Source organism: Myotis nattereri (genome assembly GCF_964212035.1).
Source record: "Myotis nattereri genome assembly, chromosome: 19".
Lineage (NCBI taxonomy): Eukaryota > Metazoa > Chordata > Mammalia > Chiroptera > Vespertilionidae > Myotis > Myotis nattereri.
In genome coordinates, this window is record NC_138095.1 from 17,120,888 (window position 1) to 17,265,066 (window position 144,179).

The 144,179-nt window shown below is 47.9% G+C and overlaps 1 protein-coding gene across 3 annotated transcripts; it reads right to left on the reverse strand.

Annotated features, from left to right (window-relative positions):
- Window positions 1–29,034: 29,034 nt before the first annotated feature.
- Window positions 29,035–97,430, reverse strand: ETS1 (ETS proto-oncogene 1, transcription factor; the record flags this gene model as incomplete). Of its 3 annotated transcripts, XM_081114140.1 has the most annotated exons (9): window positions 29,035–34,985; window positions 36,109–36,227; window positions 53,396–53,656; window positions 57,917–58,165; window positions 59,135–59,212; window positions 62,561–62,761; window positions 64,519–64,638; window positions 72,948–73,049; window positions 96,965–97,046. In XM_081114140.1, the coding sequence occupies 9 exons, from the start codon at window positions 97,044–97,046 to the stop codon at window positions 34,770–34,772; spliced, it is 1,428 nt and encodes a 475-aa protein (XP_080970266.1). In that variant the 3' UTR covers window positions 29,035–34,769. The 3 variants fall into 3 exon arrangements, with proteins under 3 accessions (XP_080970266.1, XP_080970264.1, XP_080970265.1); XM_081114138.1 differs by lacking the exon at window positions 72,948–73,049 and having other exon boundaries at window positions 96,965–97,430; XM_081114139.1 differs by lacking the exons at window positions 53,396–53,656; window positions 72,948–73,049 and having other exon boundaries at window positions 96,965–97,430.
- Window positions 97,431–144,179: the final 46,749 nt, after the last annotated feature.

Sequence of the window (144,179 nt, forward strand, 5' to 3'; positions counted from 1 at the left end):
TACAGACATATGTAAAGAGGTACAGATACAGACGCTTCGATATAGACATAGACATGGAAATAGATATTGATATCTTGCACGCCTAGACCACATCTCACTTAAATTAGTATCTCTGAGACTAGGCACCTGTCATAGTGAAATTTTCCCAGGTGAGAGTAACATGCAGCGAAGGTTGAAACTCTGTATTAGAGACAGACAAGTCTTAGGAAGTTACTACCCCCTGTTGTCCAGGTGACAGATTATGTAGCTCGAATTAGTGTGCATGCTTAGCGAATGAATGAATGCGTGAGTAAAGGAGTGAATGAATGAAATGAAACCTCAAGTGAGAGGTTTAGGGTGGACAGTCAAACTGCATGGTTTCAAATTACCCCGTACCACATACTAGCTGGGTGACCTTGGGCACCTCCCCTGTCCCCATAGAGCCTCAGTATCCTCATTTCCTTGCTGATAGAAATAGTTCCCCCCCTTGCCGTGTGTTCTGAGAGCTGATGAGGTCATCCTCCGAGAGCCTTGAGCACCTCGCCAGGCAAGTGATAGGCACTCAATGAAAGTTAGCTACTGTTCCTGCTAAAAGGCTGCTGTCCGCAACAGTACGTCTGCTCATGCGGTAACAGCTGATCCCCATTTGTCTCCCAAAGGCAACTCTGTTCTAATCACAACTATAGCCTTGACTTTGCTCATGTGGTTGCGATTAAGCCCGGGCCCGAGCTGGGACCAGATAGTGCTCGTTTCTGCTTGGCGTGCTGCGGCTCCCCGGGCTGCTCCTCCTCAGGTCTGTCTAATGCTCTGTCATCTGGCCTTGACTCATCTGGGGGAGGATGGGAGAAGCCAGACAGCCGTGAATCTTGCTGTCTGCTCGCAAGTGTTCGCTGTCTAGGGAGGACGAGGGGAGCTCCTGTCAGGGGAAACATATAGCTCAGTAGCAGAGGCGGCCACCCTCTGGCCATGCCGGAGCCCAGGGTCAGCTAAAGTCCTTCCGGAGACACGGGGCCCAGGCGGGGCCTGGCTGCACACACTCCTGTGCAGCTCCACGGAGGTGAGCAAAGAAAACAGTGGGCACTGGAGCCTGAGCCAGAGCTGTTTCTGTGTGTGTGGAGCTGGGGACTGGGGTCGAGCTCAAACCACAAGATAGAGGTGACCTCGCATCATTCTATGTGAAAGACCGTTGTGACTAAATGACATGTTAGGGAGGCCCAGGGAGAGTGAGAACACTACGGTATCAGAAAGGTAATGGTGACCGCTCTGAGTGATAGGATTAGGGATGCTTTCTTTTCCCTCACCCTTTACTGCATGTTCTCATTTTTCTGCCAATAGCCTATCTATAATAATTAAAGGGTAATATGCTAATTAGACTGGACATCCTTCCTGATGAAGCCAGGGCCAAAGGGAAGCCAGCCTGGGTCCCGGGTGCCAGAGGGAAGCCGGTGCCAGCAGCAGAGGGAAGGAAGGCCTACTCTTGAATCTTCATGCATCGGGCCACTAGTATTTTAATAATCAGAAAAAAAAAGGAGAAATTTAAAAATCAAATAGTTCATCACCACTTATCACCACTATGCCCTCCTCCACCTACTTTCCGCTCATCCCCAACCCCCCACCCAGGCAATCACCACACTGTTGTCCATACCCGTGAGATTTTTCTCTTTTTTCTTTTTTTGTTCAATCCCTCCACTGAGGTGATGAACAGAGACTTGACTGGGTAGTGAATACACAAGTAATTAAGTAACTAATTAATTAATTAAGTTAATTAAAAGCTCATGGGAGGTTGGGAGTTTCTCCCCTGTTCCTAGTGAACTAAATGGGTTGTTTGTCATAATTCTATAGAGCAGTTCTGGAGAAGAAGGGGTTCACTTAGAAGCAGCCCCAATGCACCCCACTTAAGTGTATCACGGAAATCCATGAAGCTAAAAGAGCAGACCCACAGTCTCCCCACCTTTCACCTGTCCCCCTCTCCACCAGATGTTGCCACTGGAAAGTTCCCTTGCCGATCCCTCAGGCCCCAGGAGCTGGTGATGGTGTAAGAGGTGAGCTGAATTGAAGGCAGGCACTTCTTACTACTGTAACTTCCCCAGGTTCCTCTATGCAAGCCCAGCATCTGTGAAATGGAGATAAAAGTCGTACCTGTGGCAGATAGGATTTTGTGAAAATTGATGAGTTACTACATGTATTAACATATCAAACCTACTGCCTGGCATGTGGCAACATGTAAAGAAACATTACTATCATCAGTCCAGTCTCTGGGGTTGCAACACCCTTGATGTTGACCGTCACCTCTGGGCTCTGGTCCTGTGCCTGATATGAACTATAAACAGGAAATCAAAAGGAAGTCAAATCACAAAAACAGCCCACTCTCTCTGTTATGTCAGGGTGTGCCTGGTTGACCTCGCCTCGGTGGTATTGGCCAACGCTGAATGTTTTTGAGGAATATGAGCAGAGAGGACCCTGCCCAAACCCCTCCCCACCTGATGAGATGCCTCTGCCCAAACTGGCGCTGGTCAAGAACATAGCTTTGAAGACAGACCTTGGGTGGCACCCTCTTTCTCTGCTTGTAGGCCTTGGGCTAGCTGCTCTCTGAGGGTGCTTCCTCTGTCAGTGGGGTAACAACACCTACCCTAGAGAGCTGGGGGCAGGCCCTAATCCATGATGTCGTCCAGCACATGTCCAAGAGCCATCATGCACTAGGACTCACTCCCTCACTCCTGCCAGGTTCAGATTAAACATCAACGTGTTAGAAGGCTCTCCTCAGCCTCCCCACACACCCACAGACTGGCTCCCCCTAACCTCCCACTCTACCCAACCTTTCCCCAGTGTTTTATCTCCACCTGAAATGCCATGCATATCTGTGTCTCCTGTCAAAGTTTCAGGGGGTTGGATGTTTTATTCATTGCTTTACTCATAACAGCACATAGTAGGTACTCCATAGCTACTTATTAAATGAATAAGTAAGGGAATGACTGGATTAATTAACTAATATTTCAAGGAAGAGCAGAGTCCTCGGGAAGAAAGTTGCCCTAGCTGGTTTGGCTCAGTGGATAGAGCCACAGCCCACAGACTGAAAAGTCCTAGGTTCAATTTAAGTCAAGGGCATGTACCCTGCTTGCAGGCTTGATCCTTGGCCCTGGCCAGGGCATGTGCAGGAGGCAACCAATCGATTCGATGTGTCTCTCTCACATCGATGTTTCTCTCTGTCTCCCGCTCCCTTCCACTCTCTCTAAAAATCAATGGAAAAATATTCTCGGTGAGGACTAACAACAAAAAGACAGTTAAGTGAAGCCACAGCTTGATGTGGGTTGAGGTCCTAAGGCTCATCTTAGTGAACCAAATGCTCACTGACATGGCTAATAAGTTCTCTCTGAGCCTCAGTTCCCCGTCTCTAAAATAGAGATAATGCCATACTTAACCTCAACCAGCTAGTTGGAGAACACATCTTCATCGTGGAAATGGGTCTGCTTTGAACACTGGAAGTCATCATATAACAGTGAGATGTTAGCATAATTTTTTAAAGTTGCATAGCAGTTTATTTCCTGAGTGACACCCTAAAATGAAAATGCTGCAGTGGTCATGGGACAAGGGAGACTGCTTTACCTGGAATCACTGTCTGCTTTGGGCCTTGGCTGTCACTACCTGACTCACGGACCCAATCTCACTACCTTTGCCCCACCTCCAGCTGCACAGCACTGCTGAGAACTGGGCCCTGGACCCTCTGGTCCACCCTGGCAAGCAGCATGCCCCGGCACACCCAGCTCTGGAGCCAGCCCAGGCTTAGTAATGGGATCCTGAGCTAGTGCTGGGCGAGGGAGCATTTGCGTCAGGAGTTGTCGCTTTCTGGTGGTTGCCTGGTGACTCTAATGGAAAATGAGCTGTGGGGACCGCACCACAGAAACCACTCCCTCAGCTGGCAGGCTCATCGGAAAGCCCAGGTGCCATGGGAGGGGGAGAGCGCTGCCCCCACAAGGGCTGTCACTGAGGCACCCGTGTAGGTGGTGGCAGAGATAGGCAGCAAAGTACAGAGCTGGGAGGGTTGGGGCCATGGCCTGTCTCCTCTCAGCATGAGTCCTCGCTCATAAAGGAAGGGCGGGCCCAGCGCAGTCATGAATGCTGGTCCCCAGCCCGGTTTTAGGTAAAAGCATAAAATCTCATCAGTGGTTGACACCCCACAGCTCCAAAAACACATGAGGGTGCGTTCTGGAGCTTTTATGAGTGCTCATTCAGTCACAGTGCATTGACAATTACAGTGACCACGGAGGGAAGGCTGGGAACACTGGGACCAAGTGACCTGCCCAAGAGAAACAGCAGCCGGGACAGGGGGAGGCTTTCCGCTGGGTGGCCCAAAGGAAAGAACTCTCAGAGGCGTGTGGACACTGGTTGACTGTGAAAATGAATAGGGAACTCCATCAATGGGAAAATAAATGACACTGTCCACTTAGAAGAGATAGAATCACAGATCCAAGGCTGCTGAAATGCCAACTTATCAAGTGTGCAGGGGCCCTACTGTGTGCTAGGAACTCTATTAAGCTCTCTCCCATCCTTGTCTCATTTAATCCCAAGGCAATTATGATCATAATAGAGGCCCAGTGCATGAAATTCATGCACTGGTAGGGTCCCTAGCGGCTGCTGGCTGCCGGCTGCCAGTCGGGGCCTCCCTCCCTTCCCCTGGCCGGCTCTGCCCCCTGGTTGAACTCCTGGATGAACTCCCTGTGGAGGGGACAATTCGCATACTACGCTTTTATTATCTAGGATTGGTAGGTATTAAAAGTCTTGTTTTAGAGATGAGGAAATTGAGGCTCATAAACATTGAACAATTGTTCTGAGGTCACTTAGCTACCCGGTTACGGAGTCAGGCTTTAATACTTGCTTTTCTGACTTTCAGTCTAAGGCTCCTTTCCCTAACCTCCCACCACCACCCCCAGGAGAAAGTTCTTCTTTGCCACCACACCAACGCTTGCCCTTTCCTACTGTCCTTCACCCGCCCCTGACTAGTAATACTCCCCAGTCCAAAGCTGACTTATTATGACCTCGATGAATCAAGAGCTAATTGCACTGATTTGCTCATTCGCATATTCACTCATCTACCTAATAACTATTTATTGAGTAGCTGCTGCATTTCAAGCATCAAGTCAGGGGCTGGGGATGCCACAGCAAAGTTACAGCTATGCTCCCAGTCTGCAAGGAGCACAGGGATATTAATTTATCTCTTGAAAAGAAAGACTTGCAGGACACAGGATGTATGAACCTTTGCACAGTGCCCCTATTACTACTTCTATTCTTAGAAAGAAACACAATGTTTCTTTTGTTCCATTTTCCTCTTCCAATAACAGCCTAGGAAGTTTGTCAGTAATCGGTCCAACCGTGCTAGTGTCTGTTCAATGAATAAGTTCCGAGGTTATGAAAAATAGCAAACAAATAATCTTGTCTTGATTCATATGTGTGTATATATGTTAGGGCGGGAAAAGACTTGGCTGAAAGCGTTTCAGTGAATTTGTTACTAGCATTTACATGGCCTGAGTGCAATAAGAAATGGCTGCGGCCACAGCTGAGCTCCATCCAGTTCATGAGCCAGTGTGTTGGGGAGACCCTGCCAGGAGCTCAGCCCTCTCTGTCTGAGAGTTTGGAGCGGTCCTCGGGTTTCTGGGTCTTCATTTACACTTGGCTGAAGACAATTTCCTGTTTCTAAGAAAAGACTGCTGGTCTGTCTTAGGAGATCTTTGCACAGCAAGCCCTGCTGACCTAGGCTTGGCCTGGCTCGGGGTAGCCCCAAGGGGAAGGAGGGAAGCTACCAGGGGAGGGTTGGTTCTCATTAACCCCTCCAGCCCGAAGGTGTCCTGGGACTCACAGAATGAGCTTATTGCAAACATTTGCCAGGTTGGCTGGAAAATGAAGAGACATGTATGACGGGGCCAATATGCCTGAACCTATCCGAAGAACATCTGGATTCTCTGAGGCTAGAACAAGATATGACATGACAAGGGCCACAGAAAGGGACCTGTGTGTCTAGCCCCTTCAGGCACCGGCATGGCCCGGCCCTGTCCGTCTCCAGCCCCACCCTCCTGTTTCCCTCCTTCCAGCTCGGGAGTCCTGCAAATCACTTTTCCAGTGATATCACATGCTGTTACCACGGAGACAGCTGTTATGGCAAAACAGAGCTGTCAGATGTTCACCCCACGGCTCCCGACCTGCGGCAGAACGTGGAGGGCAGCCATCCTGTGACCACAGGCCTCAGTGGAGCGCTCCGGGCACCGGCACAAACAGAGCTGCTGGGACACAATGTGGTGGGAATGGAGACCCTGGGACTGAGCCGGGAAAACCCATGGGAGGGTGGGGCAGAGGCCAAGCGGTCCAGAGTGTGATGCAAATAACAGCTGCCTGGCCTCTCCCACCGCCAACCCAACCCCGCCCAGACTGGACTCTTTTCCTCACCTCATCCGGCTCCCTCCAGCCATTGGTTAGCCACAGCGAATAGCGTCACTTGCAGCAGCTTACAAAGGCTTCTGAGGGGAGAAATGATATTCTGAAGGTTTATGGACATAAGCTCTGGAAGCAGAGCCGCCTCCTTCAGATGCCGGCTCCACCACTGGCTAGCAATGTAGCCTCGCAAAGTCTACCCAGGCTCCTGCAGGCCTGTTTCCTAGTTAAGATAATCACCTATCATCACCCCTCATCGGGTTGTTATATTGGGTTGATAATCAGTGTGATGATGTAGGTAGTGCTCTCTTAAAGTCCCCCCCCTGATTTTCATTGTCTCGTTCTAATTCTTATCCACCAACACGCAGAGCTCTTGCTAAAATATGAATCAGATCACGTTGCTTCCCTTTGGAAACCTTCCAATCGCTTCCCCTATGAATGACATTCTTACCATGGACCCAAGGCCACACCCGCTGGCAGCCCCATAAAGCTCATCTCGTGCCCCAGTCCCACTCCTGGATCTGCTCCAGCCACCCCAGCCTCCTTCTGGTCCTCAAGTTCGCTGCTGCATCGGGACCTTCTCCCACCCAGAGCATCACCTCCCCTCACACTGGTGGCTTCGGACGCCTCCCAGCCTCAGCTCAGAAAGCAGCTCTTCAGACCGAAGTCATCTGCCCCAAACTGCCGGCTCCCACCCCCAGAGACTCTCTACCTCATTTTCTGAATTATTTACTTCCTTTCTCCATCAATGACAGAGGTTATCTTTGTTACTTTCATGCAGTTGTTCATGAGCTGTCTCCCCCAGGACAGAGTGAGCCCCGGAAGGGGAGCAAGGATCTTGTTCTCAACTGTATTGCCAGTTCCTAGAACCGTGCCTGGCGCACAATAGTCACTAAGTAAATATTTGTTTTATTAAATGAAAGAAAAATAGTTAATGCAGTATCTGTTAAAAATGTTAACTGCTGCCCTGGCTCAGTTGGTTGAGTGTCATTCCATGCACCAAAAGGTCATAGGTTCAATTCCCAGTCAGGGCACCTGCCCCGGTTTTGGGCTCAATCCCCAAGAGGGTGTGCAGGAGGCAACTGATCAATTATTCTCTCCCTCTTCCTTCCTCTTCCTCTCTCTTGAAAAAAAAAATTAAAACAATATATATTAATTGTGTATGTTATTAGCTGATAACATAATGAACATACATCACTAACTAATAGCATGCTACCTTGTTTGGGTAGAAATAATGGTCACCTTTCACATGGGAATAATCCATTATAGATTTACAGGAGGTTTTGACATTCAAAACTCACTTGAGTCTTGCAGCTAACCTACAAGATGGCCAGCACTACTCTTTTTTTTTCTTTATTGATTAAGGTCTTACATATGTGTCCTTATCGCCCCATTATCCTCCCCCCACCCACCCAATCATGCCCTCACCCCCTGTTGTGTGCGTCCATTGGTTAAGCTTATATGCATGCATACAAGTCCTTTGGTTTGTCTCTTCCCTTTCCCCCCACCCTCCCCTACTTTCCCTCTGAGGTTTGAGCATCTATCTGATCAATGCTTCTCTGGATCTGTTTGTTTGTAGATGGGCTTGAGGAGACTTGGAAACTTGCTAGAGCCAGGGGTGGGCAAACTTTTTGACTCCAGGGCCACAATGGGTTCTTAAATTGGACCGGAGGGCCGGAACAAAAGCATGGATGGAGTGTTTGTGTGAACTAATATAAATTCAAAGTAAACATCATTACGTAAAAGGGTACGGTCTTTTTTTTTTTTTTTTTTTTTTTTAGTTTTATTCATTTCAAACTGGCCGCGAGCCGTAGTTTGCCCACGGCTGTGCTAGACTCAAAACCAGGCCTTCCCACTCCAAGATAGAAGCTTTCTCAATCACCCGTATGAGCAGACTCCTGATAACATCACATCTCAGACAGGAGAAAATGATACCCAGCCTGTTCCTGAGGCCTGAGATGAGTGAGGTGAGCTCAGGCTTCCAGGCCCCAGGGCAGGCAGTGGGAGAGGACCCTCTGGCCAACTTCAAAGCCCAGCTGTCCTCACCTCTGAGAAGGGCCCTCTCTGACCGGTGTCACTTTGGTTGACACACCTTCCAGAACTCATTGCCAGAGGCAGGTTCCTTCCACCTCGGCAGCTTCCTCCCAACCACAGAGCCTTCCTTCCCTGGCTCTTGTCCGTCTAAGGCAATTCAACGACATGCAGGTCACATGCCTGAGAGAGCCTCCAACTGGCTCTGAGCCCTGAGGATGCAGAGATTGCCTAAAGGCCACCCACTCTTTCTTCTTTTCCCTCTAAAATGTCAACAGGGCTTTCCCCACCCAAGTGTGGAGCATTGGGGCCAAAGGAAGAGGGGAAGCCCTGGGGCTACACCCTTGGTGAAGACTGAAGAAAGGGGGCATTCCCTTCTCCAAAGCATGGAACTTGTTCAGAAGGACAGTAAAAATAGGCCCTGGCCGGGGAGCTTAGATGGTTACAGTGTCGTCCCGATTAGCCAAGGTTGTGGGTTCTATCCCTGGTCAGGGCACCAACCAATGAATGCCTAAATAAGTAGAACAACAAAAATCTCTCTCTCTCTCTCTCTCTCTCTCTCTCTCTCTCTCTCTCTCTCTCTCTCTCTCCTTTCCTTCCTCTCATCAATAAATAAAACATTTTTTAAACAGTAGTCAAAATAATCAACACAAAAGCAGGTCCTTGCACAAGGGTGGCCAACGATGAGGTGCCCCACTGGGCCTTAGGGTATTATGGAACGACCCAGTTCCCTCTGGCTGAGCTGGTTGATCCTAGGACATTCTCCCTGAAGAGAGGTTGGCCCAGACATGGGGCCATTTATCACCGTTTTCTGCCATGCGCAGCCTTATCATTCTTTCCATCACATCAAAATGGGCGGGGAACGTTCGAGGGATGGAATCACCTGCCCTCCCCACTTTTCCTTTGCATTTGCACAAAGGAAGTTGTATCCTGACATTTTCAGTAATAGCAATACTCCTTTATCCATTTTCAGTAGGTAACAATAACCAAGTTCATCCTTTCCCATTGCTACCCACATCCAGCCCCTGAAAGGGGTTAACAGGTCCCAGAACCACAGATAGTGTCCGTAACTGTTACCAGGAAAATGGGAGAAGAAAGACACTAAGCACCCAACTCCTAGAGACCTGTACTCTCTACTCCAAATACCAGTTGTGTTAACTCAACTGGTTAACAGGGTAGCAGTTAGGGTAGCAGGGGCCTGTGAAGTGGCACTCCCAGGAGGTCCTGAACTAAATGCTGACCTACATCTCAGAGCTCTCGGTGTCCACAGAAGCAGCAAACCCAGCTGGGGTGAGTATAGACTCTGCAGCCAATCATCCTACATACAAATAAGCTCAACCATGTACTGTGTTTGGGCGTGGTGCTTCACCTCTCTCCACAGGCCACCGTTTTCTCATTTGCAAAATGAGGTGAGTGACAAGCGCACTTTGCTCTAGGTTGAGACACCTTCCAGCACTGATTGCCTGAAGCGGGGTCATTTGTTGTGGCGATTGAATAACATAATTGATGCAGAATAATTGGCGCAATGCCTGACGCATCGCAAGGACTCAACAAATATCAGATGTCCTGGTTGTTGTGGTTACTATGACTATTCAGTCTAGAATGTGTACACTGCTGGACTCAAACATGTCTGTGCAGTTCTGTCAAGCTCGGAGTTGAGCCTACCCAACATGTTTACTGGATTAGCCCTGCGGGGTTTCTGGGAGAGGATTCACTCTAAGAAAAGTTGGAACTAGGAACAGGTAAGGTGAACTGTCCCAGCAGCAGTGCTTTAGCCAAACAAAGCTGTGAGGAGAGCCCCAGGTGCTCCTAGAAATAGAATCAACTCCCCTCTGCTGGTGCTCTGCATGTTTGTTACAGGGCGGGTATGCGATTACTGGTTCAGTTCAGTTCTGTAGAGACTCAAAAACTCTCTTCCCATTGCCCTCAGGCTCTGATAGTAGTCATTTACCTCATAGTATGAATTCCACCAACTATTAGCTCTCCCTCAATGGAAGCACAGGAACATTTCTCCTCAGGGCACAGTGAGAGTCTATGGCAAAGGTTGTGGAAAGCAGGAGGTTATTCCTTGGAACCCTAAAATATAAATTGGAAAGGCCCATTGGAATGGGAACCCTTAGTCCTAGATTGTCAGAAATGGCCTCAATTTCAAATAATCTCATCTGCTGTTCTCATAAACCATCAACATTTTCTGGAAACGACATTTCCCAGGCTTTTCTTCACACTTGGATGTGGTACAGAAATCTTTTTTTTTTTTTTAGACCATGTGAGTCTCAAATTCTGTCAGTTATAGTCAGTTACAAGTCATTCATGGAAAGAACCCTAGACTGAGAATAGACCTTTGATGGGCTGAGAAGTGGGGGACACCACACATAATGCCGCCATCCAAGTCCTGGACCACGAAGGCCCATTCTAGATCATTTCAAGTCCTTCAGAAAGAACTGCCAATGCTTCAAGTTTCAGTAAAAACCTTCCCCCAAAAAAATGGTGGCGTTCATAATAGAGAATTATTATTAACACCACCCCTTGAGAACCTCAAAGAAAAATCTAATTATCCCTAATACAACTTCACTTGATTTTTAAAAATATATATATATATATTTTATTGATTTCAGAGAGGAAGGGAAAGGTAGAGAGAGATAGAAACATCAATGATGAGAGATCATTGCCTACTGCATGTCCCCTACTGGGGCTCAAGCCCACAACCCTGGCATGTGCCCTGACCGGGAATCGAACCATGACCTCTGGGTTCATAGGTCGAGTCTCAATCTCCGAGCCACACTGGCCAGGCAGCTTCGCTTGAATTTTAATGGCTGATGAAACAAACACCGGGTGGCTGAATGGTCTCTACAAAGTTCCCATGTCTAGTAGAGAGCTCAAACTGGAATCTGATGGTTCTACAGGTTCCTCTATGATTTTCTCAGGCTGTGGCGTCATCTACGCTAACCTGGCTCTCACCAAATGTCAATGCAATAGAGCCAAATTAAGTAGAGAGCAGCTTAAAGGCAACACTAGTGCTTAGTACTAACTTTAGTACCAAGTTTTACCACCAGCCTTACAGAGATTCCAGATGATGGCATTCCCTGTCCCTTCGCTGTTGTGGTCTCAACTGTCTCCTTTGCCTTGCTCTGCTCCAATCTGGCTGCTACCCACAAGTCTTTGGGATGTGCCCTCCCTGCCCCTGGTCATGTCCCTGTGAAGTCTGTGGGCAGAAAGTGCGGAGCAGGAGCCTTGGCACAGACCTGGAGGGACACCCTTTTTTTGCTGGGATGGGCAGCGAGGGCAGGCAGGCCTGTCCAGGCTCAGCCATGGAGAGGACTTGACTCTCTGACTCTGCCTAAGGAGAGCGGCCTGGAAGGGTCTGACTACCCCCTGGGCTCACACACAGACACACCCACCCCTCACCCTTCTCTCCTGATTGTACAGATTAGAAACATGGCCGACAGGTATCCTCAGCCAGGCTCTCTTTACCGGCCTTCACCAGCCTCTGCTGGATTTGGCTCTTTCCAATGAAAAATGAGCCCACAGCCCTCGAGCCTCCTCGGTGATTTCCCGGGAACTCTACTTCCACATGGCTTCCCAGCTGCAGCCAACCCCAAGAGTCAGGGGGAGGGAGAGGGAGCATCGTAAATGGACAGGAAGATGAGAAACAGATGTTTGGAGCCTTCAATGGCAGGGAATTCTCCGACTCGACCCCCTTCTTCATGAGATTAGAAGGGCTTAGTCCCTGAGATAAGACCCTTGCTCTACCTGCCTTTTGGCTCCCACTCCACTCCTGCTGCACCCTCGGGCCCCACCGACTCCTACTCCATCTCTCAAAGGTGCATCTGGGCACCTTACCGCATGGATGTCTATCTTGTTGGGTCATTTTTTTTATTATTTTAGCCCAAATCAATAAAAGCTAGGTGCTCTGACCACAGATATGCATTAGATATAGCCCTTGGCCATTGAGGAGCTCACAGGTTAGTGAGGGAGACAGAGAAATAAATAGGCTTTTTCAGGAAGGTGGGGTCTGGCTTAGGACAGAGGTCAGCACTGGACACTGAAAGCACAGGAGGGGTTCTGAACCCTCCCTTCGGGCTCAGGAGAATGCTGGAATGTTGGGGGATACTTGAACGAAGTCTGAAAGATGTTATTCAATTGAAGGTGGATAGAAGTCACTTTGGAGGCATTAACCTAGCAGGCTTCAGGCTTTATTCAGTATAACACTGGTTAAGAGCAACATCTCGGAAGCTAGACTGTCTGAGCTTAAACCCCACCTTCGCAACTTATTATCACATTAGACAAGTCAATGAATCTCTCTGTGCCTCAGTTTCCTAATTTAAAGTGAGGATAATAATACTTATTCTGTAGGTATATGAAATAGTATTTATAAAGCATTTAGAGTAGTACCTGGCACATCGTAAGCACTAAATGTTTTTTAGTGAAAAATTGAAAAGTATTTGCATCTACTATATATCAAGCAATGTACAAGACCCCTGGACACTGAAATGAAATGAAAGTCACAGGCCCTCTTTCTGAGGAGGTCACAAACAGGGAAGGTTGAACTATCAGCAAATTAGGATGCGATGTGTTGGCTGGTAAGATAGAGGCACTGGTCACAGGCATCTCATCTTTTCCATCCTTTCAGGTGATCAAACCTGAAATCTAGGAGCCAGCATAGACCCGTCCTTATCTCTAACACTGAATCTCCATATCCTACAGAGTGCACTCTGCTATTATCTACTGAACTCCACTTCGCTCCTTTCCTGTTGCCATTGTTTCCTCTGGTGCCTAATCACTTGTCACATGGACTAGTGCAAAAACCAGTCTTTGTACCTCCAAACATCTCCTCACCTCCACCAGGTAAGTCCTTCTTTCTTTCTTTTTAGTTTTATTGAGTTATGATTGATACACTCACAAAAAAACCCACACATTCAATGTACACAATTTAATGAGTTTGGACATATGCATATACCCGTGACACCATTGCTATAATCAAGGTAATAAACATATCCATCATCTTCCAAAGTTTCTTTGTGTCTCTTGTCTTTCTTCCTTTAAAAAAAAAATAAGAACAATTAACAGAATATCTTCCCTCCTAGCAAATTTTTGAGTGTATAACACCGTATTATTTACTATAGGCATCAAGTTGTACAGCAAGTCTAGAATTTATTCATGTTGTATAACCTTATACTCACTCAATAATAACTTTCACCTCTCCCTCCCTCATCCCTGAGAAACCATCATTCTATTGTTGGCTTCTTTAAGTTTGACTATTGGAGATGCCTCATATAAGTAGAATCATGTAGTACGTGTCCTCCTGTGGCTTATTTATTTCACTCAGTGTGTCTTCCAGATCCAACCGTGTTGTCACAAATGGTATGATTTTCTTCCTTTTGGAGTAATATTCCATTGTGTATATATACACAATTTTTTCTGTAGCTATTTGTCTGTCAATGGAATTTGGATTGTTTCCATATATTGGCTATTGTGAATAATGCCATAATGAACATGGGAGTGCAGATATCTTTTTGAGATCCTGATTTTAATTCTTTTGAATTACACCAGAAAGGTAAATTGCTGGATCATATTGTAGTTCTACTTTTAAGTTCCTGAGGAAACTCCATACTGTTTTCCATAGTAGCACCATTATACATTCCCACTAACAGTATACAAGGGTTCCAATTTCCCCACATCCTTACCAATACTTGTTATCTTCTTTTATTTATAATAGCCATCCTAACAGATGTGAGGTGGTTTTTTGTTGTTATTAAGCTTCACCCTAGCCTAGGATATTTGTTTAATTGATTTTTAGAGAGAGTGGAAGGGAGGAGGAGGGGGAAGAGACAGAAACATTGATGTGAGAGAGATACATACAGATTGGTTGCCTCCCACACATACCCTGACCGGGACAGGATTTAAACTGCAACCCAGGTACATGCCCTTGACTGGAAATCAAACCTGTGACCCTTCAGTGCACAGACCAATGCTCTAACCACTGAGGAACCCAGGCTAGGGCTTAAAATGATAAAATGATATCTTATTGTGGTTTTGGTTTCTATTTGCCTAATGATTAGTAATATTGCACAACATTTCACATACCTGTTTGATAATTTGTATGCCTTCCTTGGAGAAATGTCTATTCAAGTTCCTTGTCTGTTTTTCAATTGTGTTACACGTATTTGTGTTTTTGCTATGGAGTTGTAAGAGTCCCTTACATATTTTGCAAATTAGCTCCTTGTAAAATATTGGGTTTGCAAATATTTTCTCTCATTATGTGGGCTGCCTTTTCATTCTGTTGACTGTTTCCTTCGCAAGGCCAAAGCTTTGTGGTTTAATGCAGTCCTGCTGTCTACTTTTACTTTTGTTTCCTGTGCTTTGGTGTCCATGAAATAATTGTTAAGATCAATGTCACGACACTTTCTCCTAGGTGTTACCGTTTCAGGTCTTACTTTTAAATGTTTAATCCATTTTGAGTTGATTCTTGTGCATGGAGTGAGATACGGTACAATTTCACTCTTTGCATGTGGATATGTCATTTACCCAGCACCATTTGTAAAAGAGAGTATCCTTTTTCTATAGCATAGTCTTGGTACCCTAATCAAAGATTGCTTGATTCTATACGCATGGCTTTATTTCTGGGCTCCCTGTTTTGTTCCATTGGTCTACATTGCCTGTTTTAATGCCAATGCCATATGGTCTTAATTACCGTGTCTATTTCTTACTGCTGCTAGAATCCTATTTTTGGCACCCAAATTCCTCATAGCATCCCTCAATCCAAATTTCTTAACCAATTCCCCCTTTGGCTATAGAAAAACAACTAAATTCCTAAACATGACAGAGCCCTTTGTGACCTAATTCTTAACCTCTCCAGTCACATCTCTGGACACCCTCAGGCCTTTCACCCAGGTGACACAATCTTCCATAAAATCACTGTGTTCTTTCTGTGGACATGGTGCCCTTTGTGTTAGAAACAATTTGTCTGCCCTGACCACCTAGCACACTCCTACTAATGTACTGAAGAGTTGAGGCATCACCTCCTCTTTATAAACTTCTATAATTCCCACTCTGGATCCCATTTACCAAAGTCCTTTGCAGCCTGCACCTGTCTACGTGATTATTGGGAGGGTTCGAGGGATAAGAACATAATACTTGAGTTCTGAAAGAAATGGGGAAGGGGAGACCAGAAAAACACACACACATGGAACAGGATGCCAAACTATTAGCCTTATTACTGATAAAGCTGACATAAAGCTGTGAGAAACTTACATCTTTGGACAACTAAACAAGGGAGCTTCCTAATAATGATCCCCAGAATGTGTCTAGCATATTGACCAAGACACAGGCTCAGATGGACCATGTCAGACTCCCCTACTAGAGGGCCTACAAGTATAAGATTTACAGCATACTCTAACAGAAAATTGTATGAATCCCTTATAAGCAGGACTAATTTCATCTTTCAACACTCATCAATCAAATATATCACTCCTTGGAGGGGAGCAAGTAAGGAGCATAGAGAGACTAGGAGTGTTACATTAATGGAGCTCCTTCCACATTAAAGGAAACACCAGGAGTAGAGAAGAAAATTGCCCATCTCTTCCCCTACACACACATGTACAACCCTTAAACCTGTTGTATGATATTTTCCTTTCATGCCTCTCCATGAGATTAAAAGATATTCGTAGGCAAGAAGCAGCGCCTTTTCATCCTATACTTTCATCCTATGTAAGTACAAGTTAAATACTTATACTTGGCACAAAGTAGATGTTCAACCTGTTTGTTAAAAGTTGTTGAAGAGTCAAGAGCCAACGTGTGGCGGGTTCACTTAAGAAGGACCAGCCTTATCAGCAGAAGCGGAAGAGGATTAAAAATGGGGGCGAAGACTTCATGGGAGAGGAACTATTTGAGCTGGACTTTGGCAAATGAGCAGACTCTTACTACACCGAAAAGCCAAAGGCAACAGCAATTGCATAATCCCAGAGGCAGGAGATGGTATAGCAAGTCCTGGATGGAAAAATCCCCTGTGAAAGCGCTGTCCAAGTGGGCCATGTGGCAGGAAGGACTTAATGTACTTCCCCAGCCTGAAAAACTTCACAGAAACACCTAAAATCTAGCAGCCAAAGAGCGACTCACTCCTTGAGTTTAACTTTTGTCTTTGAGTTGAATTTTGACCACTAGAGCAGTAGGAACAATGTATTAAGCAACTGGGAAGCCTCATCTAGATCTGTCTGCTTATTCTTCCAAATCCAAAAACAACTTGTACTAAGAGTACTGAGAGCCTCCGGGCTCACATCTGGGAAAGCCCAGAGCGCTGATGTCACTCCAGCAGCGGGAAGCAACAGGGAGCTGGAGGCCACAGGCCTTGGCAGCAGGGCGATCACACACTGCACGTCTGGATGATAGAGCTCGAGTGTCTGGAAAGGCAGCCGGTGGCAGGTGGCGTGATGTTTTCTTTTCCAATGAAAGCCAGGAACATGGGATGATGTTTCCTTTATTTGAATGTTCAGATTTTTTTTTTTAATGAAATCATTATATGAAAAATTCCAGCATAAAATCAAGCTTTATATACTCGGGAAGTCTACATTTGAACCTAACATTCATCAGCAATGTGTAGAATGTGTCCCACATTCTGACTTCAGGTAACACGTGACCCTCTCCCTATGATATTCCCGTGACTCATGTAATGGCCACCGACAGAATTGTCCTTCTAGTCCCTGTTTTCTGGGAACGACACACCCCAACCAGAAAGGCTGATAACCATTCATATTTCTGCTGTGTGACTCTGACCCCTAGCTACACTGAACTGGTCTAGAAATAGGAGCTTGACCCTTGCAGAGCATTTGGGATTGGGGCTGAAAGAGTTAGCCCATTCTTGTTTGTGACCTAAATTGTAAAAATCTAAACTTGGGAGCTGAAGGTCTGCCATTCTATGCTTTCATGTGAATAACAGAGACTGATGGTAAGCAGATAGAAATGAAGGATGACTATGTCCATAACCAACAAACTTGGCAAGACAGTGACTAAAGCAAAGGAGGGGAAAATAGTAGACCACATTGATATCTCGATTTCTGGCCATAAATACAAGAATTATGGTACTAATAACAGAATAGAAGAGCAGATAGGAAAGAGATGTAGATTTTGGATACAGACATTACAAAGTGCTGAGTGAAATTATGAGAGTTGGTAAGCTCTCTTAAAAGGTGCAACTCCTGAGTGCTAAGCCTAGATCCTCGAAGGACACTCCAAATTAGGGGCACCCCCAAAAAGGAGGCTCACGTAAAGGAAGATGGAAATGACTTATAGATACAGGGGAGATGTTCCGCGTTAGGAAAAAGACATAACATTAGATTCTCCCTTACCGATATTATATGAATTGAATATTACATTTGAAAGACTCGGATATAATGGACTAGACAAGAAAGTTGCTATTTTGATTTAGAAACAGTTGCTCATACACACCAGTAGTGGGAATGTAGACCAGTTTGGAAGAAAACCTGGTAATACACATTAAAATTGCTACATGCATAAACGTTGACCCAGTAGAATGGAACCGAGAGTTGCCTGAACACTGCCGGCCCTACAGACAAGAGAAGTTCCAGGCAGTAAGGTGTCTTTCCCATTGCTGCATGGTCAGGGAAAAGCACTTGACCTGTGCTGGACTAATCAGAGTCTTTTCCTTGGGTTTTTTCAATTGTGAAATAGAAGGCAAAGATTTAGTTTCTTGCTATGTGGCTGGACCCAGGCCACCTAAGTTCTGGGACTTTCACAAGACTTGTTTCCTATCATATGGAACAAGACAAACAGTGGAAGCTTGCCGGCGGACAGGAGGATAGCAAGGAGAAACAAGAGATGGAGAGGAAGTCCTGGTGATTTTTCAGCCCCTGGCCTGCAACCTTCACAGTTCCAGCTGCCTTCCTGGCAGTCACAGAGGCCCATCACTCATCCCAAAATCCATAAAATAGATATTTTTCCCTGGGAGAGCTCAAGATGTCTCCTATTACTTGCAACTAAATGAGTCTCAACAGTAATTCCATTGTATGGTGATGGATGTTAACCAGACATGTTGTGGTGATTATTTCACAACATATACAAATACAGAATCAGCATGTTGTACACCTGAAACTCATATAATTTTGTATGTCAATTTTATCTAAATAAAATAAAACAGTAATCTCACTTCTGAGAGACTGGCCTTAGGAAATAGTTGCCAGACATATATAAAAGTAAATATCACAGCATTGCATGTAATTGCCATACAATGGTCAACAATTCCAACAACTATCAATGTCACTTTGGAAAAACAGTAATAGTAGTAGTAGTAGATTAATATTATTAATGAATAGTTAAATACTTAGCTAATGCTCTTATTTGTACCAGGAGTTGGATTTTGTGCTTTATATGTAACATCTATTTTAATCTTTATAGCTACTTTAGAGCTATATGGGTACTGTCATTTTCAGATAAGCATGTAAAGTATTTAGCACATTGCTTTGCATACAGCAAGAGTTCTCAAAAGAAAAAAAATACCAACTGCTATTATTCTGATTTTTACAGATGAGGAAATAAGAGCTAAGTTTTACGGCTAAAAATTCCAAAGATGTTATTCAAATTAACGTCATGTAAGAAAAATGGAATAATGGATGGAAAAAGTGAGATGGGTAGGGCACTTAGCAGGTACCCCTTCCTAACTATTGATCTTGACAGCAAGCATCAGATAGGAAAACCTATATCAAGTGTTAGGAGCTAGTGCTTTGGTTCATGACATGTGAAAGTTAACAAAAAATAAAGTTACCAGAAAGTTACACTCAAATTACGGAGTTAACTGTGTGTGCATGGTCAATAGACCTACAGGCAAACATACACTAACAGCAAACAATGGGGGAAAAAATGTTAAGTGCCATTTATAGTGTTGCCACAAAATATAAGATACTTAACAATAAATCTAGTAAAAGAATCTCAGGAACTCTACACTGAAAAAAAAATATTCCTGAGAGAAATTAAAGAAGACCAAAATACAAAGGTAAGGTATGCCATGCACATGAGTAGGAAGGCTAAATATTGTAAAGATGGCAAAGTGAACATAACACTAAGTCAAGTTAACATACATGAACATGCATACTTATTTTTTTTATAAAACTTTTAAGACTTTATGGTTTCTTATAGTGCAGTTCTGCTGATGATAAACTCAATATTTTATATCTTTAAAAGTCTTTGTTTTGCCTTTGCTTTTGTATTCTCACTAAGTATAGAATTCTAGGTTGACTGATTTTTTTTTCTTTCTGTACTGTAAAGCTGGCGTATACTGTCTTCTTGCTTGAATTGTTTCTGATGAGAAATCTGCTGTTGTTCTTACTTTTTGTCCTCTGTATGAAATGTGTCTTTTTTTTCTAGTTTTAAGATTTCTTCTTTATCACTGGTTTTAAACAATTTGGTTATAATGTGCTTTTCAAATTGTGTGTGTTGGGCTTCTATATCTTGGATCTGTCAGTCTATAGTTTTAATCAAATTTAAGACAATTTCAGCCATTAATAATTCTTCAAAAAAAGGTTAGATCACACTTCCTACCCCTTCAGGGCCTCCAGATATGTGTTTATTCAGGCACTTAAAATTGTCCCATAACTTACTGACACTCTGCTTATCTTATTTTCCATCTTTCTTTTCTATATGCTTGCTATGTTGTCAAGTTTACTAATTTTTTTTCTTCTGCAGTGCTAATCTGCCATCAACCTCACCCAGTGTACTTCTCATGTCATACATTATAGTTTTTATCTCTAGAAGTTTGACTTGGATCATTTTTTATATGTTTTTTATCTCTACTTAGCATGTTCAGTTTTCCCTATAGCTAATTGAACATGTGAAATTGTTACTCTCTTTTAATATCCTCATATACTAATTCCATTATTTGTACAATTTCTGGGAAAGTTCCAACTAACTGATTTTTCCTTATTATGGGTCATATTTTCCTGCTTCTTTGCATGCCTGATCATTTTTATTGGATACCAGACACTGTGGATTTGTTGGGTATTTTTGTATTCCTAAAAATATTCGTGAGCTAAGTTACTTGGAAATAGTTTGGCCCTTGTGAGTCTTGCTTTTAATCTTTATTAGGCAGGCGTAGAACAGCATTCAGTCTAGGGCTAATTTTGTTCCCTGACTGAGGCAAAGCTTTTTTTCCCAATACCCCATGAATTATGAAGTACAAGAACTGGCAAAAATAACTTATTGGAACAAGAATCAGAATAGTGATTGATTGTAAGGGGTGGATATTGGAACTTTCTGGAGCATTGCTTACACAGATTTATCAAATTGAACAATTAAGACTTGTGAATATCACTGTTGTTTTACCTCAATAAAAATGCATGCATAGTATCATATATATATGTGTATATATATATATATTTGTACTACATATAAATATGTATATATAGTACTACATATATAAATATGTATTTAAATTCTGAATGAATTTATGCCAACATTTTAATAGTGAAAAATATAAGGTGATCTTAAAAATTATCTCTATTTTTCAGTGTTAGCTAAAATTTTAATAAACATACAACCTATTTGTAAAATACATAAAATTAGTATTAAAAGAATGAAAGTATTTTGGAGAGATTCTGTCTTGTAGAACAGATGAAGGAAAGAAAACTAATGTTTATTGGACATTTGCTGTATCTCAGGTATTTTAAAAGATACTTTATAACATTATTCCATTTGTTCAACATTTGCAAAAAAAAAAAAAAAGGAAATGATAGTTCAGACAGATCATTATGTGTCCAAGGTCTTTCAACTTGAGCTTAGGTCAAGTTCATGTTTTGATTCTAAAAAGAAAATTAAGGCCCAGAGATAGACTTTTTAAATTCAGAGAGTGAAGGATGCTTGGCAGGATGGAAAAGTCCCAGAAATATATCACTGTTTACAGGCTTGGGAATTGCCACAGTGGACTCTGGGAATTCACCCTTAAACAGGCCAAGTGAATTATTCGTGAAGGCAGAGTCAGGGATCAAATGCAGTTCATCTAAACTCAAGGAAGTCTGACCTGAGACGAGAAGACAAGCGGGTGGCTCAGAGAATATCGGGGAGATCCAGGACCCTGCATGGTGGGGGGTGGGGGGAGAGGGAAGGAATGTGTTCCCTCCTTCCCACCTGTGGGCAGCCTGTGAGGACAAAGGCTGCTTTGTCCCCGGATGGACTAATCCGCCAGAGGCCAGCGGTCAAGGCTGCCAGGTTACAGGAATGGGTGTATTCTCTGTATCAGCTGCCTCCTGCCCAGGCAAGCCTGACTCACTGCTCGGTCACCTGTCTGGAATGGACCCCGGGACGGCACCCCAGTGAGGTCATCCAGAGAGCAGTGGGCCAGAGCAGTTTCGCTGTCAACCGTGTTCAGGTCACACCAACTCACTCCGCCTTTCGTAGGAGGCTGTTTGCTTGTGAAGTGAATCTCTTTTAAGACCTAACAACGTGCGTTGAACGCTGGGCTTTAAAACCTCCCTTGTTTTCCCTTGCATCTCCCAGCTTAGAACTGTGACGGGAACACTCATGAATCACTTTCTCAAAGCTTGAAATGGTCAGAGACTCCCCCAAAATTCCCCCAGGTTCATTTGCAAGGGGTGGGGAGTCTGGCATTGACTTGTGCCTGAAGCTCTCTCTTTTGGAATGGGGGCTCTGATGAATAAAGAGCTCCCATACGTGCTGATTGATGTTCTCTCATAGTCGGCGTGTAATTCCTAGGCGATAATTTAAATCCTAGTTCAAGCGACAGATATGGGTACAAGTGGGTAGAGAGGAAGGGTATGGCTCTCACACTTGGATGGCTTCACCATCCTTCATCCTATAGCCCTGTATGCAAACCAAAAGAACTGAGCCTCAGCCCTAACCGGTTTGGCTCAGTGGATAGAGCGTCATCCTGCGGACTGAAAGGTCCCGGGTTCTATTCCAGTCAAGGGCATGTAACTTGGTTGCAAGCACATCCCCAGTGGGAGGTGTGCAGGAGGCAGCTGATCAATGTTTCTCTCCCATCAATGTTTCTAACTCTCTATCCCTCTCCCTTCCTCTCTGGAAAAAAATCAATAAAATATATATTTTAAAAAAAATAGAATGGAGCCTCACTCCCCCTCCCCAAACACACACACACACACACACACACACACACACACACACACACACACACAGCCTCTTTTATAGCACAGCGGGGCGGTGCCAAAGCCCAGGCCCCAGGCTCAGGGCTTGCTTCCTAGTTTCCATGCCTCCCTCACTCCTGAGACCTTCGGCTGAGTTGCATTATGGGAGGCTAATTACTGCCCATTGAGGCACTACTGTCTCAGACCTTCTGATATAAAAATATGGCCCCTGCTAACTGGACTAACACCAACATACAACCATTTGCTGCAGACTTGTTAAGGAGCCACCAGGAAGGCCTACCCAGAGCAGTTCTTAAACACATACACTCTCACATCTTCTGTCCTCTTAGCGCCAAGAACAGCCAATCAGTGATGTGTTAAAAAAACACAGGCTCCCCTTCTCAGCCAAAGGGAATGCTCTCTGAGGGTCATGAGTAGGAGTTCATAGGGACTAGGCTTCATCTTAAACCCTCTCCTCCTCCCTAGTTCCATAGCAGAAGCAAGGTGAGAATGTGAACGGCAAAACATGCCTTGAGCAATTACTCTATGATAAGACCGGTTCTATGCACTTAACATGAATTATTCCATTGATCTTCGAAATAGAACCTGTCAACATTGTGATTTAGTGGAAACTAAAGCTCGGAGAAATTACATGTATCGCCAAAGCCACTTAGTTTGTTAAGTGGAATAATCAAAGTTTAAACTCTGATTTTAACTGATTTCAAATGTTGAGCTTTCTTCACCCAAAGCAGAAATCTTGCTGGCTGATAGAAAATATGCCTTTAGGCCAGTCATCTCAATTTTTTTTTCTGATTCTACACATATATCAGTAAATTTATTTAAGCACCATCTCCAATATATGCATACTCATTTGTAAACTAGATGCATAATATACTAATAGGTCTTAATATTGATTGGTAATATAAAACCCAGGGCACTAGTTGTCATTAATGACAAATGTTGTAAATTTATACTTAATAAGCTGTTAATAACATGGAAAATTATTTGGCCAAATCTAATTAAGTCATTGTTGGTTTAACCTCACTATATACGTGGGTGACAAATAATTTGTTCCAGGAGTAGGAGTAATCTGGTTTTGCTGTCTTCGATCCAGTTGCATTGCGGAAAACATTCTAAGCCACTTGTCCATTTTGTGAGGGTTATTTGGTTAAAATTAGATAATCTGGTTTGTAAGTCTACTCATGGCGTATGTGTAAGCCTTAAAACACCATAATAGCCCTGGCTGGTACTCAGTGGTTAGAACCCGCCAATCAAAGAGTCACAGGTTCCATTCCTGGTCAAGGGCATGTACCTCAGTTGGGTTGCAGGTTCGATCCTCAGCCCTGATTGGGATGTGTACAGTGGGCAACCAATCAACGTGTCTCTCTCACATTGAAGTTTCTCTCTTTTCCCCTCCTCCCTCTCTTCCACTCTCTCCAAAAATCAGTGGAAAAAATATCCTCAGGTGAGGATTAAAAACAAAAACAAAAAACCACCATAATATGCCAACAGTGAAAAGAGAAATGAGAGCACCAGTGAAGACACCCCTACGACATTGCATAATTCCAACTGTCCCCTACAGTGCTTTGAATTCATGCAAATGACCCAAGGAAGCCTGACGGAAGGCAGCAGGGTCAATATGCCGACTCATTGTCAGTAAATGAAAATTTCTCTCCTATGTGTAGACAGAAAATAAATAGGAATAGAAGTTCTAATGGTTTCCTCCCATATCCCATATCTTATTTTGTGTAGTCCCTGGAGTGTGCCCTTTCCCCCAGGAGACCCCTGCCCCCTAGTCCTGGTTTGGACTCTCTCCAGTACAGGGTACCGGAGGCCCAGGGTTTGGGTGAGAAAAGGAGCCAGCGAAGAACGGTGGGGTCAGCGGGTGGGGCGGGAACAAGAGGTGCGGAGTCTGGAAGACCGAAGCGGGTGCTCAGAGGACTTGAAGGGCCACATGGCAATAGTCTGGTCTCCCCAGAGCCCCACCCTGGCGGGCACAGGGGCTGCAACAGCCTGGCTTTCTGGTTCCTTCTTCTCTGAGTCCAGGTCTCTCAGAGCCTCCCTCCTCCAGCCTGAAAGCCAGAGAAAATTAAACCCTCTCTGCAGCACAAGCATCCCTCAAGGTTTGTTTCCAAGCTGGAAAAGCAAGGCATGTCAGCCCTTCCCCGGGTAAAAATAACTCGCCATTGATTTTGAAACCCCTTGCATTTGTCTCCCAGAGACGGGCCGTACAATGGCACTTTGTGTGGGCGCCTCTGCCTGCGAGGGGAGGAGGCCAGAGGAGGGCCGAGCTCGGCAGTGGGCGAGGGCGCTGGGCAGCCCGAGGTTGCTGTTGGACCTCAGCCCGAGGAGGAAAACAAACAGCAAGGATCGTGGAAAATGCTGAGTCCTCCAGCTGGCGGAACAGCACCGCCTGGCAGCGCTCGGAGCCAGGCTCTGCCCGCCAGCAGCTGCCACAGCGAGCCTGGAGGCCTTGGCACCCGGAGCCTGTCCCAGGGCCTGGAGGGCGGGACACAGACACTCCTGTCTCTGCAGACAAGGCCTCCAGAGTCCTTACCCTGATTGCTGAGTCTTTTCCTTGTCCCAGGGATTGGTGGGGAAGGTGGGAAAGGGGTGGGCGGGGGGTGGGGGGGATGTTTCACAAGGAAGGAGAAAAATACTCTCTTAAGCTGTCCTTTCAGATTTGCTAAAAGTTCCCACTCACATAACACTGCGTCAAGCACCATCTCCATCCTGTGAGGTTAGTACTATTATCCCTATTTCATGGACTAAGAAGAGGAGGCTCAGAGAGGGTAAATAACTTGTCCAAGATCACACAGCTCGAAAGTGACAGAGCTGGGATTTAAAACCATGCCGTTTAATGTCAGAGTTCATACCTTATGTTTTTATTCCTCTCTAGGAATATAAAATATGAGAGACACAGGAAAATCAGAGGGAGAATAAAGGGAATGGGAGAGAGAGAGAGAGAGAGAGAGAGAGAGAGAGAGAGAGAGAGAGAGAGAAGAGTGACTAAGGATTGAAATAATAGAAAGAATAAAACATAAAAAAGCAGGAGCTGTCAGTCTAGAAGGAATGTGAGACCAAGGCACAGAGATGGCACGAAATGCTGAGCTGGGAATGGAAGCTGGAACAGCACTGCTCTGTCACCTACTGTTTTCTGGCCCCCGAACAGGATTCTGGGAATAATCCTCAGAGATCACTCAGCATCTGGGGCTCAGGCAGCTCCCAGGGAAGCCGAGGAGCAGGCAGCTGGAGCAGAGAAAGGAGCACCTCTTTCTCTTGCAGTTGTGGCCTGGGTGGGGCAGGTGCCTAGGCTCCAAGGACAGAGCGGCACCCTAATGAGAAGAGACAGCCTGCTTCAGTCCTGCAGGGAGGCCTGTCACATCCATTTGTGAGCCAAATCGCCCTTGTCCCCAGAGGAAGGAAGGGTTGGAAGAAAAGAAAGGAGGGAATGAGGGAGAAAGGAAAGGAGGGAGGGGAGGAGGGAAGAAATGGACTCTTTCTTGCCTGTGTTTGGAGGGACTGGCCCTGAACCCTCATCATACACATAGGACTGCCTTGGCATTAGTAGGCGTAAGACCTCATTGTGCCTGTCACCAGTTTCCAATGTGACCTCAGACCAATCACCTAAACTCTCTTACCATAAACCCTTTATCTCTACAATGAGGGGGTGGACATGAGGTTTTTCCAGATCCATACTCTGGTGATGTCGTGTCCGCATGGTCATCTTTGCATACCTCCAACGTCCTGGTCCTAACACAGAGCCCACCACCCACCCACACTAACCATTCACCCCATCCTGTGGTTCCACCCACTGCTGATCTACTCACTGCTGATTCTCTCAGAGGCGTCTCTTCTGAGCAAATGAAATCATTTTCGAATGGGGCCTCCTGGTGCTATCCTGTCCCTCTGATCTGTTCTGTTCTACAGACAGGATTACATCAGGACACGTGGGAAGCGCCTCGGGGCTCCACCTTACTCTTCACAGGGCCTTGTCTCGGCCCACAAGGCCCTGAATCATCGCCTCTCTATCTTCCCCTCCTCACCTCTCTTCACTCCTCCACTGTACCCTGTGCTCTGCTTCCACAAAACTACTGCCTGTTTCTCTATCAGCCCATTAACTTTCTCATCTGTAGGCCTTGACCTCTACCACTTTCCCTTTCCACCTAGTTAAGTTACTCACCTTTAGGATATAAATTTTTTCATGTTAGGTGTTCCTCCTAGGTGTCAAATCATACTGTTATTACACTAGATAGCAATTATTCCTTTACATGTCTATAACCCTTAATTTGCTATGAGCAGAGGCTTTGTACATGGGTGACCAGAGCAGCTTGCATGCCTCACAATCACATCAGTTACCCACCTACACCCCTACCCACTCCTAACAAGAAACCTGAGCTCAGAGAAGCCTTCCAGCCACACCCTAATGACTGTACTCCTCACTCCCGTGGTCTAAGGCCAGTCAAAGGCAAGGCGTGCACACTCTGTGATATCACCTGGAAGACTTGACCATAGAGAAAACAGACACCTGAACAAAATAGCCATTGTCCTCCAAACGCTCGTCATTGTCTCTCCCCCATCCCTCTTACCCTTCTTCGAATCCGTATAAATACCCCAGACTAAAGGTACATTGGCTGCAATAGTAAACATTCCTACTCTCATGGAAACCAGAACATATGGGAAACTATTGGTATACCTGAGAAATAGATTAGCAGAGAGAACACGTCCGGTTTTGAACTTGTCTTCCCTGGAGATCTGTAAGAGCAACGACAGGTTTGCATGGACACTTCAAAATCCCCAAAGCCTTTTTGAGGTTCTCCATCCCATCTCTCCTAACCTTTGGGATATTCTTGACTCAAAAAAGCAATGCAAGCGAATAGAGATCACCCATTTCCAGGCCTTCTAAAGACTGTTGCCACCTCTTCAAGTCATGTACTGTTTACAGGCACATCTGGGGGACAGTTCTTGAAGAAGTATAAGAAGAGTCACAGCTGAAATTTCAGGTTTTGCCTGTAGAAAAGTTAAAAATAGCCTGCTACTGTCCAGGACCCAGCAGCTCAGACTGACAGTGTAGGATGGGCAGTGGCTATCTCTTGACCTTCAGGAATTCCCACAAGTGGCTGCTGAAAACCTCCTTGCTCCTCCGTGGGGTATCACATGGAGTCCCAGAGCTGACCTGACAACAGAGCCTTGTAAAAATTCTGTGCCTGAGAGAGCTAGGGCCTGAGTGGCAGGAATGAGAGATTACAGACAAGAAGACAAACTCAAAGGTCTCTGGAGATCACATAGCAGGTCCTGAGACCTGGTCGTTGTTGATTCAAGTGTTGCTAGGGGAAGAGGACCACCACCATCATCACTTTAGGCGTCAGCACACTGAGATATGCCAGGCAATCAAATGAAGCTGGTTTTCCCAGGATAGAAATATTTTCCAGGAAAATGGAAAAAGGGGAAAGGGCCTGGGACATGGAGTAAAACAGGAAGTGACACTGGCCCAGGGACAGGGAGGCCAGAGCCACCTTACCTCCCTAATTTGGGTATGTTTGCTTCCTCAGCTTTAGGCCTTTTACATTTCTCACTAGTTGATCAACACCTGCTTTTATCAGACTCCTTACATCTCTGCCTCATTGCAAGAGGTGCCAGGAACCTGTTTTCCTGCTATTTATTGTTCTTAGTGGAGGATTCTTATAGCAGGAAGAGATCCCAGAGGACAGTGAACGGCCAATGGCATGTGAACAACTGACAGACCCATAAAATGGCCTACCCAGGTTGCTGGACCAGCTAGCTACCCAGAGGGTCACGTATCCCTGCATCTGAGCTAGAGGAAGGCATCTGTACAGCTGTGCTACGAACTACCTTCCAGGACAGCCAGTGGGGGAAAGCAGAGGTCGGAAAAGCTTCCTACGGAAAGAAGACTGGCGTTGTCCTCTATTTGGTATGTGAAGTGCACCTCTTATGAGCCAGGGCTGCGGCTCCCAGGGGTGGTGAGCCGTTGGCCAGCATCACCAAAGGAACCCTTTTAGAGTGCTTGGGTGGCAGCGTGCATGGTATAATGGAAAGAGCAGCGCTCAAAGGTCACAGGGTTCTGAGGAACCAGATGACCTCCTGTTCTCTTCCACTGAAGGTTCTAGAATAAGATGAACCTCCTGCTGAGTAAACCTGGAATGTGGAGAGATCTCTTCACAGGGGTGACAAACTCAAAGTCCCAGGCAGGAGTGGGAATGTGTGGTGCTGACCTACTAGAGACAAATGAGGGGATTGTCTCTACTCAGTGTCCGTGCCAGAATCAAAGGCCACCCAGCCAGGACCCTGTGCTGCCCTACACTGTTCCCTTGAGCTGCATAGCTGAGTCCCCGCTCTGGAAGGCCACACCAAGCACCTCCATGGCCTGGGATCAGCCCACTCTGTGTAAGCCAGTGTGTAACCTCCGATCTCCACTGCCTCCCTCATTTCATCCAAAGCACGAATCACAGTCCTCCACTTTTTTTTTTTCTTTTTTCGTTAAAATAGTTACACTTCATTATACAGGAAGGCCCTGGTGTTGCTCAATTGTGTGTGTGTGTGTATGTGTGTGTGAGACTATGTGTGAGTGTGTGTGTGTGACTGTATGTATGTGACTGTGTGTGTGTGTGTGTGTGTGTGTGTGTGTGTGTGTGTGGCAGTGCTACAACTTGCTCCAAAGCCATGGCAAGGACAAGCCAGAATAGCCTGGGCAATTGCCTTATCCCCCAACCTCCTGAAGGCATGTTAAGTTTATAGATTTTTTACCTCCAGCTTCTTTTGAATGACTCCTCTTTTCCCTGTGTCTCCTTCTATCCAAACCTCGGCCTGCTCTCTCAAAACCCTGCGGTTGATTTAGGGTTGATATTGTCTCTCCTCAATGCTTACCACCACTTCAATATGGCGCTCTCAGCAGCGTCACTAAGAGAGCTCCCCAGCCCTGGCAAGGTTGCTCAATTGGTTGAAGTATTGTCCTGTATACCAAGAAGTTGTGGGTTTGATTCCCGATCAGGACACATACCTAGGTTGCGAGTTAGATGCCCAGGATCCCAGGTTGAGGCACATATGGAAGGCAACCGATCAGTGTTTCTCTCTCTCTCTCTCCCTTCCTCTCTCTAAAAATCAATAAATATATCCTTGGGTGATCATTTAAAAAAAAGAAAGATCACCAAAGCCCACTTGTCTAAGCATTCCCCAGTTGAACTCTTAGTTTGAGAAACATGAGGACTGAGCTGATTTCATTCAAGCATGCCTGATGTCTTTTAACCTGCTCAGCATTAAATCAGATACTTGGGGTATAAAAGCCACTTGGCATCAAAGGAAAGCTCTCTGTCCAAATCCTTGACTAAGGCAGAAACCTATTCTCCGTGTTCTGTTTATGTAGGGGGAGAAGAGCTCAGATGTGGCCTCAGGTTGGCTCAGGAGTTGTGACTTTGCCCAGGTTTGCAGCTGAAGACTAAAACACAGAAGTACCTCAGGCCATCTCCCCCCGAGTCTCTGAGGGAGTGGTGGTGGCTTGACCGGGATGTCAGAGCCCTCCTCGTGGCCAATGGGGCTCCCCGACCACCAGACCACACAGTTGGTGCTTAACGGGCACTCAGCAAACCTCAAGCTCCAGGCCCGAAGAAGCAGAGTTTCCAAAAACAGAGCCCTCTTTGTGAACAATTCAGCAAAAATTCTCTCTCCAGCTGTGAGCTGGGATTCATGTTGCAAATGTTGGTGTTAATTAAAAACATCCACCTTCTCAGTTTCAACAGTAAGAGAAAAGCGCCATGCAGATGGGGTTTCAGCATTCCTCCCCGAAGCACTTACAGATACGACTGTATTTATGACAGGGTGCTGGGGGCTCATTCTTAATTTTCAGTCCCCAAAAAAGAACGGGGGTCAAGGAGATGGATGTGATGGGTCCAAATTGGCACAGAGAAAATTGGTAACAGAATAAACAAGAGCCCAGTCAGTGTAGCTCAGTGGCTGAGCATCAACCTATGAACCAGGAGGTCACAGTTCGATTCCAGTTCAGGGCACATGCCCAGGTTGCGGGCTCCATCTTGAGTAGGGGCGTGCAGGAGGCAGCCGATCAATGATTCCCTCTCATCGTTGATGTTTCTATCCCCCTCTCCCTCCCTCTCTAAAATCAATACAAATATATTTTTAAAAAAAGAAGAAGAAACAAGAAAACTGCTCCTGTCCAGAGCATCAGGAAAGAGGTTCAACTTCCTGTGTTAGTATCAGGAACTTGACCTAGTTGAAATCAGATGTTTATCTGCTGAGTCATTAAAAATTGTCTTCACGCTGCCCTAAATCCTTCAGACATGAAGAAAACGAGCTGTGATAAGGCCAGGAACATTTCATGAAGGGTAACACCGTGTATTCAAGAACTGGAATGGGAGATCGATCATACTTCCCTATATTCTTATTGCAGTTCTCATTTTATTTGAACATTTTTATCTAGAAGGATCCCGAGCTAACAAGATCAGCAAGACCTAGTCGCATCCCTTCCTGAGCTTCTGTGCTTGGTTCATTTGTCCCGCTTCACACAGGCACTGGACAGGGAAAGAATCAAGCCACACCCACATCGTTATAAAGGAATTTCTTTGTCTTTAATCTCACACAGTTTAAAATACAATATGAAATCAGGCTACAGGATATAAAAAACTCTTCAGGAAAATGATGTGCCAGCATCAGCTACTAAAATACAGACAAAAACTCCCCCATAAGAAATTTTTTGCATTTAAAAAACAAAAACAAAAAAACAAAACAGACACTTAAATGGCTACATCTCTAAGCTACCTCAGTTCTGAGTTTTAAAAAGCACCTGCTTTTCCTTTTTTTTTTTTTCATCTTGCTTTTAAATGTTCAGCTTTTTAAAAAATATAAATTATATGAAAATACAAGTTGGAAAATAGTCAAACACAATATAACATCTTTTTACCCCTATATTTCTCAGCTTAAAAAAAAAGTATTCTTTAAAAAAAGTTCAATAACTGAGGCAGTATTCCTGATAGAGATAGTTTCATTTTCATATATATCTTTCATATATGTATCTGGATACATATACTTATGGTTCCTTGAAACTTCTTTGGAATGTAGGTAAGAGCTAACACATTTATATAGACCCCAACGGAGAAAGCAGCATGCACAGCATGGCTAGAAGAGAGGGGGTGTCATTTCCACCATGAAGACAGGCAGGTTAATGCTCTAAAATCCGGAGAGCTCACTTCCAAAGTGAGGAACAGCACATCTGATCTTGGAATGCTACCTCCAATCCCCATCGCCACCCAACCAGGGCTCCGTGCACCAAAGTCCCCAGCGGCCTCTGCATGGAGAAGGGAACCAAAGGGACTCTGAACCCGACAGCCAGCACTGACGTGGGTGAAGGCATCTCCAAGAAAACAAGGGTTTCCCCCGGCTACACCAGATTTGCCCATCCTTCCTCTGAAGCTAATGTGTGTGTGTGTTTTTTTTAAAAAAAAAAAGCATAAATGCAACAATTCTGCTGCATTTCCAGTGTATAAACCACCCACCACTCTTCCTGGGATGGTCTCTGGCCTTTGGACAGAAGAGAAGAAGGCATCTGGCCAGATCAACAAAGCGGTCTTAACTAACAAACTATCTATAAATACTGAAAACGGTGGACCTGCAGAGAAAGGCGGTGCAGCGAGCAAGCGGGCTGGGGAGCACAGGAGGCACTTTCTTACATCGGAGCTGCTGTGGGGTGGCTGCCGGGGTTAGACACTCACACGAGGGGAGTTCTGGGCATCAATGGAACAGGAAAGGTTGATGAGCTGGGCAGGTGATTGTATGCCTGGTTGCAAACAGCAAGCCATGACTGATGCCCAGCCTTTGGTTCTACCTGCGCCTGTGACTGACATGTGGAGAGGTGTCCCTAGAAAACCCAGGTATTATCTCAGCTGCAGTTCTGCATGTCTGCAAACACACACACACACACATGCACTCACGCACACATGCATTCACGCACGCACACACGCACATACACATGCACGCACACAGGCACTTACACATGCACGCACACCTTTGCCGGTGCCCAACAAAGATCCAATAACCTAAGAGAAAACCATGTAGTCCAACAGTTCTGCCGACCCTCCCTGAGCAGCTCCTAAAACATCTGGAGAGCTTCATTAAGGCACCTGCAATTGGAAGAAGATCAAAATACACAGCTGGGCGGATTCTGCCTTGGCCTTCCAAGTAGACACTCTGCTTGATCAGTGAGAGTCACAGAGCTAAGTTCCTGACAGTCAGGGCCTGCGAGAGGACCTGGAGTGAACAATCCACGTTCCTGAAGATGCGCTGGAAGTGGTGAGCACTTCCGGTGACTCAGCTAGAGCCTGGGGAAGCCAGCCCTGAGAAGCCCACCTTAACCGCCTCTTCCTCTCTCGCTGCAGTCTGCAAAGCCGTCCCACGGCCCGCACCCTTTTAAATCAGGCATCTCGGCCATGGTGGGGATTCTGATTGAATTAGGAACTTGTCTTCATTACTTAGATGTTGGGCCTCCCCCAAACCCCGACCCAAAACCCCATTTTCAGATTACCCTTCACAACTGCCTCCATTGTTTAAATTATGGGGGAACGAAAAATATATTCACATCTCACGGACCACCTCATTGTCTTTATTCAAGCTCCTGTGCTTATGTTTCCTTTGCCTTCTAGTCATTCCTCTCTTCTGCCATTATGAGCCTTCACTTACCCTGTGCCACGACAGCGGTCCAAGTGCAAGACCCGAACAGCAGCTGCACTGTTCGCTCTGCATGCACGGTCTTGCTGGATGGACATCCCACTCAACTAGCCTAAGTCCTTCAGAGGAAAGCCTTGCGCTTCTCCTCCGGAAGACAGCCAAGCCACCTTTTGCTTCTAGGCACCCACAATTTCCATTGCGCCAAACACCCAATGAATCTAAATGGCTTTATCATATGCTCTTCAACTCATGTCGGCTGTCACTCGTTCACTCCCCAATCAGAAAGCTTTACATTTCTCTGCCCTGAATAAGAGTGTGTGTGTGTATGGACAGGGGGGGACGGACAAGAAGTATGGGAGGCTGAGAGGATGAGACATAAAAGATAAAGTGTTAGTTGGGAATAACATGCATTCGGGACTTACTTCCTAAGACCCGAGGGGTAATGCCCAGGCACACAGCTTTGATTCCTAATCATAGGAAAAGAACCAAGTCAACCTTCCTCCTCGATGTCCTTCCCAGCTCCTGATTCACTGTGCTCCCCAGCCAGGGCTGCCAAATACATTCAAGTTGAAGACTTGATGCTTCTTAGCTCAGTATTAAGTCTAAACCCCGAGAATCCACTAACGACAAATACGTAGAGGGGCGTGATGATCATTTTTTTTTTTAAATTACAGATGACATTCACATGCACAGGTCCCTTGTCCCCAAATCAGCATCATTTGTTCCTTCATCTATAAAGCCACCTGGATCTGGGGTCCGATCTCAGTGACAGCACTTTGCCTTTCCAGTGGGGTCTATATAAACAGTTTCCTTTCGCTGTGACAGAATCCTCAGCTGGCAAATAAAAACAACCTTGCATGATACTGCAATACTGAGGCCACCTTAGAGCTTAAGACGATTTTTAAGAAGAAAAAAAATACTGGCACAAAATTTAATAAAATAAATTCCAACACAAAAACAGTTTTGGTCCCTCCCCCACGGAAGTCCACCTTTGTTTTAAAAGTAGAGTAAAAGGTAAATAGTCCTTGGTTTTTGGGCACTCCCTCCCCAAACAAATTGTCCTACCCCACCTCCCTCTTTTTGGCCCCGCCCAGACCTAAAAACAGAAGCAAAGGAATTGCCCTTCATCCATCTCAGGACCCCTGATGCCTCAATTGCTTATGCTAATAAGTTCATCCCTTGAGGCACTTTTTTTTTTTCCTCCCATGGATGATTTTTAAAAAATTATCAGACATACGCGTCTAGTCCTCCCTCAAGCCAGATTCTTCAAGCTTCTAAGGAGACCTTTCTCTCTCTCTCTCTCCTGCAAATTTGCTCAAGAATTTCTTGTCCCACCCACCCCACCAGTCCTGGCTCTCCTTTGCCAACCACACATACTTGATTATAGCTGCAGTTCACTTAGCTCCCACCCCTGAATGTAAAAAAAAAAAAAAAAAAAAAATGAGTCTGGAAAATTAAAAATAGAATAACCATTAAAAAGTAAGAGTCCAACCGACGTGGGTCTTTGAAATGTCTCAGCAGAGTTTCCCTGGCCCCCCCAGGTGCCCGTCACTCATCGGCGTCTGGCTTGACATCCAGCATGGCGTGGAGCTCCTCAGGCGTGTACCCCAGGAGGCTCTGCAGGTCACACACAAAGCGGTACACGTAGCGCTTGCCCGCTGTCTTGTGGATGATGTTTTTGTCATAATAGTAGCGGAGGCCACGGCTCAGTTTCTCATAATTCATCTTGGGCTTGTTTTTCCTTTTCCCCCATCTCCTGGCCACCTGAAATTAAAAATGGGGGAGGGGGGGTTAAAAATCTATAAAAATAATCCAATATGCATGTTTATATGCCTATAGCCATTCGTGATGACCCATGATGTTCAAGTCAGTCCGGGAAGAGGTTCATGTACATGGAGGATAGTCTCCTGACTGATCTGTCCTGACCTCCAATGTTGAAGGGTCAGGCTAGGATGGCTGGACCGCTGGTTCTAGGTTGATGAAAAATAGTCACCCTGGACTTCTACATAATGAAGTTTACAAAAAGAAAAAGGAATGCAACACTGCAGACTCTATTCCATCCCTGTATAATTTAGAGAATGTCCCTGGCCCGGCCAGGGGTGCTCAGTGGTTGAGCATTGACCTATGAACCAGGAAGTCACAGTTGGATTCCTGGTTAGGGCATATGCCCCGGAGTTGTGGGCTTGATCCCCAGTGTGGGTGTGCAGGAGGCAGCCCAGCAATGATTCTCTCTCATCATTGATGTTTCTATCTTTCTCTCCCTCTCCCTTTCCTTCTAAAATCAATAAAAATATCTTTTTTAAAGAGAGAGAATGTCCTTGCTTTGGAATGTGAGGGGCTGGAGGAGCCCTGAGCTGCAGCCACACCTGCCCTTCATCAACAGGATGCAGGTTTCTGTTCTGGGGCACAATTCTTCTCAGGTGCGCCACACTGAATGGTTGGCTCTCCATGTTTATCCTCAGCATTGGGCATGGCAGAGAGCAACCACTCACTAAGCATTTGCTGGATCAAAGAATGGCTTCATGAACAAGTTGCACCCATTTTCCCAAAGCCTCTTGAGTTGTCTGAGCCCTTTCAGATTCACAGAGCCGTGAGGCCAGGAGAAGGACTAAGTAATAGAAGGCAACTCATATTTACGAAGGATGACTATGCGCCTGAGAACCAGGTGCATCCTATTAGGCAATCCAAGAACAATGGGCAATGTAGAGATTTTCTCTATTTTCCAAGTAAAGAGACTAAGGCTCAGATGGGCTATGCAACTTGCAGGAGGTCGCACAGCTAGCAAGTGGCAGAGCTGGGATCAGAATCCCAGAAAATGTCCTCGGCATCACACAACCTCTTCCAGGGTTCTCTCTTCCACAGCACTCCGGGCTCGCTCCCTTCTTACCTCATCTGGGTCAGAGAGCTTGAATTCCCAGCCATCTCCTGTCCAGCTGATAAAAGACTGGCAGGACTTATCAGTGAGTAATTCCAGAAGAAACTGCCACAGCTGGATCGGTCCACTGCCTGGAAGCACAAGGCATTGACTCATTACTCCAGAGGCCCAGCCCTCTCAGCCCCGGATCCCAGGACCCAGCTCTCCCGCTCCCCTGTCCATCCAGCCAGGAGAAAAGGCAGGCAACACACAGGACACAGGGAGGAGGCGCTATAGCTCACACAGACCGAGAAGGGGAAGACACTCCCACCCAAAGGAGAAGAAAAACACAAGACAATAGAGCAACTGCCTTCTGTTGAATGGCTGAAGGGTCAGGCCACATTTCTTGCTAAGCAGACTCCAGAAAGAAAACACTGACTCTATCCTCTGAGGCAGCATGGTCCTTTGTGCCTTTACAATTAAGTCATTTTGCCTCAAGAAGTAAAAAAAAAAAAAAAGGTATTAACCAAGGAATGCCAGTTGGGAGTCCCAATCGGAAGTCAAACCTCATTAGCACTCCTCTCTAGAAGGAGCCTTTGGCCCCTGATTTGCAAAAGGGAAGATCTTAGGCTTATGTAACAAGGACTTAGTTGGGTCATCATATTCCTCTCTAGCACCATCCTGTCCTCCCAGGTCACACATAGGCAAGCATCCAAACAGAGAGAGGAAAGAATCAAGTCATCAACTTGCCACCCAGAAATCCTCGAAGGTCAGCTGACGACTATTAAATTCTTCCTGGGTCCAGTATATTCTAATTTACACACACACACACACACACACACACACACACAGGCACACACACGTTGTCCTGTCTTAGCCAACAACACTGCCACTATTGTAGTTCTGGAAGGCCTGGCATACTCTGAATGTCAATTTATCTATGCTACAAGATTCCTGCTACATAGATTTCCTTTTAGGATAACTTTTTATTCAGAAATGACCATGCTGCCCTGGGCATTGTGGCCCAGTTAATTGGGTGTCATCCCATGCACTTGGGAACATGCCTGGATTTCAGGCTCAATCCTCAGTTGGGGGCCTGGAGGGGGGGGGGGGGGCATGCTGGACCCATCAGATGGATGTTATGTTTCGCTCTCACATTCTCTCTCTTTCCCTCTCCCTTCCTCTCTCTCTCTCAAAACCAATTTTGAAAATCTTAAAAAGAAAGGACAATGTTGACTGATTCCTATTCCCCATGAGTGCACCAGAGAGAGAAATACTGGTTCAACAGGCCGTGCTGCTTGTGCCCTGCACACCATCTCAGAAGCCAGGGCAGGACTGAGAGCAACCCGCCCATGCAGATGAAGGAGGCCGGGGACGCTCCCACTCACATGGAAAAACCTGACTTTTTAAACTTCAACACTTAACCTGAGTTTCAAATGTTTCTGATCCAAAGTAAACTGAGACCCAATAAAACACCAGCTTCAGGTTGGTTCCCTCTCAATCTAAAAGGGAAATGTCCTCTAGGATCGATCAGGGTAACCTCTTCTTCTACCTTTCATGTCTGTAAGGCCTGTGCGTATGCAACACATCACTCGCTCCTCAAGTCCACTGCCCACTCCTCTGTACATGACGCACAGCGGCCTTGCTGTTCCCATTCTATGTGTGAAAAAGGAGCTCAGAAAAGCCACGTGACTTGGCTCGGAGCACAGTTAGAAAACGGTGCTTCTGGGTCCAGTGTCCAGGCCGTCAGGCTCCAGGCACAGGGCCACCTGGACAAACACCTGTGAGGAAGCAGCGACGGCTCTGCGCTGTGATCTGCCATCTGGGAAGCGCTCCTTCAGTAACTGCTTCCTCGTGGTGGGCCCAGCGCTCCTCCCCCGCACACCCCACGCGAAACAGGGCACGTGAAATATCACTGCGTCCTCCTTCAAAAATGCACCTTGAGCTCTTTGAAACCTTCACGCAAGAAATACCCTACACGTACCCCTGAATGAAACGATTCCGCAAATGCCTACAAAACAAATGAACTTTAGAAAACACAGCCCTGAGTGCTGGACGACTTAAGCCTTATCCTCCTCCGTCTCCACCCCTCCTTGAAAAACCACTGGCTGGGCCACTCACACACATTTGCATATTTCTTATAAGTTGAGTTAAAGTCACCAGCGACTACTCCCTACCTGGGATCATGGGACTAAAGGCAACATTATGTGAGGAACCCACTGAAAAGCCACTCTGGCGGGCAGAAGGTGTAAGAAAACAAATCTCTATTGAGAGATGCTACGGGATTTCTGATAGAAAAAAAAAAAAGCAGCCGCAAAACCCCTTGTGATATAATAGGCTTCCTGATGAAGTGCAAAATGACTATACACCCACCAGGATCCCGGAGCAGAGACAGAGAGGGAAAAATCAACTGCCCCAAATTTATGTAAATGAGCCCTGGCGTCTGCTGTCCTCATCTGAGTCAGGTCCCCAGACCACAGACATAGGACAGAGGGAGGAGCTGCTTCAAGAACCTGGCAGAGTGCAATGCTCTCAAGCGCTATGATTTCGTGCACACCTACTATGCACCGGACACGGTGTTGATGCTTATACCCTTCTCACGTACTCCTCACAGTAACTCCATGGGTAGCTGCGACTGTGAACGTATTTGTTCTTCCCACGTCACAGCCCAGAAAACCGTGCAGCGTGCCCACTGGCATTGGCCAACGCCACTCACAACAGAAGTGGAGTGGCCGTGATGGAACCCACGCAGTCTGACCCCCACATTCATAGCTCAATACCACGTCCACCCCAGGGAAGACCACCTGGAGGCTGACGTCGAATCAGCCTGCCTGGTCACACGAATCCAAGGGATAAAAGGACCCACTTTTAAAAAAAAAAACCTTCTCTTCCTCACCTCCCCCAGCAGCCACAGGACGAAGGACAGCCAGGGACCTTGGCGTCCACCTCCACGGGTGACGCTTCCCGTCCAGTTGGTTAGGTCCCCTGTGCTAGTAGCTGTTCATGTCATTCCTTCTCCCTCCCACCATTTACCTTAAAAGCTCCCTCCCTCTGGGGAGGAGAAGGCTAGTGATACCAAGCGGAGGAAAGGGGAGGAAATTCCTGCTTCTACCCCGGCAAGTCCAAGTCCGGGAGAGGAGGGCCCAGGAGCCCGCAGGCCACCTCTGGGCTGGGCAGCCTTAATGTAGAGAGGGGACTAGTTCCCGTCTGGGAGCCAGCTCCTAGAGGCAGGGTGGCAGACAGAGGAGGGCCTGTGGCTGGTCTTCCTGCCTGTGCCATTCCCTGGACTGAGGTGTCCGCCTGGGCAGCATCTACCCGGCCCCAGCCCGGCTCTGCAGAGCTGAGCCCTGGTGTCTGCACACAGGGTCGGGGCCAGGGTGAGGCCCTGTCTGCAGGGGGTTTTCCTTACTGTGAGTTCACACCTTTGTTCATAAAGGACATCACACTGTGACATCCGGGAGCTCTAGTCTTTCCTTCTATTGACACCAAAGGAAGAAGGATTAGAGGCAGGAGAGGAGATGCCTGAAGCAAGCCTAGGACCTGGAGGGGATGGTCGGCTGCTCAGCTTCGCAGTAACCAAGTCAGCACAGGGGTGGTCGGCTGCCTCCTCCCCCCAGGGCCTTGAGGAAAACCCCTGTGAGCCACCTGGAGTGGAGGGGCACCCAGGGCTCTCCGCCTGGGCTTTCTGCAGGCCACTGCCTACCCTCCAGAAAGCCCACGTGGTACCAACAGGGGAATCCGTGGCTCCTGAGCCCTGAATGGCCTCTTAGCTATGGGAGCAGCAGGAACAGGAAGAACATAAAATATTCCCCCAGCAAGAAGGCCCCAGGGTGGGCTTGGACCAGTGGACAGCCTGACACAGGAGCCTGTTTCCACAATGTGTCGCCCTCACTTCAGGTTGTGAAAGTGACCTGGGGCCACCTGGAGGCCCACAGCTTGGAGGGAGCTCTGGACTGGGGGTGCACACTAACTCTATAGACTCCCCAGCACCATCTAAGTCCAAGAACCTCGTGTGCCCCAGACGTGTGCAAACACTGGATGAGGCCAGCACTCTGAGCGACAGGCTCGCCCACGGGTGTTTCTGTGTGGCTGGGTGTACGTCCCCAGGGCCCAAGGGCTCCATCCCTCACCCTTGCTCCAACATCTCCTAACTTCGCAAAGACTCCCCCTCCACCCTTCCTGCACCTCCTCTCATGCCTGGGCCCAGCGTCAGCCAACCACCCAACCAGACTGGGGTCCCGGTGACCTTTGTCCCAGGGAGCAGAGAATGGTGCTAAGAATAGTGCCCGTCATGGGCCGAGGGAGCTCACAGACTAAATGTGACTCACAATGGCGTCCCTGTCTGGGGGCCCCAGGCAGTCAAGGGCGGCCTTCAGCAGGCTGCCGGGGTGTCACGCATCAGGAATCCGGTGGCATCACTGGCAGACTATGCCTCTCAAGTCGCAGCTCTGAGCCACAACAACAGAGGGGTCCCTGTTAGAAGGAAGTCTCTCTCCAAAGAAGTGGGGGGAGGGCACCGCACACACACCCCCAACTCCCTGCGCCTCCACACCCTGAGTCTGCCTCCTCCTTCACCTCCTCCTCCTCCTCCTCCCCGTCCTCTGGCTGCAGTAGGGGGGATTTCCCCTGCCTGCTATGTTCTTCTTGGCTCTGGATACGAGGAAAATTCCTAGTATAACATTCACAGTCCTGATTTGAAGCACTTGATACAACTCAGAAGAAGAAATATCAGGTGAGTACCTGGAGGCATCCCAGACCAACAGCCAATCCCATGAGAATGTTTCCCTCCAGAGAGGACGCTCAAGGCATTTCAAATCCAAGGCCACAATCTCTCTCTCTCTCTCTCTCTCTCTCTCTCTCTCTCTCTCTCTCTCTCTCTCCCCCCCCCCCCCAAAGGCAAAGCTTCAGGTAAATTCCTATTCATTTTGGTTACATTTTAAGTCCCTTCTCCTTGGCAAGTCACTGGAAGGCCTGCCAATAATACATCTCCATGAGAGTTGGCTATTAAAAAAACAAAACAAACAAACAAACAAATAAAAACCCCTGCTTTTTTGCTTCCATACTCAGAATCTAAGAAGTGGGAAACTTAAAGAAATATACAGCAATGGGTTAGAAAAAGTATTAGCAAGATGCTCTCGACAATAACGTGGTCATTCGTCAGTATCTCTCCTCTCATTTTCCATGCTCTGAGGTTGCCTGCCTTGTCCATGAACTCACCCCTAGTGAATTCAGGGTGGGGCTGCAGGTCTGCCTTCTCACTTCAACTGCAAGCTGTCATCTGCCGCCTGTGCCCTAGTGCTTAGCACACAGAAGAGCTGACTTCCACACAGAGGGAGGTGAGCTCCGGGCGGTCACTCTGGTGGACTTCCTCCCACTGCGGTTTGCTTACAAGACCAACCTGATGGCTTGCTCTACGCCCACCCCTCACTCCTAGAATATATGCTCAAGGGCTCACATCCAAAGCCTAGAACGGTGCCTCACCAACAGACACCAACCATTAAAAAGCTATTTGCTGCCCTAGCTGGCGTGGCTCAGTGGATAGAGCGTCGACCTGCAGACCAAAGGGTCCCGGGCTCAATTCTGGTCAAGGGCACACACTCCTCCCCAGCCCAGGCCCTGGTCGGGGCTCATGCAGGAGGCAACCAATCAATGTGTTTCTCTTACATTGATGTTTCTCTCTGCTTTCCCTCTCTCTAAAAATCAATGGGAAAATATCCTCAGGTGAGGATTAACAACAACAACAAAAGCTGTTTGCTGTTCAATGACTCCATTTATCCGCTCCCTGCAAGCATATACCAAAGCTTACCATACCATGACATGTGTCCAATAAACATATACTGAACTGTATGACTACAATAATCCCGCCCCCCCCCCCCAAAAAAAAAGGTGTTAGGACTTAAAAAGCTACTCAAATTGCTTCTCTCTCTTAAAACTATATTTGGGATCAAACAGCAGGGGCGACTCCAGGCTATGTTTCATCAACACGTTCCCCCAAATAAAAACCACCACACCTCCTGTCCTTTGGGGATTCATTTGCTACTTTGAGAAGCTAATCTCTTCAGCTTGACTCTCAAAGTCAAATCAAACACCACGTTTATTTTAACCTATGAAACTCTCATGGTTGGTCACCCTTGCAACAGGGCTGCCTCTACCCTCAGAGCACACATCTGCCAGGTGCTCCTGCAGTAGGGGAACGGGCCTGGCTGCCCCTCCCTGCCACCCAGGTGTCTACCCACAGCCAAACGATGGTGGCGAAAACAGAACACTCAACTCCAGAAATGACCCACCCACGTGTTCATCAGTGTGTCTTCTTCTCATGCTACTCGCTGTCGGAGCTCCCAACTCTGAGGGTGGGGCGGGTGACCCCAGAGTCTAAGCATCACCCCCTTTCTGTCAACCCCCTTCTAAATGATCAGTCACAAGAAATTTCCCAAATCTCTCCATGTCCATTAAGTCCTTGTTGAACGGAGTTTACTGACAAATCCAACAGAAAACATCTGGGCAGTTTCTTGTCCTGTGGACCCAACTCCGTCTGAAGCTGTACAACCCTTCTGTCTGGGACTGAAAAAGTCAAGGGGTCTTATTGCTGGATTGTCTGGCAACCAAAGCACTGGGAAGATTTTTTTTTTTTAAGAAAAGGAAGGGCAGGACTGCTTGAGATTGTGCCTTTCCTTTGCCTCTACCCCGACCCAGTCTCATCTCAGCTCCAACATGGTCCATGTGCAGTACATTCTACAACGAGCCAACAGGCCTTGGTTTAATGACTCACTATACAGCCAATGTGTCCTCTACATCTGATCCCTTATCAATGGCTAGTCACGCAAGGGCAGCAATTGGGGATAGAAGCTCTAAAAATTCAACTCAGAACCACAAAAAAACAGACATTCCTATAGGTACCTGAAAAACCATTAACATAGTGGTGTTCTAACCAGCATCCAACAATGGAAACAAGTTGGAAAACAGCTCTACACGCCATGAAAACCACCCTCTGAGGCCAAGTCTATGGTTTGTTGACACGTGAGACCAAAAGGTAGGAGAAAGCATCAAAAAATAGCCATAAAGCAGGTTAAGCAGCAGAGGGCTGAGATGACAGCAGACAGCATCCTACAGAATTAAAATAGCCCCATGCCTTCGGGAGAGCCCAGAATGGGAGTCAGTGGTCCACGGCTTTGATCCAAATTTCTCCCTGATTCACTTTGAGCTTAGGCAACTGATTCAACTCTCAGGCCTTTAGTGTTCCCATTCCTAGACTGTCCCTGCTCCTTCCTACTTCATAGAGATATAAGTCTAAATCATGAGGGAATATGTATATGTGCACATATACATACATATATATGTATGTATACATATATATGTGTATATATATACATATATACACACACACACACACACATATATATATATATATATATATATACTACAGTGTAGAACAGTTGGGAACAATATATAAAGTACAACAATGAAATTAAAGAGAAGAATAAAGCAATAGAAAATATATTTCCAAAGCAGACTTTTCAAAGCAAGACAAGTAAAAGATAGAACTCGAAAGAAAACAGCAAAAGCACTAGGTAAAATTTAATTCTTCTTCCAAGAATTAAATCGGCCTTTTATATGGCAACTTTGAAAATAGGAGAGATTTGGAGGCATAAAACAAAACAAAAACCGTACAAAAGATGAAAGCAGATGAGTGTGAACTGCTCTCAATACTGCAGATAAGAGGGGCCCGTTGAGATCTGCTCGCGTTAGGAATAACCGAGAAGTCCTGGCTCTAACTCAAAGTAGGTAGGCCCAGAAAGAGCAGATGCAAGCTGCTTTGCAAGTGAAAGTATGACAGACATTTATGGTTTGGGGAAATCTTGGCCACAGACAGACTTAGATCCTCTTTCCCCCAATGTGCTTTTTCTTCCCTAATCATTCATGCTCCTCGCCAAGCATGCTCTGCCTGATTATTATGGAGGGCTGACCAAGTTCAGCAGCGTTCCCCACGAATGTCAGCAGTTTGGCCCAGAGGTGGACCCCGTCAGCATTCAGGGAAGGGGAGGTACAAGTCTGCCCAGCCATCCATGTCCAAGGCAGGCTGGGCAGCAGGCCCCACTGGTGGGTCACAGGCTGGCCTGGCTGCCCCACCTGGGACAGAGGTAAGGGAGGCTCACTGTGGCATCTGCCCTAGGGCCTGAGAATGTGACAGTTACACACTTCAGTGTGTGGAGAAAAGACCCTTGTTTTTGCTCAGGCTCCTCACACCTGCATGCGTTCAAGCACACGTGTGTGTGGGGGTGGCTGGAGGAGAAAGGAGACTGTTTCTCTCTTAAAGGGGCAGCCTGTATTCAAATGCACCTGCCTCTTTCCCCTAAGCCCAAGAGCTCTGTCTAACCAAGTTCAACCTGCCCTCAGACACAGACCTGGACAGCGAGCCAGCGAAGCTCAAGTCAGGAAGTGGGTTTCCTTAGAGCTTTGCCTCCTGGTGTCTTCTAGGCAACCCATTCTTTCGAGTCACCAGAAATGGCTTAGGTTTGGATTTGAGGGTACAGGGTGAGAATTTTCTTTGACACCAAGGCAATGCTTTCTCTAACCAATGAAACTGAAGGAAAGGTCTCCCTACACGTAGCCAGGTAACAGGAAGAAGGAAAAAGGCGCTCACTGATTGGGACTGGAAAACAGGACTTGAGAAGGCTAACGCCCAGGCCTTTCTCCGATCTCAACACAGCCTCTGGAATTCATTTTACCCGAGGGGCCATGTCCCCAGCACCTCAAGGATGAGAGAAATGATTGATCCAGCGTCTTACAATTCTTGGGGAGGTGAACTGGCACTGAATTTTTAAAGTATTTATCCAGCAAATAATTTCTGAATACCCCTCCAGCATGAGGCATTGAGGACAGATGGGGTTGAACAGCAAAAGGGAATATGAACAGTGACAAGAACCTGGAGGTCGCAGAAGAAACACCTTTTCTGTGCCACCTTCATGGGATGAGCTGAAAATGTCCTAACCTACCTCTGTGAAGAAGGCCCAACCGAGAACCTAGCTTTGAGAGGCCTTCCCAGAAACTGTGCCCACCTCGGCTCTGAAGGTCACACACTCCACAGAGCTGTGCCCTCTGCACACCTTCCCAGACAAGCAAGTCCCATCCTCGTCTGGTGTTTAAACTGTCACATGCACTCACCATAGGAGAACTTTCGCTCTCATTATCTCTCAGGGAGAGGTGAGTCACATCAGGCAATGCACTATTTGTCATCAACAACACTCTGTTTTCTGGATCCTATTGTGGGCCACCAGGAGCACTGGGATTGGCCTTGGTCTTGAGTCCTGCTCTACAACTAGCCAGACAGAAGAGCTGGGCTGACCTGATTGACAGCCTATGTTTGGTAGTCAGGTAGGATGGGGGTCACATGACCTATAGCAGCCATGACAACGAGCTACTCGGGTCTCTTGCAGCAAGGAGCATAACTGACTGGATCCACCATGTTCCCACCAAGGTCAAGCTTCCTAGGGTCTGCTCCAGCCAGGGACTGAGCATGGTTGGAGGCATGGGCCCTTTCTGAGAGACATGGAGCTCCTCCACTGGGCAACTTTGACCAGCAGATTCCCCACCAGCCTGGCCAGACCTTCCTAGGGATTGAGCTGCAGTTAGAGGCTCTTCCCACCCCAGTCTCCTTCCTTCCCTCTGTCCTTTAACAGGTAACACACCTGAGCATGGTCTAGAGGCTCCCCTGCCTTCCCTTGCTCTCTCCTTCTTTTAAAGCAAGCCTAACCAGGTGTTGACATCGGCTCCTCCACAGACCCAAACAAATACACTGCTGACATCGGATGTGTTCCTGCTCATTGTCTCACTGTGAAACACTTTGAAAGGCATCTGCTTTGTTGTTTGCTGTATGACTGTGAGCTCGTCCTCTTTCCCGCTCTGAACTTCAACTCCCTCATCTGTACAATGAGAACAACAGAACCTTCCTCATGTGGCTACTGTGACAGGTGAAATAATGTAATGGATATGAGAGAGTCTAGAAAACAGTGGGAGTTCCCACACATGAGTTCTGCTCAATAGCAGAAATAACCTAATCTGACCTAATTAAATATCTGCTGTACCCAGGACAGAGCCAGCAATGACTGGAATTCTATACATAAAACATATAGTTCCAACCACAAGGCATGTATGATCCTGGAAAGACAAACAGGTTGGAGGATAATATGGGGAACAGTGGTAACAACCGGCACCCAGAGAACTCTCCTATACACCAGCACTATTTGTGGGTGCGTCCCATAAACTAGTTCATTTCATTCTCTCATCCATCCTAGGAGAGAGCAGCTATTATTATTCCCATTTTGCAGATGAGAAAACTGAAGCACAGAGATGTTAGCTTGTCCAAAACCACACAGCTGGTCAGTGACAAAGCCAGGACATGCCCAGGACAACTGGCTCCCAAGTCCACAGTCTTAACCCTACTGATCCAGCCCCTGGAATAATCCTGGTTAAACAACATGGGTGGCCAGAAGGCAGACCCATGTGACAGAGTGGGCTCGGGCAAACACCCACCCTGCAAGAGTCATGTGGACATCACTCTATGGAGAACAGGAAACCTCTGATTTCCACATTTTTAAAGACATTTAGAAAAAAGACTTAATAGTGAGGCCCCGGCCACGTGATACTTTTCTACCGGTGGCAGGTGATGAAGAAAAACTGTCCAAATGTGAATCAGGAAACAGGAGCCACAAAACTGCCCTGCAGGCAACAGAAAGAGGCTTCTTCTCCCACCCGCGTCAGATCTTGCCAGTTTTCCCCACCAGCCCCATCACTGAGCAGCAGGGTAGCCCATTTCTCCAGGGAGACCCCCACATCACTGCACGCCCTGCCTCAGGACCTACCCCCAAATAGCGCAGAGGACCGGAATCCCCCGGCTCCTGGGCCGCTGGCTGGCAGCACGGCTCCACTCGGGACCAGGGGTCTGTCTGGCTTCCTGCCACCTGCCAAGGAAGGGGCCTCTGAGCCAGAAACGGGGAGACACTCTGTTGATGCCTTTCTCATTTCTAGCTCTTTCCCTCTTGTCCACTCAGATGCTGCCCAAGGATGCTCTATGCTGAGACGGATGGCTTCCTGCAGGCCTGCGGCCAGCTCCCTTGCCAGCCCAGGGATCCCTGTGAAAGAAGTGGGCTGCACAAACGGGCATCTGAGCTCTGTGCCCACGTCAACCAGTTGGTTCCCCTCGGCTGTCGTCAGTTCACTCTGTCTTATCCCAACACTAGAGTCCCGGTGCACGAAATTCTTGCAAGGGGCTTGGCCCTCACAGCTGCGGCTTCATCGGGAAGGACGTCCGGAAGGACGTCCAGAAGGTCATTTGACTGTCCGGTCTAATTAGCATATTACGCTTTTATTATTATAGCTTTCCACAGAGAGGCTATCTTCCAGGTTGGCTCAGGGAATAAACCCCCAAATTAAAAAGCTGTATGCTGTCCCTCATAACAGTGCTGCCTCAGGATAGCATTTTTTGACTCTCCTGTAGAAATCCACGTTGCCCTACTAATTTTCTTTGGTGACCCCGCTCCCCTTCCTGATCAGCAACTTAGGTGCATGCCGGAGTTCCCGGGCGTGGCTTGTGCCTGGGCCCACCACCAAGATCACTTTGCAACCCCGCTTTCCTCCCGAAAACGGATTCCAGGCAGCGCTCACTGCCAAGTCTCCGGTTTTATTCTGCACTGAAGGGCTTTCAAGGACTTCCTTCTGCAGTCAAGTTGTTTATTTTCGAGAACATGTTTTAGCAGTAGCGTTGGGTGAGTGACCCCTAAAACTCAACCACGAGCCAGAAGGCCCAGGTTCTGGGCTTGTAGGGACTGTCTCCTTGTGTGACTTTAAACTCGCTCCAGGGCCTTCTACAAAGTGGCAAGGAGACTTCTTTCAGGCCAGAGCGATTGGAGAGGGCCTGCAGGGGGATGTCTTTTTATACAAGACCGGTACCTGTTTCTGTCTCCTGCTAAAATATTTGGAAGTTGAATTCCAGTGAGTCCCCAGTTTAGTCTAGAGGAAACTGGGGGACACTCTAGTCGCAAACCCCGCACAGCGCTATAAAACCTAACTTCGTTATAGGTGAAAGCTTCGGGCCTAGCTTTCCTCAGACCCCGGGGTGAAAAAGAGACCCTAACCACTGCACTCACCATGGCGACCCAAAGGGGGTGGATACCCCTGGATGCTGACAACAAGAGCATTCCCACCAGGTCGGCTTAGTAGCCATCCCAGAAGGGACCGGAATGGGTTCCTTGTCTGTGGCAATGCCTGGCAATCCGGAATGGAGTCGGATAAAGGTGATTTACAGACCAATAACTCTGGACGAAAGCCAAAAACTAGCCCTGGCCCCTCCTCCAATCTGCTAAGTCACGTACATACAGTGGTAATTAGTGACTACTGGGAGACAAGGCCCCTGATCGGCTCTGAGGAGGTCACTGAGATCATAAGCCAAGAGTACTGTCATTCCTTAATATAGAGACAAAATTCGTAGGCGCCTGGCACTTCAGATCCAATCCAGGAGCTGCCATTCTGTGCAGGCTGCAATCAGGCGGCCTTGGATAAGTCACTTTTTATGCCTCAGTTTCATCATCTGTAAAATGGGGCTGGAGGGCCAGAAAGAGACAATCCTAGCTGACGATCCCGTATGTGATTCTAGGCCTACTGAACCTGACAGTAAACACCAGAGAGGCCTGTGTTTTTTTCAAGAATCCGGAAAGCATTTTGCTTGGGTCGATCAGCTAGCTAACCAGAAAGCACAGGGCCGATGCCTCCGATTGTTTTCTTCATTAGGTGCGGTTCCTAATGTATCCTCCAACAAGAGAAAAATGGAGCTTTCTGATTGTATCAGCTTGACAACCATAGGCAGTTCACAGCAAGGTAAGAAGGTACATTTTGGCGGAAGCCAGCATCGCATTTGATGTATTCTTAACTCGGCTAACAGGCAGGCTTTCAAGCCATGTTATCTGCCCCCACATCTTGACCTAATTTCACAAGTTGCCATGGGAGCCCAGTGAAGGTTGATGCAATTTTCTTATCTTTGGGGGGAAGAACGTAACTGTGCAAGAAGCTGTGAAAATTCAGTTTCTAACTGATTTCCACACGTACATGCAGTAACTCAGACATCATAGGAGGAAATAAAATCTATTTCTTTGAAAGTGATATGGATGGAGACCTAGGCTCCTAGTGTAAGGGGAGGAAAATGGGTCCTGCTCCCAGCTCAGAGAATCTATACATACATCCTTTCATTCAGGCCAAGGAATTGTGATGTAAGGGTCCAAATGCTCCTACTGCGTGGCCACACATACTTTGGAGTAATCAAAATTTAAGGGAGTTGGGGGTGGGGGGGGGAGGCAGAACTTGAGATAAATAAAAAAGTCGGCGTGACTTTTACAAGCAATAAAAAGGGTTTCCAGCACTTATACAATGATTTCTGCCTTCTAAGTCATTTTTTCAAACTTCAGCTCATCTTAGCATGTCTGCATAAAGCGAGAGACCCATCTGTGCTCCAGTCCCCGCCTGCTCTTTGGGCGGTGTTGGGGCTCACTTGGCATGCTCCCTCCCCTTCTCCATTCTCTAGGATGTATCTGAAATGAGAAGGGGCCACAGCGAGGGCTCAAGAGCAAAAACCCACCTCCTAGAACAGTGGTTCTCAACCTTTGGCCCTTTAAATACAGTTCCTCATGCTGTGACCCAACCATAAAATTATTTTCGTTGCTACTTCATCACTGTCATGTTGCTACTGTTATGAACCGTCATGTAAATATCTGATATGCAGGATGGTCTTAGGCGACCCCTGTGAAAGGGTCGTTCGACCGCCAAAGGGGCCGCGACCCACAGGTTGAGAACCGCTGTCTTAGAATCAGTCTGCAATGTGGGCAGGAGACGCTCCCCAGGCAGTGATCAGAGAAGAGCCATGCGCAGGCTTTCCACCCCCATCTGCCTAACAAATCCTGGCCGTCACCGAAACCACAGCAGTAAGAAAATCCAATTCAAGTCCCCAGACAAGTACACGAATATTGAATTTGACAAGATAGTGAACCCTCAAAAGCTCCTAGCAACTTATCTGCACTCAACATGTGCTTGGAAACATTTGCTGAAATAACTGATTTGCTACCATTAAGCTCTTCCCCGCCTCTATGTCTAGCACAACGTCTAGCACTTATTTGTTTAAATTGATCGATTTGGTTCAATTACATTTTCACAGATCTTCTACCACCAAGATAAGGATGAACACTTCTCCTTCGCTAAAAGTGAAAAAGGGTACAAGGTAAATTTGCCTAAAATCACACAGTGTGTTACAGTTGGGGGGGAGCGTGAGGGACTTCCGTTTTCTGGGCTATTGTTCTCACCGTGATCTGAAATAGTATGAGAAATTAAACCTACAATTATAAAGAAGAAACAACTGAATGGGTAAGATCCTTAAAAACTTTTTTTAATTTGCATGACTACTTTAGTCTTTGAGACCAATAATCAATAATCACCCTCCCTTTTCTTCCACTTATTGAATGTTTTATTCTGAAAGAGAGGGGTTGGGCAAGAGAGGGAGGGAAAGGAAGAAGGAAAGAAGGAAGGAAGGAAGGAAGGAAGGAAGGAAGGAAGGAAGGAAGGAAGGAAAGGAGGGAGGGAGGGAGGAAGGGAGGAGAAAGGGGGCATCTATCAAAAACAATATATCCAAACATATATCCAATATATGTTTGAGTTAAGGGATCAAACATAACTCAGACCTCCAGGACATTATTTATATTTGTGATAAAAGAGCTCTTGATGCTTTTATCTGTTTGTCCCTGAGTCTGGATTGCCAGAGAAGTTTCACAGGCAGCCTTTGGTGTTGGCTGTCTTGACTGTTCATGTCCCTCATTTGTACTTCACACTCATTCCTAATCCTTGGAATTTCCAAGTCATCTCTGTCCTTCTCTCCTCAAAACTGGGACCCTGGGAAAGATCCCCACTCTCAGATCATTCTTGTGGAGGTTCTCAAATCATCTTAGATAAACCCTTTCAGTCACTCTAATAGACTATTAGCTCTGCAGGCATCTCCCATGTGGAAATCCAATAATATTACAGGGCAGTACTTGCTGAGAAGGTCCTATTTGAGGTGGAAATCAGGCTTTTACCATGTCTGGAAGCATCTAGACCAGCGGTTCTCAACCTGTGGGTCGCAACCCCTTTGGGGGGGTCGAACAACCCTTTCACAGGGGTCGCCTAAGACCATCAGAAAAAACATATATAATTACATATTGCTTTTGTGATTAATCACTATGCTTTAATTATGTTCAATTTGTAACAATGAAATTGGGGGTCACCACAACATGAGGAACTGTATTAAAGGGTCGCGGCATTAGGAGGGTTGAGAATCACTGACGAGACATTTGCTGTGTGGCCATGGACCCTTACCAGAATCTCATCCATGAAGGCTGACCTAAATCTTAGGGTTTTCTTTGACCAGAACTCAAACTTTAGGACTTAAAGTCAGTTTACTTAATCTCGTTATCCACCAAGCTGCCCTAACTATGGAAATGAACAGAATCACGTCTGTAGCTAAGAGAGAATGATGGAAACTGTGGTGGGGAAAGAATCGTGGCTGTGGATGTGGATGGTGGTGATAGTGGAGATTATGCCAGAGAGAACAAAGGCACATCCTTAATCAGGAGACACTAAGCTAAGGCTGTGCACCGGAAGTTGGGGTGGAAGTTGAAGACTTGGCCTTCATGCTTGGGCAAATGACAGGGCGTAGTTGCTCTGCACCCCAAGAACAGAAGCCGGCGTGCCCAGTTGGAGATGCCTGCCACCTCCAGAGCCCACAGAGTCATCGTTCAGCCACGGAGGCCTTCCTTCCTCTTCCGAATGCAGCAGCACTTCTCCCTCCATCAGTGAATCCTACTGGAGTCTAGTTCTTAAAATACCTACAACTACCCTTGTAACTACAGAGGCCAGAACGTTGGTCCATCTTGAAAGAGACTGAATTTACTTTTCCCCACTCCCAGGGTCATTAACAGGAATGGGCAAACTCGCCAGGAGTCTGCTTTTGGGAGCTGGAAAAGGGGGTCCCTTCAAGAGTAACACGTTCCCACACATGAGTGAGCTTTCAGCAAAGACCATGGGGGACAGTGTAGAAAGAGCAGAGAAGGGGAACTTTAAGTTCCTTTCTGGCCCCTGGCTCCACAGAGAGACCTTGTCACTACCTGAAAACACAGACGGACCCCTGGGCACCCACGCGTGCCCTGAGCAGCACCAGGGGGCCTACCCCGGAGCTCTGAAAAAGGAGTGATTTCTCTACGCAGCTGAGTTGCTCTCAGAGGTCAGCTGTTTTTCTAATAAAAACGGAGACTTCACTGACACACAGTGAAGATGGGGCTCACTCTTCAGATACCTCCACAGAAACACAGATGTTGTTGCTTAGCTTCGTGCACGCCAAGGGTCGCCCACGTGGCCACCCGGCCAGGGTGGAGTAACCGACAAGAGAATGGAGGCCTAGGCCACAGATGAGTAATCCACTAACATAAGCTGCACTCCCAACCCAATTTCTCGTTTTTAGAAAACATGACCATCGTACAGAAAGGATCTGAGCCTCGACTCTATAAGGCTCCTTGGATAGTTCCCATACACACCCTGCAAAGGTTTCCAGGGCCTGGCAGCAGACCCGCTGCAGCTCATCTGGACAAGATGTTGTTTGGTTCTATGACCAGATGCTCAATCAAAGCCCAAGCTCTCAACACACATCTCCCTTCCTCTGCAGTCTTTCTTCGCTCACCAGAACTTCCACTCCTGGGAGAAAAACGGTCACAAAGCCAAGTGAGGAAGAAGGTTTCCTAGCTGAGACCTGCCAGAGTTCAGGTGACCAACGACACTCTTGCCATCCGAACAGCCCCCTAATGAATGCTCCCCCACAGCGGAGCTCAGGGTGCAGGCCATGCAGGGGTGCCTCCCAGAGATGCTGCTGCTGGCTCTGTATGCTGAAAGACCTCCTAAGAGCCGCCTGGAGAAAAGCCCTGATGCTCAGCCACGAGGCAGAGTTTCCAGAGACGCCAAATTGACATAGTTCCCTGCCCCCAGATATGGAAAAAGACCCAAAATATAAGTGTTTTTTCCTACCACTCTTGGAAATGATCCCTTCGGATAGAAGGATACTCTTTGCTTCCACCAATCAATGGCTATTCATAAACAGAGGGGCCTGAGAGACTGACCAGGCCTCTTAGAGTCTTCTCCCCACTCCCCGCAAAGAGAAAAGGCCGTCTTCCGTGTTTGGCACGACGGGCCCAGGGCCCTCCACTGAGCCCACCCACAGCAGCACGCCCACCGAGGCTCAGAGGTAGGGGCGGGCGCCTACCTGTGTAGCCAGCCAGGGCAGCAGCAGGAATGACAGGCTTGTCCTTGTTGAGGTCAGCACGGTCACGCACATAGTCCTTGAAGGTGCCCTTGGGATTGTGGTTGGGCAGGGCGGCTGGATAGTCCTCCGAGTCGAAGCTGTCATAGGAGGGAACGCGCTGCAGGCTGTTGAAAGATGACTGGCTGCTCCAGGACTGGGTGAGGCGGTCACAACTATCGTAGCTCTCTATGCTCTCAAAAGAGTCCTGGCCCCCGAGTTTACCTGGAGGTGAAGGAGGAGGTAGGAAGAGGGCAGGGGAGGAGGGGTTGGGAAAAGACAGCTGTAAAAACCCTCTGAGTGAGGACAGATCGCTCATCAGACCCGCAGGAGGCATGGAAGAAGGGAGAGGCCAAGGGGGATGGGAGCTGTGGGGTGGCTCTGGGAGGAGGGGCGGGGCTGGCTGCCGTGTGAGAGCCACTGCCCTACACGGTGCTGTCTTGCTCTCCAGCTCCCAGGATGGAGATTCCTAGCCACGGGCTGCTCCTGCCTGTCAGAAGGAGACAGCTGTGCTTGGGACCTCAAGAACCCTAGAGCCAGAAATCTAAAAGCTGAGACTCGCCACATGTTCTTAGGGGGTTTCTGGCTGATGCCTCAGGGCTGAATGAATAAGTGAAGAAATCGAAGCAGTGCGACTCAACTCCCTAATCCAACTCAAGCCAATGAGATAATTTCCAAAGGCCCAATTTGGCAAAATATTTTGGTCATAGGAAAAAAATTCCATTCGACTAAGAGCAGCTTGACCTTCCTTGACCTTGGAGCTGAAGTGCTATTTTCTTAGCGTTTTTTCCAAATACTATTTTAAAATGAAATACAAGTACTGCCTCTATGTCTTTTCAAACAGAGAAAGAAGCAATGAGATGCTTTTCTTCCAGGAGAATTAAAAAAGAAAAAAAATACGAGCACTCTTCTAAACAGAAATCCATGCTGCTGATTCTCTCCAAGTACAATTTTGTACTTGAAATGTGTACTTCATTGGGGGAAGCGTGGGCAATAAAAAACAAAGGAGTTGATGAAAGAGTTATTAAGATCCACAGCAATGTCAGAAATCCTTTACTCTCCCAGTTGCTTAAAGCATTCTGAACTGACCGCAAGATCATGCAAGTTCATTAATTTCCCAAACCAGGTTGTAAACAGCTGCTATCATTGCATAATCGCTCCAAGAGAAATTTCCATTGGCAAAAAATGCCATTGAAAAGGGAGGCTAACAAACAAACACTGGAGGAAAATGCATCTAAGAGCTTGAAAAGGCTCGCGAGAATATTTTCTATGTTCTACTTCCAGATACATTTTAGGCAACCTAAATTAAATCCTGGGTGACTGAATGGTCACCTCGATTCAGCACAAGTCACGAGGCAAAGGAATGTGACAAATCTGTATGTAGAAATACCTATAAGTCAACCCTCAACTGCTCAGAGCTGGCTGATCAACTACAAGTTTAAATTCCAGAATAAGGTTGGCCAACACAACCCTATACTAGTGTGTTTTGGGCCTATTCTCCCTTTCTTTAATAGTAGAGATTGGTTTAAAAAAAAAAAAAGGAAATTCAAATATTTCATTTTGGTGCCCAACCCAAAATTACTAAGGAAAAACTAAGTTGAGGATTTTAATTTTTTTTAAAATCCCAGAAGAAGGGTATTCAGTTAAATATGTAATTTTTATATACTCCACTGTTGTAGATTTCCTGAACCTCTTATCCTCTCCAATACTGCTTATAACACAAAGGTAGTCATTTAGCTACTTCTTCTTGGCCCTTCTTCCAACCATCCATTCAAAGAAGGGTCATGTCCAGAAGGCACACTGAAGAGCTTCATGGAGTTACGGGCCCTGCCTACCCAGTCCACTGTCACATTCATAACTCTTTATAAATGAAGGAACTGCCCCTTCCAGAAATCCACATGAAAAGACTCCACAAAACAGCCCGCAGCCAGAATGCAATACCCTCTTTTTAACACAACAGGACATTTTATGGCATCTCATAAAAAGCTATCCGTCTGAAGGGTCATTCAATGTCTCTGCGAGATAAACACACCAAAAGCCTACAAAAGAGAATGTATGTTTTCATAGAGAACACCCCACCAAGTCACCGATACTTAGGGCATAGCCATACTAAAGTCTCTCTGGAATGAGTCTATCCCTATCAGCCACATTTCTTTGGGGAAGGCATGGAGGCCGGGGTTTCCACAAGCAGAAAGCTGCATTTCCCAGGAGTCCCAGCGAGCAGGACACTAACCTGGACGTAGCCACTCTCTGGCATCCTCCCAGACATGAGCCGGAGGCAACTCCATTGAGAGCTGCGGTTTACAGCAGTGAGCTGCTTTCATTTTAGCTCCGTTTCACAATCCTGGAGCGAGGAACCTTTGTTTACGGGCATTTTCTCCAAAAATGGGGTTGAATCCAACTAGATTAGACACTCGCTTGTGCTACTGGGCTGATGCAAGGACGCACATGTCCTCAAGGATGTCCACTGGCTAACTTTCCTGAGTCTCAGCGAGGTCCTTCCCAAGAGACCTGACTCCACCAAGCAGACCTCAGAGCATTCACAGCAGATAGGGTGGCCCCCCAGCAGCCCCCTGAACAGCCTGGCACAACCACAGCTCTCAGAGTCTAAGGAGGTGGGGCAGAGAAGCACGTGGTTTGCTATAATGCAGCAGATGAATAGCTTTATTCATAATAACCAGCGAAGAGTGATGCTTCCAGTCTGGACCAATCACACCACGTCAGATTCAGTCAGCCCTCGGAACACGTCCTGTTTGCAGCACTGCTAACGTGCAGAAAGCAGCCGTGGGCAGGACAGTCTGGCCCCCAAGTCTGTGTGGTCTGAAGCTTGGTGTGAGGGCAGGAGAATGAGGCCAGAGAGAAATACCTCACGCCCTTTGTACGGGTCACTATTTGCTCCACAGTTATTAGTTTGGGGTTGCAGGGGTGGCGGGGACAGGAACCAAGAACCGAGAGAAGGAGAAGCAGAGACAATTACACAAATGCCAAGCCAGATGCAACCAAACAGCATGTGACAGCAGCTCTGCCCAAAGTTACAACATGGCCGAGCCCCAAACCCACAGGCTCGGCCTCAACACATAGACGTACAGAAAGGCCCCATAGGAAAGTGAGCTGTGCGAAGGCTCTGACCTGCCCGGGAGGCGGGGGGAAGGATCCACAGGCCCATTTGTGTATGTATTTAAATAGACATGCACCCAAAAATAAACAGTCAGAAAGGGGAAGGCAAACTGATCCCACCCATCCCCTTCAGCCTGAAACACAAGCAGCCTGGGGCCCGAAGCAGAGAGATTACAGGTTCTGATCTTGCTGGGGACTTTCCCTGTGCAGGCCCGCTGGCTGCCCGGAGGCCTGCCAGGAGGAAGTGTACGCCCGAACACTAGAAGAAGATGGCAAGGTGTGCGGTGGCCCAGGATGCCGAAGGGGGGCTCTTCAAAGCGAAGATGCCTTTGCCCCTCTCCAAGTGCCTGAGAGTCTCAGGGCAACCACAGAGCAGAAGTCACCAGGAGGCCAGCCGGCCAAGGACTCTGAGCTCTCCGATGGGCTTTCTGCTGTTCCTCCTCCTGCTTGCAATTCCTTCCCATTACCTATGGGAACAGTCATCCTTTAAGACTTTTTAGAACTCTGCTAGTTCTTCCTGGAGGAACAAGTCCCTCCTTCTGATGGACTGCACTTGTCTGGGCAACAAAACCACCTGCACACTTCACTAGGGTGCCTGCCCCTCCGGGGGTTCATGTCCTGATCTTAAAATCCGAGTGTGTTTCACTTTTGTTGCTTTAGAAAGTCAACCAGCTCGATTCTGGAACATTTAGTTCACTGTCCGTGAATATTTTATCCATGTCCTAAGTCATGTCAACAAGGACACTTTCTTAAGGAAGCCTCCAGCCACCTCTTTCCTCGGTCCTCTAGCTGAATACACACTGTCACCACGCTGCTGCTGACCGGTCCCAAATAAACTACTGGTTAACCATCCTGTACCTTCCCAAACTCACAGACAGCTTAGAAGCCTGGGCTGAGCAGCAGGTGTCATTCAGATTCCAGGCAGTCTGACCCAGAATGCTCTGGGGCATCAGGGCCATGTGCCAGGAAGCTTTCAGGAGGGTCCCCTGAACCATTTTTGTTCGATTGTGTCCTCCTTAAGCAAAATCCTCTTTTTTTAAAAAAAAATGATAAAGAATAACTTAAACAGCAACCACATCCAACTAGTTATTACTTGGTAAAATGCCTTACGCAAATACAAAACCTGATTGGTCATCCTGCCGGGTTTCAATTCTACCGTGAACCCAGGGTCCGTGTCATGCTGATGGAAGTGGCTAAAGTTCCATGGTGGAAAGTTCTTCCTATCTACACAGTCTCAGATGGAAAGGCTGAAGGAAACTCAGGAATCCCCAGGGCCGATAGTGAGGGGGAAATAGCAGACCTGAAAAACGCTCAACGTTAGGGAAACTCTTGGCAACCAAGAGCTTCTGGAGAAGAAATCTGACCTACCACGACTGGTCCTCCCCATGCACATGTTGTCTGGTGTGACGACTTCTTGTTTGATGGCAAAGTAGTCCGTCTGCAAGGTGTCTGTCTGCAGAGGGTCCCGGAGAATGACCGAGGGGTAGTCATTCTCATACTTGAGGGAGAGGAGCTCCTCGGAGCTGATGGGGTGGAGTGTCTGGTAGGACTCTGTGATGAAGCTGGGCTCTGAGAACTCCGAGGGAGGAACACACTGAGCATGCTCGATACCATAGCCTGGAAACAGAGCGAGGGTGGCATTAAAGAGGGGAGAGCTTTGTACCGAAAACAAGCAGTTCTTCCCCATTGACACCAGCCCCACAATGTGTAACAGGCCGACTACCTTAGGGAGGAAGAGGAAAATATTTGCAATGAGAAGGGCCTCGGGGCAAGTTAACCTTGCTCTGCTTCTTAATGGCTAGGGCCCTTGGCAAGATACCTCCCTTTTCTGGCTTCATCTCCTCATCTCTAAAATAGGGATGATGGTGATCTTGCTTGGAGCATTGTGATAAAAATCAAACAAGAATATATATGCAAAACGCCTACCAACATTTCTGGCTCCTGGTAAGCTCTTACTCCATAGAACTTATGTTGTTCTTAGAAGAAAAATCATAATAAAGTGAGAAAATGAAACAAAAACAAAGCTGCCATAGAGTCCCTTTGGAAGCAACACCATCAGGTAAGAAGAGCCCTGCACTCACACTAACTCTTCCTCCCGCCCCCTGTCTGGCACAGTTGGGTGTCCTGTATGAGAAGGGACAAGGTTTTATTTTCTGTGAGAGATGCAAAGCCAGATCTGGGACAGATCTGAAGCTGCATGGCCCACTCTCGAGGGAGGATTTCAGAAGAAACACTGTCATATCCACGCATAAAAGGGAGAGAACAAGGGCCATCACCAGACCCCTAACCCGATCTCCCTCCGATGGCCCCAGAGGGCACAGGCTCCAACAGGAATGGCCGCAGCTGACTTTCAGGCTGATGAGATCAGCGGGAGGTCGTAAGTGCAGGAGTTTGCAGGTCAGGACAACGTGCAAACAGGCTGAAGCCTTGTGCTTTGCGGGGAAAAATAAAACGAATACCAAATAGTCTGCGTTTAAGGGAACATGGTTTGCCATAGAGTTACCATGAAGGACCTTGAGCTCAGTTGGGACAGGGTTCCTTCCCCAGTGAGCAAGGGGAGGGGAGAAGAGTGGCCGGTGAACTTACTAATGAAGTAGTCCGAGGTATAACGGGATTCTGGGTAAGTGGGGTTGACTCCATTCACTTGATAGGGTTTCACATCCTCTGCAACACAACGGGGAGGGGGCGAGACAGAGAGGTTATGCGAATGCTGCTTGGCCCAAAAGGACCTCGGACGCAATGACCACAAGGATCTCAGCCCCTCTTCTAGGAAACCTGCGTGTTCCTTAGCCCAGCTGCGCTGTGAGCCCATCCTGGCTGGGGCTTTATCTAAGGCTGAGATGACAAAAGTATGGCTGAGTTGACTATTTCAGTGACTTCGAGAGGGGACTTCGTATCTTGGAAAGAGCACCAGTGGGCGATCCCTATGAGCTAGGGAGGCATTCTGCCCTCATTCTGATGCATGCGTGGATCACATTTGCATCAAAGGCTACAGGGCAGCTTGTACAGGTACCAAAATCAGTTCCCACCACTCACCCTGATCAGCTCCAAAGCTTTTCAGAAATATATTACCATCTTTAGCCAGGGCGATATGACTCAGTGGTTGAGCATCAACCTATGAACTAGGAGGTCATGGTTAGATTCCCAGTCAGGGCACATGCCCAGGTTGAGGGCTTGATCCCCACCATGAGGATGTGAAGGAGGCAGCCAATCAACGATCCTCTCTCATCATTGATGTTTCTATCTCACTCGCCCTCTCCCTTCCTCTCTGAAGTCAATAAAAATATATTTTTTAAAAATTCTTCAGGTAGATATTACAGCCTCCATTTCTTCTAACAGAGGTCTGCTTTTTGTTGTGTGCTTTTTTCCATTGCCCTCAGACTTCAAGTTCAGGCCCAGCTAAGGAGCAGGATGCCAGGAAGGTCACCACTGGGTGAAACAGTGTGTTCACAGAAGAGCCACCTAACCAAACTGCTGCCAGGAGCCAACTTCCCCAGGAAGGAGACAGGAATGCAGATGGAGGTAACTGGGCTCAGAAAGGCTCTCTGCTGAACTAAGGGGAGCCTGCAGGCCCCCTGGCTACCCTGGACTCAAACCGCCCGGCCTCTGCCCATCCTGTGGCGCGGTCTGGTTCTATTTCCCAGAATCAGGCACAGAGAGGGGTGCTTGGGATTTTTCCCCGGGTATCTGATAGCCTTGTTGGGAGCAGAGGCTGCTGGGAAAACAAGTTGATGCCTGCACAGAAAAACAGTTCTCAGCTGAGATAAAGTGATTACACTTCGCTTGAGCAGCTTATCAGATTGAAACATCCCCTGTACCTCTGGCCTTCCACCCCACCGCACCCCGAGCAGCTATGTTCTTTCTGCGCTGTGTTGCTTTAGTTTCATCACTGAGCCTCCGTAGAAACCTCTCGCTCAGCTTTTCAAGGGCCTGAAGACAGAGGGTTCTCACTGCCTCTCTCAACAGAAAAGGGGGGGGGGGAGATCCAGCTTTGCCCTCGAACATACTCAATTATTTCCTCAGGCTCTGAATTCCCTTATTATTCTTCTGCAAGAAGCTAGGTCCAGCCTCTCTTGGGGACCAGAAGCTCCCCTGTGAGTCCCTATTATTATACAGAGGGCACAGGGCGGGAAATTAAATTGCGAAGGCGCAGGTTTAAGGAAGTGACTGACCAGGAAGCAACCTAAGCTTTCCTCACTTGGCAGATGGGGACACTGCCAGTGCCGGCCCTCCGGTGGCTCAAGGCTGAGGTGGGAATCCAAACGCAAAAAAGTATTTTAAAGCACATTGACTTTTTTCTTCTCTCGTTTTTTCTTTTTCTTTTCTAGAAGAGAAGGTTTAATCATCGATAAAAATGGACAGAAGTATTCAAATCAGAAATGCTTTAGAATGTGTATCACGAAGTCAAAACGTCTCAGTGACTAGGGAAGGTGACAGACCCCTTCAATGAAAAAAAGCAAGAGAAAGGTCAGATTTAAAAAAAAAAAAAAGACCATCATTAAAGAAAATGCTTCTGTTAACATTAGATTTTTGTTCTGCAGTAGGTCCTTATGGCAACATATTTAAAGGAAAACAAGGAGGTGCTATATAGGTATTGATTATAACCGTGATCAGAGGCAGGTTGACACTCCAGGGCCCCTGGCCACGCCATGGTGAGAAGTAGAGGAATGTGTTAGCAGAAGATATCTGGTGACACGGTCTGATATGCCCCACGGGTGAGGAGCAATGGCCACATCAGTCCTGTGATGAGCCTGCCGTGTCTCTCCCTCTATACACAGGCCACTCACATCAACAGGTGTGAGTGGGTGTGTGTACAGCCACAGGGGCACCTGTCTGTGCTTTGGGCAGGCTGTGCAGCTGCCCCCAGTCCCCGGCCAGGGCAGCCGGGCCAAGAGCCACCGCGTTCTTGCCCGTGTGTATTTATTTACTTTTCAGCAGAAGCTGAAGAGAAGGGGAAAGAGGGATAACACTTCTGTGCCCAGAGGACTCTAATTTGGGCCCCTGTGGAGCACGGCAGAGTGGAAAATATCCTCAGACAAAGGAAGGTATTATACGGAGTAAAAGTGCTAGCCCCGAGCTTTTGCTCCCTGCCCCCAGCGTCCGCGCCAAGGGCTGGAGCCGGTGACCACAGGGAAAGGGTGGGCCTGGGTCACAGAGGGCGACCGGCTTCTAGGCTTACAGTCAGCTGGAGGGCACCGCTGACTGCTGGTAACTGCCATTTATTTTAAGAAGAAATTCAGAAAAATAAGCGCAAAAACACCCAAGTTTGCCGCCTGCTGCTGTTTCTATCCCCAGCCAGGACTGTGGTACATGAGTCACTTGGTCCAAAAAGGTTGGAAGGGACTAGCCGGGGAGGCCATGTCATTACAAGGTTGCAACACCATGTCCTGACGTGACCCCGGTTCCTGCTCCAGATGCAAAGGTAGGCCAGCTCCTGCCGCTCCAACCCGGCCAGTGGGCAGGAGCCTGTGGCATGAACAAGCTTGGAGACACTAAGCTTCCTGGGGGGCAGGGCCGGGCACCGTGGGACCGGGGATAAAGGGAGGGTGCACTGGGATTACTAGGGACAAAATATACCTCAGGCTGGCTGTGAGCTCTGGTCCTTGAAACAGTCATGAGTCTGAGATAAGGATGGGGCTCACCATTTTGCAAGATGCTTCAGGAGCGCAATCTCGCTAAAGCTTAGAATCTACACCTCCAATACAGAGAAGAAAAAGAAACTAACGTCGATTGAGCACCTGTCCTGGCATGCTTTCGACCCTCTGGGCTGGGACAGGGCACCCCCAGGGGATGGCATGGATGGCCCGCCACCTGGTACCTGGATGCATTCGCCTGCCTGGTACCTGGATGCATTCACCTGCCTGGCACCTGGATGCATTCGCCTGCCTGGTACCTGGGTGCATTCGCCTGCCTGGTACCTGGGTGCATTCGCCTGCCATATCACAGGACTGTGATATGAACTCTCGCAGCCGCCCCACACAGCTCCCGCCTCTCCCCCCCACACACAGGTACCTTTCTGCAGGATCTCCAGATGTTCCCACAAGATGTCCCCAACGAAGTCCGGGGCCAGCTCCAGGAAGCAGTCTTTGCCCAGCGCACAGAGCGCGGCTCCGTTCATGCAGAACTTCTGGAAGTCCACGCCCTTCAGGCTGAACTCGTTGACAGCCCACATCACCCAGTCCCGCACGTGGGTCTCTGTCCACTGCCGGGGGTCTGGGAGGAGAGAGAACAGGAGGACCCAGCGCGTCAGGCCCCGAGCTCCAGCCCGGGCCTCGGAGAGGACGCCCAGGGCCCGAGCTTGGCTGAGGATGTTCTCTGGTTGAAAGATCCGGGAAGCACGAGCCTGCAAATGCATGTCATGGGCACCTTCCGCCTCCCCGCATTCAACCTCCCCACCTCCTCAGCTCGCCAGCTGGGAGATTACAATCATCGGACAGAGAGAATGTTTTCTACCCGCCGTGCAGACAAGTTTTCCAAATAGTCCCATCTCACGGCCCAATTCCCATTAGACTTTTTTTAAAAAATATATTTTATTGATTTTTTACAGAGAGGAAGCGATAGTTAGAAACACTGATGAGAGATAAACATCGACCAGCTGCCACCTGCACACTCCCCACTGGGGATGTGCCCGCAACCAAGGTATATGCCCTTGACCGGAATCAAACCTGGGACCCTTCAGTCTGCAGGCCGACGCTCTAACCACTGAGCAAAACCGGTCAGGGCTCCCATTAGACTTTTTGTAAAGCCCGGGACAAGGAGCAGATGAGCTCCTGAAGAGCAATAATAACGATGTCAAGTTTGTTCTGGCGGTTACACTCACCTCTCCCTGCTCTTTCCTCCTACAGGGTACTTGAGACTGTTATTCTTAATTATTTTTATCTTAGCTAATTATGGTTGGAACTAACCATAGCAATTAGCAACAGTCAGTTACTGGAATGGTACTTAGTAAGAACAACATGGTTAGGTGCCTGTATTAAACTACACCCCCTGCAAAGTGCATCCATATCACAGTCCAGGCACTGCCCGCCTCCACAGCACAGACTCTGCATGATCTTCCCACGTGGCCTGAGCTTTCACGTGGCCACACCAGCCAGGACACCTGAAGAACTCAGATGGCGGCAGGTTCCAGGGCCCACATACCTGCTCTCAAGGTCACCCCTTCAACAGAGCAGGCTGGTGGGGATTCACTTTATCCCGCCTGTGACCCTAAGAGGATGCTGGGCGTTGCTGTGGGCAGAGGCTGTGGCAGAGCAGCACACCTGGGGAAGGTGCAGATCCATTCCCAGGCTCTGTCCGGGGCCTGGTTCCCACAGGGCTGGAGGCCTGTCGTGACCGCTCTCAAGGCAGCCTTGCTCTTGCTCAATAGCACAGTGTTCTTCCTGCTCGCAGCTATTCAGGAAATGTTGCTGCGTGAAGGCTTAAGTGTTCCCCGGTCAGTTCTCCTTTCTGACAACCCCAGTCCCCTCACATTCCTGAATACAACCTTTCAGAGGAGAACACCCAAGGATAAACACATTGCACCACAGCACACGGGCAAGAACAGAGCCATCGGGACATTCCAAGAAACGGAGCTCAGGGAGCTCGCCCCAAGGCAGCCCGGAACGGCTCTGAAACCGTGATTTTTCCAAAGTGTCTGTATGTGGCATCACTTGAGGTTCCAAGACACTGGTGTTTGCAGCAATTGTGATTTAATCGATCTGGGACATGGCCCAGCCTCGGGACTTTTTTTTTTTTTTGAAGATCCCGCATTTAATGTGCAAACATGTTTGGGAACAGCGCCCTACAACCAAGGTGGCAGCGAGGAACCCGGGAGATGGAGAAGGTTAGCATGTGTGGGCGACTTTCCAATAGACTCGCCACGCCCTGGAGCTGCTGGCTGCAGCCATGTCTGCCAACCTCACACTGCAGGTGGGAAAACGAACCTCCCCTCAAAGCCTGCTCCCAACCTCTTTCCCAAGGATAGAGCGTACCTTTTGGGATCCCCAGTCTTTGCTGCTCTTTGGAGAAACCGCTGAAAGTGGCTTTCAATGCCTGAGACATCATTTCTTTGCTGCTTGGGGTTAATAGTGGCACATCTGCACATTCCATATCTGTAAGAGAAAACATCACATGAAGAATCAAAACTAAATAGGTGATGGCTCAGTCTGCAGTACTGTACAAAGAGTACATCATTATATTCTACACCCAGATTAATATAATGATATATGTCCATTATATCTCCATTTAAAAAAAATAACTAAATGGGTGATTAGCCACCCATCAAATAGAATAGGACATGAGTGGTCTGGAGAAGGCAAACTGAAAAATCACTCTACAAACAGCCTCCCAGGGCCAGGTAAAGTTTACTAGGCCCCTTAAAAAAACTGACTCTTGCCTAGAATGTCCTACACCCCTGGTTAGCAAAGTATGCTTATTCTTTCTGTATAGCTCTACTAATTCCACCACAGTCCCTATTTATCCTTCATAATTCACAGGGAGGATTAATGTTACTACGTCCTTCCAGTTACCTATGAAAAGGAAATAATATCCATCCGTTCAACAAATAATTATCTAGCGCTTGCTATATGCAAGGAATCCGATAAGCAGACAGAAGTAACCCCCTCCTCCTGAAGTTGGAGATCAGATTCTGGTAGGAGATACGGTCATTAAAAAACAATTTACACCATTAAATATCCAAAACGTTACAAGGGCTTCAGAGATGGAGAAGATAAAATGTGAATGTCTAACAGGAATTCCTGTTGGTCTGGAGAAATCAGAGAAGGCCTCCCTTAGGCGAAGAGAGAGACATTTGACTTGAGATCTAAAGGATATATAGAAGCTCAAAAGAGAAGAATATTCTAGAGACCAATGGTTCTCAAAGTGTGGCTCCCCCAGACCAGCTGTATCGGCATCACCTGGAATTTGTTGGAAATGCCAATCCCCAGCCATCCTCCAGCCTCCCTGTAAGAGGTGGATCTGGAAGTCTGCATTTCTAACACAGAATCCAGGTGATCCTAACGACCATTAACATTAGACAACGGTGATTCTAGATAACGGGATTGCATCCATGAAGGTCATGATGGGGGAGGAGGAAAAACTTGGTCTATTTTAGCCTCAAAAAGATCTGAAGCTGCAGCAGAGTGGCAGGGGCCAGTTGCTTGGGATGATGTTAAGAAGGTAAGCCAGGAGTGTATGAAGGATGTTACAGTTTTATCCTAAGTAGACTACAAAGTCAATGAGAGTTTGATGCAGGGGAATGACATGACCACATTAAGAAGATCACCTTATGGTGATTCTATTTTTTATTTGTCAAGGAACTGCCATACTGCTTTCCTCCAAGTGGCCACATGATTTCAATCTCCCACCAAGAGCGCACAGGAGTTCCAAAGCTTGCCAACACTTACTACATTCTGGGTGTGTTTTTATTGGGGGGTGGGGGAGGAGGGAGGGGAAATAGTAACCACCCTATCACACTGTAGTCTTTATTTGTATTTCCCTAATGATGCTAATTTATATTTTCCTAATGAGTAATGATGTTCCCTAATGATTTGTATTTCCCTAATGGTTAATTAATGATTATTAATATTTAATCATTATTCCATGTGCTTACTGTCCATTTTTGTATCTTCTTTGGAGAAATGTCTTTTCAAACATTTTGCTCATTTCTACATAGGGCTGTTTGAGGTTTTCTTGTTGCTGATGTTCACTGTTTGGAGTTTTCTGTATACCCAAGAGTTGCACACAGGGTCTCAAAAGGGTATGTGTACTCTTGTGTTCATTGCAGCATTATTCACATTATACAAACTGTGGAGGCAACCCAAGTGTTCACCAACAGATAAATAGATAAGCAAAATGTAGTATATGCACACAGTGCAATACTATTCATACAATACAGTACTATTTCCTTCCTTTTTAAGAAATTCCTTTTTAAGGAAGGAAATTCTGACATACACAACATGGATGAACCTTCACGTTATGTTAAGTGAAATAAACCAGTCACAAAAGACTAATGATATGAATGACTTAGAAGAGCCAAATCCATAGAGAGAGAAGGTAGAATGGTGGGTGCTAGGGCTTGGAGGGAGAGAACAGGGAGCTGCTGGGTAATGGGGACAGTTTCAGTTTTACAAGATGCAAAGAGCGCCTGAGATGGATGGTGGTGATGGGTGCACAACAGTCCACATCACTGTCCACTTAAAAATGATGAAGATGGCAAATTTTGTTATGTTTATTTCACCACATTTAGAAAATGGAAAATATAAAGAAGACACCTTAGCTGCTCTGTGCAGGAGGTAACTATAAATGGATGTGGGTAGACTTGTTAAAGTTATTAGCTGTGGTAAGAGATGATGGTGGCTCTGACTGGGACCGTAGCAAGGCAGATAGTGTAAGCAAACAAAGTTGCAGCGCATATAGGAGGTAACAGCTGTAAAGTTGATGTATGCAGGTAAGAGGGAAGAACGAGGTATCAAAATCTGCAGATTCACAAGTGTGTCGCCCTTTTCTGTACCCACGTACATATTTATCTCTTCAATGTTCAATCCTTTTTGTACTTGCAGACCATGTTCATAGCAAGAACACATAATATGGCTGCAGTCTACAACCTCCTGAATCGACCTCAAACACAATTTCCCCAAAAGAGTTAATAAGCAAAGAAATGTCACGAGAATTCCTCCTAGCCATCCTGTGACCTTCAGTGACCCACTTTATTGCACTAATTTCCAAAGTCCTCTTCCTCAGCCTGTGTCTCCAGGGTATCCTAGGAGACTGGCTTACCAAAGGGCTGAGTTCTGGGCATGGCCATGGTGGAGGTTCCTCAACTAGCCATCTCTAAACCCTGGCGAGTCAAAAACTTCCATGGCCACACGCAATGTGTTCTTGGCTGAATGACATGGAAACATACAAGGGAAACAATGACAATGGGCGACCTTTGAAAAAAAGGAGGCGACATATTGCTTTTGAACGTCCAAGTGAAGGGAACTGCATTACAAGAAAGAAGGGCAGCCAGCACCTTCCCTCTGCCTGCTTTGTGCTTTGAGCTTTGAGGTTTGAGCCAGGCCGTCAGGACACAGCTCAGAGTCCATCTGCCCTGGAGGCACAGCAGATTCACTCAGCTGCTCCCAGGCCCTCCAGGGAGCTGGGATCTGAAGATCTGGGGAGTGGAGAGTTTGGTTTGCCCTGGGACGTGCCCAAAAAAATCTAGTGGAAAAATCAACATGCCTGCAGGAAGGTTGACAAAATGATGGAAAATCCCAGATTGTTAGAGGGGGGGAGGAGAGGGGGAGGGGATACAGTGTTGATTATGTAACATTCAACCCTTCAAACAATGGTGTCATCATCAAATGAGTCACTAAGAAACACATCAAGGCTCTCCCTTTGTCCCTGCTCCACACGCCCTAGAACAGCTAAGTGGCAGGTCCAGAAATGTCTCCGCTTAGAGCAGTCGGTTTTGCTTTAGAAAAAGAGACTATTTAACGGAGAGCATGTCATCTGAGAGAAGGGACAAGGGCAGTCTCCCTAACTCCTAGCACGGGGGCAAAACACGCAAGTCCGTCAACGAATGTCCAGCGAACACCGTGTTTTCTGAATGTGAATCAACTTTCCTTCCCTTCACTCCCGTCCAACACAAATCCATGAACTTCGACTGTGTGGGTTGTGGGTTGTGCGTTTGTTCCCTCCGTTAGATTGATGACGCGATGAAAAGGACTTTGCTGATGGCGGAAATTGGCCAGGACAACACATGTGGAAAATGCAGGCCAGGCCAAACGGACCAGCCAGGCTTCTGCTGCGAACTGGACCTGAAGGAGGAGGCTGGCCAGGAGGCCCAGGCACCTCCTCACAGGGCAGCGTGGGCAGCCTGATGCCAGGGCCATGTGAAGGCCAAGGACAGCAGAAAGCCTGAGGAAGCGGTTTCCTGGAGCCTGCTCCCTGTAACCCCGCCTACCCCGGCAGCAGGCTCTGGACAGGCCCCCTGGGCTCACAAGTCTCCGTGTAGGTTTTTGCTTCCTGTCGGGGAGCCGGCCTCTCCAAGTCTCGCTGTTCTCTGTGAGGGAAGCAGCTGGAATGACTTCTGCCTGTCCACCTCAATGCCAGCTGTAAAGCCTGGCCCACATGTGGGCGGCCGCAGCTGCACGGGGCCCACGGCTCTGCCCCCGGCTGAGGCTCAAAGCGCTGGATCTCCTGGAAAAGTGCTCCCAGCCCAGTGATGGAAGCCGCCCCCGCACATCTGGGACACCTGCCTTTGGACTTGAGCTCAGGAGAGGGCATATCATGGCCCTGGGACCCAACGGATTCAGACAGGGGAGTCAGAACGTTATCCACCGTTTTTATAAAGGGTGGAATTTTGGTGTTGTGTTTTTTTTTTTTTTTAAATCAAACATCCTCTTTATGGGATTGTCTTTTTCAGTAGCAGTGACACTGCCTTTAAATAATGATGAATAATCGCATTCAACAGTGGATACTGATGTAAATATTAAACGCTTCTCATGCAAAATGTGAACGCAAAAATTCCCTCTAAGTTGCTAGTTTATGACTCTGGCGGGTCCATCAGTTACAGGGAGCAGCAACAGTCATGAAGTCATCACGCAGGTGGAGGACCTGACACAGGGGAGCCCAAGCAGGTATCTCTATTCTCACCACACTCGCTCTCAGGTCTAATTATAATCCTTTTGCATTAGGTACTAAGTATTTCTAATGGAAGGGGCAGCGCCGAGAACTCAGTCGATGCCTCCACAGAAATCAACTGATTGCATTTTACGGACAAGAACGAAAACTGCCTTTGTGTGCATCACGGTCATGGTGATATCTTCAGTTCACATAACACATCTGTCTCAAAATTCTGAACACCTGACTATATCAATCCAGGGGGGTGTTCCAACCAGCACAGTGCACTAGAACCTGGGAACATATATGCATTACAAGTATATCAGACTTCTTACTGATATCACTCTTCAGGACCCTAAATAGGAGTTAGTGTTTACAAGAATCACCCTAAGTTTCTGAGAGGAGTTGTACCACAGCGAGTGCATAAACACAGGCCCCGCCGCCTTAGCCTTAGCGAGGCTGCAGTGCGGAGGCGGAAACGAGCAGGTAGCGTTCCTTGAATCCGTAGGCGTATAATGAGCCCGTGGCCTTTTCAATGCAGGGAAACATCTGCTTATTTTTCACTGTGGCCTCACCCTGAACAAAAGCCTATACGCCCGGTGGATGTTTTAACTCACATGTAGAACAAGGTTTCAATTCACTTGTATGGAACTCAAAGTGCAGGGCTGTTCAATGTCAGGGGCGTTCCATGTGACTTCTCAGCCCTGAGCGGCTCACAGAGCAACAGGGTTGCGTAGAATCTGAGCTCGCAGTGGGGTTTGTCCTGGGAGAGGTTCAAGACATCTGGCCTTCTTGACCTGAGAGAGTCGTCCTCTCTCCATCCTCAAGTAAGTGGCAGGAAGGACTGGAGCATCTGGGATGAGGGTGAGGCACTGAGGGACACAGCTAAGGACCGGGGCACGTTTCAGCGTTTCAGTCTTAGGTAACCACTGGGCTGGCCAAACCCTTGCAATGACGATACTAGTGGTGACTACTGGGTATTGGCCAAGCAATGGCAGCATGAAAGAAAAGCCAAGCATAAATCATATTCTTTCCCTCTGAAAACTGCTTTATGTCCACCAAGCCCTTCCCATACACAATGCCGCATACCCTCACAACCTGAAACTTCCGAGAGGCCTGAGAAGGTATTCATTACAAGATTCCATTTCATAGATGAGGGAACCAAGATCCTAAGAGTTTAAGAACTTGGCCTCAAGTCCCAGGGCTGGGAGGGTCCAGGCTGGGCTGGAACCCAACCTTTCAACTCTTAGGCCCAATGTTCTACTCTCCCACTGCTGCTGCAAATAGGAATCGACCCGAGATCCAAACAGGCTAAAATGTTTACAGCTGAGAGAGAAAAAAAAACCAGGACCTACAGTTCTTATTTGAAAATTAAATACATTTGAGGAAATAATTAAGAATGTAAAACCACTCCTGGATTGAAGAAAGCCAGAATTTCACATGGCTGGTCCCATAAAGACGTAAATAAAAGCCATGCAGAATCATCTGTAACCTTTTCCCCTCCTGGGACTGAGGGTAATGAGCCTTCCCTACAAAGAGACACAGGTGACACACCCACCTGGCTCCTTCCCTGTCCGTGGTCACCCCAAGTCACCCCCATGGGCAGCCGTGCACATACTATAAAGTGAGTTAGTTACACAGTCTCACTGAAATGTGTTTTGTAAAGAGAAAGGAAACCAAGAAGAAAGCTTGTTCATGGGGGAGGATAAAAGAGCACCTGTCACAGATGGAAAGGCCGGATTCTGACGACAAGGAAGAGGCACCCGCTGGGACGGGCCCTGGGCTTGACTTGGTTTGCTGGTCAAAAGCCACGGGTTACCACTAATGCGATCACGCCGGGTGAGCCACTCGGCACCCTGCTAAAAAGAGGTCTGTGGACAGGGAGTGTCACCATCCTGCATAGGGTTTCAAATTTTTCATTATGTCAATTTTCAAACACATACCAAAGCGGAGAGAAGAACACAATGAATCTCTACCCCAAATCGATCAACCCTAACAGTTTTTATGTTATCTCCTCCACACATACACACTGACGACCTGTGAAGCCAATCCCAGACAACACATCATTTCACCCACAGATATCTCATTGTGGGGGTGTGGGGGGGAGGGGGATATCTCTGAGATACAGGAGAGTCATCATGGGAAAGCTTAGGAGAGGCAGATAAAATCATGGAAAAAGAAAAGAAGGCTTTGGACTCCTCTCCACAGCGCTGACACCTAGCTCTACATCGCATACACAGGCCCACAGGGGAAGCAGCCCTACCATGATCTGGAAAGTGGAGAAGTCGGATGAGAGAGAGAGAGAGAGAGAGAGAGAGAGAGAGAGAGAGAGAGAGAGAGAGAGAGAGACAGGATTTCAAGGGAGGGTAGTGAGTGCTACCTTTGACCCCCAGGGATCATTCTCCCTCAGGGTCCCCAGGAACCTTAGCTCTCACCAGGAGTGTGCAAAAAGGCTGGGATTCTGGCAAGTACCCCAAGGCGGGTGCCAAACAGCCTAGAACAAGTCCCGGTGGAGGAGAGAGGATGCCTTTACTCATTCAGGTCAATAGAAACAGAACAGGGGCTGTGGCCAGTGACTGCTAACTGACTCCGGCGCGGACTGCCCTGGGCAGCTGGCACTGGTCTGTAAGAGGCCTTCCCAGTGAAAACACTACCATCTCAGAAGGATGTGAAGGGACTCTCTGCAATAGTCTCTCTTGCCTGTTCAACGAGGTTGGAACTAGGAATGAAGGGACCAGAAAAGGTTCCTCTTTCTCCTACATCCTGATCCCAAATCCTGTTTCAGGCCCCGGGAATGTGGCGGGCAGAGTTGGCAGCGGAGGGAGCTAGCGCAATCCAAATGCTTCTGGCTGGGGTTAATGCAAAGGAGAGAAGACGTGGCCCTCCTCAGCCCCTCAGCTCTGTTTCATAAACTTAATGATGTGACAGAGCGATGAGGGACAAGCAGGACTCTTGGCTGGGGCAAGGCCTAAGCAAAAAATGGCTCAGTGCCCTTGATGGGCCAACCAAACAGTCCATCATGACCCCAAATAATGGGACACCATGAGCCCCCAAAGAGACTCCTATCAGTCAGGGAAACATGCCCCTGGACTTCTTCCTTTTTCTTTCTTTTTTAATCCTCACCCTGAGGATATTTTCCCATTGATTTTTAGAGAGTGGAAGGGAGGGGGAGAGACAGAGAGAAACATCAATGTGGAAGAGATACATTGATTGGTTGCCTCCCAGGTCAAGCCTGCAACCAAAGTGCATGCCCTTGACTATAATGAAACCGGGGACCCTTCAGTCTGCAGGCCAGTGCTCTATTCGCTGACCCAACCCGGGTAGGGCTGCCCTTCTGTTAATACCCCACCCCCTGAACATCACCAGCCAATAGGAAATGACACCAAAGAAAGAGAAAGAAGCTGCACAGAAAATCCCCAGTTCACCCTCCAGGGAACTGACCGAAAGCGCAAGCCTGTCTCCCATCACACCGTCTGGGTTCTGCTACCTGCACCCTGTCCCTGGGGGACGCAGGCTGCTTGGGTACAACCTGTCAACTCGGAGACAAATGCCTCTACTCAGAGGGAAGCTGCCCCAGGACAAAGGACGTGGCCCTCCGGAAGGCAAAGCCTGCTCCTAGCTGCCCCGGGAGGCCGGCCTCGGCCCTGCAGCCAGGCCTGGGAAAGACGCCTGCAGACAGGCTGGGCGCTCAACATCTGTAGGAAGTGACTTCAGTCCTCTCCCTTTTTCCCTTCACCTCCCCCCACCCCCGCCCCAGCCCCCAAAAGGCGTTTTAACACATTATTCCCACTGAAGTCCTGAGGATCTGGTGACTCACCAGGCTCACACATGGTTCCAATGAGCCCTTGACCATTACATGGTCGGGGAGCAGGAAAAACAAATGAAAGCGGTTGTAATTCGGCAGCGCCGGGGTTCAGACCTGCCAGACAAAAGGGATTGCAGGCATGTTCCCAAATTCGTTCAGGCACCTGACATGCAAAAGCTATTTTTAATCACTGGATTTATTTCTTTCCTACCCCCTTCACCATCCTCCACCTCAGCAAATGTTTCAAAGTCAGAGCGAAGCCCAAATCAATCCCAGGTGTTCGGGGAGGACCCAGCGAGGCTCTTCCGTTCCAGGAGCGGAGCCAGAAAGCACAACTGCCCCCTGGGCCCTGCAGCTACACTTTCTGGTTCTTTCCTTGGAACAGTTCAAACCTCCCACCCTCACCACGGAACGAACAGCCCGAAAGAGGAAACATTTGAATGAATGGATGACCCTGCCAGAAGGACTCCTCACCATGTGAGTTCCTTAGCGGCCCCGGCTAGGAAGGTGCAGAAGATGGGTCTCAGAGATCAGCGAGACGGGGCATGCTGTCCTCTAGGATTCTGTACCTGCTCCGCAGTGAGTGTTCAATTAAATGCACGTGAAAATGCCAAAGCCTAATACATAGTAAGTAGGTGCTCAATCAATTGCTGGTGCTGAACTGAACTGAAACACATCTTGTAAAACATAAAGATTTTTTTAAAACCCCCATAAGATTTTATTTCACAATGCTTAGAGCAAAAAGAAGGAATCTGGCCATTTCCCCAGGTACAACAGAGAAAATGAAAAGAAAAAGAAAAAAGGAGATTCTCAGACATAAGTGGAAACTGACATCCCCTGAATCTGGGTCTTTGTTTTAACAGAACAAACTAGTTTCTTGCCGATTCTGCATCCTCTGTTCTGCTCAAGGGGAAATTGTTCTGTAGCAATAATTATCAAACATATGTGTTCTGCCATGAAGACACCTCACAGCTACAGGATCCAGTGGGCCTGAGATCCTTTGGGTTTTTAAAACTTACTAAGGGTGCCATCGCGGACTCAATAGGACACAAAACAAAACCACAGTGTTGGACTCCAACCTTTTCTCTCTAGGCCTGGAACTGCCAAGACCCAAGCTGCCTTTGTACCCCAGTCATTCGGGTGCCCTTAAATGAATAACCACTCACAATTTAAAAGGAGGTTTTAACTACTGAGATTAGGATTCCCGCAGGCGAAGCCCACCTCAACAGAGCACTTTAAAAGCTGCAGTTCTGAAATGATCATGCAGAGCCCTCTACAGAGTGCTTCCCACGGTTCCAACCATGGCTGCATGGGTGATCACCGTTGGCCCCCTCCACACCGGGCATCCCAGAGCAGCATGATGAAAACACAGAGCCGGGCCTGCAGGTTACTCAGAGGAAAGTGAGGCCTGGGCCCTGCCCACCAGCGCTTGGCAGAGAGCCACGGGCATGCGATTGGTCCTTTCCAGATCCTATGCCTCAGAGGGAAGGCAAGCTCCTGCCCCCCTGCAACTACAACACTCTCAAGGTCAAAGGCTTTTGCTACCAGCATGGCACAGGATACCCCACGCAAGAAGAGCACGGGACACATCTGACATCTTGCTGTTATCCAAGCGCCCCCATCCAACTAGTTCGCATGGCAGGTCTGAGGCCTCGCTCCCCGAGATCCCGCAATGGGTGATGCGGGTGACTGGGTGAACCAGATTCATTTTCATTTCACTGGATCCCCAGCTATAGTTTTCAGTCCTGCTGTCTGAGTAGAACTTTATGTTTCAGAAAATATTTTCTCCCATATTCTCATATGATCCTGAACAACAACCAGGTTTGGGGACTGTCTTCATCACAGACGTGAAGATATTGAGGCGCACACAGGTAACTTCAATGGTTTAACCAAGATGAGCCACCCAGACCCTCAGACAGGAAACCAGGAGTTTCCTACCCACACCTGCTGGCAGAGTTCAAAGCAGGGGAGCAGAAACAAGTGGGCACCTACTTGTAGTAGGCTTTGGCATCTTGATGGGTATTTAGTCTAATCCTCACAATGAACACAGGAATATTTCTTTTCATTGTCTCCGTCATGTTCACTACAGAGAAGGTTCTCTCTGGAGAAGGGAAGCACCTCAATCCCAAGACTCTCTGCTGACAGAGCTGCGACACCTGAGCTCAGGGCTCCACCCCACTTCGGACCCAGCACCGGCCACATGGGCACTTGGTCCAGGGCCAAGATAGGCATGGTGGGGGCTCCTGAGCGTCACCAGGCAGGCTGGGCTGGGCAAGGCGGAGGGCAAGGGAAAATGTGGGCAAACAAATGGAGTGGAGCCCGTTTATTTGGGCTGGAAGAGGCAACGTTTTTCTGCACTTTTGAACTGTTTTCTCAAGGCCTGCCTCTCCCTCCCACGCAGGAAACAAACACAGAGACAGGCCTCTTCAGTGTGGCTCCCGTCGCTGAAGGCTGCCCGGGAAAAGCAGAAGGACAAGGTCAAGCACAAGGAGGGAGTTGGTGATGGGCAGGGTCCACTGGCGGCAGGTAGGAGCTGGGAGAGGCAACGGTGGGAAGAGCTGGGTGAGGACCAGAGAAGGAGGGATGGCAAAGCAGCAAACGGGGAAAGGAAGGAAATGGCAGGGGAAGTGACTATCAGAACATTTCAAACCAGAATAAAGGGGCACAGGGGGCTTGGAAGAGCCAGCAACCTACTCCCAGTGAATGGTATCCTCAGAAAGTAGCATTTTCCCATCAATTTGGAAGGGAAATTCTCTCTCGACTTTCTTATTTATTTATACACTATACAAATAATTTTTTAAACCAAAAAAGGGCCATTTTTTTTTTCCAATGGGAAAGAGCCTTGTTGGAGATGAAAGCCAGTCTTCAAAACGCCTCGGAGGAAGCTGAACCCCATGTCTTGGTGCTGCAGCAAGAAAAACAAAGTGGACATTCTTCCTGAGTTCTGAGGCTTCTCATGCAGATGTGTTTCCTTTTAATAAATAAATCTGGGGGAGAAGGAAGCGCGCGCTCGCACACATTCGCACAGGGCAACTGTCTGATTTCAACCCGGGGAAGCCACAATGAAAAGTCAGAACAGAGGAGCCCGTTTTCCCAGCACAGGGACAAATCCCAACAGACCAACACGCTCGTCAAACATCTCCCACCCGAGCTTTCCAAGTCCACAAAGGACTCCCTGCTAGTGAGTAATGACAATCCAGGCAGGGCAGGACCTGGGACACAACCACCACACTCTCCGGAAAGGCCTGTCGAGGTCTCACCTCACAACTCCTCACTTAATACATTCAGTCGCTGTCTGCTCTTCCAGCCACTGAATGTCTCTGGTGGACGGCAGTACTTATTGTTAATGACACACACTGAGTTCAAATCTGCCTTCTTATGAGTTCTAGCCATCGGGCCGGGTTCCACTGGTGGAAGCCGCGTGGTACAACTTTAATATTTCCTCATCTACCAGCTTTTCACCCTTTTTCACTGATCCCTCTGTTATCACTTCTGTCCAGGTGTTAAAATCCCTTGATTCCTTCATGATCGCATGGTTTGGGCCATTCCCCCACCCCCAAGCAATCCTGTAAGCTTATGTTCCTAAGAAGAGCCTCTGAACATCCTAAGTGAACCCCACCCTTCCCAGGAATGAAATGGGGCCACGGGGGTCACCATCCTACTCCGCCCACTTCTGTTGGTGCAGACGAACACTCACTTTTCTAACAGCCACTCTCCAAAAGCCACCCATGCACCATGCACGCCAGGCCCCTGCTCAGGCACTGCCAATGAGCCATGTCGGCACCACCAGAATCCTATTAACCTCAAGTAGAGCTTTACATTTATCTGTATTAAACTTCACCTTGTTCTGACCCATGTTTCCACATGTAGAGGTCATTTTTATATCATGAATCTGTCTTCGTCTTATGAGCTTTGCACCATCTGCCACTTACTAAGAAAGCTTCTGGCATCCTTCTCTTATCAGAGTCCCTGACAAAAACGTTAAAGAGGCAATGACCAAGCTCTGAGCCCCATAAGGTAATACCAGAGACCATGCATCATTCAGACACCAACGTTAATCAAGACCCTTTGGCTACAGCTGCTCAACCAGTTACATATCCTCCTGGCTCGACTATCATTGGATCCACACAGCCTCGTCTTGGCCACAAATACATCATGGAGAGACTTGGGCAGAAGCCTCCCTGGAGCCAGCTGGTCTACCCGTCGTGGAACCTGTTCTTCCCTCAAGTTTCTTACAAGACAGTTGAGGAGAACAGCAGAGCTGGGATTCAGATCTCTGCATAGTGTGTGTGTGTGTGTGTGTGTGTGTGTGTGTGTGTGTGTGAGAGAGAGAGAGAGAGAGAGAGAGAGAGAGAGAGAGGCGAGGTGGGGGGGGGGGGGAGGGAGAGACTGAGGGAGGAGGGAGTGAGAGGAGAGAGAGAGCATGCCTAACACTCAACTGCTACAGCCACTCTGCTCCCAAAAACAATGGGCGCTTAGAGAACAATGGCCGCAGTCGAAGTCTTGGTCTATTTATATCTGCCACTGTGGGTCCCAGACAGGAGGAACTGGAAGTCTGCCCTGTACACACAGCTCCAACTGGACTCAAGCTGGGAGGAAGATGAGGTCACCAGGAACGCGGCCTGCTTAGGAATAGGCTCCCTCTTTCTCACAGGGTTTCTCCTTCGTCTACAGGATCTCTTCAGCCAAGTCGTTAGCTGGGCTGCTGCTAAAATGCAGCCACTGTGAAGACCAGAGGTCAGAACAGTAACCACTGCTCAGCCCAGCCCAAAGCTGTGAAGACCTTTCTCCACAGAGGTCAAAGGAAGGTGGGGATGTCAGGGGACTCAGCAGTAGATGGAAGTCAACGCTGTGGCCCCTGAAACAGCAGTCTCACAGGGCCATTGATTACACATGTGTAGGGCACTACGGAAGAGCTTTTCCCTGGGCAAGTTCCTCCTCCCCACTTCTGTGGAGTATCATAGGGGCTGAGAGCTGAAATGCACAGACTTTGTGCCTCGTGTCTCGGGGAAGATCTGTCTCCCCTTTATTTCAGCCCCTTTGGACAGTTCCTTCATAAAGTTGGGGGGGCAATTTTAATCCCTCCCGACTGTGCTACTTATATTCTTAATCCTCACTGAACAGAGCCCGCAGTGGCCACGAAAGCTTCTGACAGACACCAAACTGAAAAGAGGCCGGCCAGGGCCAGGAAGCAGGCGTGGGGACACAGGAGTGTGCCCTCCAGGCAGTCATCTGCTGCATGCCCTCCTGCCTTCTTGTGAGTGTCCACCAACAACCCTCAGCAGTACTGGGCAACCGAGAGAGCCACAACTGCACCCCCTGGATCCCGTCCCACTGTCCCCCAAAGGCAAGACACTCGGGGCTTAATACAGACATCTGCTGCCTACAAGTTCCTAGCACCAACTTCCAAAAGCAACACCAAGTAGGCAGCGAGAAACCTACACACGATCCCTGTCTTCCTTTCCATGTAGACAGCGTTGGTTATGTTGCAATGACACTAGGCGGGCGATGGCACCACATTCAGAGGGACCCAGAGACAGGCACTTCCACGTCTTATCGTTTAAAAGCTTAAGCGCAGAGCATGCGTGTGCTGGACACTGCTGCGGCCAGTGCGACCAAGGAATGGTTCAGAGTGATGTGTCGTGTCCCTTCCACACCCCGCACTCTCTCACTGACTTCACAAGTGCAGGAGTCAAATGTTTAGGGCTCACCTCTGTAGGGTGGTCTCATGCACCGGAACCACCAGCATAACTGAGGTAACATGGGCAAGGCCACCACCAGCAGACACGCCTGTGCATCTTCTGTGCTAAGCAGATGGTGGAGGCTAAAACCTTCTGAATACACCAAACTATGAGGGTCCAAGTGGGTGCTCGGCCCACCCCACCTGGTCCAGTACTTCCCAGAAACGCCGCTTCCTTGACTCCCCCCACCCCCACCCTCTGCTTCCAACAGGCTAAGCTCTCCCTTTCCAAGGTCCCTGCTGAATCACTCCAGTGTAAGTCGTGGGAACCACGTGGGAGCCACATGGCAGGAGCAGGGAGAAGGCAGAGACACACACTGCCACCCTGAAGCCAGGCTGACGTCAAAGATGCAAATCTTCCCACCCAGAGTGTTTGGCAAGTTCATGAGTCAGCCCGTCTCTGCACCTAGCATGGTCTTCAAAAGCGCCTGCACACCAGCTCAGTGCACCACAAAGCTATGGCCCTGCCCTAAGATGGAGCAGCTGGACTTCAGGGCATCAGGCTCTAGATGCTCAGTAACTCATGAAATAAAGGCCCCACTCCGTTCAGTAAACCCAAACTCATGTCCGTAATGAGGAGTCAGGAATCCTGTTGCTTTAAGGGATTTAGGTAATAGTTTCAGAGTCCCAGCTCACATTTCCTGAGCTGCTAAGGAGGTACTTAGGATGCAGAGAGATGGCCACAAAGGGATTATGGGTATTCTCCCTAAACCATTAAGTTTACCGCTAAACCTATCTTCGGTGGCTACTCCCAAGTTTGTCTAGACCTACCTAATCTGTCATTTTGGCCCCTACATCTCTTCATCTTTGGCCATTTTTATGGCCTTGAGCAGCAGCTATCACCCCGTCACACTGGTCTCTGCTCCTCTGAGCTACCCTCACCATGGCCAGAGGATGCACCATGCTCTCCCCAGAGCCAAAGCAGGAAGAGGAATTCACAGAATTTTCTATGAAACTTGAACAACTTCTTGGAGGGATGTGCTCTCCCTGCCCCCCCACCCCACCCCCCTGGCTATTAGGATGAATGAAGAGCAGGTTCCCTGGGGAGAGGGGGAGGAGCTAGCTCTGCCACTGGTCCCACACCATCCCCCCAAGGGATTGAGATATCACCTCATTCAAACCCTTCCTTCTTTGACCAACAGAGAAAATAGGCTCAAGGGGGTGATACCAGCTTGTCCTTGGCCACATGGTTACTAATTCTAGACTTCGTGCCTCCCTGTCTGCTGTTTTTTTCTTTCCTCTACGCCATCTTGTTTACTTATACATAACTTCACTGCTATCGAGCTCTGGATCTTCATTCTGCACAAACACCGCACCTCCCCAAGTTCATCAGAACCACAGAGAAACGACCCATCCTAAGATCTAACAAACACGACAGGAATTTTCAGCCCCCGGATGCCACCTGGTGCCACTCCAGGTTACCAGTTTTCAGTCACGAAGATCAGGCTCTACAGAGGACCTTTCTTTTGAGCAGAGATGCCAGTGGAATACCAGGGTGGTAAAGCCAGCAATCTCTAGTTGCAGGACACCAGTCTGTGCAAATGTGAGGGGCTCTGAAGTGTGAGGTGCTCTCCGACCCATCCAGGAAGAGTGAAGGCGGCAGTACACTTCAGTGATCTATTGACCTTCGTCTAAAACGCACTGATGGCGAGAACAGATCGCCATCATCGCATTCAAAGGTTCTGTAACTTCCACCCCAGTCCCAGCTGTGCTGCAGGTAGGGGAACGGAGACACAGTGACAGGGTTGAGGGGATCCCGCAAACCCCACCAAAGCCAGAACATGAAATGCGTGGCATCGGCCTGTACGTTGAACCTGACCTATCTAACTAATGAGGCCGTAGGTGCAACTCCAAAGGCCATGTCCCGAAGCTACCCAGGCAGCTCGGGTCTACGTGCGAATGCATTTAGAGGTCAGGGAGCGAAGGGTTCCAGGAAAGATATACTTAGCTGTGAGCTCCTTTGGACTCTGCAGATTTGGTTCTCTCCTTTCAGAATGGGCTTCTCCTCATGGCCCCTAACACCTACATTGGGATCATCTCGCAGGCCCACTGTGGCGAAGGGTCTGACCCACGCTGGCCCAGAGCGGACAGTGTCAGATGCCTCCCCCTCCCCACGTCCCCAGCGGCAAACCCCAGAGGCTGAGAAGTGGCCGGGCAGACCCAATGTCCCGATCAATGGCTGACAGGCCCATGGTGGCCAGCAGAGAACAAGTACTGAATGCCAAAGGAGGCAGGAGCAGAAGCCACTGTGCGCCTGCCAGCCTGCATAAGGTGGGAAAGACAGGGGCTGGGGTGCGCAGCCCCCCTCCTCCCGGTAAATGGCTCTGCCTATCAGGAAGCCATTAGGAAATTGCAGCCGCCACAGCCTCCAGCTCCGGTCTGAACACAGTGCTTGCAGCTGGGGAAAGCGCTCATTATCTCCGCCCAGACTTACAGGAGCTCACTACAAGTGGCACCTAACCAAGGGAGCCACCAGATAAAGCTGAGCGGGTGGGTGAGGGAGGCGGGTGGAAAAGGGTCCATAGAGACTGGGGCAATGCAGGGAGCTCCCCCAGGCATCACTCGGGGTCTCAGGCCCAGTGCTGGGCTCTGTCAGGCCCACTTCCTCACACCCCCTGCTCTGCAGCCTCACCCACCGGCATTCCCTTCCTCAAAATGAGCTACTGACTGCTGGTGGGTGTGGGGTCTCGTTGGAGAGATTCAAATGTACTGGAGTTAGACATCAGCGATGGCTGCACAGCTCTGAGATTGGGCTAAAACCACCGGAGTACGCACTTTCAAATGGTGAAACTTGTGTTAGGTGAATAGCATCTCCATAAGAATAAATAAATTTGAAGCCGATCCAGTGAGCCACGGGCTACGGGCCGAGCAGTGTGAATAGGGTGGTGCCTGGGCGACAGGGACCCTGCACTTGGGAGTTTCCTTCTAGCGGGAAATGAAGGCCAGACAAGAGCCACAGGCTCGCACCTGCTGCTGCTAGGACAGGAGGCTCCGAGATGGAGAAGAGTGTGCGCTGGGTTCCGCACGAGAGGGGGTGTCCGGAGTGCACAGGGTGAAGAAGAGGAGGGGTCAGGGGTCACCAGCGAGGGGAAGCCTGGTGGCAAAGGCGAGTCCATTCCCCGAGGGAGACACCTGGTCGCTACCACTTCTGGGATCATGAACATGGGGATGAGCGGGGCACAGATTCTAGGAGACAAGCAGGATACCCCAGACACCCCCTTCCCAAAGGTGTCCCCCGCGCAGGCAGGCCAAGCACTGATTCACAGCGACACTGCGTTTTCAGAAAGAAGTCCCCCTCACACCTGGCTCCTTCTAGAGGTTTCTTGCCCAACCCTTGGGGGAAGACAAAGGAAGGGCAGGTAGGACAGGGCTCCCGGCAAACACACACTCGGCCGGGCTCCCTGGACGTGAGCCGGGAAAGGTGCAGTCACCATGCTGTGACCAAAGGGATCTTTTGGAAAATTCTTTCCCAAGAGGGGTTATGAGTTCTGTCCCCTGGAATGCCCCAGAGCAGTTCCCATTGGCTCCCTGGCCCTGACTCAGAGGGAGTGGGCTCCACCCTCAGAAATAAACTATAAACTGACCTGAGGAATGGGTGGGGGCGGGGGGGGGGTGTGGCTGTGGCTGGAGAGAGCAGGAAAGAGGGGCAGGCGGAGACGGGGAACAGGGAAGGCAAGTGCTGACTCTGGTTCGGGGAACACACCCGGGACGGGGGTATGGCAGAATTCAAGAGCGCCATCTCTGAGCCTCCCTTACACACCACTCCAGTTGGGATTCGGCCCTGCCTTGGCAGCCAGCTCAGTGCTGCTTTATAATATACTGAATTAGTCACCGGATTAGCAAGCACATTTACACACATTGGCGCACAGCTGTTTAAAGACACAGGATCCCCTTTTCGAGGTGCCCGGTTCTGGCTGTAAATCAACTCCTGCGATTGGCAACGGGCATCCTCCGGCGGTGCCCGGGGTTCCTGCCGACGCCTTCCGCCCCAAAGGGCTTCAGGGAAAGTCTGCTGGGACGGGGAGGGTCTCAGGGGCCTTGGCCGGGGCCCAGAAGGGACAGCGGTGTGGAGAAGAAAACAAGGATGGTCCGAACGGATGCACTGGCCTGGCCGTGGACGGCAGCCTGGCTCAGGAAGGGACAGGAGGGAGGACACAGTTCCAGTCCCGGCTCGCTGTATTCAGCTGTCGAGTTTTCCTGCGAAAGCTCAGATGCCCAAGTCACTCCCAGAAAAGAAAGGGCTCCAGGGCAAAGAGGAGAGCGGTTAGGCAACTACATCCAGATAAGGAAGATTCCAGTAAAAGGCCTGGTTGGCGCGGCCAGGGATGCTTGCGAGCTGGGAGCGAGACCTGCCCCCTCTCGCTCAGGGCTGCTAAGGGTGCGTGAGAGGAAGCCATGGTGACCCTGGCCGCAGGGCCTGCTCTGGCCCGCTTGCTGATGGGGGTGTCAAGTGGAAAATTTTCAGTAACCAGGTTAACAGTAACCACAGTTTTAACAACCACCGAGGTAATAACAGCCCCGTCAGCTGAACGTTTGTGCAAAATACGGTGCCCACAAGATAATGATAAAAATACCGTGCCCTGTGGCGGTACAAACGTATTTTACAGGAATTCTCTCGGATCCTTACAAGAACCCTGCCAGCTCTTTGCCACGAAGGATTAGAAAAAGGCAGGCTTTGGGGAGTTAAATACTTCACCTACGGACAAATCAGCAAGCACAGGACTTCAAACCCAGGGCTGTCTCCCCTCCAGAGCTGCTACCCATCCAGGGCACCGGGGTGCCTGCAGTGAGGAATATCTTGTAACCAAAATAATGAATGAGAGGCTGTGTGATTCAGGGACAAAGATTACTTTCTAGGGAGCAAGCCCAATGCAAATCCCTTCCCTCGGACTTCCAAGCCTCCTGTTATCTAAATTTTAAGATTCTAGAAAGAAATGTGTGGCATAAACAAATGCCCAGATGAATATAAGAACCAAGTACCGGTTACTGGAAAAGGTCAGTTGCACTTTAGGCTCCCTTAGCAGAGGGACTGTGAGAAGACTGACAAATCTCAATGTAGAGGAGGAGCTTACTATGTCTTGCACCAGCCTTTTCAAAATTCAAGTATCAATTCCTTGGCATCAGTCCGCCCATAAAAACGCTGAAAATATTCTCTTTGTACAAAGCCAGGCAGTTGGGGACAGGCAGGACTCCTCTCTGCTCCTCCCTGGCTGTCTGCAGGAGTCTGTGCAGCACCACACAGCTGATCAGACCCTGGGAAGCCAGGCCAAGCTGCCGGGGCCCAATCTCATTTCACAAATGAAGCCACTGTGTTGCTCACCCAGCACCCAACATCCTCTGAGACAATGCAACCAGTCTGGAATTTCAAAGGTCTCCCATCAGCCCATCCATCACAGAACAGTATGGGTTAGGGCCTGAGAGAGCCAGGAAGCGCCTCTGAGAAGCCTTCAGAAGTCCAGAAATAAATAAATACATACACATCCACTTTTTTAAAAAAAATCTCCAATCAGAGGTTAACTCCAGGTGCACCCTGTTGATACAGAATCATTCATTCGTGTGTGTTTATTTTTCTGCAAACATTCCTATTGCATCCAGTGGCCTCAAGGCCTAGACTCATCCCTCAGAATAGCCCCTCCTTGGAGAATTCTCAAGCCCCAGTGGAAGCTCTGACTTCATGCCTCAGTTTCCCAATCAGGACAATGGGGGCCAATGCCTACCCATTCTGTGCACAAGTTCAGTCAATTTAGTTAGCCACTTTTCATTTGTCCATTTTGAAACTGGAAATGCAAAGTAGACATTATGTGAACTTATTTTTTTTGGGGGGGGGCGGGGGGGGCGGGGAGCCTCTCTCTCTATTACACATCCCAATGGTCGATATTTATAGATATCCTGAATGTTTTCTGCCCTGTCCTCACATCATGAGTAGCCTAAAAGGCACTCCACACAGAAGAATGTTCCAAGAATCAAAGCCTCAGATGAGAATACCGGCAAGTTTCCTCTAGGAACAGATTCTACGTTTGCAGGGTTTTGTAAATGGAAAGATCGAAGTTCCCATCTGTGACCCGAAAGCTCTCTGATTGGGAAAATTCCCGGAGCCTTTCCAAGACCCAGTCTCTTTATCTTTACAGGGTTGTTTGAAGAATTCGATTGTTTGTGTGAAACACCTTGCTCAGTGCCTGGCACACAGTAGGCGCTCTTATGTTTCACTGTTCTCTCTCCCCCCAACTGAACACAGACGTATACAGAGACCAAAAGCAAGCACCCAGCAGTTTTGAAGAGCATTCTGGTTTCCATTAAGAGGTGAGAAAGGTGTGAGATTGAACTCTTGATCTTCTGTGAAATCAAGGATGCATTTCCTGCGTGTGTGCGCGCACGCACACACAGGCACACGTGACTCACCCTCAGAGAGTCCGTATGTGCTCAGAATCACAGCTCTCGCTAATCCAATAACACTCCTGGCATCGCCCAGCGACTCCAGAGCGCTTTCTCCACGTGAACGCAGGAACTCCCGCACTGTCTCCCAAGAAAGGCAGCTCGCTCACGGGGAGCGCCCTTTTCCCAGAGGATCACAGAGGAGATTCGGAGAGGCAGCTATCACCTGGCAGCTCAGAGCAGAAGCAGACTCAGGTGCCCTGATTCTCACCCAGGCGCTAAAAGGAAAAAGGGTGGCCGCCTATAGGTGGGCCTGCCTGGCTGTCAGTCCAGAAAATGTTCAAACTATACCCAAGTGGGGGAGGGGGCGGGGGGGAGGGGGGCACGAGCCAGAGCCTGCATACCCGTGTGAGGAGACACACTAAGATGTGCTTTACAAGCCTAAATGTTCCTGGCATCCAAGCTAGTGCCCATACACAAACATGCACACTTAACCCTATGATCTCCATTTGTGCTGCAATCAGAGGAAGCCCACCTCTGCTTCCCGATTCCACCTCCTGTTCCCCAATAATCCAGAGGCCCCCAAGGGCACTGCTTCACACTCACTCCCATGGAAACAGCAATGTGCCAACAGGATCCTGCTCAATGTAACAACCTGGGGTTTGGCCTTGGGCTGCTCTGGCTTCCAGAGTGAAGCAAACAAGCAGGGAGAGGGCTTCGGTTATGGCAAGAAGCGACACATTGTATTCGAGGGATAATCTAATACAACTTTACTAAACTCTGTGTAGGTACCTGCTGCCATAGCAAATGCCCCTACTCCAAATAGAAACTAACAAGGGGCGGGTGGGGGGTGGGGGTGGGGGGGAATTCAGGCATCTAAGATGTCATTAATTCTTATATGCTTCTTTCCCACATCATGCAGTATGAGATTCAAAGGTTTGGGGTGCTTTTCTTTTTCCTGATCTGCTCCTGCAGTTACCTGAAGGTCCTCCCGGTCATTAAAGTGGACCTCGTTTGCTAAAAGGAGTAAACCGAGGCACAGAAGACCATGCGCATATATTTCAACGTAAGAAAGCAGAGGTGGGACCAGAACTTCTTTTCAAAAGGCGAAGGATTAAAAACGAATGCGTGTCTCAAAGCCCAAGGGCAGCCTCCACCAGAGGGAAATGGCCTATCTGTGAGCAGCCCGCGAAGTAAGGCATGTTTTTTCACTTCTTGAGAAGGAACTGACTTGCCATCTTACTGAAAGGCTGGCCGGGGCCTTGGCATCACGGAGAACTCAGCGAATTTTCTTCGTCCTATGTCGCGGCCCACTCAGAGCTCCGTTAATGTGCGTGGGATCGACTACATATAAAATAAGTAGGGAAATCTGTCTCTAGCAAAAGAGGAAAGGATGTCTGGTTGACCATTCTGATCTCAAGCTAATGCTTATTATGGTTGTTATTTTTATTATTATTACTATTATTAAAGTAAATGCACCATGTGCTCATCAAGTCAAAGGAATGTTTAAAATGTGGGTGGCAGAATGGAAATGTCGAGGGGGGGGAGGGATAGAGAAATCTAGCTTCATGATCTAGCTCTGCCATGTACCATGTGACCTCGGAAAAGCAGCAGCGTAGCTGCTCTGCAATCCCCCTGCTTGTAAACTGTTGACAACTCCAAGGATTACCAGGGGGCTCAAATATGGCACAGTCTCGTGTCAAGTGGTACAATGCTGCCGATTCTAGCCAAGCCTTAAGTGAACTGGTACACAATCGGCACCCACGGATCTCAGCATTTGCCCAAATTCAACAAGCACCCAGCTGTGTGACCTTGGGCAAGGTGTTTAACCTCTCAGTTTCTTCATCTGTGAAATGGGACTGTTAGGAGAAAATAGTAAGGTTCTTGGCAAATTAGTAAGTTAACGCAGTCAAAAGACAGCACCCAATAATTCATGGGAAAGAAGCAAAACACAAAGCTAAAGATGAGCCGGAACCGGTTTGGCTCAGTGGATAGAGCGTCGGCCTGCGGACTGAAGGGTCCCGGGTTCGATTCCGGTCAAGGGCATGTACCTTGGTTGCAGGCACATCCCCAGTAGGGAGAGTGCAGGAGGCAGCTGATCGATGTTTCTCTCTCATCGATGTTTCTAACTCTCTATCTCTATCCCTTCCTCTCTGTAAAAAATCAATAAAATATATTTTTAAAAAAAAGCTAAAGATGAATGGGTATGAGATGAGCCTACAGAAGTACCCGTAGGTAAACTCTACCCTATTATCAAGGGCAGTTTTCCCCCAAATGGGCCTGCTGATCTCAGGTCTCTGCTTCTGAAAGAAAAGAGTAACCGTGATGGGCCTTTCTCAAAATGTAGACATAACATCAAGAAAATGATGTTCAGATAAGGCCTGCGTGCGAGCGATGTTGCTCTCCCACTGCTGCAAAAGCAGCCTTTGAAAAGCTTGCCGCCCCGCAACACACATGTGTAGCTTCCCGGGCAGATGGACAGAAGGCGAGGGAGCCCAAGGCAGGCGTAGCCTGTCTGTCCAGGCTCTGCGGGCAGCCTGGGTCCAGACACCATTCCCTAAGCCGCCAGAAACCAGGGGGGCCGGGCCCTCCCCTCTGACAGACAGGAGGCAGGGGGGACCTGGCTCCGTGGGGATGTCAGGAAGAGGCACGAGGAGGCTTTCAGCAGAACCAGGAGGGACTGTTGATGTACAGGGCAGTGCATTCGATGAAATAAGCTCCCTGCGCAGACCACAGGCTCAGCCCTGAGGATGCAGCTGGGCCCGGCTGCCTCACCTCCCGGACCCCCAACCTCCACCTCCTTCCTCCAGATCAGAGCCCGCGCTGGAGCTGCCTTCCGCTGCAACCGTAGCAGAGGCCTATGGAGAAAGGAAGCTGTTTCATGGAGGGCGACCCAGAGGAAGGTCTGACCGGGGCCCAGGGTCACCCCCAGACAATGTGCAGGTGTCTGGGCGTCTGTCACTATAAGCAAGGCCACAGACAATGTCAAAAGTCTCTTTCTGTGAAAAGCAACCTTCACGGCTCCACTCAAAATTCCCCCAGGCGATGGAATCGTGATGAAACAGAATTGGGGGATGAACACAATTTGGGGGAGAAGGCAGGTTATGTTGCCAACCACTTGAATGACAGTCCCTGCTCTCTGGAGGCCTTCATTATTTTCAATGTGAGAGTCATAAAACGTCAGTGCTCAGAGCAACCTCATAGGCCATCGTCCCCAGTTCATTTCTTTGACTCATGAAGAACATGAGGTCCAAGGTCACAGGGATAAACAGTCGCAAAGCCAGGGCTAGAATCAAGGCCTCCAGATAGTGGCAGGCCCCCCGGAGTGGCCATCCTATTTATTCCGTACACAGTATTTATCCCTACAAGGCTGGAGGGTCTCCCCTTATCACCCATGAACTCTCCTGACACCCCAGGCCTCTAACGGCTATTCGAGGATAGAAGACAACATATGCATAATGTATAAAATAAACTTAAATCTTAGGCGAAGAATGTCAAACAGATAGGAAAACGGTAGGAACACTAGAAGTGTTAAAGACCTCACAGGGGAATTCTACTGAATAATCTCCTGGGAGGCATTTTCTGAAGGGAATTTTAGAATCAGACTCAACAACACACTCTGACTTGAAGTGTACATGACAACTAATGAGTGATCCTAGCACAAAACTGTAATTGCATAAAAATCTCATCAATTGTGAGCAGGAGTTCCTAAATACTTCAAAACCCAGGTGCCGACACTTAGCAGACTTAGGAATAGCCTGGCCTGACCTAGTTTCTTTATTTTCCATTTGTACCTTGAAAATATGTATGTGATTGATCCTGTCATCATCTCTGAGGTTTAACGCTTAGCCTGATAAGCTGATACAGAGGTTTTAACAACTAACAGTTTGAGGGTGAAGTAAAGTAACACTACAAAAAAAATAAAATCACCTCTTGCCTAAGGCTCTTCCATAACACTACTCTGTCCTTAAACATCTCCCTTCTTTCAAAGGCAAAATTCATCCTGGGATTCCAGATGCTCTCACATAGGTCATGCCTCACACTTCCTCCTCTCTCTCCTTCCTACCATCAATATTTTTCTTCATATTTATGTAAGCCTTTCTTTCACCCCAAACTTTTGGCATTCTTCCTACACTGTCTTCTGCATCTAAAACCTAACACCATCCTATCTCTGTTCTTAGGCCTCCTGCAAATGCTTCTGAAATACCCCTGTGCTCCCTGAAGCCGACCCATGAACTGTTGGAAGAAGGGGCCCAACTGGCACAGAAAATAGGAGTGTTCATTGATGGCCACATATTTCCATAAATTCCAACAGTGGTCTCCTGCACCTCCAGCCATGGAAGCATCTGGAACACCGGGACTAGTTGGTCTGAGTTCTCCTGACCAGCCACACACCCCACCTGGGATGGGTGACAGGTACCCAGAAATAATTACACAAAGAGTGGCACCCACGCTGACCGACCTGGTCGCCGGAGACGGCAAACCCACCCAAGGGCAATGCTTGGCCCATAGGAGGACTTTTCCAAAAGTTGACGAAACATCACGTACAACCCTTCATTCCTTTTTTCTCATTATGGCCTTTTGTTGTTGCATTCGTTTGCTTACACTTTCTTACTGTTTTCTTGTTATCATTCCTCTTCCTTCCTCCTTCTTTAGCCAAAAGGGATGTTGCAATTGAATCCACCGTTCCCTTCCTCCCTCCCTAAAGAATTGAGGGCTTGCTTTTACATTTTAGTGTTACCCACTTTCATGGTACAAAAACTCTTTTTTTTCTTTTTGGCCCCATTTGATCCCAACAGTAGAATTTCTCATCTTGGCTAAGCATTAAAACAAAACAACAGCTTTAATTGTCTTCACTTGTGTAATGATGATATCCCCCCCCCACCTACTCAAAAGCGCTCCCCTCCCCCCGCCTCTCTCTCTCTCTCTACCTCCCTCCCTCCCTCCCTCCGCAGAACCTTGCAAAGCAAAAGTAAACAGCTTAGCATCACAACCCAAAGCTACCAAGAGGTTTCAGATGCTTGAAATGAACTTGTTTGAGGTTGATGTTTAGTTGTTTCTCAGGCGCTGAGAAATATTATATTATGCATCAAAAACATTTAAAAATATAACCTATGGGGTTGGGGAGAAAAACCACACTGCACTTACATTGCCTCAAACTCTTCATCTGGTCCTCTCAGCTTACTTTGGCTGGTCTAAACCCTAAGATTAACAACTCAGAGTAGATATTTAAAAAGAATATTATCATTCAAATTCCGTGTCTAAGTAGTTGACCCTCGTTTGCTGGGAGAATTCCAGTTCATGTCTATTGCCCCGGTGCATTTAGTAACAGCGTCAGAAGTGTTCAGGTTTAGATAGCAAATGATATGACCGTCCAATCTATATGCCATCAAGATCCGAAATCCAATAGCCTAAAACTTTCCACTGTTCCCCTGGGTCTTAAAGCATGACCTGGCTAATAGTTTACGATTTTCAGAGAAAGAACTAAATGCTACAGAAAAGAACTGAAAGAAGTTGATGAGGCAGTAAGAAGCCATATTTCAAGGGTCCGGGGGAAAGGCTGGCACCCCAGCAGGAGACACTGGAAAGCACCTGGAAAATAGAATGAAGTTGGCCAAATAATCAATAAATATTTATGGCCCGAACAACAACATTTTGAGTGTGTCTGTAAGCATGGCTCCGCGCCAGCGAAATCGGATCTCCTGCAACCTCTGCTACAGACCAATCTCTTTCTGTATCTGCATGGAGACTCTAAACTGCCCAATTAAATTACAAAGGTAACACAGCTAGACACGGGGCTTCAGAAAGAGGGCCAAGTAGGAAGAGTCAGTTTATGCAATTTGAAAAACATCTACTGACAGGGTGAAAAAAAAAGGGGGGAATCTTTAATCCAGCTGCAAAAAGTAGCTGTAGACGCATGACAAGAAGAGATGATAGATTTGGGCATTGTCTTGGCATTCCTACCCCTGAGTTAAGAAAAGCTTAACAGCGAGAAGCAAAGAAGAGACCTAGAAGGTGGTGAACAGAGAGGCGAATCCCACCCGAGGTTCTAAGTAGCCAGATAAAAACATGGCGACTGTGTTGTTAGCACACAGATTCCTCTGTGATGACCGCGTGGGCCTGAGGACGCTGATTATTTGGAGAAAAAGCTCCCCGCGGGGCAGGAGTAGAGGAGCCGATACCTTCCGCTCAGACAAGGAGCCTGGCGTCTGGCTGCTTCTCCATCAGCCATGGGCTGTGGAGGGCGGGCGGGTCTGCAGGTAGAATCCTAGGGCTCACTTGCCCTCTCGTGCCGGAATAACTGCAAACAGTGTGCCCTGGCCCGTGAAATGGGCTTGAAACACTACATTTTAGGCCCCCAAAAACCCACACAAAACTCTTGCTGTGCAGACAGCAAAGGTAGGTACCTCTGGCCTCTTGCAAGCAGGAAAATGCAATGAAAACCATAGAAAGAAAGTGAACTCATTGCTGGTCTGTCTCTCATCACCCAGCGTGTAAGTGAGATGCCGGGAAGGGCAGCGTCCGTGATGAAAGAGGGGGAACAAGCCGAGTCAGGAGCCTGGGGAAGGATGCGACCTTGGAGGTGAACATAATCACCGCCCCACCTGTGGGACAGTGACTACACTGGGGAAACAAGAGCCCTGGGTCTCTGCTTGGTGGTCGGAGGCAAACATTGCCGGACCTTCCAGCATCTTCCAGAAGCAGCCCAGCTGACTGCCAGGTCTGGAGACCGTGCCTGGGCAGGCTTTTGCCCCAGGCTCAGCGGAGTCATGCAGGGTGGCTGGGACCCCTGCACCTTTTAAACCCCCAAAGCACCAACCATCACTGCCTTCTCGTTGCCCCCTCTTTTATTTATTTTTTTAAAATATATTTTTACTGATTTCAGAGAGAAAAGGAGAGAGAGAGAGAGAGAGAGAGAGAGAGAGAGAGAGAGAGAGAACATCAATGGTGAGAATCATTGATCGGCTGCCTCCTGCATACCCCACACCAGGGATCACAACCCAGGCATGTGCCCTTGATCGGAATTGAACCCGGGACCCTTCAGTCCGCAGGCCACCGCTCTATCCACTGAGCCAAACAGGCTAGGGCCCTCTTCTAATTTCCACAGCTTCTAAGAACAACACGGTGTTTTTATTTTTAGGCATAAAATGCCTGCAACAGCTGGTCAGTTTGCAATTTTCTAACAGTGTGGCCTTGGGTGAATTGTGCACCTCTCTGTATATCATTTTCCTCCTCTGAAAAGGAGATAAAATAAGACCTCCCCCACCCCAGAATGCAAAAGAGCAATTGTATGTTAGCATGACACGTGCATGATGCAGGTTCCACCTGTATCAGGAAGACCCCGACAGGGGTGAATGCAAGAATCTCCCTTCAACACAAACTCATGGAATGCCACCACAGCCCCGGGCCATTCCTTCCGCAAAACTGAGAGGCATCTAATTGTGCTGCCACCGAGCCTCTACCTGTGGCTCTTTGGAAATGGGAGCCTGGCTTTGCTGAAAAGCCCTGACCTGCACTAACGAGCTCTGGGTTTGCACAGAGTCCGATGGAGCTCAGAGCAAGCTGGCTCTGGGAGGCTGACCAGGGCTGGTTTATCTCCTAGAAGGAGGTGATCTCCTACAGGGTGGTCTGGTCTCTTTAAGAAAGAAAAAAAGTTGCACAAACCAAAAAAAACACACACACAACAACAAACAAAAAAAAACACCCCAGCAATACTAACCAACCAAAAATGTCAGGAATGCAAGCTCTGCCAACCAAATAAATAAATAAAATGTGAGATACTTTATAATAACTGGACACGATGCATTTCTCAAGCCTGCATAATTGAAATACCCTACTTTTCCATCCGCCCTGCAAAGGTCCTGGTGGCCGCTAGTCTTGGTGGCTGTTTGGGTCTGAGGTAGCGTTGACAAAGCCCATCACCCAAAGTAAAGAACCGACCCTTGTGCCTTTAGCTCTGACAGGTGAGACCTCGAGACCCTCTGAAAGTTACCCATCTCCGTGTGTGCTCTCTGGATATCTCCACTAAGCAGGAGAAGGCGGTCTCTTTAACTGTACTCTTCTCTTACCTAAAGAGGTACAGAATGCAGCGGCAGCCCCTATCCAACATTTCAAGGGCCCCTGAAAATTCTACCCCAATCAGGGTCCCTTTTTTGTTGACTTGTTTTCTAGTTAACTGTTCAAGAGAATGTATTATGGGTCCGGCACTGTTTTAAGAGGTTGCACGCATTCCTAGATTTAACTCTCATATCAACCCGTGAGGTAGGACAATTAGGACACTCATGGATGCAGGAGGGGGAGCACAGAGAGATGCAGTCATTTGCCCAAAGTCACACAGCTGGGAAGTAGCACAGCTGGGATTCCAACTCAGACAGGTTGGCTCCAGAGCCCCAGCTCTGAGCCACTGGGGTCCTTAGTCACTAATGGGGTGGTCCGTGGAGTGGGGGGAGGGGGGGTCTTGAAGCACGGTGAACAAGGGATGCTGGTAGCCTGGCAACTCTGCCTCCTTCTTGTTACACTGATGAAGATACACAGACTGATGAGAGAGACGGGGAGAGGGACAAAGTGTCTTCCTATCTCTAAGGTCCCCAGTGGATGGACATCCTCTGCTCGGAATGGGGGGTGCGGGGCGCGAACCTTTTACTCTTGTAAAGCAGCACACATCCAGAATTAGGGCTCTCGCTCTTCTCTGTAAATTACACTCACCTCCCCAAGAAGGTGGAGAAGGAAGGAGACAAAAACTGAAGCAGCTTGGGAATATATTTGCTTTGGCACCCAGCCTCCACCCCGTCCCCAGCAAGGTCCCCATCGGGAGGGAGCTCCATGGACCCTCAATAGCTTTGTCTGTTTTAGCCCATTTAAGATCTGAAGAGCCCGCCCGTCGCACACTGCCATCAACACGGCCTATCTTCCCACGACGAAGGAAAATGCAATTCCAATGTCATTTCAAAGTACAGGCATGTCAATTCGGGCCCGAAAGCTGTCAAAAATGCTGGGAGGTCTCCATCTCTAGAATAAAGGTTCCTGATCAAGTCCTAGTCACAAACACAGGCAAACAAACCAGGACTCCTGTCCTTACCCCCCTTCCCAGGCCCCCGCCTCCCTTCTGCTGGTCTCTAGCTCTCCCATGGGAGTGGGGGACGGGGTGCGGGGGGAGGGGGGGGCGGTGGAGGGGCCTGGTTTAACTATTTAAACCAGATAAGATCCCAAACCAGTCGTCTCCACACGTAAGCAACTAAACAACCCATAGACTCATTCTGACAAATATTTAAGTCACGGCTGTGGACACAAAGCCACGCTGCTGCGAGAAGTTAAACTTTAAACACGTCTCGTACGGTCTGATGGGCAAAGCAAATCCTGCTCCGCCAGGGTCTTCTCCTCCCACAACAAAGCAGGCGGCCAGGCCGGCGTGTGTTCCATCCCTGCACCTGCACGTGTAAGTCGCAACGGAAGGTTCTTTACTGAGCTTTGAACCTGCAGTGTTGCTCAAGGCCAGTGGACGCTGAAGTTAGAAACAAGGCTTCATTATACTTCAGCCGCTAGCTCACTAGATATTCTCAGGTGAGTGACTTACCTTCTCCGGGCCTCTCTTTCCCTCTCCCCTGTATGGGATACTGGTATAATGTTCACACATGCTTCTAAACACCCAGAATTAAATTCACTAAAACTTGGTTATTATTATCTATCTATGTGTTTTCAGGTTTCTCCCTTTTTTCCACCCCCAAGATAGTTCCAGAAATCCAGCCTCATTACAATGAATGGCAGAAAACTGCCCAATCCCTTTGACCAGCTGAAATTTTATTGTATTGAATGTTGCTAACTAACATGGTTTGTTAACCTTTAAAAAATGAATAAATAAATAGAGGCCTATAAAAACGTTTATTTGAATGGATGTGACTGTAACATTAGGCCTTCTTCTACCCATTTTACAGATGGAAAAACAAAGGGAAGTTATGTACCCAGGGTTTGTTTTTTTATCAATAACCAACAGCATAATATACTTAAACTCTCTAAAATGTCACATTTCATTACTTAAAAGTTGCTTCAGCTGTTTACTGTGATCTAAACCTTGGGTTGCCAGGGACTCTTCCGTTCCCCGCACCTGGGCTCCACTGTAGGTGTGTGAACTGACATACTGCTAGCTACACCGTATTTCCCACATGACCCAATCTATGGACACGCGTATCAACAAGCCACTCTAAAGGGAAAGACCTACTAGTTGCGTGTATATCTCCGTAGGGCACTACCCTGTCACTTCTTGCCTCTATGGTTTGAATCAACTGTGACTAACAGAACTTATTCTGGCTTCCTTGGACCCCCAAAGGCAACTGTCATTGGGACGCCAGTTTCGAATTGTAGCTCTAATTGCCTGAAATGTCTCTGGTTCTAGTAGATCTCAGCAATGCTCTCAACATCCATCGCCATCCTTTGAGGACACACAAGCTAGAGCCTTCTCTGCGCACTTCTCAGGGATCCAAACTGGGACTGAGGGTTAGGGCAGCAGTTCTCAACCTGTGGGTCGCGACCCCTTTGGCAGTCGAAGGACCCTTTCACAGGGGTCGCCTAAGACCATCCTGCATATCAGATATTGACATTACGATTCATAACAGTAGCAACATTACAGTTATGAAGTAGCAACGAAAATAATTTGATGGTTGGGTCACAACATGAGGAACTGTATTTAAAAGGCCAGATGGTTGAGAACCACTGGGTTAGGGGGTCTGAGAGGGGAGAACGTGCCCTGTCTTCACTGGCATCTATAAAGGACCCTCCAAGCGACAAAACATGGGCTTGGCTTGTGTCGAAACTTTAAGCAGATTTAGAAAGAGTTAAAATGCACAACTAATCCTTCTGGCAGAGGCGAGGAAGGGTAAGCCACAGGGAGCAGCAGCTAAACTAATGGAGAAGCTGATGCACACTTACACATGATTGCAGTTCATTATTTTCCAGAAAGCATCGCCTTTTCTCGGTATCTTGCTAACTTCACCTCCAAAATCACAAATCTCAAAGGATAGCTGGCAGTGCCTTATCCTAAAAGCAATCATCTTTTCTTCTTAAACGGCATTTATTCCAGGAATAATGGAGTGTCAGACTCCATGAAACTGCTTAGCACCAAAAAAAAAAAAAAAAAAAAAAACAACTGTGCCTAAGGCAACATGAAATTTCTTTCCCACCCCTTTCTTCTTCAAGTCCTTCAAATCAAAGAGGAGGACACCACCACCCACTAACTAACCAAAGACCCAAAGCGGGGTGTTGGGATGTTTGCCCTCTTCTAAGGCATCTGTAGTCCCCGAGGGCAGATGAGAAAAATGGCCAAAGTGAGTAATCTGCATGAAAAGCATCAGCATGTTTCCCGACATTAAAATGCCCATTTCAGCGCTCCTCCCATCTCCTTGTCCTTCACCCAGAAAAGAGGCGCTAGAAAGCTAAGGGACCTGTGACAGGGGAGCTCAGGAAAGCAGGACATTTGAACGCAAGCCCTGGAGGGCCGCCGGCCAGTTAGACACCTTTCCCTCTCTGCTGGCCCAGGCCCTCCATCCAGGTCCATTTCTAGGGGATGCAAAGTCAGGGGAAGGATGTCCTCTGAGGGTGTCCATTCCCCAAACGTGAAGGGAAAAAAAAGCCAGAGGGTTCTTGCTCATTTGGAAAAAAAATGAAGAAGCGAGAATGGGGTGCTGGACATTCGATAAACTGTTTCCCACTCTTCACGAAAACACAGCTGTGAAAATAAATACCACCCCCAAACCAGGGTCTCAGGCCACCAACAGTCCTCCTCCCTGCCTCTCTCCAGCTGCCACCAGCATCGCCCGCTCAGGCACAAACGCACAGCCTGCAAGGAAATTGCCAGGCGTGAGGGGAGACGTGGAGGAGACCCCGACCCAGAGCTGGGGTGCGCGTCTGGGCCGTCACCACTCACCCGGGGAGGGAAAAAGCTCCAGATCCACTTTTTCCGTCTTGATGATGGTGAGGGTCGGTTTGAGATCGACGGCCGCCTTCATGGTGCCAGGAGTGGAGGGCGGACAGGGTGATAGCAAGTTTGCTGTTATTCTTGTTGTTTTTGCTTTTTAATGGGGATTCGTCTCGGGGAGGGGAGAAGGGACGGGGGCAATCCGATTTTCTTCCCTAAAGTCTCAAATGCCCGCCGGCTTTCCCCCTCCCGCGCGCAGAAGGTGCGCGCCCGGTGCTCCCGGCGAAGTTGGCACTTGGCGGGGAAAGTCGCGCGCTCGGGTCCCAGGCTCGCCCGCGCCCGCTCCCTCCTCTGGGCCGCCGGCTGCCTCCGCTCGTCGCCGCTCCCCGGAGCCGCTCGCCGGTCCTCCCTCCCGCGCGCGCTCTTCCCTCCTCTTCAGGGCGTTTCTCTCCGCGCGGAGCCGGGCGCCGGGTCTGCGCCCCCCCCGCACCGCATCCCCCAGGACCTCCGCGGGGGGGAGCGCGGGCGGGGCGCGGGGCGGGGCCGACAGCGGCTGGGCCCGGACTCCCAGCCAATCGGAAGCGGCCGCCCAAAAATGAAAGGAAGGTGGGCGGGGCTCCCGGGAGCCGGCGCCCCGCCCCGCACCCCGGACCCCGGGTCAGGCCGCCAAGGGGTAGGCGTGGAGCTGGGTGCGCCTCGGGCGGGCCGGGGTTGGGGGGGGGGACCCTGGGCACGGATGCGCGGGGCCGCGGGGAGCAGGCTGCGTGCAGAGTCTCCCCAACCTTCGGGAAAGTCCCCCTGATTCTCCACGCATTCTTGAGGGCTTGGTCACCCGCTCCGGCCCCCTCCCGGTGGCAGCATAGTTTTGGAAGTGCGTGTACATCATTCATTCACAAAGACTGACACACAGGACGTGAGGCATGCGGGTGGAGGGCGTGCGTGTGAGCAGGCGCAGGAGCCTCGCGAGCGGGTGTCCCCACAAGGGCTGTAGGAATAGTGGGCTTCCACTGCTTAGTGAGCCAGGGAGCAGGACTGTTTGTAGGTTTTTCAGAACCCACCGGTGCAATCAAGAAAAAACCAACCTGCCCTGGATAAGCCTCAAGCCCAAGGCAGCCTACTGGGCACCCCAAAACAGAGGCTCACATGCTGCTGTTTTATTGGGAGAGTCCAGAACAGGGCCCCCAAACTAGAATCAGTCCTGGGCTTCCATAAGCTTCATTTTGCTTAGAGCAGCGCTGACGCTGAAGGGGAAGTTACTGTTCCGTCCCTAACTATGTCCCCATTGTCCCTTTCACAGGCTCTCCTCTGGGAGATGAAACTGACCACCCCACTCTACCACCACCACCACCAAAGAGGCCACCGGGTGTCTCTGTGGCTGTGAATTTCTGGAGCCATCACCCGTGACATCATCCACTTGGGAACACCAGACACTTCAGACACCCCAACGTGATCCCGAATAATTAATGATTTGCCCCTGGTACATTGCTTATCATAAATGGAGATCGTTGGTCTTAGCAACCAGAAGATACAGCAGTACGTACATCTACTCCTATATAGAGACAGCTAGGGCCAGACGTTCAGAGCTCTCGTTCAGTCACTAAAAGATGAAATATAAACTTTTCTGAGCAACCTCGGAGAAAGCTATTTTTACTAAGTGCTGTTGCCTGATTTCTAAGCATACGTTGAACTCCCACAGCTTTGCCTGTCGCTGTAACGTCTGCCTCTCATAAGTTTTAACACACCTGCTTTCTTTCCTCTAACCCCAGGTTCGTCTCCTTGCAGCCTTCTAACTCGCAGGCTTCCCACAGCAAATGAGGGAAGGAACTAGGAATAGAAAATAAATCTTGAACTTCCGGTTCACACTGCAGATCATGCCCCTCCTTCAGTAAACCAGGGGGGAAATATTTGTACGGAATAATCCTCATTTGTGAAGGATTGTTGTCATCCAGCTGTGTCTCCAAAAGGTACAGGAAAACAATGCTGGCCCCCAGATGACAAGAACAGGCAGTTCTGATCCTGGGAAAAGCCGGGGAAACAGCTGATGGATGAATTGTGCATTCACACATCCAGATGAGCCCCAAAGAAAAGGATCGGAAACCAGCCCTGCCGTACCCACTGTGAATACATTAGCAGAAGAACTGAGCAAATCAAGTGTTGCTTGGAGGAATTTTCTCTCATTGATGTTATCTTAAGAAAATGTTGGGTTTTGTTTTAATTCTAGTATGAGTACTTGGCTTTTTTCAAAAGCAGCTTCCTCAGAACACGTCCTTTCTCTCTTCCCCAGTGGGGTCCTTAGCTTTCTTCTCCAGGCTAGCCTAAACACCGCTGCTAATACCCTCCAAACCCCCTCTTCGCTAAGAATCCTTCCTGGTTAAACTGTAAACACTTCCCACTCCAGCAGCGGGGAGGTTTAGTCCTTCAGTTCTTCAGCTCAACGAGTCCTCACCCTTTTCTAACCTAGCCAGGCCAGAAGCACAGAAACTCGAAATGTTTGAGGATCCCAGTCAAGGAATGGGGTTGGGGAGATGGCCAGGTTGGGGAGATAGCCAGAAGCCCCCACAGACCTCCCAGAAAGTTATCTCTATGGGAGCTGATCATAAATATCATATCGGTGTTATCAGAAGTTATGCATCGAACCCTCTGGTTAAAACTTCACTTGGGACAAGGAGCACTAGTACAAGTTAAAACATTGCAAGTATCAATGTGATTAACCCAATCAAATTTGATTAATGAACATTTTCTTCTTTTTTAAAAAATATTTTTTTATTGATTTCAGAGAGGAAGGGAGAGGGAGAGAGAGGGAGAAACATCAATGATGAGAGAGAATCATTGACCGGTTGCCTCCTGCATGCCCCCTACTGGGGATTGAGCCCTTACCTCAGGCGTGTGCCCTGACTGGGAATGGAACCATGACCCCCCGGTTCATAAGTCCAGGCTCAATTACTGAGCCACATCAGCTGGGCGAAAATTTTATGCTCTCTAGAACACAAGTAGATTTTCCTAAATGTTCCTTATGAACTTCAGATGCCATTTCTGTCTTGCCATGTCCTTAAAGACAATGCCTGGCCCAGTGCCTGACACACTGCAGATGCTCCATAAATAAGTGTTGAATGATGAATTATCAACTTCCTGGTCATGTGGGCGTCAGCTTGCCACCAACTCTCTCTAATTTAAAGATCGAGTGAGTTTGGTCTGCTAGGGCTGTGAAGATGAACTTGAAAAACGGCAGTGACTCCCCACCCAGGTCTGCCCGTTCTCCCATAGGGCAGGGGGGAGCTCTGTTCCCCAGTCCCCATGTCACTCCAGGCCATTTGTGCCTCAGTTTCCCCTCCAGCAAAACAAAATCGGCTGAACCTTGCCTTCGGCTTGGCTAATTGTTCCTAGATTATATCTGATTGCTAAGGCATTCAAGACAAATCAGCAGAGGACATACTTTTTACTAGTAGCTTGTGCTTGTCCTCTGGCGTTCTGTTACTCCCTCACTTGGGAGAAAACAGAAGTATATTTTTAAACATTCCTTAGACTTAGGGAATTACATCCAGCAAGTGCTGCAGCTGTTTAAGCCAGGAACATCATGCCAGTAAGATTTAAAAAAAAAAAAAAAAAAAAAAAAAAGGCTGCAGGAGTGTTGAGGGACAAGGGTGTGGAACTAGACATTATTGTATAAGAAAAAAAAATAGTCACATTTTTACATGAATTCCCTCAAAAAACATGAAGTATGTAAAAAGAGAAAAAAACATAAACTCTGTCAGTTATAGTCCTCCTTCAACTACACCCCAAATTGAACTAAAAGAAATATGAAAATTCACCTAATTTCAAACACAGCAGACAGGCGCCCCTCTCCAGAAGTGTGCGAGAATAAGTCGTCAATTTCCTGAATGTGGAACTTCGACAAACCTAGGGATCTCTGAGTTTCCAGCTAAAGTAACGCTTTATTAGAGGTAAATACAAAAACAGTCAGACCACTAACGGCTAATCCAGAACAAGCTGATGACTCACAGATGTTAATTTACCGGTTTAAGTGTAAGATTAAAAAAAAAAAAAAAACAGAGAGAGAGAGAAACTCCTCGATTAACAACCTGAGTTTGTGGTTGTTTTTCTTTGAGAACAGGCAACAGCTTCTGACACAGAAACAGGCTCCTAAGGCTTAACTGGAAGGCAAGTGGTTTCTCTGATAAGTTGAGCCCTTTAAAAGCACCCGGGGAAGAAAGATGCCTGGGGCTCCCCGTGTCCACCACCATCAAGCAGCAATAAAATGGAAAATCAGAGATTGGGGGGGGGGGATGAGAATAACTCTCTTAATTAAACTCTGATGTCAAAGGGCCTTGGGGTCAACCCAAGAACCCGAGTGGGGGACCCAGAACTGACTGCAGGCTGGCTCTGTGACCTCACCAAAGCTACTTAACCTTCCTGTGTCACAACCTCATCTCTGTTCCAGGGAATAAAACCAGCCCTGGCTCTCCCCGCCATGTAATACAGACTCATTAGCTATTGTTTAGATGGTACAATAAACAATGAGCGATAAGAGGAGCTGCAGTTGGGAGGGAAGAGGCCAGAGGGATGGGCAGGCCAGGGGAGGACTGGGGGAGGGGGCGGGCTTGTTGGCCGGGAAAGCTCTCCATAGTAAAACCAAGAGGTGTAAGCTCTGGAATAAGACTTAGGTTCAAATTCCAGCTCCCCCACCTAACCAGCTGAGTTAGCCCGCCCACATCAGGCCCACAGTCCTGAACCTCAGTCCTGCCCTGTGAGAAGCAGGGATGATAATACCACCCACCTTTTAGGGTTGTTTGGAAGATTCAATGAGAAAATGCGTGCAAAGCCATAGGTCAGAACGAGTGTTCAGTTATTATTAAATCACTGTGATTGCTATTAAGCTCCAGCATAAGGTAGAATATTTGAGAAATCACATTAAATCTCTCAGAGGCGGGGGGGGGGGGGGGGGGGGGTGCTTGGCAGAGAAGCCAGGACCCTCAGGTTGAATGACCACATTTCATTTAAAATCCTCCCCACGCCTGCTCCTCGCTTCCCGATCTGGGAACTCACCAGCGTGGGTCTCAGTTGGGAAACGCCACCCTATCTGAGAGGAAGAGAAGTCTGCAGGCTGGTATTGGTTTTAAAAGTCACGGAAAAGCTGTGGTCCACATTCAAGAAGGAAGGTCACGTTTGTGGTGGCTCTTTGCAGACAAAACCTTAGGTGTCCGCTTTGTCACACATTGGAACTAGGGGAGGGTCTCTTAGGGAGAGGCAAGGCCAGCCCTCCTGTTTACCAGTGTGTGTGTGTGTGTGTGTGTGTGTGTGTGTGTGTGTGTGTGTGTGTTTGAGAGGGTAAGCCATTCGGCCCAAGCCACACAGCCTGAAAAAAAGGCAACACCAGGACTAGAACGGGACCCCCCTGATTGAAATTCCCTCCTGGCAGCTCCTTGCATTTACAGATATCACATCCTCTGGAGAAGCCACTGCCAATCGGCTTGGTCTGTTACCGGACACTGTTGAGACACGAAGCAGGGATGCAATGTGCACAGGAACAGGCCGAGGATCAGACTCTGCTTCTGGAAATATAACCGTCTTCTGGGCACTGCATGTGCTGTCGCTGGGCAAGCACATGACAGGACAACCACTGTCATTCCCTGTGGAAGACAGCTTGGCGTGGGCTGGCAGGAGAATAGGGGTCTGGGTTGGCTCTCTCGCTGTCTGCAGTTTCCTTAGACTGTAATTATGAGCCATTCAGCTGCATCTGCAGCCCCAACAATGTGGGATGGATTGGCCCCATAACCAGGCCAGGAGACATTTTAGAATCTACCAGTTTAGACATCACGTACCCTCATCGCACACAAAGAGGCGGGGAGCTGCCAGGCAAGGCCACTGGGTTCCAAGGCTCCCCCACACCCAGCATCAGCTTGCTCTCCTGCAAGGGCCTGAGCAGATTTCCCAGGAATGTTGCTCCCTCTTGGGCAGGGATCATGCAGAATGCATGCTGCCCCATGAGCCTTTGGGGATTGTGTAATTTGGATTCCAATGTAAGTTGTCCTAAATTGGCCTCTGGGGGAGTGAGAGGGATGATGGCATTAGCGTAGATGGCAGGAGGACCGATGTTCTTAAATAACTGGGCAGAGGCAGGGAACCAGGCTGCTAGCATGGTGCTTCGCTGCACCCCTGGGAACGGGATCCTGGCCCCTCCCCAGGATGCAGGTGTTTTTGCCGCTGGAAGGCCAAGGCCCTCCTCTGATCTTACCCTGCTCGCCTCTTGGTTACAGACAACACCAGACTTCAAAACAGATGTTCTGTGCAGTTGTGGCCTGAATCTTAAATGAAGATAATTTTATTGTGGAATCTTCCCCCTCCCCCTTCTCCTCTCCCTTTCATTTAGAAATGCCAAGTGGATGGCCCCAAAGGACTAGCATTTACCACCCTGGAGATGAAGGAGCGGAGGTGGGGTGGGGGGTTTCTTCATCCTGTTCTTGACGCTGGAGGCCAGGCGGAGGGAGCAGACAGCACTGAGAGAAGAAGTGTCCCTGAGAGGAAGAGGGACCGTGGTGTAGGCGGAAGCAGTCGAAGGGACCTCCTCTGAGAGCAGTGGAAGGAGAAGTCGGGGGCCAGAAGGAAGGGGAGGGTGGGACCGGAAGAGGCGGTAGAGTCACAGAAATTCTGTGTCCTTGTCCCCACGATTCCAAAATGAAATGAAGGCCTGGTGATACATCCAGTACTTCACAGAGCCAGTTTAATTGTCCTGCATGGCCAGTGGTGATGGAAGGACAATGAGCCAAGTCAATAGGAGGCCCTCTGTCTGGTACCGGGCAAAGGATACAGAGTGGAATGGAAGTGACAGGGTCTCAGCAGGTCACAGGAGCTGCAAGGGAAGGTCAAGCCAAAAATCTACACTGAACACAGAAGCCCTTTCTCAGCCTTTCCCCACATGAACACTTGCTGCACGCAAAGAATTCCAGAATCCCCCTCCCCGTCCCCAGAGGTGCCCCCTTTGTGCTCAGCAGCCTGAGCACACCCCCGGGGCCTATTTGAACCTGGGAGTCTGCCTCCCACATGGCCTAAAGCAGTGGTTCCCAACCTGGGGCACACAACCCACAGGGGGGCAATTTGATTTTTAAGTGGGGGCAATTCAAGAAAGAGTTATTCACAGTGAATTGTTTGCATTTCTTATGGTTCTTGGGGCCTCCTATAGAGCATATAGATATATATTGTGACCAATTTATGCCTTTCAGTTCTCTCTTATATGTTTTGAAACTTTATTTGCTATTTTTTCATGTCACTTCATATGATTATTTTAGCAATTTCTTAGTGGTGTCTTCCTCAGTCCTTCAACTGTCCTTTCGTTCTTTTACTTTTCTCTTTCATGGATGCCATGTCCTTTGGAAGCTTGTTTAGACCAAGTTAATGGCCTTTTAGGCTTCCTGCATGTGAATAGGAGTTCACTTTTTGAATAATAAGAATTCTATGTCACGGGGGGGGGGGGGGGGGGGGGCGGGCGCGGGGATGGTTCAGGATTTTAGAGATGCTTAGGTGAGGCACGGCCAAAAAAAGGTTGGGAACCACTGGCCTAAATGCAGGGGCTAGCTCCAGTCCTCATTATAAACTAAGGTGCTCAGCCAAGAAGGGGAGGAGCTCAATAAACTATGTTGATTATTTAATGAATGAACAGATAACTTTCTAACATCCAAAGGTAGATCTTGGACTCCGATATCTGTCTTGTGTTTTTTGTGAGACTTCAAGTTCCTCAAAGCTGAAGACTAAAGAGATAACCAAGGGACTCTCTTCTAACGGAAAAGGGCCTTGTAAACTTTTACTCTGCTCCTCTCATCTCCCACCCCCCAGCCCCGTAAAGGAAAATGTTACCTGAAGTCACCATATTTGTTTTTTTTTTCATCTGAGTATTTCTGGGTATCGTTAGTGCAAAGTGGCATTTGGCTCACCACAAAGCAAGCTAGCTGTTCTGTTGTTGGTCTGAACTTTTGCACAGCGTACCGTTCAGAGTCTCAGACTGCTGCTTAGAAACAGTCTTCAGGAATTTCTGAACTTTGAGTGGAATCTTTTGTTTCGTGGGTTGTCATGAAGGTAAGAGGTGCTCGCCGAATTCACTAGTTGTAAGATAAGAGAATACATAAAAGGACCCCAGTTTTCTCCATCTTTGTGAGGAAGAATCAAGCGTCAGACATTTTCTAGGGAGCCCAGTGCCTGTTATGAATCCTCTGCACCTTCTCAAGTTTACTGTCACTGGTCGGGTCCCCAGAAGCATTGCATTTTGGGAATCCTTTGGACATACTGTAGGCATTCCCCAGGGAGAGGATGGTCTGATCATGGGACTAGGAATGGAGAGGGGAGGGTGAGTTAGGTAAGCCACTGCCCCGTCACAGGTGGTGCAGAAACACATAAAGAAGGCCTGAACCTCTTGCTGGCTGGACTGTGCCAGCCTACCCCTCTCCACACTTAGTTATATCTGCTAATGGACAATGGAGCTGTGTCCATGGGAAACCAGACTGATCTTAAGCCATAGAAACCAAAGAAATAGTGGGTTTGGTTAGGGTCTACCATTGCCACTGAGCTGTGATGGTGATCATGAACACACATGATTTTGTATCCCTTCCTCCAGACCTCGGTTCATGTAACAGGCCCAAGAAAAGATGGAGTGAGTATATCTTACTAGCCCATAAATCTAACGTTCTTTGAGAGTACAACATTGCAGTCACCTACAAACACCGCACACAGGAATCTATTTCTATCTTACCTTTAGCATCCTTCACCGTACAATGTTATTGGGTTCTAATGAGTCAATACAAATCCTACCTTTGCCAATGCTCAATCTAGTAACAGAGATCTCATTTGATGTTACAGATCTTGCTGTGACAGACCTCTTTTGTATGTGTATTATCCTGAAAAAAATGGGCCCAGAATCTGAGTTTCATCAATAACGCAGGAAGATAAATCCATTAAAACAACAACAGGGTGTCCAGGTAACGATTCGGACTTCGAATTTACTGAGCAGCAACTATGCCACTGAGTGAAAGCTGACGGTTGAAAAACAGCCTCAAGAAAGGATATGTCAACTTCTCTGGGATTCCAGCTCACATTTAAGTCTCTGTTCTTAAGGGCCGAAAAGAGAGGAAGCCTCTTGAATTGACAGGAAGCCAGCTGTGCTCGCTCCACATCTGCATCTCCCTTGCGAGGGAGCCTGGCGATGACGCGTGGGGTGGAACAGCCCCCGGCGCACATCATCTATCTGGATGGGCTCCTACGCAACAAAAACCTTTCTTCCTTCAAGCTGGTGAAGAGCAGAGAAGCAAGTCTGACATGTGGAACCTGCACGAAGGCGCCCTTTAATCAGTCTGGCCTGTGCGGCCCTTTCAAGGGTCCGGGGCTCGACATCATAAGTGATGGAGGCAATGCGGAGCATGAAGACAGGAGAAAGTATAGAGGTTCCTTCCGCGTGGAAACGGATTTCATCAGATTGATCGGAAACACGTGTTTTCCCCAGACTGGGAAACCATCTTGAAAGACTTCATCCCAGAAAGGCCCTGGGTGGGAAGTGCCACAGGGATGCCGTGGGAGTATGGGGGGCGGCGGGTGGGGGTGGAAGGGTGAGGTGCAGAGGGCGGGGACCTGAGCAGACTGTGGGGGGAAGCACAGGGCAGGCAGCTCTCCCAGGGCAAGTTCCCAAGAGAGATCCCTTTCCAGGAATTAGACCTCCTAACTCATGCTGAGAATTTTGAAAAATCAGAAAGATGCTGGGCTCTTCTTTCAGGGAATTCCACAGCATTGGGGGACCAGATGGCTGGCAGCAATCCCTGCAGATCCAGGAGAGGACCAGCACATTCCTCAGTCTCAGGGAGCGAGCATGTTCTGTTGTGGAGAGCAGGTTTTGTTTGTTTTTTGGGTTTTTTTAATTGAACTGAATTGACTAAAGAGTGGAGGTAAGGAGACATGTCTAAGTAAATGCCCCCCCAAACATCTGCAGTTTCCAAATAGCCCATACAAAGCCCTGCAGTTTCTTGCTAAATCCACTATCAAGGGGGGTTGCTTTCCTAACTGCAGAGAAGGTACTTCAACCCTGAAGCAACCGAGGAGGCAAAGTAAGAGATTGGGAGCACAGGCCCCGGCAGGAGATAGGCAGCACTTGGGGGTTAGCCCTGCCAGTCCCCAGCTGCCAGTCCTTTGGCCTCAGGAAGCCTCCGTTTCTTCACCTGTGGAATGGAGCCGATCACGGAGCCCAGTGCGCAGGGTTGAACTGAGTGCGGAAGGAACAGTGTGCCAAGGACTTGCACGGTGTCGGATCTAGAGCGTGTGCTCAGCATCCCTTCGCTGTCGTTTTTCATTGGAAAACAAGCTTGTGACCAATGAAATGCAGTGAGTATGACATTTTCATGGAAGTTCATCCAAACTGTGGCATACGATGTTCTCCAACATGGTGGCCCACCCTCGTGTGTGCTATTAAAATCATGACATCATCATAAAGCTAATTTTAGGCTGGAGTCTGCAACTCTGCACAAATCTTGACACCAAACCCTTGTATGAAAGCGGTTGATTATGATTATATAGACGTGAGATGCGAAGTTCTAATCATGTGTTCACAGCTACGTTACATGTTAGCAGCAAAAAGGAGTATAGGCACCCTCTCAAATTCCTTCCACTATTGGATTCTTGCTGCAGGTTTGATACCCACTCAGTGATTTGTACCACCTGAGCAAAATAAGATCTTATGCAAATGGCCTCGCCATTTGGCTTTTAAGGTGGTCAGAGAGTTAGCAGAATCTTATACACGGTGCAGTACCTACTCTAGTCCATGTGGCTGAGGCCTCCTCCATATGAACCCCCTTTAGGCAGAGCACCATTGCCTTCACTTCATTAAAGCCCTTTACTGTATTATCCCATCTTATATTTTCCTTACCTACTCTTTTGTCTGACCGCCAAAAGTTTTCTAACAAGTTGTACTCAAACCTGGATTTCTAACCATTTCTAGTTGGGCTACACACATGCATTCGGTTACAGAATGCTGGGCCCATGTAGCACTCCCTCCGCGCTTGGACTGGCTACCCACAATTCTGATGAAGTACCTGTGCTGACTAATTGCCCAAAAGCGCCCCAGGGAAAAGTATTCTCCTTGCCTCTCCCACGCCACCCGTCAGCACATCCTTGCTCTTATGTTGCCCTCTAGCAACACAGATTGCGCTATTTAGAGGCACCAGCTACACAATTTGCATTCTGGCACGACCAGTGCCTGGCACCCAGCCACACCGAAGCTGGCAGCATGAAATATACATCAGTCTCCACACTGGTTGCTCGTTCTGTTTTGGCAAGATGAACGCCCTCCCAGGGGGAGAGTGAACTTAATTGGTTTTCTGGGGGTGCTTAGTTAAGTCACCCCGCCTCAGCTCCAAGTGGATTAAAGTGTCGCTTTGCCCTTTTCCAACAAGCGTAGCAAATGAATGATGGGGAAATACTCCGACATGCACATGGCCGGGTCCTCCCATTCTCTCTTTTTTCCTAGTGACTTTGGGGAGGTTTGGGCACGGATCCTGCACACACAATGCTGTTCTTGTTCCTCTTTGCTCTACAGGGCAGCCTTGAATAGCTCTGTCTAAAATTATAAGCAGGGGCAGCCCTAGGCTCCAAAGGATCAGAGCCCTCATGCTGGGCCTGAACAAAGACCCTGCTTTTCCCCAACAATTAGCCCTGCAAAAAAGGACATCTATCTCCCTCCATTAAAACCACCACGTGCCTTCAAGTCAGCCCATTGTGAAGCTAATTAAATAACACGCCTCTCTCCCCCATGCAGGTCTCCTGATGAGCTAGCCTCGGTCCAAAAGCTCTGCAAAGCGCCTAGAGATAGACAAGCCAATGTTCCACTTCTCACCAGCTCCCAGCAGCAGTGGGAGCCTTTGAAAAGCCATCTCATCAAGATGGCATCCTTGGAGCATGCTGCATGCACATCGTCAATCCCAGCTCTGACTTCAGTTACCTCCGGCCTCACTGAATGGATGAAATTTATTTTATTTTAAAAATAAACGAATTGGGCTCTAGCCGGTTTGGCTCAGTGGATAGAGCATCGGCCCACAGACTGAAGGGCCCCAGGTTTGATTCCGGTCAAGGGCATGTACCTCGGTTGCAGGCTCCATCCCCAGCCCTGGTCTGGAAGCCTGTGGCAGGCTACCAATGGATGTGTGTGTGTGTCTCTCTCTCTCCCTCCCTTCCACTCTTTCTAAAAATTAATTAATAGACATATCTTCAGGTGAGGATTAAAAAATAAAAATGAATAAACGATTTGGGAAGGAAAATTTTCTGTTACCACATATAAATCTTTGGTGAGAATCCAGCCACATGAGAGTTTGCAAGAGCTGCATTCCCGCCAGAGGGGAGCCTTTCTGAAGGACTCCCTGCTGAAGCCTCAGAGCCTGGGGGATGCAGCCAGCACAGCCGCAGGCAGGTCTCTGTCCTGGGCAGGGGCAGCCCTCAGATCTGTGGGAAGGGAGGGCTTCTCGGGCGGGTATCAGACAGGAAAGCAGAAATCAGAGACCACGTGGCAACCACAACTTTCTAAATATGACGGAGACATGAATCCCTCCAAAGACGTCTTCTTGCCCATCAGATAGAATCCTAGCCGAGCCCAAGAGGCCAACATTGGTGTCTACCTTCTTTCAAGCATGGCTCACTTGCTTCCCACAGAGGGACCCTGCACTCCAACAGTGGGGACTTGTTTGGGCCCTTGAACACACCCTACTGCTTCACCCTTGGGTGCGCTTTTTGCAGGCCTTTGCCTTGCTGGAAAGCCCTAGACCAGTGATGGTGAACTTATGACACAGGTGTCAGAGGTGACACGCGAACTCATTTTTTTGGTTGATTTTTCTTTGTTAAATGGCATTTAAGTATATAAAATAAATATCAAAAATATAAGTCTTTGTTTTACTATGGTTGCACATATCAAAAAAATTCTATATGTGACACGGCACCAGAGTTAAGTTAGGGTTTTTCAAAATCCTGACACGCCGAGCTCAAAAGGTTCGCCATCACTGCCCTAGACGACCTGTCCCACTCATCTGTCACGACACTGCAGCAAACAGCACCCCCTGCCCCCCATTCCATGAAGATTTCCAGACCCTTCCTGGGCACAGTCCTGCCCTCCTGCCCCAACCTCCTCTGTTCTCAGGACAAATAGCTTCAAATCAGCGCACAAGGCCCTGACTGAGCGGGCATTCTCTCCACGGCTCAGAAATCTCAGCCCTTCAAAGGCAGGAACCACATTCCATCCACGTTTTCATTTCCAGCTTAAAACACAGTGACTTCACCATAGTAACATCGTCACTGCTTTAATCGGTGTTGAAAGAATAGATAAAGGAGTAAGTGAATGAAATGATGAATAAAAGGATGGATGACGAAAATGACCATTTGATGTTCCATGTGACCTGAGATAGTAAAAGCAGGCCTATGGCCAGCCTCCCTGCTGAGGGCCTGTGCCCTTGGAAAAGAATATTAGTATTTTAAGACATGGTTCTCTCCATTTGAAAGTGTCCCATCTCATGCACATGCACACACATACACACACTTTTTAGATACAATTTTTAAAAAATATATTTGTATTGATTTCAGAGGGGAAGGGAGAGGGAGAGAGAGAAATAGAGACATCAATGATGAGGGAGAATCATTGATTGGCTGCCTCCTGCCCGCCCCCTACTGGGGATTGAGGCCGTAACCCAGGCATGTACCCTTGACAGGAATCGAACCTGGGACCCTTTAGTCTGCAGGCTGATACTCTATCCACTGAGCCATGCTGGCTCTGGCTAGATACAATTTTTTAATAATAAAATTGAAGACCAGGCCAGTCATTTTCTAAATCTTTTTTAATAGTTCATGAACTTAACTTTTCAAACCAACTCCAGTCTTTGAGGGTTCTAGCTTAATTATTTTTAAACCATACAAATCTTTCCGTCCAAGTGTTTTAAGAAGCCTCACCAATCTGTGTGGATGTCTACATTGTTGAGGGAATGACTAAACTACAAAGAAATCCCATTCAATTTAAATTTTCCATGAAATAATCATGGGCCTCAAAATTAGCATTAAAAAAAAAATTAAAGCACTTGGCAAAACAGAATTTGAACTCTGCCAAATCCCTAAACATTTTTTTTTTTTAAAAAAAGCCAAAGTCATTGAATGATTCCAATCCCTAAATCATAAAGTCTTGTATATGTCTGATGACTCTTGTATAAATTCATTCCTGTGCATGGTGTCATTTGGGGTCATTTCTTTCCTTGCTATTTTGCCACCACAATTTCAACTTTCAAGAGATGTGTTTTTCTAATAATTGAGGGTGCCTGCAATGTAGAGAGATAAATCAAGGCAGAAAGACACAGAGATGATTCCATGATCATGCAGTAGCCATCACAGTAATAAGTCATCATATCAGCAAAAGCGTTTATAACCTCCAACCAGAGACCAGGGAAGCAAACACTGCCATTCATTTGGCAGTGACTTCGCTCTGGCAAGCCCCCCAACTTGCTAGGAATGCCCACTTTACAATGATCATAATGGACTGAAGGCTGTAAAATTAAATTCTGCTTAGCAAGAAGCTCTGTATTACTTGCCTTCACCACAGTGGGCCTCCATTCTAACATCTTGCCTTAAGGCAGACTCGCCCAACACCTCGAAGATGTGTAGAAAATAGGATAATACATGAAGACAATGTATGAATGCAAAGCAACCATTGAGCATGGAGCCTGTAAAAATCACACCTGTTAAATCAGCAAGGACAGATCAAATAAACTACATGGCAGGAATAGCCTGTTCCAACAAAGATAAATAGAAAACATGGTAGAAAGAGCAGAGCAACTGGAAACGGATGTAAGTGTGAGTGTCATATTGATCCAACAGAAATATCACATGCATATAATCTTCAAAGAGTAGGAACATAAGATAAGAAACATGCAAATGTGAGCACTGTCGTGGAGTTATTGGGTACAAGAATTAAGTACACGGGGTAAACAATATTATTAGGGTCTTAGAAGTTTGCATACTTCATGTGAGATAGAAATAGCTGCTTTCAGACCAGTTGAAGTTTTGAGTAATGTCAAAAGGCATAATAGAAACAAATCAAGACACACAAGACACGTCTCATTAGGAAGAGGAAATTGCTCTACGGAGCAGCCCTGTGGATAGTTCATGTCAATACATTCCAGTTAGCAGGTTATAGTTAACCAATGGCTTCAGGGTAAGCTGGCCAGGTAGTTCTGCAAATGGGATTCCTTAGAAGAGAGATTAAGAGATATCCATTACATGCGATCTTCATAGAGTTGGGTCATTTTATTTTTTAAGTTTATTTTATTTTGCTTTTTAATTATAGTTTGCATTCAATATTATTTTGTATCAGTTTCAGGTGTATAGCATAGTGCTTCCAGGGGTGGGCAAACTTTTTGACTCGAGAGCCACAATGGGTTCTGAAACTGGACCGGAGGGCCGGAACAAAAGCATGGATGGAGTGTTTGTGTGAACTAATATAAATTCAAAGTAAACATCATTACATAAAAGGGTACGGTCTTTTTTTTGTTTGTTTGTTTTATTCATTTCAAACGGGCCGGATCCGGCCCGCGGGCCGTAGTTTGCCCACAGCTGGCTTAGACAATCAGATACTTTACAAAGCGTTTCCCGTCCGCCCGCCCCCCCCCCCCCATATTTCCAGTGCCCACCTGGCCCTATACATAGTAATTACAATATTATTCACTATACTCCCTACATTGTCCTTTACATCCCCGTGACTGTTTTGTAACTGCCAAATTTTACTTCTTAATCCCTTCACCTTTTCCACCTGGTTTCCTAACACCCTCCCTCCTCCCGCCCCCCGCTCTGTGGTCACCAGCCTGCTCTCTGTATCTATGAGTCTGTTTCTGTTTTGTTTGTTCGTTTATATTGTTCTTCAGTTTGGGTCATTTTAAAACCTTTATGTGCCAAACCTTAGAACTAAATGTGAGCGTGCACAGCTCCTTTCCTGTGATTGAAATAACAGCAGTGAGTTACCTTGCCTGGCCTGGAAGGTCACGAAGCAGGTCCCTCCACGGCAGTGGTGCTCAACCTTCCTAATGCTGCGACCCTTTCATATAGTTCCTCATGTTGTGGTGACCCCCAACCCTAAAATTATTTTCGTTGCTACTTCATAACTGTAATTTTGCTACTGTTATGAATCGTTATGTAAATATCTGATATGCAGGATGTATTTTCATTGTTATAAATTGAACATAATTAAAGCATAGTGATTAATCACAAAAACAACATGTAATTATATATGTGTTTTCCGATGGTCTTAGGCGACCCCTGTGAAAGGGTTGTTCGACCCCCAAAGGGGTCACGACCCACAGGTTGAGAACCGCTGCTCTATGGCATCTCGCAGCCCCTCTGAGAAATGTTCAGGAGGACCCCAGCCCTCGGCCTGCATGTCTGTCAAAAGGTGCAGAGATTCTCCAGTGCTTTGCACAACTCTGATCTGAGTCAGCTGCACACAATACTGAAGACACGCATTGGCTGGACTCTTTCAAATTATTCCTAAGTCCCAAATCTCTCACCTGCCACTCAGAGACCTTTAACTGTGGTTTTCTCCTGCCAAGTCTTTTGTCATCATTTGTTGGATTTCTCATTAGACCTTTTATCACTTGTGTACCATAAACCTTCGGAGTCATTATTTTCCCACTAAGAGAGCGGGAGATGGAGGGAAGGCATGATGGTGGGAAGAGAGTGTTGATGCATTAATTCTCACCCATCTCCACTCAAAACAGGGAACAGTAAGCGAAGTTCTCATTGGGAGGTGAATACAGTAGGATGCGAAGCGATGCATCTGCCTGAGCTCAAGGATGCACCAGAGAAGGAATGAAATCAGGGCTGGGGATTAAGGGAAAGAGGAGGAAGGACTCAGCTTTCTTCCCCTGGGAACTAAGGGGCGAGGGAAACCGACATGGAGTCACCCCTGTGGTCCGAAGGGTCAGTGTCTGCCGCACAGCTCCCTCGCAGCTGCAGCGGGAAGATGTTGAGAAGCATTACAAATAAGAGCAGCTGGTCACAGACACAGAGTTCTAATTTTTTTCCTCTCCTGTATGTATCCTGGGATGATATAGTAGCGTGTTCCTGTAGAGTAGGCCATGGCATTACAGATGCATGAACAATACATTCTGGGAAAGGTCTCGTTGTCCTAAAGTCACATATCTCAAGTTCTTCCCCAAAGGCCAACTGAGCCCCTGACAGAGGGAGAAAGAGGTAAAGAAGGTAAGAGGACTCAAGGGGTTGATTTGGGTATAATTCGTACCCACACCTCCAATATAGGAGGTATTTCTGCTTCCTCTGGCTTCATAGTGGCTGTTCCTTTAAGAGGCCCTAATTGAATATATTAATCCTATTACAGCCTTATTGATGCTGTCCAGGCCAGTGTCGCTCAGTTGGTTGGAGCATGGTCCAGTACACCAAAGGGTGGTGGGTTTGATTCCCGGTCAGGGCACATACCCAACTTTGGGGTTCAATCCCGGGTCAGGGTACATTCAGGAGGCAATAGATCAATGTTTCTCTCTCACATCCATGTTTCTCTCTCTTTCTCTCTCTTCCTCCTTTTTCTCTCTCTAATATCAATCATTTTTTTTTAATAAAAAGAGTCTTATCTATGGCAACCTCTATACTTTCAAGATGCTTGCCAGACCACTGTTAGTGACCTTCTTTGAAACTATCAAAGATAAGAACAAAAAGAGCTATAGCATAAATATTGGACAAATAAACTTACATTAAATGAGATGTATACAAATAATTCATAACATTCTGATGACATTTTCCTAGGTAAGTCTGCTGATTTTTTTCCTTGGAGTTAAAACACACTGAAATGAATTAAAAATTAAATATGCTGTGGTTTATTGTAATTCAGGAAGTAAGGGGAAGGAATTATGTTCCTATTTGGAGATGAGGAAATTGATAACCAATTGGCATTACTAGATTTTCAGATTTTTGCACTCTTCACAAGTTGCACAAATCATGGCTGCTTTCTGTTGTTTTTTCCTGACTACTATTATTTCACATAAGTTGCTCAAGGCCCAGCACAGGAGTTGAGCTGATCTGACCTCAATTCAATGTCTTTTTAACAAGTGGTACTGGGACAACAAGATATTCATATACAAAGGAAAGACCCCTTCTCACCAAGGACAAAAATTAAGTCCAAGTGGGTCACAGACCTAAATGTTACAGCTCAAGCTATAAACTCCTATAAGAAGCAATATTTACAAGAGTAAATCTTCATAATCTTCGGGTAGGCAATGATTTCTTAGTTATAACACCAAAAGCACTAGCAACAAAAGAAAAAGTAGGTAAATTGGGCTATTTAAACCTAAAAACTTTTGTATTGCAAACTATATCAAAAAAGTAGAAAGACAACTCATTGGGGAAGAAAATATTTGCAAATCATATATCTGATAAAAAAAAAAAAACAAAAAAAAAACAAAAAACTTATATCCAGCCCTCGCTGGTTTGGCTCAGTGGATAGAGCATCGGCATGTGGGCTGGGCTGAAGGGTCCCAGGTTCGATTCCAGCCAAGGACACATGCCTGGATTGTGGGCTCACTCCCCAGTGGGGAGGGGAGGGAGGGGTGCACAAGAGGCAGGCAACCAATGATTCTCTCTCATCATTGATGTTTCTATCTCTCTCTCTCCCCCTCTCTTCCTCTCTGAAATCAATTAAAAAAATATAAAAACAAACAAAAAAACTATCTAGACTAAAAAAAAAAATAACTCTTAGAACTCAATAGTAAAATGACAACCCAATTTCAAACAGGGCAAAGATTTAAAGAGACAGTTCTCCAAAGAAGATATACAAATGGCCAATAAGCATATGAAAAAAGCATGTTCAACATCCTTAATCTTTAAGGAAATATGAATCAAAACCACAATGAGATCCTACTCTGCATTCACTAGGGGAACTATCAGAAAGACACCCAATGACAAGTGTTGGTGAGGACATGTAGAAATTGGAACCCTCAGGCATTGCTGTATGAGGAATCTAAAATGATGCAGCCACCTTGGAAACCTGCCTGTCACTTCCACAAACAGTTAACTATAGCGTTACCATATGACCCAACAATTCCACTTCTACAAGAGAAAAAAAAAACATATGTTCACACAAAAACTTATATAGGAATGCTCATAGCAGCATTATTTATAATAGACACAAAAGTCCATCAAATGATGGATAAATAAAATGTGGCATATCCATTTAATGGGATATTATCTAAAATAATAAAAGGATAATATGCTAATTAGACCAGACATCTTCCGGACATCATTCTGGGTGTCCTTTCTGACAAAGCCAAGGCAGAGGGAAGCCAGCCCAGGTCCTGATGCCTGTGGGCAGCCAGCGGAGGGAAGCCCGGGTCCTGGGTGCTGGAGGGAAGCCAGTGCTAGCAACCGGGGGAAGGAAGGCCTACTCTTGCATGAATTTTTGTGCATCAGGCCTCTAGTTTGATGATAAAAAGGAATAAAGTACTGATATATGCTACAAAATGGATGAGCCTTGAAAATAGTGAAAGAAGACAGTGGCAAAAAGCTACATAATGTGTGACTCCATCTGTAAGAGAAATCCAGAATGGGTAAGTTTATAGACAAAAATTCCACCAGTGGTACTAGGGCGTAGGAGTGTGAAGGATGAGAGAAAATGGAATTGATTCCTATTGGGTACATAGGATTTCTTTTAGGAGGTACAAATGTTTTAGAATTCAATTGTGGTGATGGTTGTGCAGTACTGTGAATATATATATATACAAACTTTAACTTGTACACTTTATGGGTTAATTGTATAGTATGTGAACTCTATATCAATAAAGGTTATCTCAGTAAAGTTGTTTAAAAAAAATAGCCCCTCTGATTTTCAGAGGTGAAGGCAAGACAAATAAAAGAGAAAGAAGAAGGAATTTCCTATCATCCAGTAATGTCTGCCTAGTGGAGCCTACGGACATCATCTTAAGACCATTTGCTTAACCCAAGTTCAGTGGAAAAACGTCTAACATTTCCATGACCTCCTTTTCTAAACTTCCTAAGTGGCTTAGAGAGAAGCTGCCCAGGAAACTCCAAATGGAACCTAAAAATATTATCTCCTGGCTCTGTAAACACCAGGCCAGCTAATGAAGTGAGTCGCGGCAGAGCGGCGAATGGAACATTTCACGTAGGTTGGGAGGCATGAGCCAAGTCTACACTCACCTCTGAAAGGTGGGTAGGCAGGCCCACACGGGGCCAGCCTGGGGTCAGGGAGGTGAACATCAACACAGGGTACATACGGAAAGAATAACATTGAACGAGGATACATAAAGCAGAGCAAGAGTGACCACATTCTAAACAGCAGTAAAATTGCCCCTGTGCAAAGCTAAGGCTCTGTCCCTCATCCTGCTCCCCAAGTTTGGACAAGGGAGTGCCTCTCCAGGCAAACTCCCTCCACCTTCATGCATGTTCACACCGTTTAGAAAGAGGACACGGGAGAAACCTTGTTGCCTTGGTCTCCCTTCACCCCCACTCTCTTGGGGTTCTCCTGACTGCCCATCGTGGTTCTGTCTCTCTCAGCTCCCTTACAGTTATGCTGATACTACTTGAGCACAAGTGGGACACCTACCTTGAGACCCCCAATACCATGCAGAATAAAGGCTCAATAAATGTGTTCACTGAGGAGGGACAGAAGAAAGGTGCTCTAATGTAACCAGGATCTAAAACTAGTCGAACACCTTGAATTACCTGGGATCCAGTTGAGGACCAAGATACCAGACACCCCTCCACGAGCTGTGCCAAATTTGGACAGTCCGGATATAGATAGTTATCACATCCTCCGCACTGGGGAAAGCATTGGCCACACAACGGGGACATAGGAATAAATAGCAAAGTCCCTTGGCCTTAGAGGGAGAGGAAACAGAACACAGCCTTCTGGACCAATTGTTTGAACTTTGCTCTGAAGGATTTGGAGGGTTTTGTTGTTGTTGTTTTGAATTTTAGTAATTTCTTAGCTGATTTCCAAATCTTGCTAGTTCTCACAGCCATCTAGAGGGGTGCATTGAACAATCCTACTTTGTTTATCCATCAGGCCCTCATTGTCCTAGCGGAGTGCTGTTGGACTTGTCAGTTCTGTAGGTCCACAAATTCCCTTCTTAAACTTAAACTGGTTGAGCCAGATGTCTGCCACTTCTGAATTAAAAGGGCCTTAAGCAACCTAAAGGCAGAAGGAAGGGAGTGAATAGTAACTTCCAGTTTCCTAGCCTGGTGATTGGTAGGTGATGGTGTCATTCATCGAGACAGAATAGAGGGCAAAGACTAGGCTGCGGATGAAGGGGAAAGTGATGAGTTCAGGTATAACTTTGAGGTGTTTGTGTGATATCCAGGTGAACTACTCACAGAAAAATATCCATGGAAGAGACCTCAGTGCTTTAACCAGTAAATGAGGAGACCAAACTGCCTTTCCCCTAACCATTCTTTAATTTACAATTTTCCTTTAAAGAGATATGTTTATAATGATTACAAAAAAGTAATCAAAACATGACATATAAACATATGGTAAAGAACCAATATATAGCCAGAAAAGGGAAAGATTATGTGTTCTTTTTTTTTTTAAGCATATTGTTAGACACGTTTTTAAAAAATATATTTCTTTATTGATTTCAGAGAGAAAGGGAGAAGGAGAGAGAGATAGAAACATCAATGATGAGAGAGAATCATTGATAGGCTGCCTTCTGCACACCCCCTACTGGGGATGGAGCCTGCAACCCAGGCACGTGTCCTCGGCCAGAATGGAACCAGGAACCCTTCAGTCCACAGGCTGACGCTCTATCCACTGAGCCAAGCCGGCTAGGGCAGATTATGTGTTCTAAAGCAGCCAAAACTCTTCCCACCACCTCCCTCCCTTCCTGCCCCGCCCTCCCCCACCCCCAGATCTGTCAGTCTGTTCCATATGCTTTCATGTCTCTGGACCTATTTTGTTCGTCGCTTTATTTTGTTCACTAGATCCCACATATAAGTGAGATCATGTGGTACTGTCTTTCTCTGCCTGGCTTATTGAACTTAACGTAACACTCTGCAGGTCTATCCACGCTGTCTCAAAGGGTAAGAGATCTTGTATGCATATATGCATAGCCCATGAACACAGACAACAGTGCAGGGAGGGCCTGGGGTGGGGCGGGAGCCTGGTGGAGGGGGGCAAAGAGGTGAAAATGGGGGCACCTTAACATTCTCAACAATATAAATATATTTTAAAATAATAAAATAAAAATAATGCAACAAAAACAACATAGATTCCCTTGCCTTACCAGCAGACCTTTCACTTCTGTTAGGGGGAGGGAGGAATGACTAATTTCCACCTGCCCGCTCAGGCAGACATGGGAATTTAGGAAGTGAAAAGAGAAAGTGACCAATAGCAATGGGAGAAGGTGCAGATTAATATTTCAAACGCTCTATCCTTGGCCCCCAAGTCTTGTTGGTCGATTACTCCTATCAGCATGCCTCACCTGAGGCCCCATTTGCCTCACTCACCAAAGCAGAAGTAGAAGATTATTTTCAAAGTCGATGGCTTAATTTTCGTAGCTGACCTGCTCTCTTCCAATTGGCCATTTCCTAAAACATGACCTAGAAGTTTCCTTAAAACAGTTTTTGAAATTTTTGTCTTGTATGATAGAAGCAGAAGGATAATACGAATGTTTATAAACATCACTTAAAACTACCTCCGAAATATCCTGGAAAAGTATTTGGGGGGAGAGGTAAATCCCCAAATCCTTTAAAAATAGATTTCAGAGTGAAATTTCACCCCGGCTAACCTAAACCCCTCTTTTTCCATTTATTCCATCTTTTCCTTCATTTTCCATAAATCTAAAGGGCAGCTGGTGGCACGCTGGGGACACTTTAAGAAGCGTTAACTCCACGCTGGTATTTAATCTTAATTGATTTTATACTTAGTTCCAACTCACTGCTTACCTGCAGCCTGTGTTCTATGAAAGCCGATGAAAAATTGAGGAGGGACAGTGATTCAAGCTCGGGAAGCTCAGTGGGTACTTGGTACAGTCCGTAATGCAGAGGTCGAACGTGTCCTAATTCTGGAAACCGCCCTACATGTTCTAAGAAAGCCGATTTTCTGGAGTTTGCCATGTAAAGTTTTAAAAAGCTCTTTGATATAAAAATAGGTAGGGAGCCAAACAAGAGTTCCTGCAATTCCATGAAAAGCATGGGAGATCAGGAAGGAATTCTGAAAGGGCAGATGGGAAAGTGATTAATTGTTTACTAAAAAATTATATGGAATTTCCCTCCGTCAGCCCAGCCGGGTAGGGCTGAGAGATGCAGGCAGGCAGCCTGGGGCCTGTGGATCAAGGTCTGAGCCTGAGCCCCTCCCTTCCCCCTCCCCCCTGCCTCCTCCTAGTGATGCTCAGACACATTTGAATCCCATTCTTTCCCTGGATCCCCCCTCCCCGTCTGCAGAGCAGCAGCTCCGCATCACATTGAGTTTAAAAGAAAGCAATGCTTTTTCCTAAAGAATTCACACACAAATAATCTCATTACCCCGTGCTTGGGTTTAGACATCAGGCATCTTCTGCCAGGAAAAAAAAAAAAAAAGCACTCCACACTCACTCACATGGAACAGCTGTGAGGAGGAGAGAAATGGTATTTAATTCATTGTGGAATACTCAACAATGGCTGCGCTGCACTTTTCAAAGCCTTTTGATAGTAAAACCCACAGAGAACAGCCCAGCCTGTGTGCTGAGAGCAGCTTCCCTTCAATTAGTCTCCCCATTCGGAGGGCTGAGGAGTCTGTGTCAACCTCAGCACGTGCTGTGTACACTGTGGGCAGCGTCAAGGGGACAAGCTTTCAGAAACATTCAAAAGGGGGCTCCTCTTGCTCAGCGATCCTGGGTGTCCCACAGAGCAGGTTGGCAGGAAAGTAAGAGGTGACAGAGCTGAAGTGAATGCCCAGCAGAGACCACGCTGTTCTCCGATGCAGCCTCGCAGATCAGTGCCCCTTCATGCACTTCCATCACCAGCATTGGACCGGAAGAAACCAGAGAGCAGGTCCAGGAGAAATCAGGCCACAGTGACTCCTTTTCCCTATTCCGTCTGTGTAAGGTTCCCATGGCTCTCTGCTTTATGGGATGGCTAGAAAAGCTTATATTCTCTTACCCTCGAGCAGGGGTGGGGAACGTCCGGCCCGAGGGCCATATAAAGCCTGTGAAATCATTGGGTCTGGCCCTGCCAAGGCATTAGGGGTGAGTTAATGAACTGTTTGACCAAATATAGCAGGCTAATTTTTTAAGTTGATCATTTTGTATGGCCTGCGAATGATGTTATAAATACCCAAATGGCCCTTGGCAGGAAAAAGGTTCCCCACCCCTGCCCTAGAGGGTAGACATTACCCACCAGGGATGAGGCAGCAATGAAGACTTTAAAAAAGGTTTGGAGCAGCAGGTAATGTTTGTTTAATGGTTAGGAACACGGGCCTTGGAGTTTAATTAAACCTCTCCCACCTCCTAGAATTATAGTTAGACTTCTTTGGAGAAGTAACTTCACCTCTCTGAGCCTCATTCATCTCATCTGTAAAATGGGAATGATGTCACCCTCATAAGAATATTGTGAGAGCGAAAGAGACCACAGGTGTGATCCTCAGCATATGGGAAGTATTCAGTGAAGGACAACTCCTCTACCTCAAGGACAGGACAGGACTTCGCCTGAGTTTTCTACAATAATAGTATTTAAAACTGAAGGAGAATGGGAACCATTTTTACTTATAGTCTTTTTCTTTCTTGGTCAGTAGAGAGGCAAGCTAGAGAGAGAGATAAGTCCAGCTAAGCTATCTAACTGGAAATTCAGAGGAATGGAAACCATGTTAAACACAGACACACACACACACACCTCACAGCACAAAAAGCAATGAACTTTGCATCCTAATGGGTTTATTTTGTTGATCGGGGGACTTTAAACTCGAATTTTTCAAAGCACAAAGCACAGATGAAATGCAGGGGTATTTCAGACATGGTTGAAACAAACACAACTTTTTTAAATCTCCAATCTTTACTCAACTCTCCAGGAATAGCCCACAGTCCTCTCCGCCTGTCTCATTATAAAACCCAACAGTTAACCTATGAGCTTTCAACATGATGCAAGCCTGTAACCCTGGTAAGAATGTCCATCGGCATTGACCAAACAAGGAGATGCTAAGAGGTCCTGGGCCAGTTCACAGGGTGGGGCGACCGCTCTCGCTAGATCTGAGACTTCTGGAAATGGTCTCCTCTCGTCTACGTTCATTTGTGGCAGCAAATAGAACAAACAATGGTTCCAAGAAAAACCAAAGGTCAGCAATGAGGGCCTAGACTCCAAAGGTCACCCAGAGTCAGGCATTGGGTGGGAGAGTGCAGCACCAGAGGGTTAAGTAGGGGGCTATTTCCGTAGCCATGGCTGGAGGGGGCATTACCTCTGCATTTCTGCCCCCATGGGAGGCACTGTTTTTACCACTCATCCCCCACCCCCCACCCCTCCACCCCCACCCCCGGCATGAGTTGGAGATGCTGAGGCACATCTTTCCCTCCCTGGCAAGTGTGCCCTGAAGTGGAGCAGGGTGCTCTGCCCTGTCCCCTCCCCTCCCCCCGCCTCGCAGTGGAGAGGTCACAGTCCATGACCTTTGTGGGTGTTTGGAGACATCATCCTAAAGAGCATAAAGTAAAAGCAGATGCAGACAAAGAGAAAGAAGAGATGTGGCTAGACCTCAGGCAAAGCTTCAGGCCCAGTGTCTCTAAGACAATGGGATAGAAACAGCTTCCAGATTTAAACACACTCTCACGGGGAGGACCCCTTCTCAGGGGAAGGGGTGAGAAGGGATTGATAGGATGAAAGCTTCTACGAGTGAATTCAGTCCAGTCCGGTTCAACAGATATGCTTGGTGTCTTCCTCAAGTGCAAAATGCCAAGTGCCACAGGCATACAGAGGTACCCTTCCCTTGGGGCAGTAGCTCTTAGCCTCTTGGGGGTCTCAGACCACCTTTAGAATCAGGGGGGAGCTTCAGACCTTTAGAGAAGTCCTTGCACACAATTTCAGAGGCATCACACACTCCTGGACCTCGCCTGGGTCAGGCCCCACGGCGCTATGAGGATCTGCAGGCCTAAGACTTAGCAAAGCTGTCAGGATCAACATTTCAAAAGGTGTGAGGCAGGTAAGGGTTCAAGTGGCAACCACAAAGCAACTGGAACCCTGGTTCCGTGGATAGTAAATCACTGTTACTTTACTCCTGCAAGCCTGCGGAGGTGTGGGAAAGACTGTTAAGATAACTTCAGGAATTGGTAGCTTTGGTGGTTTCATTTTGTAATGCCACCTAAAGGAGTGAACAGAGGGTCCAAAGGTCTGTGTTCTTTTATATATATATATATATATATATGTATATATATATATAAAATCTTTATGGATTTCAGAGAAGAAGGGAGAGGAAGAGAGAGATAGAAACATCAATGATGAGAGAGAATCCTTGATCGGCTGCCTCCTGCAAGACCAGGGATCGAGTATGTGCCCTGACCGGGAATCCAACCATGACCTTCTGGTTCATAGGTCGACATTCAACCACTGAGCCCACTGAGCCACCGGGGCCAGGCCAAAGGTCCGTGTTCTTTTAGCAAGAAAGTCCAAGAGTCAAACGTTTCTTTGAAGGTCCTGAGTGAATCTAACTGGGATGTTCAGGAGTGGAGCAGGGGAAGCATAATCCTGTTTTTAAAAATAGTGATGGTGAGGGAGGGGTGGTCACTTGTCCAGACCATGGTGTGGAGGCAGCGTCTGGACTGAAAGCTGGTGGCCCACTCAACTGGCAGCCTCGAAGGAGCCAAAGGTTGCCCTTATACATCAGTGAAAAGGTCATTTCTCTCCGAGTGCAATTAGGTCTCATGTTTGACCTATGACCTCTAGCCCATGAAATATTTATGCTCTCCAGATAGGCAGCCAGGGAGCAAATGCCTGGAGATGGAAGCTGAAGCACTTAATACAGAAAGAAAAAAGCAGGGAAGGGAGAGAGGGAAGGAGGGAGATGAGGGAAGGAGGGAGGGGGGAGGGAGGGAGGGAGGACTTGGTCAATTTAAAGTAAATATGAAATCATGAAGTGGGAGCCATGCTTTGGCACATTTCCATCTGCAGTGAGGACCTTTCCTTCGGCCCCACAATTCTGTGAGGTGGCCACTGTTACGGAAGCTGGGGCTCAGAGGCCTCAGAGCTTGGCCATGGTGGGAGGAGTGGGAGGCGCAGGCGTAAACCCTTGGACCGAGTCAGTCCCTCTGACCTCTGCTCATCTCCACAGCAGCAACCCGCACCTGTGCTCTGGGTGGGTGTGGCCCCCTTCCCTAGCTCCCTACCATCTACACCTCCCACGCACATCTGGAAAAACCGAATCTGAGCATGACCGGTGTAGCTCAGTGGCTGAGCATCCACCTATGAGCCAGGAGGTCACAGTTCCATTCAGGTCAGGGGCACTTGCCAGGGTTGTGGGCTCCATCCCCAGTGTGGGGCGTGCAGGAGGCAGCCGATCAATGATTCTCTCTCATCATTGAAGTTCCTATCTCTCCCTCCCTTCCTCTCTGAAATCAATAACAATATTTTTTTAAAAAATCGGAGTCCAGAATCTGTGTTCCAACCTTCTCTTCCTCGCTGGGAACAGACAGACGTGCCAACACAGACTTAAGGGGAGGCCTTCAGGCCAGGCCCTCCGGCCGCCTGTCCCCCTCGCCTCTGCGGCCTGGATTCTGGGTTTTAATCCCGGTCCCGGGGCGCCGGCAGCGCGGGGGTTAACCGCCCGCCCCGCGCGGCGATTTCTGCTTTCTTTCAGCAGGGGAAGTGTGCGCCGGCCCGATTAACCTGATGGTTTCCTCTTTTCCCATAACCTCCAGACCCCCGCGGCCCGAGTGTTTACTCTCTGAAATAAAAAATCTGCTGGTGTTTTTCTTCTCGTGCGCTCGCGGATTCGGGGAGGCGCGCGGGGAGGGGGGCGCGCGGGGTGGGGGTGAGGGACGCGGAGGCGGGAGGGGCCCGCGCCTCCCCCGGCCCCGCCCCCGCCAGCCCCTCCAGCTGCGCCCGGCTCGGCTCGGACCCTTGGCCGCCGCGCACCCAGCAGACTGAGTAACGGGGCCGTTGGGTCTCCTCCGGCTTCAGCAGCTATAAACACAGCGAACATCTGGAGAGAGAGAGCGCGCGAGGCTGTGCGCGGCCAGACGGGGAGAAAAACAGGCTGTCTCCGCGCATCCACCCCCACCCCGCACCCCGCCCGCCCGGCCCTCCCCTCCCCTCCCCTCCCCTCCCCTCCCGGCCCGCGGCCAGCGTCCGCCTCACTCCCCACCCCCAGATTTCCATTCACAGCGCGAGCCAGGCGGGGGCTGACGCCAGGCCCCCAGCCCCCGCTCCAGGGCTTGCAGAAGAGGGGTCAAACTGCTGGAGTCAAATAGGAACTCGGTGCCCCAGGGACCTTTTCCCAACGCGGCCCAAATATTTGTGGTTTGAAAAAGTTAAGAGAATGTGTGTGTGTGTTTCTCCCAGCCCCCTGGGATTTCCAGTGCAATGCTGTTACTTCCGAGGGTTTTGGAGACGCAGCGGAATCGGGGGACAGCTAGGAGAAGGCTAGCATTGGCATTGTAACTCCTCAACCAGCCAGGGCTCAGCGGCTTCCTCTAGGTCGCCTTCCTTCCCAGGGACCTGCCGTCCAGGCCTTGCTGTCCTTGCTGCCTTGGGCTGCCCCGCAGTCTGTGCTGACCCAGGGCGCAGGTCCCTAAGGGCTGGGCTTCTCCTTCTGGTCCTCACAGGCCGCCTCCCCCTTTGCCTGGCAGCAGGAGGCACCAGGAGGAGTTCGGTTGGCAGGTGTGAGAAAATTAGCCCTGGGCAGGAGAGTGGGCAAGACTCCTGAGATAGGGTGGGACTTCTGGTTTCTTTGTCTTACTGAAAGTCACCCTCGCATCATGCCGAAAGGAAGAAGTGAGGTAGCATTTATTCATCGCCTGCTGTCAGCCATGGCCACTGAAGTGTACACCCTATTGAATGGGCATAGCAACTCTTTGAAATAAGTGTAAGTATTGTGTTAACTGTGAGGGAACAAGATCCCAGATGAGTTCTTGCTCTCTCCACACACCACACTTAACCCTTTGCTTGGACTCAATACCTTTCAGCTTAAACTCAGAAACATGTATCAAAAGTTCTTCTAAATCTACCCTGGCTGGTTTGGCTCAGTGGATAGAACATCTGCCTGCTGACTGAAGGGTCCAGGGTTCAGTTCCGGTCAAGGGCACATGCCCAGGTTGTGGGCTTGATCCCCAGTGGGGGGCGTGCAGGAGGTTGCAGATCAATGATTCTCTCTCATCATTGAGGTTTCTATCTCTCCCTTCCTCTCTGAAATCAATTAATATATATATATTATTTTTTATTATGTTGAGCTGAGAATTTTATATATTTTCTAGAACGGCGAAATATATATATATATTTTAAAAAGGTATTGTAATCAAACAGCACAGGGTGGCAAGCTACCAGGGAACCAGGGTGGAAAGAGAAAGGATGGGGCAATGTAACAGTGACAAAAAGGGGCAAACCCAGCCCCTAGCCAGAGAACTAGCCTTCACTTATGGAGAACGGGGCCAGGCCTTTGTAGAAACCTCCTTAGCAGAAGAACAAAGTCATAGGGCAGGTATGTAGGATGGGTTTTTGCAGATAGATTCTCTTCCTAATGTACTGCTTGAAGCTGGCCAATCTGCTCCGTCTCCTCCCGCCCTTCCTCCTTAAACCCTTGGCCCTGTCAGGGATGGGATGCTGGTGGACAGAGGGTCTTGCAGGAACCTCCATCAGTGCCATCCCCTGGAAGTGGCATGGGAGGGCAGCTCAGCCTTAATCGTCGCCTTCTGTGAACTGGTGACAGGGTTACAGCTTTCTGCTTCCCAAACACCACAAACCATCAAGCCAGATTCCTAGTAGATCAAGATTTTCCCGGAGAGAAATACTCCCCCTGGCAACATCCCAGCAACGCGCACACCAATGGGATCTGACTGTCCTGAAGAACAAAGAACCTGCCACGGGTCCTCCAGGAAAGGAAAACGCGCCCCGAATGAGGAAAGAGCAGATATGCGCAGCAGATAGAGTTTAAAATACTGTGTTTTGAAAGAATAAACCTGCCACGAGAATAAACATTTCACGGCAAGGTGGATCCCCATTTAACAAGCCTCTCTGGCATTCCCTCCAAGTTCCCAACACTTAAAAGCCAAATTGGAGGCATCTGTTTTTCCTGCTGAAACTTCCCACCTGGGCTCCGATAGCCTTTCCAAACATTGGCCCAGGTTTGATCTCTCCCAGCCGCCTGCCGTCTGCTGTCTGCGAATGCTCCGGGGCAGACCATGAACTCGGCCTCTCAGTACATCCCCCACTTGAACCTCCAAGAGTTATTTGGGAAAGACATTCTTAAGTTCTGCCATGTTACTAGCCAATGTATTTTAGGAAGTTTAAATAGTGAGATCCAGAGTCACCAACTCAGATTGCCAGCTTTTGTCCCAAATAAGTGTAATATTTCAGACAGGAACCATTTCTCCTATCGTGGACAGGGACCGCCACATGCACACTTCAATACACGTTGCTCAGACACAAGGACCGTCTTCTTTTGTCTCCATAGATCTGCTCAGTTTCCAGTATCTGTCACGGACAATGTTCAACCAGCCACTCTTGGTTCCCTTTCTGACTCAATACCCAGACACTTCTGGTGCCCTCAGGCACTTGGGGACAATGTTATACTAGCAAACATGCCTATCTGCTTGCGAAGTGACGGCCCTGCTCTAAGTCTGACATCTATTAACTTAGTGGATCTCAAAGCCTGGTCTCTGAATTAGCAGCAGCTGCCCCTGGGACGGGTGGGAAATGCAGATTGCTGAGCTGTACCCTAGATGCCCTGAGTCAGGAACCCTCAGGATGGGAGCCCACAACCTGTGCTTTAACAAGCCTTCCGGGTGATTCTGACACACTGAGAACCCCTGGTTTAGAGGAGGAAATTGAACTACAGAAGTGGAGTGGCCTAAGGTCACGCAGTTAGGGGGAGCTGATGAGCAAGAAGCACAGATTGGCAGTTATAAAAAGTCACAGGAGGTAAAGGGCAGCATAGGGAGTATAGTCATTAACCTATAATAATAAAAGCGTAATATGCAAATCAATCAAATGGCCGGACAGCAGAACACCTGTCCAGACGACCACGCTATGACACCCACTGGCACCAGGTCAGCCAAGGCGGGTGTGATGCGATTGGTCGGGGGCCCGGCCAACGCCCCATGATCACCCTGCAGAGGGAGGCCCAGGCCACTAGCCAGTGGGGTAATCAATCAGAGGCGGGGGGCTCCACGATCACCCCAAAGAGGGAGGCCCAGGCCACCGATCGGTGAACTGTGGCGGGTGGGTGGGGCCTCCCTCTGCCAGGGGAATCCATCCCAAAGCCCCGGCCGGGTGGGCAGGGCCTACCTCTTTGGGGCAATCAATTGCGGGGATCCTGGACTGTGAGAGGGCACAGGCTGGGCTGAGGGACCCCTCCCCAAGTGCACGAATTTTGTGCACTGGGCCTCTAGTATGACAATAACTATGTGTGGTGTCAAATGGATACTAGACTTATTGGGGTGGTCGCTTCATAAGGTATACAAATGTGTAATCACTATGTTGTACATCTGAAACTAATATAATAGTGCATGTCAACTGTAATTGAAAATAAATTTGGGGGGAAAAAAGCAACTTAAATCTGTTTCCAGAGTCTGAATTCTTTACCATTATACAATATACACTTCCTTTCTCATGAAGAATGAAATGGAGGGTGGGATGTGAATGTGGGTAGATAAGGTTTTTACTTCATTCATTGACCAAAAACATACCAAGTTGCACTATACAAGAAGAAAAAATATATATTGTCCTCTTTCCCAAATCAAGGATCGTGCTGATGAAACCTCGGACTCACTCCCTGAGGGCAACTTGGGTTCCCCCTGGTCTGCAGCTGCAGACTGCTTTCCACTCAAAGCAGCTATTTTGTAAAAGAGAACTTTGCTCACAACATCACATGCACCACTTTGGCTGATTCAAAACCAATCTGTCCCTGAAACAAACAAAAAAATGCTTCGGTAGACTATCACTAATAAGCATCATATTTTCTGCTACACCCCACTGTCCTTGGCGAGCCTCATAACTGTCAGGTGAAAATCAATATGGGCAGCTCTCCGTCCATAGGATGGACTGTGGTCCTGGCCTGATGCTCAGTGGGGTCCCTGATGTCAGTCCCCAGTTCCCAGTGGAAAATAGGCATTGAATGACTCCAGCTGGATCTGGGGACCATTCTGAGCTCACTGCCTGTGTCTAAAAATGGCTTCCATCTACACAGCCCTTTCAACAGGGCTGTGGATGGGGACTAGTCATAATAATTAATGGCTGTGAAGTGCTAGTGAGTTCTAAGAAGCAAGGAGTAAGAGGCTGACTTTTAAAAAAGTGAATCTTGCTATGATGACTGAGAGAAAGGGTTGAGTTGGGGGGCCAGAATAGAGGAAGGGAACAGAGAGGAGACAGGGTCAGTGGGCGCCACTCCGGTCAGACTATACAGAGTAACAGGCATTTTAACCACATCTTGTGTAAGGGGCTCCATTGATTCACAAGTCTCCCCAACAGAGGGATGACGAGAAGCTAAGGCAGAAAGGGCCCATTCATTCATGCAGAACACCAGCACTCCATCCCCATTGGCTCTCGCTAATGGCTCCAGGCTGATGGGGGGGAGAGGGAGGGGAGAGGCGGACGGGAAGAGGAGGTAGAAATGAAAGAAAATGATGACTACAAGATTGTCACGAAGCACCGTACAGCTGCACAGGCAACTGCATGCAAGTGTGGCTTCCCTTTTTAGCTCAGAGCTAATGTCCTCAGATTCATCTATTCTTCTCTTTCATGTCATCTTCCCCTCCCCTTCTCGCCTTGTCTTTTTCTGGGCCACCCTTCTTCCCCCCCTTCCCATTCATCTTTCGTGTTCTCTTCTCAGTATTCCCCACCTCTCTACTCACACCCACCTTTGCTTTCTGTCCATTTTCGCACATCTTTTCTTTCTGCCTCAGCAGCCCTTTCGCTGTCTCTTCTGTCTAACAGGTTCTTGACTCATCTCGGTCACTGAGTATTCTCTCCCACTCACCTGGAATGGCCCTCCCCCATTCATGCTCTCTCTCAGCTTTATTGTCTCCCTTGCTCCCCCCCTTCTCCAGCCTCTGTCCCTTTGTGAACAGGAGCGACAGTCAGAGGAAGGGGCCTAATCCTTCCGCCATGGCCCCTCCTGCTGGGTATTCCAGCCACTGACAGATGTGCAGTACTGGGGAGAAAAAAGTTCATTCATCCCTTCCGAGAGCACAAAATATGAGACGGGGTGGGGGTGGAGAGTGGCCGTGAGACGGAGGACGAGAAGAAAACTGCAGTTATAAATAGCATAAAAGAAGGGGGAAACTATGTAGAGTATTATTTTTTTCCCCTCTTTCTTCTTACTCAACACAACTCCAAGGAAATGTGCTGCAGCTTGAGAAATCACTGTTCAGTCCCTGTCTTCCTCTCCCTTCGCTATAAGCCCACGGTCTCCTTCCAAAGGACACCCATCACCGAGGAGGGCTGGACCACAGCCCAGGCGTAATCACTGCCGCTCCTTCATCTGGACAGCGCAGTGGCGAAGGAGGGGCTGGAAAAGCTCAGGGTTTTTTGTGTTGTGTGTGTGGGGTTTTTTTGCCAGATATTTCCCTCAGAGGAAGCCTAAGACAGAGGGAGCTACAGACACTACATTTGCCCCTGAGGCACACGTCCCCCACAGAGGCTCCCAGTCTTTCTGAGCTACCATTGATGGCGACTGTACATCATTTGAGGACGGGTCAGATGGCCCCCCACCTCCCCATCCTACACATAAGCCACTAGTCAGAGTGACCCCAGCTTCCTTCTTCTTGCAACCATAGAGTAGACAGGGAAGAAGTTAAATATCTCTTTATTCCACAACACTGTATGGTAAACTACTGGTATAATAGTAGAGATATAGGCCCTGGCCTGGCTCAGTGGTTGAGCATTGACGTGTGAAGCAGAACCAGGAGGTCACGGTTCCATTCCCGGTCAGGGCACATGCCCAGGTTGCAGGCTCAACCCTAAGTGTGGTGCATGCAGAAGGCAGCCAATCGATGATTCTCTCTCATCATTGAAGTTTCTATCTCTCTCTCCCTCTCCTTTCCTATCAGAAAGCAATAAAAATATTTTTTAAAAATAGTAGAGATGGAACATAGATGTTTGTCTTGTTGTCCACGCTTTTATCTTTCACCAGGAATCCACACACAGGCACAGAGCAAGGCGCTGTAAGCCTTGGTGGGGGTTGGAAGGAAGGCATGAGAAGTACTTGCCAGTTGCCTGGCGCTTCTCCAGGGCAGAACGAAGCCAATCCTTGTGTATAATATAGGAGACTAGATGATACTGCTCTAAGTCCTTACTTTTTAAAGCAGCTCCATGCTAGGATGTTCTCCACAGACCCTGTCTCCTTGTCCCTGAAATGAAAACTCTTGTACCTCTGAGAACCTTGACAAGGAGACATGAGAAGTGATCTTCACTTGGGAACGTATGTACTTCTCAGCTAAGAAAGAGAAAGACCATGTCCTTTTGCTATGAAGATGAAGCATTCTGATCTGGAGGCTACGGGCGAGTGTGGGGGGGATCTCAGCTATTGATAAGATGTAGCCTGTCGCAAGCAGGAGCACCGTCCTGAACTGAGAGTCTGAAAACAAGATAACTTTAATCTCTATCAAATCGGTAGACAGAAGACTTAAACCTACTGGTATTTCATAGGATTCACGATTTATACTAATACTAGAGGCCTGGTGCATGAAATTCGTGCAAGAGTAGGCCTTCCTTGCCCCGGCTGCCAGCACCGGCTTCCCTCTGGCACTTGGGACCTGGGCTTCCATCTGGCACCGAGGACCCAGGCTTCCCTCGCAGCCCCAGCTTTGTCCGGAAGGTCGTCTGGAAGGATGTCTGGTCTAATTAGCATATTACACTTTTATTATTATAGATAGAAACAGCCATATTGATCTTCATTTCATACAAATAAACTCTATTTTGTTTAGAATTTCAAAGGATGACTTTTTTCATCTCTCAAAATGTGAAGTTCTGACAGAACTTAGAAGACAGAACCTACACAGAACCTAGAGACAGAAGAACTTCGCTGGGGAGAACATGGCAAAAGATCCTGGACAGAAACTGGCAACAGAACCTAGAGACAGAACCTAGAGAGAACCTGGCTGAAGAACCTAGAGACAGAACCTGGCTACAGAACCTGGGTAGAACATGGCTAGAGAACCTGACTAGAACCTGGTGACTGAATCTGGCTGGAGAACCTGGACAGAACCTGGCTGGAGAACCTAGCGAGGGAACATGGCTACAGAGCCTGGCTGGAGAACCTAGCAAGAGAACATGGACACAGAACCTGGCTGGAGATCCTAACCAGAACTTTGCTGGAGATCCTGACCAGAACTTCGCTGGAGATCCTGAACAGAACTTGGCTGGAGATCCTGGCTAGAGATCCTGGCTAGGCTGCTGATCAACTGAACGCTGTCTCTGTGTCATTCCTTCTTCGCCGACTCCGTCCACACCTTTGGGGACCCCTGGACCTGCTGGGGTTGGACCCTAGCAAGTATGGATTTAAAGTAAAAATAATGATCGGTCTTTAAAAAAAAAAATGTGAAGTTCTTAAGTGTCACCTGTGAACAGGCGCAAAGCCCTCCTGTCTCCTCTCCAAATGGGTAGGCAGCTGCGGGATTCGTATTTATGCTGGAGGACTGAGATACCAAGCAGAGAGTGACAGCAACATGCCTCCAACCCAGGGTGATGCCAAGCAAGGCCTCAAAGATCAATGCCCACTGAGTCAAGAGAACATGGGACAGGGTCCTTGGTTCCATTCTGCCCTGGAGAAGACCCAGGCAACTGCAAAGAAACTTCCATGCCTTCCTTCCAACCCCCACCGAGGCCTACAGCATCTTGCTCTGTGCCTGTGTGTAGTTCTGGTGAAAGCTAAAGTGTGGGCACAAAATAAACAGTTCTTTTATATCTCCACTGCTATACACGTAGTTTGCCATACAGTGTTGTGGGGTAAAGAGACACAGAACAAAAAATTGCATTTTAGTTCTTTTCCAGCGGCTTTTGCCCTATGAAATTCCTCAGAATTTCAAGAAGCGAGAGAGTAATGACATTTCTTAGGCTAAGAACATATCCCAGGAATAAAACGCAGGTTTTAACTGGCTTTTGGGTATCTGGATATATATGATCATAACTTGCTTTCATGAAAAATCAAACTTCATTTCTGAATCAATTATTTCAGATCCCCCAAATTCAAGTTTTACATTTTGTATTTAAAATGAACCCCCCAAAAGGTAGCAGGTAAACAGAGGCTGATGGGATTTGTGAGAAACACAGATAGTCCTGCGAAATAGAATTGGGGTGAGGACTTTGAGCTTTTCTCCACCCAAGTTCCAGGGAGGAGTGCGCCTCCTGTTCACCAGGGGGCAGCAATATGACCAGCCAGCCTGGAGAGCCTGGAGTGCTAGGAGGAGAGGAGCTTCTGTGAAGAAGATGGGGAGAGAGAAACCAGGTGGAGGAAGAAGCCAGACGCTGGTGGGCATGAGCAGAGAGGTGGGGCGTCATGGAAAGAGAAGGCAAGTGAAAGACACTATGCTCTGTAAGAGGCTGTGTTTCCAGTTCATACTCTGTGTCTGCAACACTTCTAGGCCCTTTCTCAACAGCCAGGCTCAAAGGAGAAGGTTGCAGGAAATGCACAAGAGACAGAACTAGTCACAAAATGAAGACCTACACCCACCTCTTCTTATTCGGGTCTATTCCTAGAGTGTAGTTTTCCTGTCTTTGGAGAACAAAGTAACTCAGATTGTTGAGAACACCTGGGGCTTTCCATCGGAGAACAATAGCATCCGCACCCAAGTAAGATACAACAGCTGCTATTTTAGAGAGCGCAGCCCTCATCCAATGTCCATTGTCCTTCAACGCTGTGCTCACTCTCAGCTGTTGTTTAGGTTCCTACCTGAGCCGCAGTGTTCGAGACCCGTCGGAACTTCCTGAGTGGCCATCTCCTCCCAGAAGGAATAGCAAGTTCTTTGCGGGTGGTGATTGGACTGGAAGCCACAGGCCATTTGAGAATCTTCATAAGAGTTGATAGCTCCCTGCCTCTGTAACCAAGGAGGAGGGGGGAAGGACATATATTAAGAGGAAAATCTCTATAGTTTAGCCTCAATGGAAAATTATTTTATAGCATCCAGGCGCATGTAAGTAGGAATCATTCATAGATGATAACAGAATAGAACCAGTTATTGATCATACTCCCCTCCCTCCCCCCACACACACACCTCAACAACAACAACAACAAAAAAGTCACAGGAAATAAGCAGTGTTTCTGACTTAGACTATGTACTTATTTTCTTTGTGTGTGTGTGTGTGTGTGTTTTGTTGTTGTTGTTGTTAATCCTCACCTGAGGATGCACCCCCTCTGGTGGTATTCTCACTCCCAAAGGGTAGCTTGCTAACCCTCAGTTAGACCCTTAAACTGGAGAACCTCTTATGGTCTGTCTTCCCTTTAGCTGCACACAAGAACTCAGCCCTATTGTGTTAGATTCAGTCATCCTCGATCTACACTCTCTTCTCCATTTTGCAATTGTCCATTCACTTAAGCTCAGTGAAACTAACAGAACAGAATATATTGGCACAGAGAAAAATGACAATCAAACCCAAAATATAGAAGGAGGTCAAAGTAACTCATTAATTCCGACCATATTTTTCACAATATTCATAAAATCATTCAAACTAGAGCTGGATGAAATGTACTTTAGGGCTCATCATCTGCCAACTGACCTAAGGGTGCTGAGAATGTACTAACACCCTTGGGACTGAACGGAGTTGCCTTGAGTTATTGTATATCAGAGGCTGAAGTCCTTGGCCTTCTGTTTCTAGAGGGAACCACAGAATAGAAATGAAGCAATGAGCCCTAGCCGGTTTGGCTCAGTGAATAGAGCATCGGGCTGCAGACCAAAGGGTCCCAGGTTCGATTCTGGTCGAGGGCACATACCTGGGTTGCAGGCTCCTCCCTGGCCAGGGCCCTGGTCAGGGTGACTGCAGAAGACAACCAATCAATGTGTTTCTCTCACATCGATGTTTCTCTCTGTCTTTCCCTCTCTCTTCCACTCTCTAAAAGATCAATGGAAAAATATCCTCAGGTGAGGATTAAAACAAACACACAAGAAATGAAGCAATGACAATTCTGCTGGCTCCTTGTGTTTGAGGCCAAGAGATTTAGGGAAATCATCAATAAGGACATCCTATTGGACACATTTCCTTAATTCTGTCTTAAAACTATTTTTGCTGACATGGTCTTTTAATATTATAAGTCCCTAAAGGAACAACATTCAGGTTTTATTTAAAATCCCCAAGAAACTATGAGTAGTTGGAATCCCACAATTCTTTGCAACAGATCAATTTGAAACACATTTTCTAGACTAGCTGTGTGCTTTTGATATCTACCTATTCCCGTCTTCTTATATGTCTCTGGAGTCTTTCTCAAAACTCAGTGCCAAGTATCAGGGTTCTAGGAAAAGGGTCTTGAAGGAGGACTTTTTTATTTTGTGGCATAAAAGAAAACTCTAAGATGCCTGTCCTATCTCCTTTGGGCACAGTGCGTGCATCGTTAGCATTAACCAGATCTTTGGGAGATGGCCGTAGGCCATACAAGTAGGACCCACGTAGATAGATGGTAGGTAGTTAGTTTGTCACAGGCCCAGCTACGATAGTGGGCACCTGAGGGAAACTTGAATTCAGGGTTAAAACTTCAGGCTTTCCCTGCTAAGGAAAGGCCTCTGCAGGCAAGGTATAGTGTGCAGGGGAGAGATGGAAGGCAGGAGGAGGTGGTGGGTTAGGACAAAGCAGTGAAGTACAGATCTGGGCAACGACCATGTGGCTGCGTGGTGAGTCAACTGCAGGCTTTGCTAACAGCCACGTGCAGCGCCAGCCCGAGTTTATGTGGTTGGCTTTGTTCGTAGAGTCTGTCCTGCCCCCACACCAGGCTCCCACATTGTCAGGGATAACTCATGTATTATTTGTTATTATTTTATCAGTGGAGCTCTGTTTTTAAGATGCAGTTTGTTTTTCTATGTCCTCAGTGGATCCAGAGAACCCTGTTTTTTGAGAATAGGTTTTTGAGGAGACAATGCACCGAGCCTGCCATGAATCGCAAGCATCTTTGCTTACAGATGCCCCTGGAGCACCATAACCCTTGTCACCCAGACACCTGCCAGTACAGTAGATATTTCGCACACTGACCTAATGCCTATTTCAAAGCGTCTGAAAATGACATTTTTACTCAGGAGAGCCACGGAGCCAGTGCCAATTCATTATGAAACTATCTCAGTTGAGGGGAAAGAAGCAGGTTGTTAGCAGGTCAGAAATCTGGGCAGCACAGCCCCGCCTCACTGCTTTAGAAAGTCTCCACCTGAAACAAGTCCCAGAGTCTTTGTGGGCACCTGCCCCTCCTGGCTGCAACTGAACGTGACTCCAGGAGATGCAAGCTACACCCCAGTCTCTGCCACAGTTTACAATATTTTAGGCTCAATATTACTCAACCTTGACCAGCTGGCACGGCTCATTGTACACACACACACACACACACACACACACATATATATATATATATATACTAGAGGCCCAGAGCACAAAATTTGTGCACGGTTACAGTCCCTAGTGGCTGCCAGCTGCCGGCTGGGGCCTTCCTTTGTTCCACACCACCCCCTGGTGGTCAGTGCACTTCATAGCAAGCAGTGAGCTCCTGGTGGGTCAAACTCCTGCTTGAGAGGACAATTTGCATATTAGGCTTTTATATATATAGATATACATATATGGAGAGCTAGTGGGTGACATATATATATATATATATATATATATATATATATATATATATATTATTGATTTCAGAGTGGAAGGGAGAGACAGAAACATTAATGATGAGAAAGAATCATTGATCTTTCAGCTGCCTCCTGCACACCCCACACCAAGGATCAAGCCCACAACCTGGGCATGTGCCCTGACCTGGAATCAAACCATGACCTCCTGGTTCATAGGTCAACGCTTAACCACTGAGCAACACCAGCCGGGCTCTCTGCCACAGTTTTAAGGACAATATCTGACAGGTCCTCGTGCATTCTTCCCGCAGGTAATTACTGAAAGTAATGCACATCCCACACCCACTCTATGTCAACTAGCTCAGCATTGTCCAGAGATGGTCGCGTTTCATCCTCATCACAACAGTGCAAGATTCGCATTTTTACCTCCATTTCATAGAAGGACAAACTGGGGCTGTAAGAGGGCAAGCAAATTTCCAAAGGCCACACGGCTAATGAAATCACGGAGCTAGGCATCTGACCCACGTCTATTCGATTTCAGACTCTTTTCTCCTCCTAAGTGCAACATGAAGTGTGTGGGGCTCTGTGCAGATGGCTGCGGCCCAGCGGTATCCATCCCATGAGAGCTAGTGGGTGACTTACGGCAATGGGTATTCATGGAACAAATCCGCAGCGTGCCAAGTATTGGGTTAGATGCTAAGAATACAATATGAGCAAGAAATGAACTTTATTCTTAGGAGCATACAGACAAATACACAGGAAATTACAGGGAGGGGATGTGACAGGGTTCAGAGCTGATGTGAAGGGGGCGGGGAGCAGCAGGGGGGACTTCCTGGAGGAAGCAGACCAAAGTACTAACTGAAAAGTTGTGTAATTTTTTAAAATAATTTTTATTGATTTCAGAGAGGAAGGGAAAGGGACAGAGAGATAGAAACACCAACAATTAAAAAGAATCATTTATCGGCTGCCTCCTGCACACCCCACATTGGAGATCGAGCTTGCAACCTGGGCATGAGCCCTGACTGGGAATCGAACTGTAACCCCTTGGTTCATAGGTCAATGCTTAACCTTGGAGCCATGCTGGCCAGGCAAGGTTGAGTAATATTTAGCCTAAAACACTTGGTGCAAGGCCTGGAGCGTAAAAGAAGGAGCTGGCATACCTAACAGTACAATTATAAAAGGCAAATAAGAAGGATTTAGGCAGGAGAGACAGAGGTAAGGACTGTGGGGTTTGGGGGGGTGACAAGCACAAGGGAAGTGCGATCTGGGGCTGTGAGGATGCTCAGCATGCAGGGGATCAGGGAGGGTTACAGAGGGGGCTGCAGGAGGGTCACAGGGCTGAGGGCCATGAACTCCAGACAGGAGCTTGGCTTCAGGAGTGAGGCATTGGAGGCTGTGTTAGAGGAAGTGACATGGTGAATCAGTAAGTTCTAGAAAGCCTCATTTCACGGACGAGGCAGGAGCAGTAGGTGGGGAGGTAGATGCAGGCACATGTGTCTTGCTGCCCCACAGAGCCACACTGGAGACTGGGGCAAAAAAGAAACATCAGCACCACTGATCGAACTTCACTTTTTAATTTTTTTTTATAATAATTTGGCACTGATGTGATCTTCTCTTCCAGTTTATTTCTCTTCAGTCAAACAGCTTTCAGTGCCCAGGTGTTTGTCTCTTACCTCCATCCTCACTGTTCTTCTGCACAGGGCAGGGCAAAAGTATGTTTACAGTTGTTTATATGGGAAATAACACAATCTTATATAATAAAAGGGTAATATGCAAATTGACCAAACAGCAGAGCGACCAGAATGCCTGCTGCCCCTCACCCTGGCTGGCCCCGCCCCTGAGCTGGCCCCTGGCCCCTGATTGGGTCTGGGGCCGGCCAGAAAACCGCCTGTGACCCCTTGCTCCAGCCAACCCCACCCCCAATGGCCCCGATAGGGCAAGCCAGCTAGACCCCACCAGTGCACGAATTCGTGCACCGGGCCTCTAGTAAGTAATAAATAACAATACAATAATAATTCTGTGTTTCACATACTTAAAACTGTGAACCAACATTTACCCCACTCTTTACATGCCAGTGCACAAACTCCATGTGATTAAATCTATCTTTTCTTTTTCTTAAATATATATTTTTATTGATTTCAGAGAGGAGGGAAGCGGGAGAGAGATAGAGATAGAAACATCAATGATGAGAGATAATCATTGATCTGCTGCCTCCTGCATGCCCCACACTGGGGATCGAGCCTGCAACCCAGGCATGTGCACTGACCGGGAACTGAACCGTGACCTCCTGATTCATAGGTCGATGCTCAACCACTGAGCCACGCCGGCTGGCTGGGCCAAATCTGTCTTTTCTTAATCCACCACAGAATCTTAGGTTTTAGCCCTCCTGCAGAGCCATAAACATTTGAGACACAATAAATATTTACAGAAGCTGCTGCTTAAAAAAAATTAAAAAGTACACTCAGAGGCAAAGCAGAGTTAACCCTGGATGAATAGGCTGAGGGCTCTGCCATCTCAGGCACAGCTCTATTCATCTAGGGATATCACAGGTATTCATGTGCTCCAGCAGGAAGACAAACAAGCCTGGACCTGGGAAGCCTGGATTCGAGTCCTGCTCTGCCCCTGAGGCGCTGGGTAACCTCCAGCCAGGCTCTTAACCTCTTTAAGTTTTTGCTTCCTGAGGAGGCTGGCCCCAACAATCTCCAAATTCCTTTCCAGACTTCAAGCCTCCTTTTTGCTGATCCATCCACATTCTTTCTCCTGACCTTGTGACTAGCAACCTCCACTCCATAAAGAACCACCCTGGGCTGGAGAAGCCTTCAGCCAAAAGTTGTCATCGTCATCACTTGGATTCGTGGCCTACAGTGTCCCCTCAGAATGCCTGAAAGCCTGCATTGTGTTTGTCTTCCTTCTTCCCTAAAGCCACCCTCAAACACTGTTTGTTTTTAAATATACTTTTATTGATATCAGAGAGGAAGGGAGAAGGAGAGAGAGATAGAAACGTCAATGAAGAGAGATAATCACTGATCGGCTGCCTCCTGCCTGTCCCCCACCGGGGACCAAGCCCGCAACCCAGGCATGTGCCCTGACTAGGAATCAAACCGTGACCTCCTCGTTCTTAGCTTGATGCTCAACCACTGACGCACACCGGCCAGGTCTCAAACACTGTTGTGACCCCTTTCCCTACTTTTCAGCAGACAACAGTGAAGCTTAGGAAGTTCCTGGCTACTGAACGGCAGCAGGAGTTTTGGCATAGTAGCTGCTCAATAAAAGTTTAGGCACCAAGCGGACAATTTCTCAACTTAAGACCTTTCACCCCCTCGCATGCACTTGCCCCTCCCCAATGGGCTGAACAGCTGTGCAGGCGTCTACTCAAGCCTGGGCTTGCTCATCCTCGGAAGATGCTGGATAAGCCAGCGCCTCCTTTCAGATTGTCCAAGGTGTCACCGAGCAGCTCCCAGATCAGCTCCATCTGCGGGCAGAGTGTCTCTGTCCTCGGAAGGACCCTGGGCACGTCTGCTTCCGGAGGGCACTTTCGTCCAGCTCCCTGAGAGGCAGAAGGGAAGGAGACCAAGCAGGAATGCTCCTTGGCTTAGTGCTCCCAGCAGGGAGGGGGCGGGGGGTGGGGGAGGAGGGGGAGGGTGGTGCAGCCACCAGGAGGCAGGAACAGACAAAATAGGAAACTCTCAAAGGGCAGTTTAATTTTAGCCTCAAGGCCAGGAAATTCTTTTTAAAACAATAAGAGTGATGGGCCTGGGCCTTGGTGAAAGGGCAGACCTGACATAGGCAGGTTTCTGAGAGAGAAAACATCCGAAGCGAAGCGCAGAGAGAGGGCCACGGAAACGGGGACAGGAGTATCGGATTCTGCCCTTCGGTGGAAGGCTGTGCGTGGCTCCTGCGAGACCACAGTGAAGTTGGCCCTGGGCGACACACCCAGTCCTTTCCGCATGAGCCCATCAGCCTGAGACCATAGCTCCTCTGCTCCTCACAGTCGTACTGGAATCGGCTGATGGTGGGAGCTGGGCAGTGCCAAGGGCTCTGAACCCCAGACCATCCCGGGCGTCGGGGCTTGATGCTTCTTTGCTGAGAGATCTCGGATGAGACAGTGTCATTTGTCAGCTTCTACTCACTTATCATGGAGCCTTCAGACTCCCAGGCCTCCAGGCTGACAGCCAGGCAACCCTCAGGAGATGGGAGGGGAGGCTGACTTTGAGCCTCACCTGGGACGTTGGAGGGAGAACTCGCCATGGCTAAACGCCTGGACAGTAATTCCCAAACGGAGCTCTGTGTTTTTTTCCTAAATTGGGGAAGACTAAGTCACTAAAATATAAATAAAGCATATAGATGTGGGCATGAAAGTCTGTTCTGAGTTCTTATAATCACCAGATATCTACAACTCAATTCAGATGAAGTCGGTAGTAAGTCATGTCCTATCCCAGAAGTCAGGAGGTCGGGACCATCCTTCACCTCTTGCCCTCTTTGTAAACTCAGGCAACTTATTTAACCTACTAGACCTTAATTTCCGGATGTTGAGAGATGGTCTCCAGGTTGCAGTCCGGCTCTGAAATTCTCTAGATCAATGGTTCTCAACCTGTGTGTCGCGACCCCTTTGGGGGTCGAACGACCTTTTCACAGGGGTCACCTAAGACCATTGGAAAACACATATATAATTACATTTGTTTTTGTGATTAATCACTCTGCTTTAATTATGTTCAATTTGTAACAATGAAATTGGGGGTCACCACAACATGAGGAATTGTATTAAAGGGTCACGGCATTAGGAAGGTTGAGAACCACTGCTCTAGATTGTGCTGACTGCACCCAATCCCCTAGCAAAGCCCCGCTGTCTAAGATGCCGGGGAAACATACATTGTCACTCTTGTTTCCTTCAAATTTTCTACCACGAAGAGTTGTGGCCATAGATCACTTCCTGAAACATGGTGTCCCAGCAATCTCTCCAGGAGTAAAGTCATCACCATCCCAAGCAATAAGAAAAGAATTTCTTTTTCGGTTTCCATTCACATCCCATTCCTGCTTCTCTAACCCAGAATCCCTTTGCTCCTCAGGATTCCCGGGGAGAAGGGAAGGGCATCTGTGTTCAGCTTCACAGAGACATGCAATGGGAGGTCCCAACTGTGCAGGGACAGCCCAGACTCCTCTGAGCACATGGAATCCAAAGGCTCCAATCCTGAGGCGTGTGGGGTACAGGTGAAGAGTGTGCGAGCAGCCCTGGGTGAGAAGGGCATTGCTTCTCCACCCACAGTGCGGGGGGGGGGGTTCCCTTTTCTCCACATCCCCACCAACACTTGTTGTTTGTTGATTGACTGATGGTAGCCATTCTGACAGGTGTGAGGTGATATCTCACTGTGGTTTTAATTTGCATTTCTCTGGTGATTAGTGACTTGGAGCATCTTTTCATATGTCTATTGGCCATCTGTCTGTCCTCTGTGGAGAAGTGTCTATTCAGGTCCTTTGCCCATTTTTTTAATTGTATTGTTTGGCGGGGGTGGGTGGCGGGGAGGGTTGGTGCTGAGTTACCTAAGTTCTTTATAAATTGTGCATATTAATTAACCCCTTGAAATGTCTCATGGGTGAATATGTTCTCCCATTCAGTGGGTTGTCTTTTAACTTTGTTGCTGGTTTCCCTTGTTGTGTAAAAGCAGCCACTGTGGAAAGCAGTATGGAGTTAGCTCAAAAATTGAAAATGGAGCTATCTTGTGACCCAGCGATTCCACTTCTGGGGGTATATCTAAAGAAATGCAAAACACTGCTCAAAAGAATATATTCACCCCTGTGTTTATTGCAGCATTATTGACAATAACCAAGATTTGCTTATCAGTGGATGAGCAGATAAAAAAGCTGTGCGACACACCCTGGCTGGTGTGACTCAGTTGGTTAGGCATCATCACGTGCATGGAAAGGTTGCTGGTTTGATTCCCAGTCAGGGCGCACCCCCGGTAGGGAGCACACAGGAGGCAGCTGATGGACGTTCCACACTCACACTGATGTTTCTCTCAATCTCTCTCTCTCTCTCTCTCTCTCTCTCTCTCTCTCTCTCTCTCTCCCTCTCTCAATAAAAATATATTTTTAAAAGCTGTGGCACATTCATACAATGGAATACTACTCAGCTGTAAAAAAAAGAAGGAAAATCTTACCCTTTGCCGCGGCATCGATGGACCTGGAGAGTAGTATGCTAAGTAAAATAAGCCAGTCAGTGAAAGGCAAGTGCCGTATGGTTTCACTTATATGCCGAATCTAACTAACGAAATAGAGACAGACTCAGATACAGAGGACAGGCTGACAGCTGACAGCTGTCAGAGGGGAAGGGGTTTCGGGGCGGAGTGAAAAGGTGAAGGGTTAAGAAAAAAAATCTCATAGACACAGACAACAGTGCGCTGATTACCCATGAGAAATGGGGGTGGGGGAGGTAGAAGAGGGCAGAGGGGACATAAATGGTGATGGAAGGAGATTTGTCTTGGGGTGGTGAACACACAATACAATATACAGATGGTGTGTTATAGAATTGTACACCTGGAATCTGTATAATTTTGTTAACCAATGTCACCCCAATAAATTCAATAAGAGATCAACTGAAGGACTTGTATACATGCATATAAGCATAACCAATGGAGGCAAGGCAATGGGGGAGGTGGTGAGGGGGAGGGGGGTTAGGGCATGTGCGGGAGTGGTAGGGGAGGCCTGGGGAAGGTCAATGGGGGAGGGGGGGAAGGAGACATATGTACTGCTATTTGTAATACTTTAAACAATAAAATGAGATTTTAAAAAATAAAGACCTGGCACACACACAGACAGAAAAACAAGATAAATAAATAAATAAAGGCATTGCCTCCCAAGGAGGCCCAATTAAACTGCAATTACTCAAGATAAGAGAACAAGGGCTGTTGACACCATGGGGTTTAAACCACCAGCTGATTACAAGAGAACTTTGATCTGGTGGCAAGAGAGCTGTTTCTCGGGCAGGGCAGTGATGAAGCAAGGAGATTGCTCCACAAGGATGTCTCCATCGCTCCCCCAGGAGCCCCCTCTCATCCTGGCAACACCCTTGTATGGACAACAAGTGGGATCATCTCTCCTCCGCCCTCCATGCATCCACCTAACACAATCACAAAGTCCAGAGAGAAACGAAGAAGAGGCCGTGAGCCTCAGGAAAGGGAAGTAACTGCAGTCCCCTTAGGGACCGGCACTGGACAAGCATTCTCTCACCCAGCCAGCACCAGGACTTCACAACCGTCTATTTCGCAGATGAGGACACTGAGGCTCAAAGATGTTAAGGAATTTGT